The 140,000-nt window shown below is 33.9% G+C and overlaps 2 protein-coding genes across 8 annotated transcripts; one reads left to right on the top strand and one right to left on the bottom strand.

The window, feature by feature from the left end:
* Nucleotides 1-10,262: 10,262 nt before the first annotated feature.
* On the bottom strand, nt 10,263-33,467 carry LOC145249472 (uncharacterized). Of its 3 annotated transcripts, XM_080111050.1 has the most exons (3): nt 32,992-33,467; nt 31,631-31,702; nt 10,263-14,345 (listed from the first exon to the last, which is right to left on the bottom strand). In XM_080111050.1, exons 1-3 carry the CDS (start codon nt 33,142-33,144, stop codon nt 11,397-11,399), a joined length of 3,174 nt encoding a protein of 1,057 aa, XP_079967176.1. In that variant the 5' UTR covers nt 33,145-33,467; the 3' UTR covers nt 10,263-11,396. The 3 variants fall into 3 exon arrangements, with proteins under 3 accessions (XP_079967176.1, XP_079967177.1, XP_079967178.1); XM_080111051.1 differs by lacking the exon at nt 31,631-31,702; XM_080111052.1 differs by lacking the exons at nt 31,631-31,702; nt 32,992-33,467 and adding an exon at nt 29,005-29,496.
* A 10,072-nt stretch (nt 33,468-43,539) lies between these two features.
* Nucleotides 43,540-127,657, top strand: LOC145249471 (STAM-binding protein-like). 5 transcript variants are annotated; one of them, XM_080111044.1, is made up of 11 exons: nt 43,543-43,794; nt 84,115-84,357; nt 92,707-92,782; nt 94,671-94,841; nt 106,941-107,033; nt 107,293-107,663; nt 108,294-108,495; nt 111,029-111,166; nt 112,267-112,379; nt 117,019-117,121; nt 127,040-127,657. In XM_080111044.1, exons 2-11 carry the CDS (start codon nt 84,164-84,166, stop codon nt 127,103-127,105), a joined length of 1,527 nt encoding a protein of 508 aa, XP_079967170.1. In that variant the 5' UTR covers nt 43,543-43,794; nt 84,115-84,163; the 3' UTR covers nt 127,106-127,657. The 5 variants fall into 5 exon arrangements, with proteins under 5 accessions (XP_079967174.1, XP_079967170.1, XP_079967173.1 ...); XM_080111047.1 differs by lacking the exon at nt 43,543-43,794 and adding an exon at nt 74,430-74,452; XM_080111045.1 differs by lacking the exon at nt 43,543-43,794 and adding an exon at nt 74,724-74,914.
* The last annotated feature ends 12,343 nt before the right edge of the window (nt 127,658-140,000 follow it).

Raw genomic sequence — 140,000 nt, 5'->3', positions numbered from 1 at the left:
GTTTTCAACACCCAAGATAAGAAAAGCTCAACACTATTAAGATGAGAAACCAATCTATATATTAATATGATAGCGTGTGTACTATTTGCTGTGTTACACTTACATCTTTTTTCTTCAGAGTGACTGTCGTTTAATTGTTATGACTTTCCATTTCTTGTAATAAATAATTTTACCAAGAATTCTTCATAAGTTTTGGTTTCGGTTTCAATTCAAGCTGATGCACCCAAGTCATATAGATATATTTATTTTTGTTTTGGAAATCACAACTTTATTATATATAAGAATCGATAGAAAATTGACTCTATAATATATGAAATCTGTATAAATTAAAATATCATATTTAACTGTATTTTACGATCAGGCTATGCCGGGTGTCCCTGCTAGCTTAGATTAATAGTTTTGCATTTTTAATAAAAGAGCTACAATATTATCAGGGCGTCTCCATTTATGCTAAGCATCCACAGAATGCCAACATCAATATAATACATATGAAATTTCCACAGGCCCCGCTAGTAATATTAAATGAAAGATGTGGAATAAAAGTTACATATAACTTTATCAGAACAATAAGGAAAAGTTAAGGGGAAAATTAAGGAAACCCCTCTTTAGGCCATGGCATTTCGAAGCTAAATGCTTCTCATCAGAAAAGAAGAAAGGCCAGAATTCTATAAAATACAAATATAGAAAAAACTGGCTTAATGACATTTACATATGAAATTATATTGAAGGAACAGGATAAAATGGTAAATAGTAATTAAAAGTAGGTACAACATAAAAGGGTAAATCGGAAAGGTAGAATATATGTAGGTAATAGTAAAAAAAAAATATAGGCCACTATGAAATAATTGGGATCATTAAAGAAGAGCCAACAATAAAAGAAGAAAAGAAAAAATAGGGAAGATATAGGAGAAAGTGAAGAAAGAAGCAGAGGTGATAGGAACTGGGGACATACATTTTCCAAAAGTGCCGGCAGGAGCTCAGCGAATACTCAGCAGATGGCTGATCAGGTTGGCTTTGGTGTTGTGGGAGGTCATGTTGGTGATGTTCTCGACATATGACCAAAGGAAGTAGTCCAGCGGGTTTAGGTCGGAGGACGTGAGGGGCCAGTGAGAGAAGGGTACAAAGTCGTAGCACATCTTCTGAAGCCAAGCCTGGATCTTTTTGGACTTGTGGGCTGGTGATGAGTCCTTCTGCCACACCAAGTGTCTGTCAGCGGCCACCTGACTGCACCAGGGGATCACCACATCCAGGTACACTTTGGTATTGACTTTCAAGCCGACTTCAAAGATGTGAGGTGGCATGATGTGGTCCTCACTTGAAACCACACCAAATACCGTAATCATGGCAGGAAGCTTTGAGTTGTACCCTCAAGCGTTGAACCATCCGGATTTGTATTTTGAAGGTGCTGACAATGGTCCTGTTGTCATAACTTGGATCGGTAGAGCGCATGAGTTGTACAGCGGCGCATCTCCGATTTCGTTTGTTGAACATTGTGTCACTTTCAGACATGATAGAAGGCTCCTACTGCTCTTAGGATTAGTACACGATGGGCCAACTAATAGATGGTTTGCAACAAAAAAGAAAACGGTTTTTCATCAAACAGGAATGGAATCATGTCATCTTTTCTAGGACGACAATTTTGTCATTACAACCTGTATAAATAGATAAATATAAAAACGATCTGAAAGTGAAGAAAAATGGGATTAGAAAAAAGTTCCTGCTTTCCAGTTGACTACAATATGGTTGTCTTCAAGTCCAATGCAAACAAGTTCTTGATGAGCCGTTCCACTTAAGTTAACAAATTTACCGAATTTCCATTACTAACGATTACTATATTGTCCAATTGACTACTGTACACTCTTAACCCTTATCCTCGAGTGGTTTCTGGGCCTTGATAAGTGGTTATGCCTAATATGGAATACTATTATCATATATGGTACGACATAATCATCTTGACACATCGGTTCTCACTACATCAGCAAAGTTAGCAACGTTGACCTGGTCAGTAGCAGATGGGTAACCAATTTGGGAATACCAGGTGCTGTATGTAGAGGGATGGCGACACCTGCTTGCAAAAGAAGCAAAAACCTAACATCGTCATCTTCCCTAATGGGGATATACATTCAACTGGAGACCACTTGTGAATTTTGTACTCCCATTGAATGCCTGAGTGCCGCAGTTTCATATCTGAGGAGGTGCCACTTGAAGCATTCTTTCTTGCCTTAACAGAGTAAAAAACAGACGTTGAAATTTACTGGGGATGTGCTTGTCTCTTCCTTGTATTCACCATCTCATAGGAAAGCTGTTACTTGTCTTTCCTCTCTCTATTATTATTTTCAACTGCTCTCCAATCTATGGTTCAAGCATGGTAAAACATAAAAATTATTATTGGAATCCTTTGAGGTGAGTGAGGAGTAATTTGTATATTTTATTTATTTATTCATTTTTTGCAAACTATTATCCTCATCTTCATAGTTATTGTTTCACCACGTTTCGGCCAACTTATCCTCTGCTCTTCTTCAGGTGGTTAACCGTGACGGAATAGAGGTTCTGAGTCTCTTAACTGCAACTGCAGTAATTACTGCCTTCCATAGTTGTTGTCATCTCGCCAAGCTTGAGCATTGTCTGAAGATAGTGGCTTCAATCCTACCCAAAGCCAGAGGATTAGTCGGCCAAAAATGTGGTGAGACGACAACTATGGAAAGCAGTAATTATTATTACAGTTAAGGAAACTCAGCATTCCTATCCCATTGCGGTTAATCACCTGAAGAAGGCCAAAGGATGAGTTGGCCAAAACGTTGTAAAACAACAACTATGAAGATGAGGATAACAGTCCGCAAATCTATATATAAAAGTGAAAATGTGTGTGTGTGCGTGTGTGTGCATACTTCCCTACCAAATAACTATGTCAATTTGCAATCTACAGACTCAAGATTTGACATAAGAGGTTTGGGAAAATGTTTTTAATTGGTTTTCGGCCAGAAATTTAGCTGTCAAGGAATCAAAATTTAACAATTTGACCTTTAAAAACTCTACTAAACTCCTCCACCAATATTAGGTCTAAACACTTGAAATTTTAGATGTAGGTTCCTTGGGCATGGATCAAACTTTTTAACTTGATTTGAACCCCAAAAAATAAATGCTAAGGGGTAAAAATTGGGGTCAAAGTTTTAAAAAATTTGACCTCTCAGCCAATTTTTGGTCTAAACATTTGAAATTTTACATAAAGTGTATTCAGACAGAGGGCAAATTTTTAATCGGTTTTTGGCCAAAAATTTGGCTATCAAGAGGTCAAAGTTCAAAAGATTTTACTTTTGCGGTCTCTAGCAAACTATTAAGCCAATTTTGGGTCTAAACATTTGAAATTTTACATAAAGGGTATTCAGACATGCAGCAAGCTTTTTAATCAGCTTTTGGGCGAACATTTGGCTGCCAAGAGGTCAAAGTTGAAAGAGTTGACGTTTGCAGATTCTTCTGCCAATTTTGGGTCTAAACACTTGAAATTTTAGATGTTCATTACCTGGACATGAGTCAAACTTTTTAATATATATATGTATATATATATATATATATATATATATATATAAAACAGCAAATGGTGCAAGCTGATGTCACAACAGAGAAAGAAAATGAAAAGAAAAAGCGGAGAGAAAATAAGTAACCACGTGGGTGGTGACGCTAGTCTATATACATAAAAGCGAAAATGTGTGTGTATGTATGTAAGTTTGCTTTTTGTGTATGTCTGCAAAAGGCATTTTTCCTCGGCCTTCTCGGGGGGAGGGGTCGCTTATTCTTAAAACTTTTTATATCACGTCTAAATGATAATATCTATGACTAAATAACAGGGGTCGCCTTTCTATTTAATTTGCCCGACTTTTACCAGCTTGCCGTGTCTTCAAAAGTGAAAAGCGGGGGAAACAGTAACTTGCTTGCAGCGTAAAACTAGGTCAAACACCACGCCACTTCCTCACATCTGTATATTTCGCTTTATAAGCTTTAACTGAACACGCCTATCCATTCCTCTCCCCTCGTGGCCGAGATAGTTAGGTCCCTGGCTTTTTTTTCCCTTTCGTTTCCACCTTTGCGTCAAAGCTTCGGGGTTCAATCCTATCTTCCTACTAAAACTTCTTTTTTCTTTTACACCTCCAAACACCCGGCCAACCTTTTTTTTTTAACACACATACCTCTAAACACCCGGGCCACGCCAAGTCCCCCCCCCCCCGCCGCTAGTTTTACTTAAAAACAAAATGTAAACATGTATAAACAAAGTATTTTAGAAAATAATTTCTTAATTCTAAATAAAAATTGATTGGAAAGAATTTTTTTTTTTAAATAATTATTGAAAAATATTACAAAGTGTTTACATAGCTGGTTCTTTGGGATAATAGGGGCGTTTGAAACCCCGCTTCCAAAACGAAAAAAACTTTAGTGTTTTTACTATTTTAAAGTGTTTTTTTTTAAAGTTTGAAACACAAGTAGTGGCTAGTTAACTTAGAACAACAAGGGTGCATGGCGGAAATTCTTCAGGGTTTAAATGTATTGTAATGCTTTTATGGCGGTCGAAAAACGTTTTTCAGCCACCATATTACTTCCTATTTACTTGTGTCCACACGAGAGCAGAGTTAGACACAAGGTCGGTTTTTAATGTAGAGAAGCCTTTATTACTAAAAAAGGAAATGGTGAAATATAAAAGCAAGTTAAGCTAAAAGTAAAAAAAATATTTTTTAATTCAAAGAATTAAAGAAAGAAAAAAATTCAAAGACATTTCGAAACTCATTAAGATAAATAAAGATTACCTTTAAAGTAGTGAATAAAATTCTTGTACATCATATTAAATGTTATGAAAAGTTCTATGACGTTTTTATTATAAATTTTTGACAGCATTAACCTCACTTCAAATAAACAGTTCAACTTAAAAATATAAGAGAATCGTAATGAAAGAATTGTAAATCTAAGGTATTTTTAACGATGCAATTCCGATACCCCCACCCCAAATACACGATTCTTACGATTAATGATTCTGATTAATCGTCCCACCACCAGGTAAAATGTCAGGGTTTTCCACACTTTCTTTTCCACCTTTGCGCCAAAAGTTTGGGTTCGAGCCTACCTGCCTACTAAAACTTTTTTCTCTCAACACACACCTACAAACACTCGGGCACCTTCGCTAGTCTATAATATAAATCTCACCTGTCTGTTTGAATGTATGTATGCCTAAAACTTTCAACAGAGGCGACGGATTTGCACAAGATCAGTATCGTTTTGAAGCTCGACCCTTCGGACGTCAAATATTGAAAAGTTGGCTAAAAACATTAATTCCTTAATCCTCAACTGAGAACTTGTCTTTTTTCACCAATATTTTCGAAAGTAATCCCCTCTTTTTGATTGACTAGCCTTAATTTAAACCTTCGCCACTTCCAGTTTGGCGATGGGCACAATAGCAACATCACTTTTTTTTTTTTTTACACACACCTCCAAACACTTGGGCAATGCCGGGTACTCAGGCTAGTCTATATATATAAAAGGCAAAATGTGTGTGACCATTTCGTGTATGTCTTCAAAAGGCTTTTCTTGCACACGCTCCCTGGGTCGTTACTATCGCTTAAAACTGTGTATATAGGTCCTATATAATAATATCTAGGAATTAGGAAAGCGCATAGCGTATAGATTTATTTACGTCGATTTTTACAAAATTATTGCTATTTTGGCTTCTTGCGTGTTGATTGGGCTTTTTAGTATAAATAAACTGAAACTAAACTCAAACGGACGTGTTCGCAGCATTGCGCCGGGAAAAACGTCAAGAAGCAATCAGCTTTGATCAATCTTGTATATCAGACAGTCAAATTTCGATAAACAAACTCAGACGCTGACGCTGCGTGATTTCTATTTGACCTTCTTAATTAGGTCAAATGGAAGCAGCAAAGTTAACTATAGTTGGATTTTGCTGCTTGTAAGGTTAGTCTGGGTTTTTTTTACATGGTAGTCACCACTTATCAAGTCCCAGAAGCCACTCGGGATAAGGGTTATTTTGTGTACATTAATCAATGGGATAATATCGTAGTAATCGTTAGTAATGGAGATTTGATAAAACATCTAACTTAAGGGGGCAGTTAATCAGGAACTTGTTTATGTTGGACTTGAAGACATCCACGTTGTAGTCAGGTGGGAAACAGGCAAACGGAACAGAGTTCCACAGGTGTGCACTTCTAGAAAAGAAGCTTTGTTCATGGAATCTACGTTTTGATTTAGGCACAGATAAAGAATGGGGAAAATTATTGACAGTGGTTTCAGCTCGATGGGTGTTTTTCGTGAAAGATTGGCGAGGGGGGACCAAAGATTGGAGCTCAGACGAGCACTTACCATGGAAATAATGATAAAACAAAGACAGGCTCGCAACGTCTCTTCTGTGGGAGAGAGGTTGCAGGGAAGAGAAAAGGGCATCCCCCACTAAGCCATGAAGTCTATTTTGTACTCTGTCAAGGCAGGATAGGCTGTTTTTAGCAGCTCCTGCCCAGATATGGCAGCAGTACTCCATCTTTGGATGTACTTGGCTTTTATATAGATAGACAATTGCATCAACAGTGAGATATCTTCTGGAGAGGTAGAAGGATCCTACCATTTTTCCAGCGACCTTGGCAACAGACTTAATGTAGGTGTTCCATTTCAGGTCAGGAGTAAAGATCAATCCCAGAAGCTTATCAAAACATGGAGCCTCCCCTAGACGAGAGCCATTACATTAAGGGGGTACAAGTGTTTTATGTTTGTCGGAGAAGATTCCATTAAAATATGTATAAAATAAGCACACAGATGCAACATGTTGGCAACGAGACAGAGGTTGGAGTTTGGTTGATAGTGCGGGATCTATTAAGTTTGAGACGCTTTTTTGGACTCTAGTGAGAGACTAGTGGTAAATGCACTAGCCTAGATGTGACACCAACATTCCATGTGTGTGTGAGTAGAGATCTTGTAGAGATATAGGATACTCTCAGGTGTGAGTAATTTTCTAACATGGTAGAGAGAGCCCACTTTCTTTGCAGCAATCTTGACAATGTCTTTGATGTATTTGTTCCAATTTATGTTGCCGGTAACTGTTAAGGCAAGGAGTTTGAATGAAGAGCTTTCAAGAAGTATATCGTTGGTCATGGCAATCAGTGGTTCAGAAGGTTTCTCCTAATTGTTAAAAGAAAGAAACTTAGTCTTGGCAATATTGAATGTTAACATCTATTTTTTAAAGGAAATTGCTCGAGAGAAGGCATGAAGTCAGAATGGTGAGTATTACAGTCACCAAAGACAAAGAGCTTGACGGATGAAGTTGTAATGTATTATCAATATTGTTGGAACATTATGTTGTCATTATCAACAACAGAGTACTCATTGTCAGACGGGGAATGGTATATAAAGATAGGAAGTGGAATGCAGCAAAGACAACCTCGGGGGTAAGGATAAAAGTGGGAGATCCTTACGAAGAAAAATGTCAAGACCATGCAAATACGTGGAAGTATTAAAATAACAAGAGGCAAATAACCCTCTACATGTAGATCATTGCTATCGATAGAAGAATCTAAATTTATTTTGCTAAGAGTAAGAATGTGAGAATATTTGTGCAAAAGAAATTTACGTCCCAATTCCATTACGCACTCGAGTTCTTCCTCGGCTACTGTTTTAGATACATGTTCATTCGTTTTTCCCCTCATGTCTATTATAAAGTGTGGTGTCATCATAAAATGTACTCATCTTAAACACAATTTTATTACGGAGGTCATTTATGAATATCAGAAATAATAAAGGCCTAAGGATCAACCTCTGTTGACACATCTACATTTATATCACATTGTTTTGACGTATGACAATCAAGAACCTGCAGTTTCTCGTGTCTAAGAAGGATTTTATTATGTTAACTATTCTGTCCAGCCTCAAAGTTGTTGCATAACAAGGGAATTGTTGATTGCCAAATATTTACAGCACGGTTATAAATTTTCCAGAAATCGTAAGTTCCTAATTTCTGTGACTCAGTGCATTTTCTGGTGAATTCAGTATGCCTTCTCTTGGCTGTAACTATTCCATTTACAATTATTTCTAGCTTCTATATACTTTTGTCTATTTGTATTGGACTTATGTCGGATAAATCTATGGAATGCATGCTGTCTTTGAGCAATGGTAGCTACACAAGTAGAAGTGAACCACCGGGGAGAATGGGGTTCACTATAAAACTTCCCTGTAGGAACATGCACTTCAATTGCAACTTTGAACGATTCAGTGGCGTCATTCCTTTTTACTCTAATTCACACCAAACATGGCACATTGCCACTGAGGCTTATAAAGACCTAATATGGATTAGGAGCCAAATGAGCTGAGCAGCAAGTTGTTTGTTTATATTACATTTAAATTTCTGCATATTAGTGAAGTCAGGTAACAGGGAGGGAATTCCAAAGGTTAGCAGTTTGAGGAAAGAATCTATTGGGAACTTCCACAGTGAATGGATAGGATTTAGCTGATGGTTCAGTTTGCCAAGTGTACTTATGTCAAGGGGCACTAGAGCAATAAATTCGTTGGAGCACATTACATCAAAGTACTTGTAAAACAAGCACAGGGATGCAACATTTGGTCGATAGGACAAGGATATGATAAATATTGGGGGGATCTATTAGATTACAAATTATTTTGGAACCTGTCGAAGAGCACGGTGTTCCAATATGCCAATTTTGGCTACTGAACTGCAATAGCTGCTTAAATATGGATCATATTCCTTATGTTATATGACAAAATTCTTTGCTTTTTCTCAAAAACCAATTGATAAAAAAAAAAAAAAGACAATAACCCAACCGATAAAAAAACAAAAATTTATGTGCGGAGTTTGAACCTTCAGACCACGTTATGCCAAAAAAAAAAAAAACACGTTATCAACTTAAAGTAGAATTTTCATGGCCCATTGTTCTATCATTGTTGTTAAGTGACAACATGGAAAGATGGCTTTACTGATGATAGATAAATTAAAATAACGGTTTCGATTATCAATTATTATCGGGCATATTCTTAGACAAAGCTTAAGATCACTCCCAGACTTTTACACTGAAGTTCTGTAAATTTTTAAGAAAATCTGCTTAGCCATTTCGGAATCTATAAGGAAGGAACCCCCCCCCCCCCACACACACAGACAAAGTTGCATTTAAATAATTGCAGTGATTGAAAAAAAAAAAAAAAAAAAAGTCATGTTGAGAGGAGACTAATCTTTTTCGGATCATAGTTTTTCTTTTTAAAACTTAAAAGAAAAAGTAAATTGACATCTGTTCCATTATAATTTATATAAAAAATTATTCAGAAAAGACAAAACAATGTAACGTGTGTTGAATTTTCATTGAAAAAAAATCTAAACTGTTTATCCTTTTCGTATAAATAAAGCGAAACTATTTGAACCCAAACGCCTAGCCTTCGGGCTGAGTAATATCTGTTCTGTAATTGGTTCTTGGTCAATGTAGGGGAAACCCTTTATACTGAGACAATCATTATTTATTTGGATACTGCCAGAGTGCCCTCTTTTGGGGAAACTGCCCCCCCCCCTCATTAAAAACGACCTTGTGTCTAATTTGCTTTTGTGGGAGGTTTAAAAGCAATGCCATTTTTGCAAGTCATCTTTTGTTCTTGATTGACTATGTTAAATTTGGACGCTTTAGACCTCCGGTCGCGTCACGGAGTAGCAATAAGATGACAGATTTTCTTTCACTTTCTTTTCCGCCTTCGCGTCACAGGTTCAAGCCTCCCTGCCTACTACCACTTTTTATTTTATATCTTTTTGCTCAATACGTACCTACAAACACCTGGGCAATGCTGGGTACCCAGGCTAGTAGCCAATAAAAGTGAATTTGCAACCTACCTGCATCATTTTAGTGTTTTCAAGTAGTTTTAAATGCTTTTTATTTCCTCTCAAATATTAACTCACTTTATGACTTTTCAATTTCCAATCAAGATGACTGCTGCCTTGTTCATTTTTTTTTTTTTTTGAAGAAAAGGGAGGAGAGGTAATTTTATTTATAGCCCCCCCCCCATTATAAATAAGAACAAAAATACACAGAGATTTGAATCTTTATCACAAACTACTCAAGGTATTTTTGTAATAAAGAGACAAAACTTTTGTATCGACAATATGCAATTTCAGAACAATGTATTTCGATTTTATTTTCAATATTTAAAATATATTTTAATGGTATTTTTATTAATACTAAAAAAAAAAAAATTTTGATTTTATTTTTAATATTTTGACACAAATTTTTACTGGACATAAAACATACAATTTTCAAGAAATTTTCCACATTTTCAAGGATTTTTCAAGGTCATAAAAGAAATGCCTTTTCAAGAAAAAAAAGCCAAAATTCAGTCTTTTCAAGCCTGTACAAACCCTGACACATACGTGTACGACATATTCCATTAAAAACAATGACTGAGAAATGTTTCATTTTATAAACAAATCGATCAAGCATCAAAAGAAATTATTTATAAGGTAATTTTTTAGTATTCAAAACAAAAGCAGATGACACAGACAACTTATAAATTGAATTCTAAATTGTTGACTGGTATCAACAGCAACCAACATCACTCTGTCTACTACCCTTTTCTTCATTTTCGCATTCATTCCTTTCATCCTACCTTGTCTTCAGCATACTGTTAATTGGGCCGGCCACACATACGTTCACGTTTATCGTGGAGAATATTTAGAAAAAAATAAAATAGAAATTATTGAAAAATTTAATACAGTTAAAATTTGGTTTTGTTGCAAAATTAAAAACATGTCATGTACCAAGGATTTGAAAGAAAATTTTCATTTGCGTAAAATTTTAAAATAATTTAGTTTAAAACAAATTTTGTAGTTTTGTGATCATAACTAATCACCATTATTTAAATTTACATATTTTTATTCAAATATTTACAAAATCAGATTCTTTTTATGTACAAAAAAAAAAAAAGTTTGATGTTTATGATGTATGAAACATATTTACATGGGATAACTTCCCAGAGGGCTACAACATGATTGCATCCAAATCCAATGTTAACAATGTCACAAACCATTCTCATCAGTCATCCAATTTTGTTCTTGCCATTCATCATTTTTATTCTCATAATATCACCTTATTTTTCTGTTAGTCCTCACATTCCATGAGCGATGTTTCTGGTAAAGAGAGAAGAATTTTTGCTTTCTGGATCAAAATCTATCTAATATTTAGTTTTTGATCTTGAATTAGTATTTTTTTTATAGCTCTTTACATCAATTGACTTTTAGCCCCGTCTGAAACAATTTCCACAGAAAAAAAAAAAAAAAAAAAAAAAATTCTTCAGCATTCAACTGATAATCTATCCATTTCGTTAGCCATTAAAAAATATATAAAAAACCTGCCATGGGAAATTTAGTCATTTGTTTCAAGTCCTTTTTTTTTGTTTAATGTGTCACTTGTAATATCACCATTACTCTTATTGGAAAAGTTATTTAACAGGGCATTCAAAGAACACCAGACGAGCATTTTTTCTATTTCTTCAACGCTGTGACCTTCATCACAAACGTCAAAATTAAAAAGAAGTTCAGCATTTTCCAAAATATTTAACGTTGCATGCATCATTAATTTTTTGTGATTTGGACAACGAAGCAATGAGGAATTTCTTACGAGTTTATTAACGACGACATAATTGTACAGAACTATGTTTCTGCTCATCTCGTTTGGATATAAGAGAGATCCATTATCAACTCCCCGAAAAAAGGTGTTCGTTTCAGGTTGTGCATCATCGCTTCCGGATATCAAAGTTTTGCAACTGTTGCATTTCACCATTTTGAAAACTTCATAACAACAATAACCTGCTAAATATGTCAGAACAGGGAAAACTGCTTTGCACTCATCGACATCATTGTCCGTTACATCAACGTTAAGTTTATAAACATCAAAATGTTTCTCCTCCTCCTCCTTGTCTTTTATCCCATCCCAGTTCGTTTCTTGTAAATCCGTCAAATCAATGCTCTGGTTATTTAGTAGTAAGCAAAGTTTTAAACCTGACAGTTTTTTCTCGCATTCAAGCACTTCATCTATTGAGACAATATACTGATCCTCACTAAGTTGGCAGCATTGACCTAATATTTCCTCAAGGTGATCCATTTGAAACTTACCAGGTAATACATATCTCATTTTTAATTCATTTTTACAATATTTTGTTAGTTCCATAATTGCATATGTAGTATGGTGTATGGCAGTGAAAGTTTCGTCCGTTAATTTTCCGTTGTTCCCCGCAATTCTATCCCAAGATTCCAACCAGTTGCAGAAAATAGATAGAAATTTAAAATTTTCATTTTTAAATCTCAACGGGTCACAATATTTATTGCGAAGACGGCAATAAGGATTACCTAATGTTTTTACATTAAGAATTGTCCACCAAATATAAAATATATCTATGTATCCTGAAACTTCTGCAAAATTTGGCAAACATTTCTGTTTTCCCAACATTTGCAACTTCTTAACTGTATATTCATTAAAAATTTGCAGAACTGAAGAAACATTTTGCCGTTTAAGGGCAGCAGGAGAAATGGCCTCTGATGTCAATTTATGACCATGTTTTAAAAGTGATTGAGATTGGAGATTGTGAAGTTTTTGTAACGTACTAAATGGAGCACTTTGAATATTCCCTAATTCATGATTTCCATCATGACAAAATTTGGGGAACATCATGCATTTATTTTTATCTTTCTGAGCCAGCCAGTTATTTCGAATGCACTTTAATACATCGAGCGAGTCGAATAGGAAGAAAAGGGGCCTTGAATGCACTACGGGATGCGGATAAACAATAGAAAGCTGTTCTGGGTTACAAAACAAAGACATCGCTTTTTTATTCCTTGTATCATTATCGGTTACAACGGCTAAAACTTTGAAGCCAATCTCCTCTAAACCAACAATCAAACGTTTCACAATGTCAAATAAGTTCTCGGCTTTCAGACATTTTGCTGGCATAACGTGCACAACGTCTTTATATTCTGACGAGACACTTCTAAGCATAAAAACGAATACGCTTGTTGCGGCTTCATTTCCATCGACAGCACTACTACCCGTACAATCGACATACGGTTTGATGCGAATTTCATCAACAAGTAAGGATACCGAGATGTCTTCTTCCAGGAGGGACTTAAACTTATTTTTAATATACATAAGAAAATAGTTATCACGCTGCGCAACTAAAGGGTTCACGTAAGTTGGTAAGCTAAGTCTTCTGATGGTCGAAAAGTTTGGTAAAATAAGCTTCTTTGTCTCTTTTAACAGTCTGTAGCCTTGAGGAGAGCAGCTATATAACAGGGAAGAAAACATGATCATTTCAGTGGAATAATTCAGTTTATTTTGTGTCATGAGGTTTACCTGTTCATAAATAAATTTAATCGCATTAAAATATTTAAGTGACTCATTTTGCACTAACAGCAAAAATGACGAGATTAACTTTAATACAGAAATCATATTTTGAGGTTTTGCTTGTGCTTCTTCGGGGTCAAGTTCTTTCATGTTTTCCAGTAAAACTTCTAAGGTGTTCACATTGGTTACACGAGTCGGAATCGTATACTCCCCTATAGAATTAATTTCCACACCACTGCAGAACACATGTACGGCAAAATCTTTTTCGATTACAAGAGAGAGACTAATTTGAGGAGACGGGGATTTAACAATATGGCAAATGATTAATGCATCTCGCTGTCTAACGACACTCCAATAATTTTTATCATGAAAATCTAATTTTGCTTCGAGATGATCAATGCTACGGAAAACGTTTGGTTCATAGTGTTCAAAATCATCATCATCATCATCAATGCTTTGATTTGAAGTGCTTTCAAGGTCGGAATCGTCCAGTTTAATTTTCTTGGACTTTTTGGTCTTTCGTTTCTTGGAATATGAAGATGAGGTAACGTTTTGGAGGATGCGAGGGAAAGTACTTTTACGGGCCGTATTCTTTAGCTTAATTTTCTCGGAGACTCGAGTCTTTCGTGTGGTGGATGACAAAGATGAGGGAGACCTCAGCCGAATCCTAGGAAAAGCATTTCCAAAATCAGAATTTTTTTTGGAGTTTGGAGTCTTTTGTTTGGTAGAGGAGGATGAGGAAGAGTTTGTCAGAATGCTAGGGGAAGCATTTTCAAGAGTAGAATTCTTGGATTTAATTTTCTTGGTCTTTTGTTTGATGGATGAGGGAGAGGGAGGAGGTGGTATAATGGAAGGGACAGCACCATCCCGAAGACATTTTTTAACAAGCTTAACTGTAATAGTTTTACCCGTTTTAACGTCAAATGCTGATGATTCTCGTTTTATGTCTTCTGGTCGAAAATGAAGTTCGCATACCTGAAAAAAAAAAAAAATAAATAAAAACGATTTAAAACTTTTATTATGTTTTTAAAAAGAACTAAGAAGAAATAATAAGAAAAAAATCTACAATATTAAACCAGATATTGAAAATTAAAAAAAAAACGTACATATCCCAACTAACCATACGAGCAACAAAATCCCATTACTTCACTATTGGGATCCCTAAATGTCAGAAAGCCTTCTACTTTAATTGTTTTTTCCTCAAACTGTCGGACTTTGGAGTTCCCTTCCTGTTTCCTGCTTCCGTAACTGTACTAACATGCAGAAGTAAGTACCAGCCTACAAGTCCAAAGAGACCCAAGCTTGGCTTCAGAAGGGGTGCTACGACTTTATACCCTTCTCCCACGGCCCCCCTCCTCCCTTGTCCTGAACCTGCTAGACTACTTTGATCGTATGTCAAGAAAATCACCAACATGACCTCCCACAACACCAAAGCCAGCCTGATTGCCACCATCTGCAGAGTATTCGTCAGTGTTTGTGGAAAACGCATGCTCCCAGTTCTGGACTTGTATCAAGGTGGTGATTGAAGCTGAAGGCGGCTACAGTGAATAGATGTCAGCTTTACTACATAATCAAATTACCTGAATTGATTTTTTTCAATAAAAGCTTTAAAACAAAGCTGTAGTGTTTTCTTTATGATAACAAATTTATCATTCCACTGTAGTGCTCAGATTCAATTACAAGGGACAGATTCACTTTTGGACATGAACATTTGATGATATGGCATATAATAAGTATATCTTGCTGCCTAATAACTAGTGTTGGGACGATTCCTAAATTTTTTCCGATTCCAGGAAAATGTTGATTAATGATTCCAATACCAAGTACGATTCCAATTCCTGTGGAATTGTTGTTTTGAAATATACCATTATATAATCGAAAGTTTTTGTGTAGTGAAAAAATTTGGTATGGTGAAAAAGTGGAAATACAATTAAGAGAATTTTGAAAACGATTTGATTTATTTTTCGTAAAATTACTTTCATTGAAGATAAAAGTCAAAACAAATATTTCAACCATGAATCAAATATGCACCATGAAATTAATAACAATCAATTTCAGGAGTTATTTTGTATATTAAAAAAATATAAAGAAAAAGTCATGATTAATTCAACAAAAATACATCAAATTTCATGTTTTGTTTATCTTTTAATATTCATTTTTTTGTTTTATTATCTCTTTATCTTTGATAAATCTTTAAAATTTAACATTTTTTTATTTTTGCAGCGTTAATTGCTAACTGATTTTTATTCCACTTTCTAGAATATTTTTATTTCTAAATGAAATTTAAAAATAAATCTTTGATTAAATTTTTTGCCTTTTATATTCAATCGTCACAATTTATTCCTATTTATTTGACTTTTTTAAAAATATTTTTTAAATCTAAATAAATTGGTTTGATAAATATTACCTTACACTACAACAGAACACTGACCACTCTAATTTGGTTTTTTAAAGGTATTTGAAGTCGCTGAAAATGAATTTGATAATCAAACCTGCCACAAATTTACCGTTTGTATGGTATGAGCCCCTGGACCTTGGGGCTATTTTGTGTCATTTCACCACCTTCGGTAGTGTTTTTCTTACATGATACATTTGTGTGCGAACGGGTAGGTGTGTCAGAAACTGACCTTACGAATGTGTGAAATATATTGAATAATTCGACCCCCTGTCGTTCCAAGCTTATAACTACTCGAAAAATGTAATTCAAACCATAATTTTTTTTTTTCAATTAAAGGAACAAGGACCAAGGTTTCATTTAAAAAAAAAAACAAAAAAAAAAAAACATGTGGTTAAAAAAAAAAAAAAAAGGTTTTAAACTTCGGATTTTACAGGCAAATTTCTAAAAACACTTTTTTTTGTTTTAAATTTGAATATATTATTTATTGATCTTTTATCTTCAATTTGTGATATATAAAACTTTGGTGAGTAAATTAATTATTTACTTTTTAATAGACATTTCAAAATGGGGGAGGGGGCGTGAATTAAAAAGAAAAAAACGTTTGTCTAAAATGTTATATTTGGTTTATTGGAAAGAGCATAAAATTTCACATCGACCCTGAAAATATCGTATAAATTGAATCAATAGAAAACTTTTATAGATTTTTAAAGTTTAAAAATTGAAAAATACTTAACTCGTAAAAATCAATTGATTTCATTACTGTTTTTTAAAAAATATAAAAATAATATTTCTATTAATTTTTATACAACTTAAATAGTTTATTTTGGAAGTATAATCCATAAAGAAAATAAACAACCCACTTTTAAAAGAGAAATTACAAGTTTTTTATATTTTATTTGCAGTTTCGTGTTAGGGGTGTCAAAAATTCCAAAAGAATTCTGATACACCTAGCAAACAGGCGTAGTGAACTGTCTTATCACATCGTGTAGGAATCTTTCTAATAAGAAAGTTAAAAAAAAAAAAAGAAAAAAAAGTGAATCATTTTTTTTTTGTCTTATGTAGTTTTTAATGCTTTTTTAATTGATCAAAAAAATTCTTCATGAGCGGTTTGCAAAAACATAAGCAGCAAACACATTTTTATGTTTATCGTTCTTTTTTTTTGGGGGGGGGGTTATTCCATTAACAGGTGTTTGCAGTTTAATTAATAGAGAGTGCCCCCACCCCCCATGTAAACAGAATTTTTGTGAAATGGTAAATGTCGGCGTTACTTATGGAAAAACGGTTAATTAAACTGCAGAAGCACCTGTTAAACTACACAAGTCCTATAATTGAATACCCCCACACATAAAAAAGAACAAAAAACATAAAAATATGTTTTGTGGTTATGTTTTTGTAAACCGCTTGTGAAAACTATTTTTAGATCAATTAAAAAGCATTAAAACTATGTAAGACAAAAAAAAATAAATAAACCACATTTTTTTTTTTTTTAACTTGATTTAAAATGACCGCTTAAAGATTCCTATGTGATATGATAAGACACTCCACTACACCTGTAAGAAAAACACTACCGAGTGCGGTGAAATGGCACAAAATAGTAACAAGGTCTAGGGGTTCATACGATGCCAATGGTAAATTTGCGGCGAGTTTGAATATCAGATTCGTTGTCACCAACCTCGAATACCCCTAAAAAAACAAATTAGGGTGGTCAGTGTTCTATTGTAGTGTAAGGTAACATTTACCATTGGTTTATTTCTATATTTATTTTTATTATATAATTATATACTTATCGTCCTTTAATGTTTATTCTTATTTAATGTTTTAATTTACCTCTTTATTTCTATATAAACAAGTAAAGTTTTGGTAATTGTTTATTTCTATTGTTAAATAAAAGTTATTTATTGAACTTTCGAAATCGCCTCCGCCTTAATGCTGTTTCTGACAACCTTTTTATTTTTATTTTTTGTTAGGGGTTGGGAAACATTTACCTATGCTCACATCACGACTGTGATACCAGGCATCGGTGAATGTCAACGAAGCCCCTACAGTCCTTTAGTTAAACTTTTTTTTCTTTTTTAATAAATTTTTCACATTTTTTTTTTTTTTTGTGCAAAGAAGTTCCAAAAGAAATGTTTAATTGCTTTATTCGCAGTATATTTTAATGAAATGTAAATTTCTAAAAAAAAAAAAAAATTAATTTCACTTACCGCATTGTTCTATTAAACCTTTTATTGTGTAAATAATTTGACTTTGCTTGTTTTATTTTTAATAATGGATAAGTGTCAGTAAAATAAAAAATAAAAATCTTGCCAAAAGACAAGCCCCCCCCCTACTTTTAGTCACCAGTTGGAAAAAACACTGATTTTAACATGATTTACTCGCAATGAGAGCACTGTAAAATCTTTTTTCTCTAAGAGTTAAGTATTCATCAACTTTTTCATGGACTTGACATAGTTAGGTTGTTTTATACATAAATAAACTTCGCTCACAAATGAAAACAATGTTACCTCGCAGCCCCTAAACTTTCGTAATAGAGCAAACAGATAACTAATCAGGGGCCTTGAAGTTTCAAAACAGACAGACAGCACCTATGTATGTGACGGAATAAGAAAACTCATTAAGATAAATAAAGATTACTTTTAAAGTAGTTAATAAAATTCTTGTACATCATATTAAATAGTTTATGAAAAGTTCTATGACGTTTTTATTATAAATTTTTGACAGCATTAATCTCATTTCAAACAAACAATTCAACTTAAAAATATAAGAGAGCCATAATGAAAGAATCTTAAATCTAAGGTATTTTTTAACGATGTGATTCCGATCCCCCCCCCCCAAAAAAAAAATACACGATTTTTACTATTAACGATTCCGATTAATCGTCCCACCTCTACTAATAACGCTTCAGTAATTTTTATCAAGAAAATTTCTCTTCTAAATCATCAATGCTTTGGAATGTCTTCTGTTCTTTGTATGTTAATTCATTAGTAATACTTTGATTTGTGCCTGTCTTCATCAAATGCTTATGTTGTTGGGTCAAAACGAAGTTCATATCGCTAAAAAAATAATTTAAAAGACAACCATACAAAAAGTCAAACTCCAAGGTGCTCAGAGAAGATCAGAAAGAAGGACATCGTCATGACAACAAGGAAATTGTCGAGCTGATCAATTCAGACCACACAGTTTTTGATGCTCTGATGACCTGCGATGAAAGCTGGATTTAATGTTATAACCCAGAGACCAAGAGACAGAGTTCCTAGTAGAAGCATGGCTCTCCCAGACCCAAGAAGGCCGGACAAAGCAAATCCACTCAGAAACTTGTGATGATTCAGTTTTTTAACAGCACAAGCATGATCTACATGCCCTGAGCTCTCACTGGACAGACAGTTAACGAGGAATACTATATTGAGGGTTTAAGGGAGTTCAGGAAGAGATTCTGTTGAAAAAGGCCAATACTCTTCAAATCGGGTCAGTGGCATTTTCACCAGGACACAACTCCATCCTTGTCACAGACTTTTTGACCAAGATGGGCATCAAGACAATTCCTCACCCTGCCTATAGTCCAGACCTTGCTCCCTGTGACTTTTGGTTATTCCTTAAGCTCTAGGAAAACCTTAGCGGATGTCGCTATGAGACAATTGAGGAGATGAAAGAGGCCCTGACGAGGATCACTGACACTCACACAAAAGGACTTTCATGGAACCTTCCAGAAGTTGTTGGAATGGCACAACAAGTGCATTGTAACAGGAGGAGATTACTTTGAAGGGGACTAGAGATTCATGTATTATCAATAAAAGTGCCTATACGAAAAAAAAGTCTGGAAACTTATTGTAGGCACATCATAGGATGGCTTATGATTCTTTTATAAAATAGTGGTTCCTTCAAAAAATGTTTTCAAATATACTTAACTTTCAAACTTTAATTGTACTAATAAATGATTTTCTATCTGCCGATTTAAAAATAAAAATTCTGACTTTTGGCAACTTTGTGTGAATATCCTAAAAGACTTTGTGGAAAATTTTTTTTAAAAATGACAAAAATAATTTTAAATTAAAGAGTTTTAATTTTGCATATAAATTTAATGTATAATGATGCCCCATACTCCAAATGCTTCTGATAGGTTTTTAAATTCCAATTTGAATAGTGTATATGTATATATATATATATATATATATATATATATATATATATATATATATAGACATCCACATACAGTACTGTTTCACAGCTCATCAGTGCGGCTAGACAGGCAACTACCTCAAACTAGGATCGAAACTCGACCGCCTGTACAACAAGGCTCCTAATCATTATGCTAATCGGCAGCTGCTGTGAGTCGTGAATTAACAATGTTTTGACATGAAAGAAATAAAAAAGAATCAAAAAATGTCAGAAATTAAAAAAAAAAAGGGCACAGCGTTGTAAAAGAGGATAAGATTTTGATTTGTTTCTTTTTTTTTTTTTTTTTTATCTCTCTACATCGTCAGAATATTATTTCCATTATTCTCATCAGAGAGAGAGAGAGAGAGAGATAATATAAAAATAAATATACACTACCACAAATCTAGGCCTGAGTTACAAGTCCATCTCTTAAAAGTGCCTTCCTTATTAAAATTCACTAGCCGGAATTTAGAGGTGTACCAATTAATCAGCAAGTAATTGGTAATCGGGCACTTTGCTGATTAATCTGTAATCGACTGATTTGATGATTAATTGTCTGATTAATTACTTTTCTCTTTCCTATTAAATTTAAACCAATTCATCAATGCCAAATGACTCATCAAATAGCTTTGACAGATTAAAACAGTAACTGCTAATTTAACTTAACATTTGTTAAGTGTCTGGCCATTATTATGGCTTTTTGCCTTTACAAAGGACATGCAATAAGTAATGCCCCTGACCCACTTCCAGTTGTCTCATCTAGCTGAAATTTTGCATGTGCAATGATTTATATCTCTACGGGTTATGTGACAAATTACAGCTCTGAACTAATTGTGGTTTCTGTTTTACAGGTGTTTGAACTGAGTCAGGTGTGAAATGGAGCCTGTTCAATGTCGAACAGTGATCCGGTTTTTATATTTGAAAGGGCGCACACCACACGAGACTTTTGATGAAATGAAAGAAACTTATGGTGATAATGCCCCATAATATGACCTTGTAAAACGCTGGCTTCGTGAATTCAAACATGGCCGGAAGTCTGTGGAAAAAGCTCCCAGATCTGCCCCCCCCCCTTCTACCATTGATGAGGTATCTGTCCGTCAAGTCGAGGCTGCCATTTTGGAAGATCGGTGCATTACTATTCGCCAAATAGCCCAAGATGTCAAGATTAGTACAGGGTCTGTGGAAACTATCATTCATGACCATTTGCATATGCATAAGGTGTCTGCTAGATGGATTCCCAGGTTGCTTACACCATTCCAGAAGCGAGAACGCGTTGAGTGCTCGATGATGAATTTGGAGATGTGCCAAAAGATGAGTCAAAGTTTTTCAAAAGACTGATTACACAGGATGAAACCTGGGTCCATCACTATGATCCAGAGACCAAAGCCCAGTCAATGCAATCGAAGCATTTGGACTCACCACCTCCAAAGAAGGCAAGGGTGCAGCCCTTCGCTGGCAAGGTCATGCTCACAGTCTTCTGGGACCAGGACGGAGTAGTGATGACAGATTTCCTGGCAAAGGGTACCACAATTATAGGAGCCTATTATGCTTCACTTTTGAGGAAATCAAGGGAAGCTATCAAAATCAAGAGGCGGGGCAAGATCAGCAAAGGTACCCTCCTCCTGCAGGACAACACTCCGGTCCACAACTCGCATGTCGCCAGATCAGAAGCACGGGCGTGTAGTTATGAAATCCTTCCCCATCCTCCCTACTCTCCTGACCTTGTACCCTCTAACTTTCACCTCTTCCCAGCCATGAAGTTGTTTTTGAAAGGAAAGCGTTTCCCAGATGATGTAGCCTTGACTTCTGAAGTCACGTCATGGTTGGAGGACCAACCTGGGATGTTCTACAAAAACGGTCTCCAGAGCTGCATCAAACGATGGGAGAAATGCATAACTCTGGATGGTTCCTATGTAGAGAAAGACTAATAACTGTGTCAAGTTTCGTTGCTCTACTGCTATGGGAAGTGGGTCAGGGGCATTACTTATTGCACACCCCTCGTATTCCTGTGACAGAGGGAAGGTTGCTGGAATTGCGCTCAGCCACAAAGGAAGACGAAAGCATGCAGATGTTGCAGCGGGTAATAGTGGAAGGATGGCCAGGAGACAAAGTATATCTAGACCCAGAGGGGAGACCATATTTTAATATGCAAAATGAAATGTCTGTACAAGACGAGTTAATTTTCAGAGAAAACCCAGTAGTGCCACCTATCCAGTGGATAAAGTCTTGCATTTTTTATTTACTACTGAAAAACATAATTTTAGTAAAGGTATTTTTTATACTGAGCATATCTTATCTTTCAGTCTTACTAAATATTCGGTTTGGGCACCAAATCAGAATTTCTAATAGCAAGTAAATCATACCCTAACACTTTATCCTAATCCTAAACCATATCTAATCATCCATTCCTAAACTTACAAAACTATATCTAACCATACATTAACTCGTCTCTCTCAATCCAATACTGTAGCAAATTTAGCTGCTTCCACTGCACGAATTTTTACCTATACCCTCTCCCAGTAAAAATGAAAATGGAAGCATAGTAATGCCCTTTTTTAACCAGGTTTGAGGAGTGAAAATTTTCTGTAGAAGTTAACCTAAATGCCCGATTTTTTCAGGAGATATTAACCTAAATAACCAATAAATATTAACTACCCATGCGGGGTCGCAGAAATACCTGGATTAGGACCCAGGCGCGGGGCGAACCCCCTCGGAGCTGATGGACCCGTAGGTCTTCCCAGGTCATCCGTCTAGGAGAAGGAAAACTCTGAAACTAAACCTAGGGGAGGGAGGCCTCTTCAGTCCTGGACGACAACCTTCCTAGAGCTGGTGACTCAAACAAATCACCAGTTGGCAAACCTAAACTGCTTAAGGAGAAAATAGGCTCTGTCTATCGCCCGGCTTTCATACTCCTTTGCCTATTGGCCAGGCGTAGAGGTACTATCACAGGGACTCGGCTGAATCACCCAGTGGTTGACCTTGTTTCCTGACTAGCCCACTCCCGCTACATCCCATCCCCCTAAACTGGACACAGTGGGGTGCTTCAGTGCCATATATGTCGGTGCAGTTGGACTGGGCTGGCTTTGCCTAACGGATTGAGGGTACCGGATTGACAGTTCCTGGCTGCTGTTTCCAACTGATAGTACAGGTGCCCTAACTCTTTGGTAGCGCTTAGAGCGGCTGCTCCATCAACAGTTGTAAAATATCGGGATGTTTGTAGTGCCATGTCGCGCATGGAAAGGGACCCTGCACTCATTCCCGGTGGGCTTTCCTGAGGCCACAATCCTGTGGGTGAGGACAGCTGATAGTCTACTTGTATTGCATGTCTGGTATTCTGCACAACTACTTGTCCAGCACCCCCTCACTCACTCACCCTAACTGAAACTTTTAAATAAAATAAAATGAAATGACAGCTCAAGCAAAAGTTACGTTTAAACCAGGACCAAACTCAAAGAAAACCAACCTGCCTCCTCCCTTGAGGCTTGCATTTACTAATATCCGCGGGCTTAGAACTAACTTAGATGATGTTGAGTCATTTCTCCTTGTAAACACCCCGGATATCTTAGCATTAAGTGAAACTAACCTTCACTCCTCCATTCCCTCTAACCACTTTAACATGCCTGGTTATCTCGCACTCGTAAGGACTCGGACAGACATATGCATGGACTTGGAGTCTATATTCGTAACACCCTCCCCCTGACTAGAGAAATAAAACTTGAATCAGAGGACCAGGCCTTTATGTGCTTCAGACTAAATATGCAACACAATATTAGCTACTTGTATTTTCTCTACCGCTCTCCCTCAAACCAAGACTGTACCCTAATAAACAAAGTCTCAGACAGCATAGATATAGCACTCTCCCTCGATACTAGCGCACAAATACATGTATTTGGTGACTTCAATGTCCACCACAGTAACTGGCTAGGATTCTCTAATCACACAGACGTAGCTGGTAGCGCAACACATAGCTTCTCTATATCCCATTCCCTATCTCAGTTGGTTACATTTCCGACACGTTTCCCAGACCAGCAAGATCAACACTTCTAGATCTCTTTCTGACAACGGTTCCCAATGACTGTACAACAAATGCCCACAGCCCACTCGGGAATGCTGATCACGCTGTGATAATGGTAGAAATCAGCCTAAATTCTCGCCCTAAAACTGAAGACCCACTACTCAAAACAACGAGGTATTACAAAAAGGATGATTGGGAAGCCATCAGGGAGCTCATCAGAGATGCCCCATGGCAAAATATCTTTACTCTTCCAGCGGAACAGTGTGCTAAGGAGACAACTGAATGGTTCAAAACTGCTATTGAAGCACATGTTCCCGCACGGAAATTTTATAGCAAGCCCCACTCCCCCCAATGGTTTACTTCTGCTTGTGCAGCTGCCATTTGTCAAAGGCAGCATGCATTCCGCAGATTCAACCGACATAAGTCCAGCTCAAATAAACAGAAGTTTATAGAAGCTAGAAATAATTGTAAGAGAGTGATAGAGACAGCTAAGACAGATTACTCTGAAACCACCAGAAAACGCATCGAAGCACAGAAATTAGGAACCCGGGATTTTTGGAAAATCTACAACAGCGTAGTAAATAATGGACAGTCAACTATTCCCCCACTATCAAACGATCATGAGGTTGCTTGCACGGAAACAGACAAGGCTAATCTGCTTGCCAGTCGGTTTGCCTCAAACTCCACATCAAACTCGGTACACCACTCACTCCCTGATTTTCCTCTGCGAACAGATGCCTCACTAGACGATTTGAAAATCACCCCTTCTCAGGTACATGCTATTATAAAAAACCTAGACACCTCAAAAGCGTGTGGACCAGATCTCATCCCGGCTGTGCTATTAAAAAAATGCTCTGCCGAGGTTGCTCCAGTTCTGTCCAAACTTTACAATAAATGCCTTAATGAATCTTGTTTTCCCGACTGCTGGAAAACCGCTTCTGTGGTACCAGTCTTCAAGAATTCTGGTGAAAGAACTGACCCACTAAATTATCGCCCCATTAGCCTCCCACTTTTCGCCAAAATATTTGAGTCCTTAGTTAATCAAGCCCTAGTCCAGCACCTAACAGCTGCTAAACTCCTGACTGACAAACAATATGGATTCAGGCAAGCCCGTTCAACAGCAGATATCTTAACTGTAGTTTCTGAACGTATATACCGTTCATTGGATAAAACAGGGGAGGGTAGAGCGGTGGCCCTTGATATATCTAAGGCGGAAAAGTAGATCATATGGAATCACTGGAAGAATTCATAATGTAATTAAATCCTTCTTAAGTAATAGAAAAATCAAAGTTGTCCTCGACGGTCGTACATCCAAACAATACGACATAAATGCGGGAGTACCTCAGGGGTAGCAGTATCAGAATTTTGGGGGAATTTTCAGCCGAGTCGCCATTTTGAATAGACACCTATCTTTCTATCAGATTTTAATAATATGAAAACGTAATTTAAACCCGTAAATTTTATTTCAATAAAACGAGCAAAGACCAAATTTTAATATCATAAAAGCTTTAATAGAGAAATAAACAATTTTATTTATTTTTCCTTCGATTTCTTCACTTAACATTACACGGATTGTCGAACAATAACATTACTTGAATCTTACGATAATTATTTTAACGGCAAAATAAAGAACTTACCTGGTTAATGAGTAAGATATGCTTTCTTTTAATCTTCCTGTATGAGAATTTATTCATATTTATGTATTATAATCCATGTATTTTTTAAATGGAAGGATTTTTCGAACACATATCGCGACAACGCGTGTCTTTCAAGAAAGTTGTAAAGACACCGGATGTTAAAATTATCACTTAATTATGTACGGAAGCCTATAAGTGTAAAAAAAACACTAATTCAGAAACCTTAATAATCTCGATATTGGATTATATTCCTTCAAATTTCTCATCAGTTACAGAAAGTAAAAAAATATGTGTAGTAAAAAAAACAAAAAAACTCACCATTATTCCAATAAAATTCTTTAAAGACAAGTAAATAAGTCTGCTCAAAAGAATGCTTAGTGTTGGAGTAGCAGGCAGCAGTTACGTTTTTGCCCGACTTCTAAAGGGAGATAACTCATCCTTTTTTTTATTTTGGCGCCTTTACGCTATCGTACATGAAAACTGGGATTTTTCATTTTTGGATTTACACGGATTACGAAATGACGAAGATATGCAATGTTATTTTTTTTTTTTTTAAATATCTTGAAGAAATACCTGAATTTTTTATTTATTATACTATAAATCTGCATTATCGGGTTTCGTCTTTTTTTTTTTTTTTTATATCGAAAAAAAGGAAACCAGGAATTAAATATAAAAATATACACTGACCGAACATTAATGACTGGAAAATTCTAAACAAAAATTAAGCTTCCACGTAAAAAAAAAAAAAAAAAAAAAAAAAAAACACGTTATCGAAAAAAGAAGGATTTACATTTTGGACTTTACCGGTAAATTTACAGATAAGTGATATTTTTTTGTTGTTTTAAATTTGAGTATTTTATTTATTCATGTTTTATCTTCAATTTGTGATATATAAAACGTGTTGACCAAAATTAATTATTAAAATTCTTATAGACATTTCAAAATGGGGGGGTGAATTTATAAAACAACGTTTGTCTAAAATATTATATTCAGTTTATCGGAAAGAGCATAAAATTTTACATTCACCCTGAAAAAAACGTAACAATTGAACGAATAGGAAAATTTTGATGGATTTTTAAAGTTTAAAAATTGAAAAATATTCATCTCATAAAAATCAATTGATTTCACTACGTAACAAAATGGCTCCCAGAGCGCACGCACGCACTTTGTAAACATTGTTTTTTAAACAATGAAAAATAATATTTCTATTATTTTTTAAACAACTTAAATAGTTTATTTTGGAAGCATATTCTATAAAGAAAATAAATAACCCACTTTAGAAAGAGAAATTACGAGTTTTCTATATTTTATTTGCAGTTTTCTGTTAGGGGTGTCAAAAATTCCCCCAAAATTCTGATACTGCTACCTCAGAGGTCTATCCTTGGACCTCTATTATTCCTGATATTCATAAACGACCTCCCTGATAAAATTGTTTCGGAGATGGGTATATTTGCCGATGACACCACTCTCTATAACAGATATGAGGGGAAAACAAATGAACACATATCCAAGGAAATGGCAGAAACACTAGAGGATGACCTCCAATCCGTAGTGGAATGGGGACAAAAATGGTTGGTCACATTCAATGCTGCTAAGACTAAGCTTGTTTCCTTCAATAACTACAAGAAACCTTCTCTACCACCAATAGCAATGGCCAAGAACACATTACCTGAAAGTACTTCTTTTAAACTCCTCGGCCTAACGTTTACAGGGAATATGAACTGGAATAGATACATTGAGGACATTGCTAAGGCTGCTGTAAGGAAGGTTGGCTCCCTCTACCGTGCTAGAAAAACTACTTATGCCTGAAAGTATCCTATACCTCTATAAGGCAACCATTCGCCCATGTATGGAGTACTGTTGTCACATCTGAGCTGGTGCATCTGCTGCTTGTCTCTCGCTCCTGGACAGGGTTCAAAAGAGAGTCGCCAACCTGATAGGTCCTGAACTGTCATCTAGGCTTCAGCCTCTGTCCCATCGATGAGATGTTGCATCCCTCTGCCTGTTATACAAATACTTCAATGGTGAATGCTCTGCCGAACTGCAAACACTTGTATCTCCCCGACGTAACTACCCCCGACAAACCCGACAAGCTACTAAGTCTCATCCCTTTACAGTAGAGATCCCTAGGTGCAAGAAAGCCTTTTACTCCAATAGTTTCTTCCCCAGAACTGCGGGTCTTTGGAACTCCATTCCGGGATTCTGCTTTCCCAACTGCAACGATATGCAGAAGTTCAAGTGTAATGTCAACAAACATCTTTCTACTCATCTCCCTTCATAATGATCCCGCTAATTAAGTCCCTGATAGTAGCCCCTGCTTCAAAGTGGCACTGTGCCTTGTTTGGGGTGAAAATTGAATTAGAAAAAAATAAAAATAAAAAAAATACATTTCCACTAAGATTTAAATAAAAATAATTAATATTCCGCGATCATTATTTGATAAATATTGAAAATTTCATTAAAATTTGTTAATTTCCTACTTTTTGGTGATTTTTTAAGCAAAGGGAAGGGTCAAAGAATTAAAGAAAAAAATTCAAAATTTCGAACATTTATTACTATAAACATAACGAACAAGTGAAAATAATACATAATTGCAACCAAAGGCAAAATAAGTCAACGTAAAAAGGAAAACAGACTTTTTTTTAACAGCAAAGTTCAAATGTTTGTTTGCATAAAGCAGTTCAACGAATTTTTTTTTTAAAAAGAAATATTTTTGTAAGTAAAACAATTCGGGGAGGTTAATTTACTTTCTTTATACATCATTCAAAGGGTCAATAATGGTAGAAGCACCGGTGTCACATTTCACGTGACTTAACAGTTCAGATTTTTCAGAACGAGGCTCGTCTGCTGGACCTACTTATCTTTGCTTCACCGTTCCTAAAAATGTAAACAAAAAATGTCCGCAGAGACATGTGCGTAAGAAAAGCCGAAAACGAGGTAGACTCCTCCCACTCCCACTAAAATGGGCGCAAACTAAAAATTTGAAAACGAGGCTGTCGTTCTTTACGATCAAGGTGGGAGGGAGGGGGTGGTCAGTTTTCGCCATCTTGAATTATTAGGACTCGTAAAACCTTATTTGAAATGCTATTTGTTTATAGCGTTTAAATCAACTTTAAAACAACAAATTCTGCAGGTAGGTTGCAAAGTAACTTTTGTAGCCACTGGTAACATAATAAATAAAACCTATTTATTATTAAGAGAACACTTTGAAAACATTCTCATGTAAAAATTGTTTGTATACAATTGTAAAAACTAAAAATGAAATTTTCAACTTAGCCTCATAAGAAAAACAGTTCAAAATAACATAATATTTGCTGTATTATCAATAAATAGTATTGTCTCTTTAATTTATATTAACAATCTTATGTAAGTAATTGAAAAGAGTTCTAATTAAATACGTGTTTAATTAATAAAAATAACGTTACTTACTTTACTATACTTGGTTGGAATAAAATTTTCCCTTCCAATGGCACGTATCCAAATAGAGAGTTGCTCTTTCTCTTTAGGAAAAGAAAATATATGCACTTTGGGGCCATTTGGATAATTTCCCCGACAATTTGGGACAGCACAACAGTACACCATGTTGAAAAGCAAAGTGAAAACTATAAACAGCTACGGCTATAGACAGCGAGACTTTACCTACATCTCGCTGTGATAATGACGTCACGCTGTCGTCAGCTCAGATTCATTGGTTTCCTATCTCAGTAGCCTCGACCAAACCCAATGAATGCCTAGGTCACTATTATATTTTTGTTTGTTACCTGTTATTAGAATTTTTTTAGAACCCACCAACAATTGGATCATCAAATGGAGCAGAATCTTATAGCAGGCACCCAATCCCGAGCAAACATAAAGGCCACAAGCTCAGACTACAGAATAGAAGAACCACATACCACTTTTTCTACTGAGCCATTGACCCTACCCTCATATTTTTCATGTGAAATACTAGTGCTACTTGACACTCTTTGACAGAAGAGTGCCTAAATTTTAACTTGTGGTTTCAATCGTGACCATAGTTCCAAAATGCCGAGGTAACTACGAAAATGGACTAAAAGTTACCGTGTTTTCATTTCCCAAAAAACCTACAGAGCCACGACATTTACCACAAATAATTATTAATAAGCTTTTGGAATAACAAAAACGGTCATAAACTTTTTAAAAAAGTTTAATATATTTCACGCTGATATAAATATTGCACAGTAAAATAGTTGAACTAAAAAGATAAATGATTTTTCTTATTTAGAATTATTTAAACAAGGAATTCCGTTTTTACGATATCGCTTTTATTAAATTGTTAGGTGGAAGTACATAATATTTTCACCATACTCCCCATTTTAAGTAAGTTTCTAAATAATAATTTATTATTTCAGCACATAACTTAAATTACATGTAAAATTCATTTTTTATATACATACTTTCATTTTTATTTTAAAATACGTTCTAAAATAATAAATAAAAATAAAAAAGGCGCGTTTTTTTAAATTTTTTTTTTTTTTAATTTAATCTCAAACATTTTAACACTTACTCTGCTATGGAGTAAAACCCTTTCTTTTTATTGCATTAATCCACAGGTAAATTATTTCCTTTTTGGGGGGAAATGAAAACACGGTAACTTTTTGTCCATTTTTGTAGCTACCTCGGCATTTTGGAACTATACATCTCGACGGCATAAATAATTACGGTAGACGTTTCAATATCCCAATCGGGTAATCAATGAATGACCTACTGCTATACTTTTTTTTTTTTCTTCAGAAAAGGGAAGATGTTGCGTGAGGAACTAATTAGGGTTTACACCGACTTGAGCGGTGTTTCTGTAGTTGGCCCTGAATAAAAGTAAGGATCCCACACGTGTTTCGGTTACAGCATGCTTCTTCCTCCTATAAAGACCCTCTTAAAAGCACACATAATTATTTAAAAAAAAAAAAAAAAAATCGCAGGTTTGTATTACTGTACACATAGATTCGGGTAAATTTATACAAATACCGTGACAGCGAATTAGTAGAAAAAAATGTACCCTAACCCAGTTTTCAGATTCGTGTTCAGCACACCGAAACGTAACAGAATACTACGTAAAAGATTTTACTAATTCGCTGTCACGGTGTTTGTATAATAATACCGATATATTTTTTGTGTTTTTATTCAATGTAACATATTTATTCAGCTCGAAAAACATACAGTGTTTACCGATGTATTCGAAAATTCAAGATGGCGTCCCACACCCTCTTTAACACCGTAAGTATGGAAAAAGGTGTTATAAATAAAAAAACTATACAAAATACTATTAAAAACCCGCCGAATATATGTCAACCTATGTCACGGTAACATATATTGAGCGAGTTTTTAACAGTATTTTATCCGGTTTTTTATTTATAACATCTTTTCCCACACTTACCGTGTTAAAGAGAGAATAAGACGCCATCTTGAATTTTCCAATACATCGGTAAACACTGTATGGTTTTCGAGCTGAATAAACATGTTACATTGAATAAAAACACGAAAAATATATCCAGTTTGGTAGAAAAGTAACTTATCTTGCCTTTGATAACATTTATTTGTTATATATTTGTTTTTTGACAACTTTTTCGAATCTATGTGTACAGTAATACAAACCCAAAAATCGCATAGTAAAAAGTAAACGAGAAGCGAAAGCGCATGTTTATTTTTTACTGAAAATGTGACGAAACGCATATGGTTTTTAAAAGGGGAAAACGATCCAAACATACGAAGCACAAATCATAACTTCCTTATTTTTAGTCAGATTTAAAATAATTTTTCTTAGATCATCAAGCTGTTATGCCATTATTGAGTTATTCAAGCAATTTCATTTTTTCATATGTATTGGTATTTAAAGCGTTTATCAAGTTTGAAACGCAACAAAAACAAAGATGGCGACATGAGCGTGTCACATTTAAAGTCCCGAAAATCGCTTTTAAAAGTCAATAAATATTTCTTTCAATGAAAAAAAAAAAAAAAAAAAAAAAATTGTTTTGGCTTTCATAGATTTCCACTTTTAATAAATAAACAAACTTTTTTAAAAAATATAAATACATCTTACTTTACTGTGTTTCGTCGGCACGAAGTTCTCTCTTTTAATTGCACGAATCCAAATGGATAATAATTCGTTAGCCTTAGGAAAAGAAAATGAAGATACTTTTGGACCAAGTCGGTAATTCCCTCTGCAATTCGGTACAACGCAACGGTTAGGCATATTTGAAAATTAAAAAGAGAAAAGAAAACAGTCCTTTGTCTCATCCCGGTAGTGTCTTTCGACTTTATTTCATGACATCAGCAGATCACGTGATATTACTGCCAGTGCCTTAACTAACTTACGTTGATGACGACACACAACTCTTAAGTCAGAACGTAACGAGAAAAATAAAAATCTGACATGAGACTGTACCACAAGAGTTTCGATCGCTTATAAACAAACAAAAATAATGGTCATAAAAATGTTTTTACTCAGAATTCAACCTAATAAAAGAAAAAAAAAAAATACAGAAAAATCGTTATGATGTCACGGAGCGAAATACCAAATTGATAATGTAGTTTTTTTTAACATAATAAATCAGTTTTTTTTTTTTTTTTTTTTTTAACGATTTTTAGCGATTTTAATAGTAGATTATAGTCATTACAAGATTGATTTCGACCTCGGTAGTTTGAATTGAGTTGTCTCCTCTGCGGACCAAAACGTGTCTAGCTTCGTCATAAAATTTGATTTTCTTATTTAATTTTTTTTTTTTTAAACGATACATATACACTTTTGTTACCATGCTGAAATAATAACATTATTTTAAAAGCCATCTTTACATTGGGATGTTGTTTTGTAAGTATTATGTGCTTTCACCTAACAATTTAATAATAATAATAAAAAAATATCATGAAATTTGATTTTAACCTGAAAAAACTATGTTAAAATAGCGCGGTAACAAAAGTGCATAAACACCAAAAAACTATTTGATCAATTTATATGCTTTTTGGAATATGATATGTTCGTTACGTCAAAGATTTTTCTGTATTTTCATTTTTTAATTAGCTTGAATTCTGGACTTGTACTAATAAAAATATACAGTTCGGTTGAACAGTGTGAGTTATTAGCTGTGGCTCCGTTTAATTTCCGATTTTTGACACTTCACGTGACCGTGTAAAGTTAGAGGGTTTTCCTCGGTTTCACTTCAACACTTTTTTACAGGTAGGCGATTTTCGCCGATTACACATTGACACCTTGAAAAACTTGGCGGAAAGAAAAATAAAAGCTAAACATTTTAGAATTTAAGGTAGTAGTTCAATTCCACAAATAAGTTTAACGTAAAATAATGGGTATATGTTATGAATTAAAAACATAATCCAATAATTTAGTTTGAATTAAATATAAGCTGCTCTTAAAAAAGAAAAAAAATATCAATTAACGGTACTTACTTTGCTATGTTGTTTTGGAGTAAAATTCTGTCTTTTAATTGCCTGCGTCCATTTCTCACACAGTTCTGTTTCCTTCGGAAATGAAAACACACAAACCTTTGGACCATTTTTGTAATTGCCTCTGCAATGTGGCACAATACATCCACTTGGCATCTTTTACTAGAGAAAATGGATCAAATCAAATAAGACGCGGTAAAAAAAAAAAAAAAAAAAAAAAAATGGCGAATTGGAACTACCTAATGTGACGTCAGCAAACAAAACGTTACGTTGAGTAGATTAGGCCTTATGCACTTCGATGGGTATCCGTTATCTCGCGATAGCTTAAGTATAAACAAATGGGCCTTAATTTTTAAAATTAATATTCACACGAATTCAGACTTCTTTGTAATGATAAAATATATTCCATACGCACCCGCACTTGAGTATATAGCCTAGCTATGGTACATTACAACTAGACATCGCTCTCATACGTTCCGTGTTTACATCTTATATAAAAATATAAACTTGACACAATAGGATGTGTATTCAGAATTACACTTATAAAAAACAACAACAAAAAAACAAACTTTGGTGCTTGTTAAGTTATAGTTGACAAATTGATTTTTTTAATATACCATTTTAAGCAAAAATAATATTACGTACTTAATTGTTATGTCGAAAATAGTAATATATCCAAAACTTACGAAAATTCATCGAGTAGAACAACTGCTCTTGTGTTTTTAATAATTAAAAAAAAAGTCTCGCTCTAGACAAGAGATATTCCCGCCACAAGTAATATAAAATACTAGACTACCCGTGACCCGTTGGGTCAGTATGTTATATTAGCTATGTAATTAATGTATGAGCGTGACACTTGTGACGTAATGAAAATAGTTTTTTTTTTTTGTAATATAACAGAAACGTTTCTTATGGAAGTATATTAAAATGAAAAAAGGATATATATATATATATATATATAGATTTCTATGAGTCGTTTTGTTTATAATTGTTTATTTAAAAAAAAAACAAAAAAACTTACAGCTATTGAATTATAAGTGGTTTGCCATACTTATAGGTAAATGTGCACTGAACAGATACCATAATACTAAAGTTAAATTCAAATTTTGATACATCTTTTAATTTAAACACGAAAGAAACAAAAACAATTGGGACACTGAAAGCGTACACAGTAAAACAATACGTTTTATTGTCGTGTTGATTATTTATTTGTAACACAAATTTAAAAAATATTTTCGGGGTTATTTATTTATGTTGGTAGTGTAGAAGAAAATGTATGAATGTTTTTAAGAAAGGTGTATTAAAAAATGGAGAATAAATTTAAAAAAAAAAGAAGGTGGCAAGGAAATCACCGTTGTAAATTGTTCTTATGGTTGTCAACAGGTCAAAGTTGATTTATTTGTAAGAAAATTGCGACAATATAGTTGTAATACAGAATAGTTGCAAAACATCCCCACCCTTCCCATATTAAATAATAATTTCTAAATATATTAATATCTCAGTGCTCAGGTCAAATTCTGCAAAAGTAGCGATTTGTGTTTATTTGTTTACACTGTTATGGGTTTATGTTTATGTATGCATGCGAAATCGGAAGTTATAAACCGGATATGGGGTTACAACACCCATTACAAGGTCATTTGAGTTTTATAATTACATAGATTAGCGCTTCTACACTATTGAGACGAGATTTCGTAGTTGATAAAATGGAGTTTTCAGATAAAAAACAATGATTTCAACTGATTTTTTGTCAATTCTAATAAGTTACAATGGTAGCTTCCAAATTATGCAGTCGGAATTATCTGAATATTACTGAATTATTTAAAACAAACTAACTTTCATCATGTTAGCAAGTGAAAAATTTCAGCCATCTTGTTCAAAGCGAAACGGAAAATTACCTCCCTTTTGAACTTTCCTGTGCCTTAGGATCGTTTTCATCAAATTCTAATTTTTATTTTCTTTAATAAATAATTTTCTACCTTTTGGATCTTCGTAATTTTTTGATTTAATTGTAATTTTTTATAAAATCATCTTAAAAATACGAAGAATACATAGATACCATTGTTTTTATGTGAAATTCAGTATTACGATTTCCGATATTTCGTCCCAATAGTGTAGAAGCGTTAAAAAATATTCGTATAAGAGTTATGTTCGACTGCCTACTTTATAACATCGAATAACAATGCGATTTTACCCAATTTTCCGTAAAAATTACTTTTAACTATAAATAAATTTCGGAACTCGTGATTCTTTTGACTCCCAATTTTTTGTCTGCTAAAATTTTAATTACATGATTACGGTGTAGCGTCAATAAAATAAACCATTCATTCATGTGCCGCTTGTTATGGATGAATACGATATTAAAAATCACTTATTTGGTACTTATGTTACTGGACAGGTGGGTGTATTGTAACTATTCTGTACTTTCACCTAACAATTTAATAAACAAATGATATCGTAAAACTTGAATTTAACTTCAAAATACTATTTTTTTTAAATAGCACGGTAACATGCAGTGCAACCAGTTTATTTTACATATTTCTTTACTAAAGAACCGTTTGCATACATTGATTTAAATTTAAAGTTGTGTAATTTAAAAAAAAATTTTTTTACTGTTTCGCTTGTGCTTTATTTCTTCAATTTTGAATGATTTCACAATTATGAATAGATTCACGTGTACTTTTAAAAAAGTAGTATTTCATCACAAAAATATATTGTAATACTTGAACTTTTCTTTTTACTTTTTTTTTAACCAGATTATTATCAATTAGAGACTAAGCACTTTAAATTTAAATCAATGTATTCAAATGGTCCTTTGGAAAAAAAAAATGTCAAATAAAGTTGTGCTTATGCACTTATGTTTCATGGTCTTATTTTCGTCATCTACAAGGAACTAATATGGATTTATTTACCCAAAGTTAAAAAGAGATATTGTGACAATTAAGGGGAAGTAACTTATGTTGATTTATTGTCGTTCACACATAAAAAGATAATATGGTCATCCATTATAAAAAGTGGTTCAGTAAATGACTTCTTTCTATCTATCCCTCTTTCTTTTTTTCTTCTTTTCCTCACTCTCTCTACTGTTTTTTTTTTTATGTAGTTACTTAAGGTCTGTTGGACCTTGCTAAAGGGACAAATTTAGCAGTTGCAGATGCAAGTGAACATTTTATATTTTCTTATTTTTTTAATCATTTTCTTTTACCATTTTTTTCTTAAATTATTTTATCTTCTGGATGGTCATTTCTTGCTCCTTTTTTTGTTTTTATTGTTGCAGTTATTTTAGTCCTTTGATAACTATGACCGACGGGATAACCGTCGTTGGACATAGCGGCAAATTTTCTGCATACTTTCTTTCATGAAATCAACTGCAGTCATCGTAGTATGTTACCAATTAACAAGGTGTATATTTATTATTATTACTTATTATTTACTAACATTTACTGTTACGGGTCTGTGTGTTCTTATCAATGTTCTTCCATATATGTGTGTTTGTGTGTGTGTGTGTGTGTGTGTGTGTTCTTACGTATAAACGCGTGTCCTTACGTGCAGTTCACTGTTATGTATGTGTGTGTGGGTCAGTGCTTGCTATTCTTCTAATGTCTTACAGTTTCTTCTTGCCTTGGGGAGTTTCCGAGACGTGTATGTGCAAACAATATAATATGAACGTACCTGGTTTGCCTTGACCAGCGCATGACATCTTCTTGGTCGCTGGTCTTCCAATCTTGCTGGGGAGTGGTGCTGCAGACAGATTCATGAATGGACAACAAGATGGAATTGAAACTTCAATCTTTTTTATTCAAGGCAAGCCTAACATCTCGGACCCTGGTCATCGGGAGAAAACCAAATCTCCCGTCTGCTTCCTCTGCTGCCTAGACCAAACTCTCCCTCACGTTTCCATGTTGTCGTCAACCGGAAGAGCCTACGACCACAATTCTGTGTCACCCCTTACTTTCTGGTATATTCTAATCTAGGTCCTTCAAGATGACTTGGGTTTGACACCTGTCAAACCCAACCTTTTCTGACCCTGGCTAACTCGCTGATGGGAACCCAAATATATGTTTATATATCTATTTCTAAAACTACCTATATAGCAATTAAACTGGGATTCCCAATACTACGTGCATTTTTGTCAGTAAAATAAAGCTTCTTTCAAGCATCCTCAGACTTGTAATTTTTCATTACAATTGATAAGTTTTATGCGTCTATTTTATGCGCAACCTTTTAAGTAGTATCTTTAAGTTAATTCAATTTTTACTATAAATTTGTTTATTGAATTGTTAGGTGAAAGTACAGAATAGTTACAAAACGCCCTCCCCTTCCCATGTTAAGAATGAGTTTCTAAATAATAACATTAAGAAACATGAGTTTCTAAATAATCCCATTAAGAACTTATGTAGTGGACGTCTCCGTCAGTGTAGTCTGCTATTATTCTTGAGAAATTTTAATCATGTGATTACAGTGTAAGACAAGAAAAATTAACACATCGCACAAGGACTACTTGTTATGGAGTTGAGTGAACTAAATTTCAATTGCAATTATTTCTGTTGTTGTAACTGTATGGGTTTATTTACTTACTTTACACACGCAACCAAATTTATTTACTTGAGAGTTTATTTACTTATAAAACTCCACAAGTGTTAAAAAAATCATAATTACATGTTGAATTATTCAGAATTGAAAAAATAATGGTGCAACTGAATTTCTTGTTTATTTCGTTTCATTTCCGGTTAAATGGTCCTCCTTGTAAGATGTGTTAATTTTTCTCGTCTGACACTATAATCACGTGATTAAAAATTTCTTAAGATTAATAGCAGACTACATTGATGGAGATGTCTACTTCATGAGTTCCGTTAACTTAGAACAACAAAGAGTTAATTTTCTGCTGTGACACCATTGACCGAGTACCACGTGACCTAACTTTTCCCAAACTGAAAACAAGGCTTGAATTTCAGACTCCATTGCGCTAGTTGCACCCATTTGTGATGTATTTGCATAAAAAAAAATCGGCAAAGTCATTAAATTGTGGCGTGACTTTATTGTGAGGAAACATAATTTTTTAGTTTTTATTTATTGCGAACTATTATCCTCATCTTTTCTTAGTTTTTTCACAACGTTTCGGCCAACTATTCCCCTGGCCTTCATCAGGTGGTAACCACGACGGATAGGAACTTTGAATCTCCTGATTGCATTTACTGCAATTACTGCCTTCCATAGTTGTCTTCTCACCACGTTTTGGCCAAGTAAGCCTCTGGCCGGCTTTGGGTACGATTGAAGCTGCTATCTTCAGACAATTCTCACCTGGAACCGTAGAGATTCAATGTCTATCAACTGTATCATGGGCCCCGAAGGGCGATCAAGGTTAAATTTTTCAGTCTTATAAATTCATGTTTTATTTATCTGATCTTCCATGGCTGGGTCCGAGGCGACAACAACTATGGAAGGCAGTAATTGCAGTGAATGCAGTCAGGAGATTCAGAGTTCCTATCCATCGCGGTTACTACCTGACGAAGGGCAGAGGAATAGTTGTTCAAAACGTCGTGAAACAACTAAGAAAAGATGAGGATAATAGTCCGCAATAAATAAAAATGAATAAATAATACTCATGTCAATAATGAATTCCAAGTAAATAATATATAATTTTTTTAGCATTATATTTCTCAGTTTTAATATCACTTTTAATCAGTTTTTAATTTCAGATTAAAATCATTTTTCTAATTAAAAATAACCAATGAGCCACACTCTTTTTCCTTAAACTAGATCATACTGTATTTTCCTCAGTCCTTTATTGCATAAATCAAGTTGACAGACTTTTATTAGAATTTGGTGGCCCTTAAAAGGGCCGTTTTTAGTAACTCTCTGGGGGGATGAAATTTATTGGGATGTCACAACCATCATCTACGGAAATTCATGTCGTCATAGTTATAGTTAATTTTCAAAAAAGGAGATAACAATTTTTTGTAACCGTAACAAGCTACCGTATCTTGAAAAAATCTCACGTAAAACCACACTTGCAGATATAATTAATACATATAATTTTCACACCGTTTTTAAAAAAATTTGTTTTTTTTTGGTATCGATTCTTCCAAACATTCTTTATGTACTGGTACATGGAAAGTTTACGCATTCTAAAATTAAATCTTCAATTTATTTTTAAAGATTTAAAGGTATGCATATTTTAGTGTTTTCATAAAAACAATATTTTTTTTATCCTCATCTGAAAGATAATAATTATTGATATCATATTCGATGAATCTCAGTCTTTAAAACGCAAAAGATAAAAAACATTCAAATTTCGGATTTCAATCTTCGATATCAAAGGCACACTGAAATTTTTTTTTTTTTTTTTTCGTTTTTCTACACTCATTCACCCTCCAACCACAAAATGAGTGTGTGCTTAATAGATTGCTTGGACTTTAAGGGGTCGGACAAGGAACAAATGAGGAAGGGAGTGCGGTATGAAGTCTCCAAAAATATATTTATACAATGAATATGAAAAAAAAGTTACACCCATATAAATTGCATTTTTTACTTATTAATCGGTGAAAATTTTATATTGATTAGATAATTACCTGATTTTTGGTAGATTTTTAAAGACAGGCTCTGTTACGAAAATCAAAAACATAAATTTGGCAGTCACTATATCTATCTATCTATCTATCTATATATTTATAAAAGTGAACGTGTCTGTGTATCTGTGTGTCTGTCTGTGTACATTTCCCTATGCAATAACTCTGTCAATTTTTAATCTATAAACTCGAAATTTGATATACAGGGTACTGAGATTTGGGAAAATCTTTGTGATCGGTTTTCGGCCAGAAATTTAGCTGTTAAGGGGTCAAAGTTCAACGATTTGACCTTTGAGAACTCTACCAAACTCCTTTGACAATTTTGGGTCTAAACACTTGAAATTTTAGATATAGGTTACTTGGACATGGATCTAACTTAATAACTTAATTTGAGCCCAAAACAATAAATGTTAAGGGGTCATAATAGGGGTCAAAGTTTAAAAAAATTTGACCTCTGCGGTCTCTACCAAATTACTCAGACAATTTCTGGTATAAACATTTGAAATTTTACATAAAGGTATTCAGAGATAGGGCAAGCTTTTTCATCAGTTTGGGTCGAAATTTTTTAGTTACCAATATATAAATGTATGTATGTATGTATGTATGTATGTATGTTTGCATGTCTGCCTAAAACTTTCAACAGAGGTGACGGATTTTACCAAGATCAGTATCGTTTTAAATTTCAAGCTTTCATATGACAAATATCGAAAAATTGGCTAAAAACATTAATTTCTTCACCCTCAATTGGGAACTGTTCTACAAGGCCGCTTTTTTCACCGATATTTTCAAAAGTCATCCTCTCTTTTCGATTGTCTAGCTTTTATTTAACCCTACGTCACTTCTGGTTTGGCAGTGGTCGTAACAGCAAAGACGTCATGTTTTTCTCCCATTCTTTTCCTCCTTCGCAGTACAGGTTCGAGCCTGCCTTCCTACTACCACTTTTTTTTTATTTGTTTTGCTCAACACACACCTCCAAACACCCGGGCAACACTGGGCACCCATGCTAGTACATCCATAAAAGTGAAATTGTCTCTGTGTGTACATTTCCCTACCAAACTACTTTGTCAATTTTCAATCTACAGACTCGAGACTTGACATAAGGGGTATTGAGATTTGGGAAAACCTTTTTAATTGGTTTTCGGACAGAAATTTGGGTGTCAAGGGGTCAAAGTTCAAAAGATTTGACATTTGAAAACTATACCAAACTCCTCCGCCAATTTTGGGTGTAAACACTTGAAATTTTAGATGTAGGTTACTTGGACATGGATAAAACTTTTTAATTTGATTTGAGCCCAAAACAATAAATGTTAAGGGGTCAAAATTGGGGTCAAAGTATAAAAAAAATTTGACCCCTTTGGTCTCTACCACGTTACTCAGCCAATTTTTGGTCTAAACATTTGAAATTTTATATGAAGTGTATTCAGACATAGGGCAAACTTTTTAATCTGTTTTTGGCCGAAAATTTGGCTGCAAAGATGTTAAAGTTAAAAAGATTGGACCTTTGTAATCTCTAACATACTATTCAGCCAATTTTGGGTCTAAATATTTGAAATTTTACATAAAGGGTAGTCAGACATGCAGCAAGCTTTTTAATCAGTTTTTGGGGGAAAATTTGGCTATCAAGAGGTCAAAGTTGAAAGAGTTGACCTTTGCAGACTCTACCAAACTCCTCCGCCAATTTTGGGTTTAAACACTTGAAATTTTAGATGTAGGTTACCTGAACATTAGTCAAACTTTTTAATAAAATTTTATAAAGTGTTTAAATAATTAAAAAATTTATATATATATATATATATATATATATATATATATATATATTTTGTTTTAAATTATTTAAACATTTTATAAAATTTTTATGGACCTAAATTTATTTCATTTAGCTTTCGTAACATGGAATATAGGAGAGGTAGAACACCTAAAAATTATATTTCCCCTCATATATTTAACAAAACTTACTTTTAATATGTAAGTTAAATTAAAAATGAATAAGTATTGAAAATTTTATGATAATCTGACCATTAGTTGATTTTTTCTAGATTTTTTAAAAGTGTATATTTACGACTTCAAAATGATCACTACATAGGAATGCTGTTTTTAGGCATCGATAATGTAAACATGATTTTAGTCTTGCATTTTCATTATTTGTGTATGCTGTAAAAAACATTGAAAAAAATATTAGCAGTTTATTTGATGCTTCTTTTAAATGGTATAGCAGTTAGGATGATAAAATTAAATTAAATTGCAGTTACATTGTGTTACGTATAGGGAGGGGGTAAATCTGTGGTGCGCGTTGGAGGTACCTTTTTTTTTTTAAACTCCGGTTCACCCTCTAACAAGGCATATTGTCACTTAAATGTAAGGAGCTACTATTTGGGACCATGCCTAGGAAAGATTTACAAGATGTTGGTTTACATTACATTTAAATTTCTTCATATCAGTACAGTCAAGGAATGTTAATGAAAATTAAATCATACGGTATAACTGGACATATACTAAATATAATTAGATCTTTCTTAGACAAAAGGAGCATCCAGGTTGTCATTGATGGACATACATTCAAGCAGCATAACATTAATGTGGGAGTGCCTCAGGGGTCGATCCTAGGACCTAGGACCAATATTATTCCTGGTATTCATAAACGACCTTCCTGATAATATTGTGCTCGAGATGGGTATATTTGCTGATGATACAACACTCTATAACATGCGCGAGGGAAGAACAGATGTGTACATAAATCTAAGACAATGGCAGAATCGTTAGAAAATGACTTCCAGACATGGCATGGGGGTCGTAAATGGATGGTAACATTTAATGCTAGCAAAACTAAGCTGCTCTCCTTTAACAATTACAAGACACCTCTCCAACCACCTATCTTTATGACAAATAACACCTTACTTGAGAATTCTTCCTTCAAACTCCTCAGCTTATCATTCACAGGCAATACGAACTGGAATAAATACACTGAGGACATTGCAAAGAAGGTGAGTTCCCTCTATCGAACTAGAAGACTATTCACACTTGAAAGTATCCTGTACCTCTACAAGGCCACCATTCGCCCATGCATGCAGTATTGTTGCCACATCTGGGCTGGTGCATCTACCACTAGCTCCTCTCTCTTGGATAGGGTCCAAAAAAAGAGCTTTCAATCTAATATGTCCCACTTTGTCAACTAAGCTCCAACCTCTGTCCCATCACCGCAATATTGCATCTCTGTGCCTGTTTTACAAATATTTTAATGGAATGTGCTTTGATGAACTCTTTGAAATCACCTTCCTACTATCTGCTTCCCTGACCGGAAGTATATACAATGTATATACTTCCAGTCAGTAATATTATGTATATTATACATAACACCTATTTTTAAGTTAAAAAAAGTTATAAAATAGCAAATTTCTCAATAACTTGAGCTAATGAGAAAAAAAATTAATATGATTTTCGGAATTAGTCTAAATTAGCTTAGAAACCTTGGGCACCAAAAAATGTGTTGGCGACGCTCGGCGGTTGACGTCATGTTCCGAGCAAAGCCGAGCAGCAGCTAGTGGTTCAAATTCAGCACAACAAACGCCTAAAAAAAAAAAAAAAAAATTTTAATGGGTATACAGAAAGTTTGTTTTCTCGCAAAATCACGCTACGATTTAATTTGCCATTTTTTTTTTTTTTAATAGAATAAAGATCATTAAAATGAAAGATCAAAAACCAGCAGCAGTTGTTAAAATAAGAAACGAAAATGATGGACTTGTTGTTTTGCTTGAGTTTCTAAACGACATAGCTTAGATTTGCAAGCAGTATTTTCGTATCGACAAAACTTTGATTTTAAACATTAGAACATTTGTTTTATTCATTAAAAAGTTTTATACATAAATATTTTAATATATATATATATATATATATATATATATATATATATATATATATATATATATATAATAAAAATATGAAAACAGAGTAACGCTACTGTGCTGTACTTTTTACGAAACTCTTTATTGATAAGTTAGTTTATATATATTATTTTTTTTGGACACCGAAGGAGTGTCATCATGTTTATGGTTCCTTCAGAATTGACAAGACGTTAAATACTTCATTTTTCTTACGTTTTTTTCTCGACTGTCACCAAGTTTTATACTTACTCTGAGTCTGTATTTTCATTGATTTACTGGAATTTTGAGAGCGTATTACTCCCTCTGAAAACGGTGAAGAATAAACCAACTTTTTACATAGCCGACAAGTGTCTTCAAGCAAGGTAAAGAAAAGGCGAAAATAAGTTTTGCCTTAAAACACACCCACCCTTATTTATTTCTGCATATTTCTTAAACATGTCTTCAATTTTATGTGTGCTGGATTTGTTTTGTTAAAAAAATTATTCATGATTTTTGTCAAAGCTTAAATTAAGGCTGCCGAAACCATGTGACATTTAAAAATTTACGCACTTCATTTTTAAAGCTCGGAGCTCGTGCCGTTTACCGTACTACTTTTTTAGCTGGGCTTTTCGGCGGACCTGAAGAATCTTGCCCCTCTTTCTATTTTTTTTCTTTTTTTTTTCAGCGGATTATTATCAAATAGACACTAGTCTACCAGATTATATATAAAAAAGGAAAAAAAAAAATCGAAAAAATACTGTAAGAGACACCCAATATAAGCATATATTGGGTGGGTTGGGTCTCTAACAGTATTGTATCATTTTTTAGTTTTAACTCATTTTCCAAACTTCACATATTTAGGGGTCAGCTCGCCTCCAATTTTTTTCTTATTCGCACCTATCGATAAACACTATGATTTTCGAAAGGATTAAACGTTTTAAAATGAGTAAAACCAAACCACTAAAATCTTTCACATATAGGTAGAAGACTAAGAGTAACTTATCTTGCCTTTGATAACATTTATTTGTTATATATTTGTTTTTTGACAACTTTTTTGTACTTCTGTGGATTGTAAAACAAGCCTAAAAGAGGGTTGTTTTGAAATCAACAAACGTACGAAAATGGTGTTATATATAGGTTCTTCTGTAGCAGATGTCTCCCTGATTTCTACTTTCACTTTGCTCGCTTACATACCCCTATTCCGACGGAATTCGTATCAGCGAGCCGACATCAGTGGAGTGCTGGAGTGGACTTGATTTTTTTTTCTTTTCTACCAAAACGCCGAACGGTCATTAAAAATCATTTAAAAAAACAAAAATTAATTTTAATATTTGAAACTGACAGAAATTATTGCACAGTAAAAATAATTGAATTAAAATAAAAATTTATTTCGAATTATTTAATCAAGTAAAAATTTCATTTTTTTTTTTTTTTTTTTTTACTTGGTTACTAAATTCGGTGCTGGTGCTGGTGCACTTACTGATCCGCACTATTTTTTAAATCGTATTTCCAAGTTTAATTAAAGTTTTATGATTGTTACGACCCGGAATGTCTAGGGGTAAAAGTCGTAACACAAAATATAAACAATTTATTTAAAAGAAATTAGTTTTCCCGGGTTTTTAGATACGGGAGGGATATATCCATTTTCTCGAAAGACATTTATAAACACAAGACAGGAAAAACACATCCAAGTAACAATACCGAGGCCAATGGAAAAATTAACACAATTTTATTTACATATATAAAAAATATTGTAACGAAAGTAAAAGAGAATGTGTAACTGGATGAACAAACAAACTTGAAATAGATTCGAGAGAGAATTTCCGCGCAAAAGAAATAAACAGTTCACACCCTGTCGTCTGCTTTTAACTCCAAAATGGAAGGATATCCTTTTTGTGTTTTTGTTTTTGTAGTTGTTTTCATATATGAGAGAGAGATATAGAGAGAGAAAAATAAACAATCGACTCACTCAGCGCCGGGTTTTAAATATTTCTATCGCATTCCTTTCTTTTGAAACAATTTCATTCCTTCGTCCATTGGATACATCGTCATTCCTCATTATCGCCTTTTTTTGTTTTCTCTGTCGTTAAAATATATTGTTCATTTCTTCGCCGTCGTCAGCACCACAAACGCCGTCACCATCGCCAACAATATCGCTTCCCTGACCCTCCTCCTCGGCTGCTATATCGTAACTGTCTCGCCACCCTGTGCCACTCCTTTCCCTCTCTCTAATGGTATACCTTTCTCTCTCTCTCTTTGGCGCCCCCTCTCTCACTGTATGTACCTGCATCTCTCTCTCAATAACACGCGAGGCGGATGCCTGCAGCTTTTCCTCTCTCTAGTTTCATATCTTCTCTCTCCCCCTCTCTCTTTCTTTACAATTTATAGGCGTCCCCTTGCTGTATTTTCGTATGTTCTCTCTCTCTTTTTCTTTTTCCGGATGTTTACAAATTCACTGAGAGCAGACGACAATATAAAGCGCGATAAAACAGAATTTTCTCTCGACTTTTTTTTTTTTTTATAATATTAAAAGTAATTATTGTCTCAAATTATATATATTTTTTTATTCACATATTTGTAACAATGATATGTTTTTTTTTTTATTCAATTGTAAGGTTAAAGTACAGAATAGGTACAAAACACCCTCCCCTTCCCAGCTTAAGAATGGCTTTTTAAATAATAACGTTATTATTTCAGTACGGATCAATAAGTGCATTATTACCCCAAATTTAAAAAAGTTATTCTAACAATTTAATAAACAAAAATATCGTAAAAACTGAATGTAACTTAGAACACAGTATGAAAAAAAAAATAGCTTTTAAAACTTTAATCAAGTAAAAAATGGCGTTTTTACTTGATTAAATAATTCAAAATAAGAAAAATGATTTTTGTTTTAATTTTATTTTTATTATGCAATAATTTCTATCAGTTTGAATTTGGTAAACATGAAAAAAATAAAAACATTTTTAATGACTTTGTTATTGGAAACAAACAAGTGAAGCTGCACAGTAAAATGAGGCATAAAAAAAAAAGATTAAGTTCAGCATTTCCCATCCCCCATTTATCCTCAAAAGACCCCAGGGGACGTCAAATCCTGGGAGACATCTGCTACAGGAGACTCAATAAATGTTATTAAAAGCAAGATAAGTTACTCTTCTACCAATCTGAAGAAGTATTTAATTGTTTTACTCACTTTAAAACGTTTATTCTGTTCAAAAAACATAGTGGCGAGCATTAGGTGAGAACAAGAAAAATGGCCGCGAGTTGACACCTAAATATTTGAAGTCTTGAAACTAACTTAAAAATATCTAATTATACAAAATACTGTTAAAAACCCACCCAATATATTGCACGGTAACAAATACATAAATAAATGGTACGAAAGGCAAGATAAATTAGGGTAAATTGGGACATTTTTTTTTCACTGACTCTTCATAAAAGTTAAAAAGAAAAAAAATTTCAAATTATCATGGAAAAAAGTATAGTTGTTTTCATTAGAGAAAAATACATATTTTGCTGAATATTTTTAAAACTTAGGTTAGCTTGTCTGTCCTTGTTTACGGTGCCTACAACTGGGACACTCATCAAAAGATTAAAAAGAAAGCTAGACAGTATGTATACCCATGTGCTATAAACAGTGGTAAATATATCTTGACAAGATCATCTCATGAAGCAGCAACTTTATGGCAACCTACCTGCCATATCTACTCTCATCAAGGAGCAATGTCTACAATTTGCCAGTCACTGCCAGAGGAGCAAGCAAGGGCTAGTAAGAAATGTATTGTTGTGAACTCCACGGCAGAGGCATAGGCGCACGAGCATAGCATGACCTAGATCTACGTACATCCAGTAAATTGCACATGATGCCAACTTATCCTGGAGATCTGAGGCAGCTGATGGAAGACAGGGAAATCTGGAGTCACATTGGAGCCTGACCAAATAGATAGGTTAGCTTTCCAAAAATTTCAGTCACCTCTGGGCATTAATCACTGGGGATACTGTGTGCAATACTCAAACAGCCATTCCTCATTTTGGAGGTTTTTAAGTAAACTGTTGATGCTAGTGCACTGTATATGATACCAGGAATCCTAGATGTCACACTTAACCTAGTTAATGTTATCCCCTCTACAAGCTCTGCAAAATTCTTCAGTGTCCGTATCTTCAAATGTTGATAGTAGGGTTCTTGATCGTGGTAGTGATGGTGTCCTCTGTCCTGGTGTATTTTTATCCCTGCCTTTCTCCTTTCTTTTCCCTCTGCAGCATCCTCTGAATGCTGTAGCAACCTCCTCAGCAGCAAATATCACCATAAATTTGTCGATACTTTTCTCTGCTGTGAGATTCTCGTCATATTCTAGCTGATTTCCTTCTTGCTGCAGATTGAAATTGGGGAGTCACTTGTTTGGAGAAGTTTTTCAATGAGTCAGATGAAGATGAAGTTGGTAAAAAAAGAACCCAAAAAAACAGACATGTCTGAAGATAAATGTCCTGAAGAGGGGCTGAAGATGATGATCCTGAAGTGCAAACACTGTAGAACCTTGTGTGAAGGAAGATGAAGAGGGCACTGTTTTGACACAAGGCGGATTTTTTGGAGTGGATTGAAAGGACAGGTGCCTGTCCAACTGAATCCTGCTTTGACAATTTCTAGCTTGAAAGATTTCTCTCCATTGGCCATTAGCATCATAGGAAAGCCCTTCTTTTCATTGGTCCTATGTGGATTCAGGAAAACTTGATGAGGAAGAGCCATTTCGGAAATGAATCCCTCAACGTCATCCTTTATCAGCTGGATGCGCTCGGCAAGCTCATTTTCATGAATGGTGTCAATGCTGTTTGCTTCCCAACATGTTCATTGCTGTGGATTTCTTCAGATGATATTTTGAACAATGACATTTTGTTGATTTTAAAAATACTTGGTTTCTTGATTGATATGTGTTTATCTTTTTATGGCGGCCTCATATTATCTGAATGGTTCAGATTCTTACCTTCCTCCCTCAAATATATTTTATTGCAGCATTAAACACCTGTGTACTCGAGCATTATTATTTGTAAATGTTGACTTATCATAAATAACTTCCTAAATAAAAAATAAAAAAATAAATCAAACAATATAATCATGTTTCTCATTATTTACCTCATTATAAAAGATTTTCAATTCTTTTTTTCTTCAGAAAAATACAAAGATGGCACATTTTTTTTTTTTTTTTCAACGATCAAGATATTTTCAGAACAAAATAAATTAAATACTATTAAATGTATTATGCTTAAATGAGTATCAATAAAAAAACAGCATACTAAAAGCATATAAAAACATAACGAGTTGAATTTTTCAGCAGTTAAAAATGTGTGGAAATCATGATTACATTGATAGGTTGTGGATGAAGACCATCTTGACACTATAAAGCTATGAAAAATGTAAACCTGAATTAAATCAAGAGTGAAAAAAAAAAAAAATGACACTTAACTCTGATATATCAGTGCTTCAGAAACACTGGAACAGTTTGCAAACTTAGTGATTTTTAACCTAGAAACAGTTTTGTGCAGCCTGCAATTTTTTTTTTTTTTTTTTTATCCTTGGCCCCTAAACTCAACAAAGATTAGACCATTCTTGTAATGACCTGATCCCTGTTGATTGCAGTGTGTAATGTTAGTTCTGTGCAGTTCTAGGAGGTCCACCCTCCCAGGTTTTACCTTCTCTCTTTGAGAACAGTTTAGTTTATTGCTAATAGCTTGAAGTGCACTGCTGGGGAATGCCAACAGGGCTGCACAGACATCTTTTGCAATGTCAGAGGGCTCTGGAGCACTGACTTTTTCAATCGCACTTTCCAACCCTAGTGTTACAGTTTTTGCAATGAGAGGGAACTGAATATCCAATTTAAAAAAAAATGGTTGCAAACCTGGAAGGAAAAACAACTTTCCAATCTTGGCACAAAATGACTACGTTTTGTTGGCGTAGTAGTAAATGTTACTCATGAGAAAGAAGGCTTTTGATTGTGAAGTGATTAAACAAGCTTGCTGCTTCTTGCTCCACAAGAGTCATAGTAATGCTATAGTGAGATTCATGAAGGATTCCTATTGCTGGTGCCTTATGCCCCGGGCTACCCTACTCTTCTACCTACTTGGATAAGATTTTTGTGTTTAACTTATTTTAAAGCATTTATATACTTCAAAACACAACTCGTGTTGAGTGGTCAAGTTATGTCTGACATAGGATCATCATCTAGGGACTCTTGATAATTGCTCAAAAATCGTAAATGAAACAAAACACGAATAGAAATCCACCCAATAAAGGTTATGCTGATTTCTATCAATATTATTTAATTTTCGATTTTTGAGCTATTATTGACACTCCTCAGATAAACGTTTCATGTCGGCCATTTTTTTCTTTATTCTAACTTCAGCAGTCAACAGTTCTTGATTCACAGTAAACAAACGTTTTAAAATAAGTTAAAACGCAAAATTTATCCAGATAAGTAGAAAAATAACTTAATCTTGCCTTTGATAACATTTATTGGTTATATATATATATATATATATATATATATATATATATATATATTTTACCATGTTTTCGTTTTGTTGTCTGTACTACTAAATGCCTGCTTTTAATATCGAATAATTTTATAAATAGAATGAAAAACAATCATTATTTTTACATCTATATATTAATACAATAGTGTGTGTATTTTGTGTCTCACGCTTGTTTTTTTTGTTTTTTTCTTCCAAGAGATTTATTTAATTATGACCTTCCATTTCTTGTAATAAATGATTTTATCAATAATTCTTAAGTTTTGGTTTCGATTATAGCTAAAGGAACATTAGGAACTCCATTTTTATATATATATATATATATATTTTTTTTTCCATAAGTTTTGGTTTCGGTTTTGATTCAAGCTGATGCACCCAAGTCATATGGATATATTTTATTTTTGAAATTACAACTTTATAATATATAAGAATGGATAGAAAATTGACTATAATAATATATATGAAATTTGCATAAATTAAAATACATGTAAGTGTATTGCATGACCAGGATAAGCCAGGCGTCCCTGGCTAGCTTAGATAAATATTTTTGCAGTTTTAACAAGAGATACAATAACATCAGGGCGTCTCCATTTATGCTGAACATCCACAGAATGCCAACACCAATATATTACATATGAAAGAATCTGTTGTGAAATTTCCACAGGTCTCACTAGTTTAGTTATAATTGTATAACAATTTTGTTCAATTAGTAATTTAATAATGAGAAAGTCATCATCCAATTTTATTTATATAAAAATTTAAAATGTTTTTGTTTTGAATGTTAGAAATATAATTGGTTCTGTAATTTTTTTCTTCTTTATTTCATAGCCTATTTACTTTTATTTTTAAGAAAGACAGTACTTAAGTGTTTCATCTTTTTTTATTTTTGGTCCCTCTGACAAAGGAGGGATTGAACCTAGTAATTTATTCCCATTCGTTCTATCGCACAGTTCTCAATAACACCTTGGATTTTTTTTTTAAATTTTCACAAACATAAGTCATGGAGAAAGTAAATTTTTGCCAAGAACAGATTCATTGGGATAACTCCGGTTGCCCCCAAATCCTTCATCTGTTCGTTTTATTTTTGCACCGTTTTTTAATAACCACGCTTTGGATTTTTTTCTTCTTAATTTTGCATAAACATTAGTCATGAAGAAAGTAAATTTTTGCCAGAACGGATTTTCCATGATAACTCTGGTTGCTTTACTAGAGGGCATTATAAAGGTAAAATTGTTCCTAAATCCTTCATCTGTTTGTTTGCACTTTTTTTAATAACCACGCCTTGGATTTTTAAAAAAATTTTGCACAAACATTAGTCATAGCAGAAGTAAATTTTTGTAAGAATGGATTTTCCAGGAAAACTCTGGTTGTTCCTTTAGGGATCATTATAGGAGTAAAATTTCCCCCAAAATTGTTCATTCGTTCGCACTTTTCTCAATAACTATGCCTAGGATTTAAAAATTTTTTTGCACAAACATTAGTCATGGTGAAAGTAAATTTTTCTCTCATGGAGGGGGATCTTGCATGCTCGGCTTTTTCATAAAGTGAATGGGGTTCACTTAAATAAAATCGTTTAGTGTCGTACTAAAATCCTCTTTACTCGCCTCTCCTCTCCTCTGGAGTAAAGAATCCAGCTCCCCACTAGTTGTGCACTGGAAGCAAAATTCAGAGTAGGAGGACAAAGCAAATAGAGCATGTCATGATTTTAACGAAAAATATTAACTTCAAGTTTAACCAAATGGTCAAGTATCCACATTACATTTCGTAAATAATTTTAATAATGCTCATATCGCCTCCATGACTGCACGTATTGGCTTAATAAAATTTGGTTATGACTTTTTTGTTTCATTTTACTTCAAAATTCTCTGAAATCATGAGATCTCCTTCCTGAGACTAACACTTGATCTCTATATGAGATGCATAGATATTCGAATGTTCCATTAACATCCTCATTTATCTTATAAACACTGAGTTAGTAAAGAGGTTGGGAGCATAATTTTCCTCTCCCCAATTGACCATTTATTTCTTGCGGGCTGTAAAATAAGTTGTGGATGAACGTTGCATGTTAACCATCATGTCTAGAGTCGCCAAAATGTAGAAATTAAGTCGAGAAAGTCTCATTCTAACATTTAATAACAACTTTATTAATTATCTTTATTAGTAAGAATAAGGAAATGAGACGTGAAAAGTGTTTCTGTGTGGAGACGTAGATTAAAGATTTGACAGGCCTGTTGGAAGAGAAAAATGTTCATGTGTGCGTCTTCAGTAGTAGTGGAAACGTGGATCGCGAATGATTAGAGAGAGTTCTGTAGCATGAGAAAGCGATTTCATGTGTGTGTACAGCATGGAAGTCCGTATGCGGAGGTAGCCATGTTGGCTTGCTTGTATTCATGTCTTAGTCGAATGGTCCTGGATATGACCTTAAACTATATCCAGTTGTGAGGCCCCAGCTTGTGGGCTTTGGGGAGTGTGGAGCCACCCTTTAATTACCATTGCTCCCAGGTCCACTCTGACCCGGAGTGGTAGTACCTGTTAGGGTCCCAACTATGGGCTAAATAGAAACCGACTTGAAAACAACAAATATATTCTATTCAAAAATTTTTCTTCAAAATCTTTGGATTCGGCATTAAATAACCTGAAAAGGGTTGATATGCCGTAAAACAACCAAACCAACATCTTAGTCGAACTCCGGGCCCAAAGGCCGGGTGAGTTCTGTTGAGTCCCAAGAAAGAAGTTGTGGAAGACATCTTTAGTCAATAATGAAGACAACGAAAGGAAGTCTCATTTTAACGTTTCATAAACAACTTTATTTGTCATCTTTGTTAGTAGTGTTAGAAGAAGAGAGAAACGTATTAGTGTGAGAGTTCATTGAAAGAGAGAGAAAAGTGTTCAATGTGTTTTAAGATAGATTTAATATCATGCCGGCTGTTTGAAAAAGAGAATGGTTCAGTGTTCGTGCGCGCACATGTTTATAGCTAGTAGTTGCTGGGCCAAAAGAGAAAGAAAGGACAAAGACCTCAGTGTGTTGACATGTTGTCATGGGTGTATGTGAGTGGTATCGTCAAGGACAGTTCTTTAGCATGGCAAAGAATGTTCGTTTGGGTACGGCACGTGTGGAAGCAAGTAGTAGTTTGAAGAGAAGCTTGTTTTGTACTCGGCACGTTGATGTGATTTGTATTGATATATGTTCTTTAGCGCAATAAAGAATGTTCGTTTGGATACCACACGTGGAAACAAATGGGAGTTTGAAAAGAATCATAGCTAGCTCGTAGTACTTACATTCAGCCTGGGAGCCAAAGCCCCCCCCTAGCGATGTTTGCTGTCAGGAAGGCCAGTGAGAAAGAGAATTAAAAGTTTGTAATTTCCCCTTTTCTATACTGGATCACATGACTGAGAGCTGGCTTGTGATTGGACAAGCCAGGGAGAAATGGATTTCAAATCTCGAAGTTGTGAGAAGTAGTCTCTGCCTGTTTGTAGCGGCTGCTACACATCTGTTTCACATGGAGTTGTTGTCAGTCCCAGATATAGGGAGAAAGAAAGAGTGTGTTGCCGGTTTAACCTTTTCTAACTTGGTTACATAACTGAGAGCTGGAACAAGCCAGTATAACTTGGTCACATAACTGAGAGCTGGAACAAGCCAGTAAGGAAGTATATTCAAAATCTCCAGCCACAAGAATTTGCTCCTGCTTATGTTTATTGCAATTTCATCTGCTACAGGTTTCTTGGTTTTATTGGATTCCAGGACAAGAATTCCCCTGGTTTGGTGGAGTTTTTTTGAGATAACCTCACTTGAAGACGTTGTAGCATTCCTCATAAAAACCTGTGTGGATTAGTCATACGGATGAGATCTTATTTTGGCCCCGAATATTATGTGATTTTGAATATTTAGTTAGGGTTTACTTATAGCGAAAAGTATCCGCATGCCATGTAGTCCTAAAAAACTCTTGTATAGAGAAACCTTAGACACTCAAAGATAGTGTTTAGTAGGCATTTAAGTTCTCTTCTTGTAATAAGTTAACAGCTGAAATATGACTACACAAAATGAAACTATTTTTTTGAAACGGATATCACATTTCTTTCTTGTTGATATTGTTGGATTTTTTTTTTTTTGTCAAGTGTTATTATTCTGGTAAATTTGTCAATAAACTTCCTAAAAAAACCATGGCGTCAAATTTCTTTGCAAAACTAATCATCCACTTAAATTTTACAATAAGTGTTATGTTTTTTGCTAAGTCCTACAAAAAAGTCCGAAAAATATTTGCAAAATTTAACTGATATTTGTTGTCAGCATACCCACCCATAAATACTATATAAAAAAAGGAGGGGTTCAGTATCCGTTGCAGAGAAGTAGATTTATTTAGCAATAAAAGTCATTTAAAAAGAAATTTAAAAACAAATGTTTGTAAAAGTGAGAAATTATTAATAAAATGTTTAGTAACTTTTTTCTTTTAATATTCATAAAGAGTAAAACTTTTTTTCAAAATAAATGTTTGTAAAAGGGACAAATAATCGTTTAGTTACTAAGGCAACGTAAGTAAATAAAAAATGTTACGTGCGCATGTGTTAGCCTTGACTGTGGGGGGGGGGACTAAGGTAGTGACAATTAAATTTTTCTGCTGGTCGATATGGAACTCAACGCCCAAGGAGTACCCAGAAAAGTATCTATAATAATTCGTCTAAGAATGTCTACAGTTAAAATATCCGTTGGAAGATGTTTCGCCGGGGACGCGAAATCCTCTATCACCATCTAGAAAACAGGGGAGGTAATGCAAGAATGAAATGTCTCGAAACATGCCAGAATGTCGGTTAATGAGTGTTAGGTTGACGATGGTGATTGGTAATGGTGGAACTTGGGTACCTTTTAATTATATAAGAGGACGGCTTGAAAAAACATCAATGTTATAGTCAGCTGGAAAGCAGCCTCACGATATTTTGTTCCACAGACGGACAGTTCTTGAAAAGAAACATTGCTGATGAAATTTTGATTCTTGATGAGCGAAATTGTTTACAGTTATAGTTAGACGAGTGTTTTGTGAATGTTTTACGGAGTGGGGGTGGGTTGGGTGGCATAGCTCAGTTGAATATCAAACAGTTGGTAGCTATTATATAGCTAAAAATTTCAATATAATCCTTAAATTTTAAAATGATTCTTAGGTGCGGCCATATAACTTCAGTGTCCTTCTTTCCTTCTTCTGACTCATTTTGGTTGCCGGCCCTTCTCTTACTCATTCATTGGAAGGAAATACCCGATGAGATTGTTTTTCTTTTAACAGTTTATTTTGGTGCTTCTTGACTCATAACAATCCTCGTTTCTAAAAAAAAAAAAAAAAAAAAAAAAAAAAGTTTACGTCCATGATCATGGCGACTTGACAACTCTTTGTAAACGAATTAAAGAAACAGCCAAACAATAATGCTAACCACATAGATGAAATAAAGAGACATTGAAAATAAAGAAAAATTCGGACATTCTGCTGTAGTGCACAAAAAAAAACAAAAAAAAAACAAAAAAACGAATAAATGTTACCAAAGGCAAAATAAATTACTCTTATATCGACCTGGATAAGTTTTTGGTGTTTTTTTAAAAACTTATTTTGAAGCGTTTATTTGCTTTAAAACACAAGTAGTGCTGAGAAATACTGTTAGAAACCCACTTAATAAATGTCACCAGGACATTTATTGGGGGGGGGGGGGTTATTTTATTTAATTTTTGATTTTGAGCAATTATCAAGACTCTCCAGATGATTGCCTCATGTCAGCCATTTTTTCTTGTTCATACTTAAGACTCGGTACTAGTTGTGTTTCAAGGTAAATAAACGCTTCAAAATAAGTTAAAACATTATCCAGGTAGGTAGAGAAATTAAATTTTGGTAACATTTATTTGTTATATATTTGTTTTTTGAACACTTTCTCGTTTTGTTGTTTATACTGGGAAATAGCTAAAAATTCTGAAACTGAATGTCTACTCTCCTACCAATACTAAAAGAGGATCTTTTACAATAGCCAACAAAACAAAAAAAGGGCTGAAAAAAAAATGTTATCAAAGGCAAGATAAGTTATTTTACTGCCTACCTTGATGAGCTTTATTTTAACATATCTTAAAGCGTTTATTGGCTTTGAAACAACAGTAGTGTCACGTCTATTGAGTTTGAATGGAAAAAAAAATGTTGATTGTGTTATAGCTATTTGGACCCTTCCACTATAATCATTCAAAAATTGAGAATCAAACAAAATACTGGCAGAACATTACATTTTTGCGTGATTGGTGAGACTTATTGAATGTTTCTAGGAGTATTTTGTTTAATTTTCGATTTTTGAACTATTATCAAGACTCCCGATAACTGTCTAATGTCAGCCATTATTTTTCTTAGTTCTAACTTAAGACATAACACTACTCTTGCTTCAAAGTGAATGTTTCAAAATAAGCTAAAACACAACATTTATCCAGGTAGGTAAAAGTGTAACTTATCTTGCCTTTGGTAACATTTTTGGCTATTGTAAAACATGACCCTTCCTACCACACACATACCCAAAGGCTTTTTTAAAATCATAAAAAAGTTATATCATTTACAACTTATGATGTAGAACATAAATCCAGCTTTTTATTGAATTTGAGGCAAAGTTGGATTTATGTTCTACACCGCTCGCATTTTCTAAGTGTTCTCAGCTGCCATCCCATAAATAAAATTGAACCATTTGCCTGCTTCCCACCTGACTACAACTTGGATGTCTTTAAGTCCAACATAAACAAATTCCTAACAAACCGTGCCCTTAAGTAAGACACTCTATCAAAACTCCCAATACTAATGATTACTACAATACTATCTGATTGTACACGCAATAACCCTTATCCCTGAGTGGTCTTCGGGCCTTGATAAGTGGTGACCCTCATGTAAAAAAAAAAACAAAACAAAAAACATAAACAAATTCCTGATAAACCGCCTCCTTAAGTAATCCATTTTATCAAATATCGATTGATACGATATTCTCCTTGATTACATGCAATAACCCTTATCCCCAAGTGGCCCCCAGGCCTTAATAAGTGGTGAGTACCATGGAAAAAAAAAAAAAAAAATGTCGAAGATGAGAAATGGCTGTCTACGGCTGGTGTGTAGTGGTGCAGAAAGAAAAAACGTGATTCAGGGGAGATGGGCATGTGGCCCAGCAGAAAGAGGCTTTTAAGATGGTGTCAAGATGGGGAGAAAGAAAAATGATAATAAACGACTTGTGTTAAAAAAGAAAGAAAAGCAGAGTTGGATTTATTTATTTTTGTTTGTTTGTTCCTTTTCGATGATGCTAGACGGTGTATATATGTGTGGGGGGGGGGATCCAAGAGAGATCTGAACTATAACGAACATGCTAGGTTACATATTCATAAATTTAAAAAAATAAAAAGTATTCTGTAATTTGATTAGCCGTACCCTTTTTTCTTCTCTGCAGCCTCTTGCTTTGCTCCTAGACTTGATGTTACTAGTCTGTCGCTCTATAAATGCTGTTATGACATGGGTTCAGTTTATTCCCGGATTTATTTTTTAAGTCATTATCAAAACTTTAAATATTTAGGTATCAATTCGCGGCCATTTTGTATGTTCTCACCTAACGCTCGACACTATATGTTTTTTTGAACTGAATAAATGCTTTAAAGTGAGTGAAACCACTAAAAGCTTTTCCACATAGCTAGAAGAGTAACTGGTCTTTGATAACATTTATTTATATTTTAAAAATTTTTTACTACTTTTTCGTACATTTGTGGATTGTGATACAAACCGGAGTGGTTTCAGCAACAAACAGGGACCCTTAATAATAAATTAAACTGGGTTGCCAATTTATAGGAAAGAGTTACCAATTGACGTCCTTAAATAAAGAAATAAAAATAAATTCAAGAAAAGACGACACTCGATAAAGAACACAGAATCGCTGAGTTTATATAAAATAACATTCCCTGATTCCTTTGTTCCAGCTCGTTTACTCGTTGGTCTAGTGGTCTTCACCGATTCTCTGTTTAAATAGCTCAATAATAAATATTCCTTTTTTAGTGGCCTCTTTCAAGGAACTGCGGACTTGTGTAACTCTTTTCCTGCGATCGATAGTCTTAGTCTTTTTATCGTCTTTCCTTCTTTTTAGCACCTTAAATCAAATGGCTTCATGCCTTGTCCAGAGTGACTTTTCTTTCAGTGTCTCTTTTTGTCTCGTCTGTTATCGTTGCTTTACAGCGTTTCTATCTAACTCGTTTATAAAAACAGTTGTTCTGCCCTGGTGGGTCTAAGTGTAAATAAAATTCTAATTTTATTATGCAGACTACGTGTTGGCAAATATTATTTCAGTTTTGAGTTGCGGACAAACATGTCTATAAAATTTTTTTTTTTTAAACTTTAAAAGCAAATAAAATATGGTGATATTTTATTTTATGGCTGCCAAGTGTTAAATGTAGAAACTAAAAATGCATAGAACCTACCGGAATACGTATCCACTTTATCATGTTTATCAGTTTATTTACTTTGGTCTGAAAGCCGTCTGCTTGCAACCCCAGTGGTTTTGATTCCATTCAAATTCCATAGTCAAAAATCATTCTTGATGGTTTGCATCCAAGTTTTATTTCACAATGTTTTGGTCAATGTAACCTCTAGGTATATCTTGTCGAATTTGGAATTTGCACAGAAGCTTGAATGGAGCCCTTTATTTAATCCACATGGGCAGCATGCTCTCGTTCCATCAACTATGATTAAGTAGAAGTCATAATTTGCAATTGTATTTTGAGTGCTCCCCACCACCAAATTGAAGATTGAACCTCTAGAAGAATGTCATTTTACAACCAAATTTTACCAAGTACTTTATCCACTATGTCACAGGTCCTTGTGAACAATTCTAGTATGAGTTTTAGGAGCTTTAAACCAAAATAGGTTGGATGTTACTTGGAGCAAAACGTTAAAATGACACTCAAGATGAGAACAGTAGTCTGAAGAATCCAGATAATGTGATTAATCAATCATCATCTCAAAAATTACAAAAAAGTAATTTTTTTTTTAATTCTTCCATTTCCATTTGGTTTCCCACAAGATTGCTGCATTTTCTTATCCAAGAATCACTCGTCTCAGCATGGCCAAACCAATGTAGCCAATTGACCGCCAGGAGCTCATTAAATTTTGATATATTCAACCTCACAAATGGTGTATCAGAGCTTATATGCAGAGCCTGATCTGACCCAATATTGTATATTTGCCTGATTGTTGCTGTCTAATTTCACTGAAGACAAACGAGTAAAATCCGGGTGGAGGCCTGGTACTCGCTATTGTACAGCATCATGCACTTAACACAGCTGCTATACACCTTCCCCTAGTGATGAAAAAGATAGCAATGTTAAAACTGACAACACTTCATTGAACTTATGCTGCTTTTAAGCTAATCCTAGATCTAAATTTGTTGCAACTTCCAGCACTTAACATATCCAGCACTTAACATATCCAGCACTTAACATATCCAGCACTTAACATATCCAGCACTTAACATATCCAGCACTTAACATATCCAGCACTTAACATATCCAGCACTTAACATATCCAACACTTAACATATCCAACACTTAACATATCCAACACTTAACATATCCAACACTTAACATATCCAACACTTAACATATCCAACACTTAACATATCCAACACTTAACATATCCAACACTTAACATATCCAACACTTAACATATCCAACACTTAACATATCCAACACTTAACATATCCAACACTTAACATATCCAACACTTAACATATCCAACACTTAACATATCCAACACTTAACATATCCAACACTTAACATATCCAACACTTAACATATCCAACACTTAACATATCCAACACTTAACATATCCAACACTTAACATATCCAACACTTAACATATCCAACACTTAACATATCCAACACTTAACATATCCAACACTTAACATATCCAACACTTAACATATCCAACACTTAACATATCCAACACTTAACATATCCAACACTTAACATATCCAACACTTAACATATCCAACACTTAACATATCCAACACTTAACATATCCAACACTTAACATATCCAACACTTAACATATCCAACACTTAACATATCCAGCTCATAATAAAAAGAAATTCACCACTTTTGAGAGGGTTGTCATCCAACTTTAATTCTGTATAAGGTCGGCAATTAAAATTCATATTTTCTTTGTTTAGGAAAATGGCCTTCTGAGCTCTAACAGATACTACTCTTTGATCACAACGATAAAAATGTAATGTTTCATCAGAAATAACTATTCCTTTAAGTTGGTAAAAAAAAAAAACAAAAAAAAAACTTTCTTGGTACAAATTTGTTAGTAACTCGATTAAAATATTTTGTAATAGATTTAAAAAATTTTTATTTTTAATTCACTTATTAGTTAATAGTAACTTTGAGGAAATCTTAAAATATGTTGACAATATGTCCCTTAACCCTCTCGGTTTGTGGGAACACTACATTATTTCATGCAGCGAGTTTTGAGCAAGAATAGCCTGGCGGCACCCATCCCTCTCCAGGCTCCGAGCACATACAGCACCTGGCATTCCCAAATGGTCACCCATTTTAATACTGGCCAGGCTCAACGTCACTTTACTTCGGTGATCTATAAGGAACCGGTGTGTCAACGTGAATATGTCATATATATGTTGCTTGTAATACAAATAATATGATTATTATTAGAAAGAGCTGGAGACTTTTGTTAAAAAAAAAAAAGTGCTGAGGTATATTTATACCTCAGAATTTTTTTTTTTTTTTTTTCATAACTACTACTTCTTTTAACTCTTGCTTTGCTAAAATTTAGAAAAAATTTTTTTTTTTTTTTTTTTACCCTCAACACCAGGAAAGCTTAGGGTAGGGGTCTGTTTTCTAGCCATTAGCTAAAGGGAAGTAACTAGTCTTGAATAATTATTGAACAGTTTTTAAGAAACCTTTAGAAAATTCAAATGAACAAAAAAAAAAAACAATTGCAAGTTTCATGAATAAATATGTATTATATTATATTAAATATATATATTTAATAACAAACAATTAATAGCACAGTCTTTATACTGTATAAATACCAGAAAGTGTTTAGAGAGAGAGAATGAATCGATTTTAGAAGAAGCAGAAAGCAATGAATCTAATATATGAACTGTTGAACAACATTCCCCCGTTCTTAAAGTTAATATTAACTCACCTTTGAAATAAAAATGATGACCAGTTAAAAAGAAAGAAGAAAAAAAACAAAAAAAACAAACATTTGTTTTGTGATCACAGGTGTGCATATGTGATGAGTTTTCCACTTGAACCAGGTTTTATTTATTTAGTGTGATTGCTCTACTATGTAATGCGGCCATGACATGAGAACAAACTTAAAACTGGTGTGTGTATATATATATATATATATATATATATATATATATATATATATATATATATATATATATATATAATGGGGTTTACCTGCTGAGTCACACACAGGTACCAACAACACAAAACATTCTGCTATTTCAAGAATTTAAATAACTAGTAAATCTATGCTCTCTCCCCACTTCGAGTCATATTTTTGCTATTTTTTTTCTCTACATGGGAGTCACCACTTATCAAGGCTTGGTCGCCACTTGAGGATGTTAATGTGTGACTGGTGGGACAACACTGTGATGATTGGTAATTGTGGGAATTTGATTATTTAAGGACAGTTCCACAAGAACTTGTTTACATTGGACTTGAAAATGATCATGTTTTAAGCTGGAAAGTAACCTTGCAGTATAGAGTTCCACAGGTGGGCAGTTCTGGGAAAAAAACTTTGTTTATGTAACTTGTCTAGTTTCAGGCACAGACAGGGAGTAGGGAAAATTATTGACAGTGATTGTAGCTTGACGAGTGGGAGGACTATATGATTGTGGAAGACTGATATACAATGTGTGTTGAAAAACTTGTATTTGGATTTCAAACTATCGTACTTTGGAGCAATTATGCCAACTAGCTAAAAGTGCTCTATTGGCAATCACGCATATAAAGAGCACTTTTTAGTTGGCACAATTACCCCTGGATTTGGAGCAATTACTCCAAAGTATGTTACTGTTCTCATTACAATATTTTGGCTAATTGTACTCCAAATTTTTATTTTCTCAAACTCTGGATGCTGCACAGAATTTTAAATAGAACTTTTTATTTAATCCACGGGAGTAGCATGTACTCATTCTGTCAGCCTGACCATTTCTCAATTGTATTCTGAGTATTGTTTGCACTGATGATTGAAACTTTAACCTCTAGAATAGTTTCATAACTGAATCACCTAGTGCTTTATTCGTTACTCCACAGGATCTTGCAAACAATTCTAGTATGGAACCTATTCTTGTTTTTAGATCAATATATATGTTCTACTCTTGTATAAAAAAGAACTCTGTGTGCGAGTTTGCTCCCTTTTGACTCTGAAACAGCTGGGCCAATATGTTTTTGTAATTTCACACAAATGTTCTTTATGTGCCTGACAGTGTTCTTACATAGATTTTGTATCTGAATATCTGATAACTATCAGTAATTGAAAAAGTCTGAAAGAAGGAACAGACAATTTTGATTAATTTAATGCTTTACGCAGCCCAACATCACGTGCATTTGAGGAGTTTTATTATCGCACAATATATTAATACGACAGGAGTGCATTTGAAATAAATGTTTCTCTTTAGAGCACAGTTGAACCACGAAACTTGACTTTTGCATTTTAAACTTTAAGTCAAGCCATTAATTTTATAAAATCAATTATAGGGTCTTTACAGTGCAATGTAGACTACAATATATTATGGACTTAGCTTCATATGCTTACTTGCAGTGACTTTCTCTCAGTGCACCGCAGTGAGTCCCCAACTAGAGCAGACAATTAATTGATTTTATTGAAAAATGGGCAATTTCATCGATTTCAATAACAATAAAATATGGGCGAGTGAAACATTCGTTGATCATCATTCAATCCCAGGTTTCCCTGCTAGTGTGTGTGTATGTAATATATATATATATATATATATATATAATTTCGCTTATCTGTTTATATGTAATTTACCTATTTGAGATAGTAATTACATACAAAGCTCAATAGTGCGATACTAATGTTTATAAGAAGGGTTCAATTTGTTGGATGGGAAACTTTTGAAATTTTTTTTTTTTTTTTTTTTTTTTTTTAATTTATTTTCTGATGAAGCCCAGTTGTGCAAAATTATAATTGAACTGTTATTTACTTGTATGCCAACACTGAGGGCTGAAACAATTGTATGCAAGGTGTTACTAATAAATGACCACCATTTTGAAAATGAGTAAATACTTTTTAATGTGGTATCTTTAAGGAATATATGATTCTTTTATTTCTTTTTAAATTGTGACTTTATCTCTATAATGCAAATAATAGCAATTCTCAATCCTCATCTACAAAATCCAGAAACAAAAAATAGTTTTGGACTATTAAAATAATTTCCAATGGTATTGATCTTTCCCATTTATTTTTTTTTTATTATCGCTCATGTTTGAAACATGGCTTAAATCAAATCTATGACATTACACCAAAGCTATAATTATTTTCTGGTAATGTTTTAAGCTCTATTTATAAGAAAGTTTAAATAGGTCAGTTGGTAGAACCTCCAACTGAAGATCTGAAAGTTTTGATTTTGATTTCCAGCCTGCTTTACTTGTTAAGAATTTGTTTCTCTCTCTTTTTTTTTTTTTTTTTTTTTAATCTCTTTTTCTCTCACTCTTTTCTCGTTTTTTTTTCTTCTCTATTCCCTCATTTCCGCTTGTTTTACTACTTATCCCTCTCTCTGAAAATGTTAATTTTTGTGTACTTCACACAATGCATGATGGGTAGAAGACTTTTGTTGTATCAAATAATTATTTCTAGTCTCCTTCCTCACACAAGCGCGCACTTGGTATCTTTTAATATTTTTTCTTTTGAACAAACATATTTTTAATGTTTTAAATTTGTTGAAGCACATACAAACTTCATTTTGCACCAAAACAAATTTTAACAGAATTCAACAAATATCAATGTAAAATGAAGTTAAAACATCAGTTGATACTTTCACTACGAAAAAAAAAAGATGTTCTTGATTAACAGCCTTCGCTAAGCCCCCCCCCTCTCCCAGATTCTACTTTTTTATGTGATCGTGTGAACATCCTGAAATATTTATTGGTAAAGAAAAAAAATTTAGAATCTAGAGTGGGGGATCAGTTTTGCATATAATTTTAAAAGTAAAATTGATCCCGCACTTTTGAATCATTTTAGCATCTTAGAGCAGTTCGTCTTTTTTTTTTTTTTTTTTTTTTAAATTACGGGAAATTTTTTTTTTGGGGGGGGGGTATCACTCGGACCTGTCAATTTTTTACTTTTTCGATTATATTTTATATTATAATTATATTCAATTATATTCAACCAGTTAAAAGATGGGAAAAGTCATTGAAGGCACAACTTACACTGGCTTCAATGGGACCTCTCAAGTTGAATTTCATTATATAAATATGAAAATACCAATGAACTTGTTGCTACACTTAGTAAAATAATTCGTCTCACAATCATTGGACAACGTTTTTTTTTTTTTTTTTTTTTTTTTTTCCCCTCACTTCTTTCCTTTCTGCTTTTATCTTCCCTTCCTCTCAAGTTGGCAGATTTTTAGCATTAAATAATCTCGGTTAATTCTTTTTAACCAATTGTAATACAGATAATTTGTGGATTCACCTTTTTCCTTGTTCAGGTAAATTTGTTTCTTTTAGTGCAATAACTAGTCATTCTGTTTCTCCTAGGTAGATCTTGACTAGTAACCTAGGATTTCGACATTTCCTTAATTTTCATACCAGACAAAAAGGAACCCTTTTAATGGCGGAGATAAAACAAATCTGGGCAGCTTCCACTGCTCTATCCAGGTTTAGGCTCGTCACGTCCAGCACACACACACACACACACACACACACACACATTAAGTTTTGAAAATATATATGGCAATTAAGCTACACAGAATTTTCTATATTTCATTCTTAATGAGGACTTGTAAAACTGATGCATGGAATTGATATTACCGTGCGTTTTTATATATTAATTTTTATATATTAGCAAGTCGTATTAAGTTTGCAGATTAACTAATTAGATGGTTTGTTAATCCTACTCCTGTTTTCAGCAGTCAATAATATATATATATAGTAATTCATATAACTAGCTCTACCTACGTATTGAGCACTTTTGAAGTAAATACTTAAAGTTTACGCATAAATCTATACTTTCGTATATAAATTTATGTGAGTAAATGAAGTAGTTATATATGTATATATATATATGTAAAATAACTACATTTAATCACATAAATATATGAAGATATAATTTTATGCATAAAATTTCAGTATTTACTTCAGTAGTGCTCAATACCTATGTAGAGCCAGGTAGTAAGTTATGGAAATTAAGCTACACAGAATATGCCAGGTTTCATTCTCATGAGAATTCATCAGGCTTATGCATAAGCCTGACAAATTCTCATGAGAATGAAACGTGGAATATTCTGTGTAGCTTAATTGCCATATATATTTTCATAACTTTATATTATATATATATATATATATATATATATATATATATATATATATATATAAGACACTAGCTGTTTACACCTGGTATTTTCAGATCAAAACATGTAGCTAGGCAGAGGATTTAGTCTCCTACTATTTAAGATGCACCAAATATCCTAACTCTAAATCCTGTGAACATTTTTACTGAAAGTGAACTACATGTTGGATTTATAGAAGCATAAAACATATCCATCTTCATCTATAAAAATTAAACGGGGGAACTCTCATAGCTTTAATATAGCTTACTTCCATTTTTAAACTCAACTGATATCGGATAATAAGTAAAAAATAAATTAAATCGACTTTAAATTATATTCCTAAACAAAAGAATTAAAACAATTCAGTTACTGATAACCATTAATAACATAAGAGCTAAGTATTAAAATATATTTCCTTTAATATGTAAATGGAATCACTTATATATTTCCCCAAAACCTCTGGCCTTGCTATGGTTTCAAATGATCTGAAATAACAAGGGGAGACTTGATTCCAAATATTTCTCATATGTTCTATTTCCCCTCTTTGGTTTTCCTACATGAAGTGAATTTCACAGTGTATAAAGATTATTTGATACTGGAGATATTCATAATCGCACTCTATTTCCAAAAGAAGGGGAGATATAACGTACGAGAAATATTTGGAATCTAGTCTCTTCTTGCTGTTATTTCAGATCATTTGAAGCCATAACAGCAAGCTTTAGTCTCCCCTTCATCAAGACCAGAGATTTTGGGGAAATATATATATGGCTATATCTATCCTGGTAGCCAAATTGAATATTGAAATGCTCATATCTTTGGTTCTATGGGACAAAACTACATGAAAATTCGCAGGCTTTTTGAAGATTATAATATTATGTACTACTCTATGGTTAAAATTTTATGACAATTGGTACCCCCCCCCCAAAAAAAAAAACCCTGTGTTTTCAAACCAATAAAATATGCCAAAATTTGCCTACATTTGTATATATAGTGTCCTGGCAGACAGCTTCAGTTTTTATGCTTCAGTTGTCTCCCCTGTGGTGTTGCGAGGCCACTAATATATATATATATAAATAATGCTGGAATAAAAGTGAATAACAGTTCGTTTTCAGTGTCAAAATGAATTTGTGAAACAGTGTGCCTTTTTGTATATTGATCAAACTGTAAACGAACGAACAGACAGGAATAGTAACTGTCTACATGGATGAGCTGTGACCCTTTGGATCACGAGTCCTCTATATCTCATTTTATTGGTTGACATTAGCCTTTCATTATTCTTATGATTTTGAAAGGATCTCTTCCTAATTCATCCCATGACGTCATCCATTTACATGATAAAGGATTTTCCAAATTTCTACCTATTATTATAATGGATGATGCCATCTTTTTGTGATATCATCCACTAAACATGGAGACAAAAAATAAAAAAAAAACTAGGCCATCTAGGTCTTGGACAGTTTTAGTATGTTTGATCCGTGAAGAATTTCTTTTGCTCACGTTTACCCCAAACAAGGCATATTGCCACTTTGACACAAGGAGCTACTACTAATTGGGACGATGCCTAAGAAAGATTAAGATGTTGGTTTATGTTGCATTTGAACTTCTGCATATCAGTACAGTTTGGGAAGCAGGTAGCAGGAAGGGAATTCCACCAAAGTCTAACTGTTCTAGGGAAGAAACTATTTGAGTAGAAAACTTTCTGACATTTAGTGACCTTAACAGTGAAGGGGTGTGATTTTGTTGCCAAGCAGGTTTGTCAGGGATATATATGTCGAGGGGGGGGCAAAAGTGCAATAAGTTCATCAGAGCACATTCCATTAAAATACTTGTAAAACAGACACAGAGATGCAATATTGCGGGGATGGGACAGTGGGACAGGGTTTGGAGCCTAGTTGACATTGGGACCTATTAGATTGGAGACCCCCCCTTTTTTTTTTTTTTTTTTTTTTTTTTTTTGACCCTATCCAAGCGGGAGAGACTAGTGGTAGATGCACCAGCTCAGATGTGGCAACAATACTCCATACACTGGCGAATGGTGACCTTATGGAGGTATAGCATACTTTCAGGTGTGAGCAGTTTCTAACTCTCCTCCTAGGCAGATGGAAGACTATGTTAGGTTTTTGGAATTCTTGCAGGGAGGTGTTGACGTTCTACTATATACAGTGTCTGTAAGTCTTCAATGGTTACCCATTGGATATTGACCAAGCACGGCATTGCTTAACTTTGGTGATGTAACAGGAATCTGTGTCTCAACATGATCATGCCATAAGGATAGTGTATACACACACTTCTTATTTTAACGTTATTTTGTTATCCATGTCTCCGGATGAAAAAAAGCTACCTTTTGTTTTCAATGTTTGAATAAACTTGGTTACTGATTATTTTGGACTGTATAATTGAAATTGTTTGATCATCAGAAATGGTATACGCAAGGTTATCTTTACAGTCAGTATTGCATTCAATTCAAAATTTTAAGTAGCCGTGAAAAATGTACAAAATATTCTATACACTCGGCTTGTTCAATGAATATGATCTCACAAAGCTTTACATTCTGTATTTTTTTTTATATCTGATTTCTTATGACTTCCAAAATTAGATTAAACTTTCTCACCCAATAATTGATTATTGTGATAATGAAAATACGTTTCTTCTTTTTTCTTTTCTTTTTTTCCAGGCAGTAAACGTTTTCTTTTTTTTTTTTTTTTTTAATTCTATCTTATTTACTACTAAAACTCTAGATCTTATCTTCTGTGCACATTGAGATCATAAACATATGACGTCATAAAGGATCTCGTCTTAGTATATTCAACCTGTTTTAGTAGATGACGTCATCCCTTTGTAACATCATCCACTAAAACAGGTTGAAAACAAAGTCTTTATCATGTCAATGTCATAAATGCTGGAGTAAGGTTGACATTGTCCGTTAAAACAACATGGGTAACTCTTCAGATCGTTGGTCATTTGTGTGTAAAGTTCCTATTTACAATGCCTCCCCACGGGACAGAGTTAGATAGCAGGGTCGTTTTTTAACGTGGAGAAAAGGAACAAAAATAAAAATTGTCTCAGTCGTGAAGGATTTCTCCTCCACTGACAGAGAACAAGAAATTGAAGTGCAGCATCTGGAGAACAGATACTACACTTTGATCTTGTCTCGAAGGCCAAAAGTTACTGTTTATATATATTATATTTGTGTGTGTCTATATGTATGTATTTATGTGTGTATATATATATATATATATATATATATATATATATATATATATATATGAGTGTGTGTGTGTGTTTTGATGATTGATCGGGAATTGGAAAAATCAGAACTTTTGAGGGTATTGGAATCAGAAAAATCAGAACTTTTGGGGGTAATCGAATCAGAAAAATCTGTGCCTATTTTCCAATGCCAAAAACGATTCTTTTAATTGTATCTTTTTATTTGATTTTGTTTAAAACATCTTTCACTGCTAGTAGTAATGATAAAATAATAAATACGTAATGATTTTAAGCTACCACTGTTACAGATTTGTTCTGAACCGTGGGGTATCAGAACAGCACAAACATATCAATGAAAAAAAAGAGTAAAAAAAAGATGATTTGAAAAGAAAAACAAATTTTTCTTAACAAAGAAAAAGAAAAGCAAAATAAAAAAAGAAAACAAATTTCTAATAAGCAGTTTATAATCGATAGTGTACGGGAGATAACTCTGTTTTTTAGTTATTTCCCTTTTATTAGGAGTAAATGTTTTCATAGTAATGTTTCTTTTTATCTTTTAGACAAATGTTTTTGGTCAAATATAATTCAGAAAAATCTATATTTATCTGTTTTTTGATGAAAGATTTTTCTCTGCATCTTTTTTGGTTCATCTGTTATTTTAACAACTTGAGTTTTCTTGTTTTCCTTTGGTCAGAGTTATAATAGGTGGTTGCTTCTCATTGCGTCCCAACGTCATGTTATAACTGAGTTAAAAATAATGATCGTTTGCTATTTAAAGCTATCTCTAGAGAAGGTTTGGGAACAAATGGTTTAAAATGTTTTTTTTTTGTTCCATATCTCAGAACTGCACAGGACCAGCAAGATATCGCAATTAACAGGAAAAAGGCCCTTGTTCTCCTTTGACGTAAATACCCCTGACAAACCCGACAAGTAGCAAAATCTCACCCCTACACAATAGAGATCCCTAGATGTCAGAAAGCCTTCTACTCTAATAGTTTCTTCCTCAAGAGTGCTAGACTTTGGAATTCCGTTCTGGGTTTCTGCTTCCTCAACTGTTTTGACATGCAGAAGTTCAAGTGTAATGTAAACAGACATCTTGCTGCTCAACTCCCTACATAGTATCCCTGCAACTTATGGCTGCTCTGCTACTTTGGACTTGGTGGGCTGAGCATACAACTCTCTTGTGTTCTTTATTACTTTTTTACAGTGGTTGCTGGCAGTTCTGAAAGCGGCTTTAGTCTCAGTACATCTATTACGTTGGGAGCAATAGCAGAAGCACATTCTGGAGAGAACCACGGCTGGCTGTTGGGTTTTAGCTGGAATTTTTTCGAGGGTATGACATGGTCTATACCTACAATTAACCATTCTGTCAGGTCTGATACTATAGAGGACACATTCTTTTTAAACATGGAACACAGAGGTAGATCTGATATAAATGTGCGGAAGCTATCCCAGTCAGCCATAGAGTATCGATATACTGTACGATGGAGAGGTACATCTGGGGACTTATTACATTTCATTTTTATCTTAACTGATACAACTGAGTGGTCGGAAGATCCAAGTGGAGACAGAACAGAAGCTGAACACAGTTCAGGGAAAGTTGTGAGAAAGAGGTCTAGGAGACTTGCATATTGGCCGTCAGTATCGGGAACATGGGTGGCTCCGTGAACAATCTGAGTGAGGTCATAAGCAATGAAGAAATCATGACAGAACCTCCCCTCATCATCGGTCTTGTTTGAGTGAGTTAACCATTCCACATTGTGAACATTGAAGTCTCTACAGACATCAATATTAGCTGAAGGATAAGCAGATAGGGCGTGGTCAATTTTCTCAGATATGCTTTTAAAGATAGTAACTCCGCTTTTGTGGGGGTGATAGAGAGCAAATATAAATGCAGTAGTTTGAGCAAGTGCAACCCGGAAGCACATATAGGGTAAGTTAGGATCTTCTCTGGAGATGTCCCTACCACATGGAAAGTCATCTTTTATATAGCCACATATTCCATGCCCATGGCGATCTTGGGGGTCAGATTTGGAAGTTAAATTAGAGTATCATTTAATTACCAACTCATCTAGGGAAATGGTCTGTCCAATGCCAGTTTCACTTAGAAATAATGTCTGGTTTAGTCTCCTGTAATTGGGTTTCAACCTCTGGAAGGTTAGAATGTAGACCCCTGATGTTAGAGAAGACCTGGTAGTGGGGGTCTACGTTAGAAATTGGAGATCTGGGTTAATCGTGTTTTTTATTGAGACGGTGCTTGGGGATTTGTGGACTAGGTCGACAGACATGCCTGAAGCAGGGCAGATAGGGAAAGTAAGAGAAAAATAGAAATGAAGAAATGTTTTATTTATTTATTTTTTTTTTAGCACATGAAAAGGTAAAGCCATAACAATTACCCACATATATGGCATCGAGAGGCCCCACCAGAAGCTACTGCGTGGTCCAGAATCCATTCACCAAATGGCAATACAGCAGCCCCAGTACTTTGCACCTGCTGATAGGACAGCTTCCTTGGTGGTTAATCCATGGTTCGGGTCCCTGACTATCAGGCGGATAACGTCAGCCCAGATAAAACGTTTACCTCCAGCACCCTTACTAGTGACATGGCTACAAGGATAGACATAGAGACAGAAAATTTCTGACATCCTTGATGGCTGTTCATGCAAAATACTGCCAACCTAGAAAACAGATTTTTCTTCTCACTTTGTCAGAAAAATCACTCATTAAAAATGAGGATTGAGGGACAAATAAAGAGAAACGAGAGTAACGGGAGCTGCCGATAACGCATCCACAATGCATTATCTACTCTCCATTTTAAAAAAATAAATAAATAAATAATAATAATTAAGTATTGTACTTAATAAAAGTCCATCTGGTGTGTTTAAGAGGGGGTTAGGTGAAAGATTCCCCTCTCACCAACTGAAAATGAAAACAATTGCAAAATCTGTCATGCTATCAACTATAAATATAAAATATAAACATTTATGGACAAGAAAAATCTATGATAACCTCTTGACATTGCCAGCTGTGTGAATGGGAGCATTATCCTGTATGAAGATGGGATTATCATCCAAATTCTGGCCAAAGTATGGTAGAAAATGCTCAGTCAACATATTAATGTACTTGGTCGAATTAATTTGACCTTGCAAGCAAACTATAGGCCCTGGACCATTAGTACTAATAATGCCCCACACCAAAACTGAACCTCCACCACCTTGCAGTGTTGAAACTGAGCACCTAGGATTAAATTCTTCATCTTTCCTCCGACGGACGTACTGCCTATCACTGCCTAGACTATTGAACTTTCTTTCGTCGCTGAAAAGCACTTCTGACCAATATGAAGAGTCATGATCTTTGTATCTGATGAAGTTCAGACGGCGCTTTCTGTTCTTTACAGAAATCATTGGCTTGCGTCTTGCAACATATCCTTGCAAATTAAACTCCTTTAATCTGTTCTTGACAGTAGAAAGAGAGCACTTTTTAACAAGATTGCACTGTTGTTGGATTTGGGGAGGCGTTTCAAATCTGTTTCTTAGGCTGAAAATCTTGATAGCATTGTCTTCCCTGTTAGAAGTAACTCTAGTACAACCAGATTTAGGGGCATCACGAACACTGCCGGTGTTTTGGTGCTTTTGCACAGTCTTTCGTACCATTTTCTCATCACATTTCAATCTGCAGCTGATTTCTCAATTAGATAAACCAGAAAGGTGGAGATTAATGAACTCCTGACGATCACTAAGAGAAAGTCGTGGCCTATGGACTAAATCTTACATTGTATAACCTGGAACAACAACAATTACTATTAGAGATGCTTTGTTGCCTGTTGGTGGATATTTTAAACTGATTTAGGGCCGATAATTTAAGCTGGTTTTAAGCGAATTTGTTGCTGCGGACTTTCTTTTTGCCTCCTCAATTTGAAGTTATTTTTTTAAATTGATGTGAGCACTAGAATATTTCACTTAAGTCAAATATGAGCAGGTAAAATTATAGAGGAATAAAAGCCAAATCAAATGAGGTATAGGTTGTTTAAACAGTTACATTAAATTTAGCTTAAATTTGCAGTTTTTTAAAAAAATTACAAGTGCGGACTTTCTTTTTACTGCCTATGTGTATGAATAGGTGTTGGGACGATTAATTGGAATCAGAAAAATCGCAACTTTTAGGTATATCGGAATCAGAAAAATTAGTACTTTCTGATGCCAATAAACGATTCTTTTAATTTTTTTCAATTCAATTCTGCTAAAAGCAAAATCTTCCACTGCTGGTAATAATGATAAAATAATAAATATTGATTTTTTTTAACTAATAGTAAAACTAAAATCTGTAGATCATCGCTTACAAGTTTATCTTTTATGCCTAAGAAAATATCAGCACATTTAACACGTGTTTTTCTATAATTGTGGAAAAATAACTATTTCATAGTTAAATATTTAGAGTTTATACAGAATCAGAATCGGTAATTGTATCGGAATCAGGAATTCAATAAGGAATCGGTAATTGTATCTGAATCGGAGGGAAAATATTGGAATCGTCCCATCACTAATATATATATATATATATATATATATAATCTATTTAGGCGCGCATTATGATTATGTTGGCGCGTGAAAAATAAAAAATAACTCCCACGCAAATTCCAGCGTGACCTTATATATTAAATCGACTCAAAACGAGCGGACGTAGTACAGAGCACCCCACGTGATGTTTCCGTCCAATGGGATTTCTCCAAGGACATTTTTCTAAACTTTTCTTCTTAAGCTCGCTGGGAGCCGGTCCAAATAGTATTTAAGCACACACAAACATCAAATCTCTCTCTCAACTGCACTCTCATTCGGACATTCCACGCGTGTTACTATCACTCTTCCATTTTCACCGCTTCGCGCGCTTCATACAATTTCACAGGCGAACATTACCTATTGCCTCTCTTAACATGTTTTAACATATGAACAGTTCAACAAAAAAAGACATTCTCTTTTTTTTATACGAACACTTAAAAAGGACTTCTGAACTCATTATAAAGAGAATTATATTTTATTTGTTAATGGTTGGTTTCTGTGAATAAACCTCCGTTTGTTTTGCATGTAAGTCTTCTTCTTTTTATTTTTATTTATTTGTGGAGGAAGTTAGTTCCTAAAAAGACCTGACGACCCCCACAGACCGAAAATTGTCGGAGGAGTTTGGTGGAGATCTCAAAGGTTGAACTTTGAACCCTTAATCGACAAATTTCTGGCCAAAAACCGATCACATAGACTTTCCCAAATCTCAGTACCCTGTATATCAAATTTCGAGTCTGTAGACTTAAAATTGACAGTTATTGCGCAGGGAAATATATATATATATATATATATATATATATATATATATATATATATATATATATATACACACACACTCTTTCACTTTTTATATATATGTGTGTGTGTGTGTTTTTAAAATATATTTATCCACTGACATGTGTTTCGTTGTAGATGACGAAACCGGTGTTAGTGGATATTTATATAAAAAAAACATGTATGTCGCTCCCCATTTGAAGGTAACAAATTTGGTAAAAGGGAAAATTAAAACCAACTCACATTTAGGTAAAAATGCGCTTACGTATACATAATTGAATTCATCAAAAAGTATCGCGAACAAAAACAAATAAATAACATATATAAACGAAAAGCAGTCAAACGCAGTTCATCATCAACGTTAGTACTGAGTACTCCCATGGCGTTCCTCATCTTTCAGCAGGTAATCATTCTAGTCTCATCAACCCTTATCGTCGGCATAGTAATAAAAAATATATAAATACTGACTCAACGGGTCACGAGTGATTTTGTTATGATTTATTTCAATGTGAATGTTATTAAGTCATCACATTTGGTACTATTACTAATTTTTCTCATGGCTATTTTTAGGATCCTAGATAAGTAACTAAAAAAAAAAAAAAAAACGAAACAAGTGATTCATTCACACGATAATAAAAGTAGGTTTTATTCAAATGCTGATTTTTAGGATTGTTGCCATTATTTTAAATGTTTTCATTTGTTGTAGTCTTTTTTTTTTTCTTTGCTTGTTTACGTTGCATTTCTTTCTGGCTGGATTTGAACGACTGGACATTGCTTGCCTTATTCGATATTTATTTGAAAAACAAACAAACAAAAAAAAGCAACAAAAAAAAAACTTTCAACATTGTTCTTTTTCTTAACTCAAGTAAGTTTTTATTCATTTTAATTCTTTAATGGAATGTGATGACACTAATTTCCGACGCTCATAACAAAAAAAAAAAAAAAAATACAAGTCAAAACTAGTAAAATGAACTAATTCATCGTAATTTTTACTCTATATTGACGAAAGACCAGGGTTTAAATCGCATATAAACATTCTGGCACTTCTACACTATCAGAACGAAATTTCGGAAATCGTAAAACTGAATTTCACATGAAAACTATGTTATCTACGTATTCTTCGTATTTTAAAGATGATTTTATCCAAAAATTACGAAAATCGACCAGGGAGAAAATTATTTATTAAAGAAAATAGAATTTGAAGAAAATGATCATATTTACTTAAGAGTTAAAAAAGGAGGTAATTTTCCGTTTTGATTTATTTTATAAAAACAAGATGGTTGCTATTTTCACCTGCTAACACGATTAAAGTTGTATTTAAATAAAAAAAAATAATTAAGTGGTAATTTCGACTGCATAATTTGGAAGCTAACATTGTAATTCATTAGAATTGACAAAAAAAAAAAAAAAAATCAGTAGAAACCATTGTTTTTTTTTTGGTTTTTTTATCTGTGAAAACTCCATCGACTACAAAAATTCCTTCTAATAAGTATAGACGCGCCAACATTTTTTACACTCCATTCTCTTCCCTGCAACCTCTTCCTCACAGAAGAAACGTTGCGAACTTGTCTCTGCTCTATCGTTTTCATGGCGAGTGCTCGTCTTAGCTCCAATCTATGGTCCTCCTTTGCCAAGCTTTCACGAAAGACACTCGTCTATTCGAAACCACTATCAACAATTTCATCTGTGCCTAAACCTAAAAGTGAATTGAATTCCATTAACAAAGCCTATTTCTTTGAAATGCACACCTGTGGAATGGAACTGAAACTGAAACTTCGTTTATCTGCTTTCCAGCTGACTACAATATGGCCGTTTTCAAGTCCAACGTAAACAAGTCCTTGATAAATCGTCCCCTTAAGTAATTCATACCAAATTTCCACTACTAACGATTACTACGATGTTGTCCCATTGACTACTATACACTCATTAATCCTTATCCTCGAGTGGCCTCTAGGTCTTGATAAGCGGCGACTCTTATGGAAAAAAAACCCCGGCGAAATTTGATTTAATTTTTTTTTTTTTTTTAAATATAATCTTGAGAATATAGGCAAACATACATTACGAGAAATAAATTTTACTTTACAATTTTTTACTATTATTATTTGCTGGAGGCTTATCGAAAATTCCGCCTTTATTAGCGTCATAACTATAATGTGACTGATGAATTTATAGCACTTGTGTCCCTCTTCGACGTACATACTGACTCGATAACACAATAAATAAGCAGCAAAATTCCACGTCTTCATTGAGGTATCTAGATGCTGCGAAGCCTTCTACGCTAATAATAGCTTCTCTCAGACTGCTAGACTTGAATTCCACGCCCGTTTCTTGCTTCCTTGACTGTACTAACATGCAGAAGTTTAAATGTAATGTGAACAGACATCTCGCTGACACTGGTCGCTGCACTGCACAAGCACAACTCATCACAGTCTTCTGTTAGACACGATCTCAAATAGTATCCTGTTATTACGCTTTAAGTGGAAATTATGCCTTGTTTGGGGTGGGAGAAAGAAAAAATATTTTGTGTATTTGTTTTATTTTATTTTGTATAGAAACATTTCAGATTCTTTGTCACGTGACCATTGATTTGACCTTTAAATGTCAGAATACAAGTTGATAAATGCGATTTGATTTCCTACTTTCTGAGTTAATTCAAGAAAGGCTTCAGTTTCACAACTGACATTACTAAACTTTGGAAATACGAACATACGATAAACAATATTGACTAATTTAGGGAATGAATTTAAAATCTTTTCGTTTTTTTTTTTGTTTTTTTTCTAATTTTTTTTTTTTTTTTTTTTTGTCGGCGACGGTGTGACCGGGTAATTGTTCACATGTACTGTAGGCACCTCCAAAAGTCACCACAGAATTACCCCCCTCCCTATATGTAGAACGATGTAACTTTATTATCTTCTTCTCTATCTCTATCTCTTCTCTTCTCTATATAAATAAAATGAACTCATTTTTTCCCGTAGGATTTTGACCTTAATAGGATTAAAAATCAAGATATTTCATGCAAATATAATATGAACAAACGGCAGATATTTCATGCAAATATAATATGCACAAACGGCAGAACAATATCTGAGGTGTGTTATAGGCTTATTATTTATCAAATTCCTCGATAATCTTAGATTTCTATACTTTTTCTGCTGAGAAGTCACGGCCAAAATCGGTTAAGATCAATGGAAGTGGTAAAATATTTTCTCTAATAAATTCCTCCTCCCCCTGCCACCACTTAACACCGTTTGGGGATCGTTCACAAGGAACAATTGAGAAGAGAACACCGGTTTGGCTTCGTAGTTCTTTCATGTGAAGTTATTTAAAATCACTAAACTAAGCTGCAGTGCTCTGTGGCGTAGTGGTTAGCGTGCTGGACAATTCACATATTTTCACGTTCGCGCCGACCTACCGTAGTCTTTTTTTTTTTTTTCCTAAACAACTGGAATGGACTTTTCTTGGTGGCCGAACTGTTAACGTTGCAGATGTTTTTTTTTTTTTTTTTTTTTTTTTTTTTTTTTTTTTTTTCCACACTTTATTTTCCTACTTTTACTCATGACTCCGGGTTTGATCCTTCCTACTTACCTAACATAACATTTTTTACCCCCCCCGTCCCGGAAACAAACACTCGGGCAACGCCGGGTAGCCCCGCTAGTAAATTAATATTGTCAATATAACTTTTGTACCATTTAAAAGAAAGGCAAAATAAACTAGTAATAATTAAAAAAAATTTTTTTCATCGTACGAAAGTAAATGAAATTGCTAGACGAAAATTGTGTTTACATAATTGACGCTTTAAAATAACGTTTCCATGTAGTAAGCATTTCGAATGTGAAAACATACCCGTGTTTAATAAATCTAGCAAAAATCAATTAATGGTCAGATTTTAGTGAATTTTTCGATACTTATCCATTTTAGAATCAAAGTACACATAAAATGCAGTTTCCGTAAAATATACGAAGGGAAATATTTTTTTTTAGTGCGTGACCCCCCCCCTCCATATTTATTTTTTTTGAAATTTGAACAAAATATATTTAAATCTATCGAAATTTCTATTTATTATGAAACATAAGAATTCAAATAAATAAAATATATTTATTTTTAATTTTGAATACACGTATTGAACAAAAATGTGCATTGATGTTGCAATTGAAAAAAATGATATAAATTTAATATTGTTTTTTTAATAGCGTTTTTTCGAATTAATATATGCTATAATCAGTTGAAGTGCCAAGAAAAAGAAACTTCGTAAACATTAATTAATTTTTAAAAGATTAAAACTCCATTATTTCCGTTACAACCTAGATTTTTAATTGTATTTAATTTTTTTTTTAAATATTAAGTTTTTACATAAACATGACTCTTGTCAGCTATTTTATCTCCAGATTAAAACCGATTTGAAAATATTATTGCAATGCACAAATATTAAGCATTTTATAGCCCCCCCCTCATATTTTGTTTGTCTCTTTTTACCGAACAAAATATGGAAGCCCGTAGGTAACCAAAAAACATTCGGTAAAACCGTATTTCATATTTAATATACAAATGTTTTATAATATTATTAATCATTAAACTGTAAATCTTAAAACCCAACAAAATTATAATAAAGATTAATTATTAATTGCAGTTTGAAGAACATAAACAAAGGTTTTAAAAAAATCATTAAGTCGCTTTTGCTTTTCCATAGTTCGTATAGTTAACACAAGTCTGACGTCCGTTTTTCACATTGTTTTGGAGATACCTAATGTACTGTCACTTATTATTGAAACGGATTTCGACATGATTTCAACATTGCTCCCAATTCAGCTGGGGAATGTTTTTGGTACTTGCGCAGTTTATTAAAGACATTGAAAAAAAATTATATTGTACGTACTCGTTATGGAATAAAGTTTTCAGTTTAATCAAGACATTAAAAAATGAAAATATTGAAAAAAAAAAAAAAAAGAAAAAAAGTTACATTGTACGTAACCGTTCTGAAATGAAGTTCTTAAAAAATAAATTCACTTAATTTTATAAAGTAGTTTATTTTTTGCTGAAAAAAAAAATTATGATAGCTATCAGAAGGTAGCCATGTTTCCATTTTTAAAAAGAAAAGCTATTTAATATGAGGGAGAGAGAGTGTCAGCGCTTTAGACTGAGTTATATCTCCGTGGCGTTTTTTAAAAAATTCAAACATGACTACGCTCTGTCATAACGCGTTTTTCCGCTGTAAAAAAAAAAAAAAAAAATAAATAATACTCTATCAAATTAAGTGAAATCCCCCCCCTCCCCCCGAATAACTTAATTCCATAACGGGTACGTATAACTTTTTTTCCAATATTTTCATTTTTTTATGTCTTGATTAAACTGTATAAGTACCATGTAATTGACATATGACATCTTGAATTGTAAGCTTTTTAAAAGTATGGAAACTTATACCGGTTACAAAAAACTAAACTAAACATGCTTTGTTTTCTGATTTTTTTTTTTTTTTTTTTTTTTACGTTAACCATAGTTTTGTGGTATTATATATTTCAGTTTTAATATCATTTTTAGTCTGCTTTTATAATTTCTAAATTTTTCATTATATTTTACTCAGAATAATTTTTTATTTTTTTATTTCTTAAAATAATTTCATAAATTGAATTTATTTTTAATTTCATAAAATCATTTTTCATTTCTTATTTTATAATTAACTAACAAGGGGTACCCGGCGTTGCCCGGGTGTTTGGCCGTGTGTGTGGAAACTCCGGGGGTGGGGGTTAAAAAAAAAATGTTTTGGTAGGTAAGTATGAGGATCGAACCCGAACCGTTGAGGCAAAGTTGTAAATTAAAGTGTGAAAAAAAAAAAAAACGATTGCCCCACCGCGAGATACTAACGGAAACACGTTTGAATTTATTTAATTACTTGGATTTGGCAGGTGCCCGTTTTAATGAGTTAATGAGGTCAAGTTTGACTGCGGGATAGTATTTACTGCAGATTTTTATTTTTCTCAAGATGTTATAGGAAAAAGACTAACCCACATGCGGCGAGCGAAAAATGTTGAATATTTATCTTCCCGAAATCGAGCAAATTAAATAGACAGGCGAGCTTCGTTGTTAAGTGTAAGGTAAATTTGTGAACCGACCGATCGCTTCTCTGAAAAAAGCCTTTTGTAGACATACAGAAAAAGCGAACACACATACAAACATACATACATTTTCGCTTTTATATTTAAAGATAACAAGTGAACCACATTAGTTTTCCATAAACCAGATTGTACTGTATTTTCCCCCAGTTTTGTACTAAAGATTGTAAAATTGTTTTTTAACGGATTCAATATTTTATTGAATTTAGTTTAAAAATAACGATCGGTATTGGTTGATTTGAGTCACAAGATGCAAACTGACACCCAGACGACAATCTTATTTTTAATGGTTTTTCTTTAGATAAGATAACTACTGTTTGTTGTACCTATATGCTACCATACTTCAAGGAATCTCGCGTAAACAAAAATGTGCCAAAACAATTATTGCAAATCTTAAACTTCCATAGTTGTATTTTTTTTTCTGTTTCAGTATCGATTCCTCAAAGCATTCTCTATTTAATGGTGTATTACGAACATTGGGCTTTCTAAAAGAAAATTATAAAATTTATTTTAAAAAAATTTAAGATGTATTTTCATAAAAATAATGAAAATATTTTAATGCTACAAATTTCACAATTCAAATCACAAAAGATGTAAAATTAAACAAATTCAAAAGTTGGGTTTTCAGTCTCAGAATTTGAAGACCTGCTGTTTTTTTCTTCTTTCTAACCCCACCCCCCTCCCTACACAGGAAGCATATGCCCAGGTCCGACTTTGTCTTTTTATTTTTTTAAGGGGGAAGTGTGGCCAAAAATAGAGAAAGGGAAGGATTTATGCAAAAAAAAAAAAAAAAAAAAAAAAAAAAAAAAAAAAAAGTGTAATATATATAATATAATTATTTCCAGTCAAACAATGTTGCAGCTTACAAGAGCTATGACAGCCTCCAAGACTAGAGTTTTGCCCTCATTTGGGCTCATCAGTTAGACATATCCGAACTCAAGTTTCGAATGCCGAGTTCAGATATGTCATACTGATGAGCCCAAATGAGGGTGAAACTCGAGTCTTGGACTTCCGGTTTGTTGATTGTCATGACTCTTGTGAGCTGTGACGTTGTTTGACTGTGGAAATAATTATGTAATCTCTCACATTCTGAAAATTCTATTACTAATTGCTTGCTAGGTTAGTGTGTTGGATGGCATCGTCCTGGGGAGTAGAAAATTCCTACTTGTGAGATATCGGCGTGGGTTACAGCTGGTTGGATGACCACATCCTTTGTTCAAGACGAAGTGGGTTCATTCCATAGTCAGATTTCGCCGCAGTTTGATCTGTGCTAGTTAATAGACTTTCTTGTGTGTGGTATGTTAGCTCATGTAGCAGAGTATTCACCTCACATGCAAGAGTCTTGCTGAAGCGCGATTCCAGAATTATAAATTCAGTCGAAAGAATCCTCTTTTAAACATTCTTCCAACAAACTGTAACTTCTTTTGAAATATTTCTCTGACCAAAGATCTTATAAATTTCGAATTTTTAGATTTTCTTTGTGTGAATAATTAAACTGCTTCTTGACGTACTCTTTCTCCTCTCTCTCGTCCACTTCTCTACTACTAGGATTAATGTCTCTGTCGTCAACTTTTTGTTTGTTAAATGTACATTTTGTGTGTTAAGTAAAGATTATTTTTATATTTCTCTCCTTGTTCTCTAATTTCACATTTAACCACGTAACACAAGTAAAATTGTTCAATTAATATACACGGTTGTTGTTCCTTTTCTTTTAAAACTGTTGTTCCCAGTTCAACTTTCAGCACTTCAAGTATAATTCATGTTTTCTTGTGTGCAAGAATTATTAAACTTTCCTTTGGTGAATTAGTATGCAGGTAATGTTCAGGGTCTGTGTTCAAATCTGAGCAAAGGTAGCTAGATGATTTAACAAATTATTTGAAAAATTGTTGCAGAATAGAATGTGGATCAGAATGTTGATGATGTAAAGAGAGAAGCTTGGTTTTAGATGCATTAAAAGTAACCAGCCACTCCTTTCCCCATTGTACTACGTGCTCAAGATCAGAGGAGAGAGAATTGGAGAGAACTTGGTCGTTTACTGTTTTAGATGTGCTACCATAAATGGTAGTGTCGTCAGCATAAATGTCTACAAATGATGTAAGGATGTGATTTGGAAGATCATTTATGTAGATCAGGAAAAGAGTTGGGCCCAGGATTGACCCCTGAGGGACACCGGCATTAATATTGTGAGCTTCTGATTTTTGCCCCTCAACTACTACTCTTATGAACCTATCAGAAAGAAATGATTTAATAATTGAGAAGACATTTCCAGCTATACCATAGCTAGAGATCTTATGAAGTAAACCTTTATGCCATACCCTATCAAAGGCCTTAGATATGTCAAGAGCAATTGCCCTAGAAAGGTGGCCTCCGTCGAGAGATTTGCTAATCCTATGAGATATAACTGTAAGCACATCTGCTGTAGATCTAGCAGAACGGAAACCATATTGAGTGTCACTAAGAAGGTTATTTTTGTTGAGATGGTTGATTACTTCTGTATTTAACACAGATTCCAACAACTTACTCATGACGCACAGGAGACTTATTGGCCTGTACTGAGAGGGGGAATGAGCGATCACCTGAATTCTTAAATACAGGGCATACTGATAAAATTTTCCAGAGAGATGGGAAACTATTCTCCTTAAGACAACGTTTAAACAGTTTTGTAAGTATGGGCGCTAGTTCAGGTTGAAGTTTTTTGAGTACTATGATTGGAATACCGTCAGGGCCAGTTGCTTTACTGGAATCAAGGTTTTTGATTAGCTTGGCAACATCACGTACAGATATACGTATATCACATAGCGTGTTTTCTGATACAGGAGGAAATATTGGGGGTTGGCGGCCTTGGTCGCAAAGGGTAGAATTAGCTGCAAAGTTCTTGACAAAGAGTTTGGCTTTGTCTGATGCTGACGAGATTACCTCAGGTCCATTGATAATAGTTGGGATGGAGCACACGCTTCTGTTCAGGATTCTGTTTGCTATTTGCCAAAACTGGTGGGAACCAAGCTGCTTCTCAGCTACTTTGGACTTAACAAATTGAGCATACAACTCTCTTGCGTTCTTTATTACTTTCTTACAATGGTTGCTGGCAGTCATGAAAGCGGCTTTAGTTCCCATACATCTATTACGTTGGAAGCAGTGGAAAAAGTGATTTCTGTGCGCAATGGTAGCAGCACATTCTGGAGAGAACCATGGCTGGCTGTTAGGTTTTTGCTGAAACTTTTTTGAGAGTATGAAACGGTCAATACCTACAATTAACCATTCCGTCAGGTCTAATACTATAGAGGACACATCCTTTTTAATCATGGAAGGCAGAGGTAGATCAGATATAAATGTACGGAAGCTATCCCAGTCAGCCTTAGTGTATCGATATACTTTCCTATGGAGAGGTACGTCTGGGGACATATTACATTTCATTTTTATCTCAATTGATACAACAGAGTGGTCGGAAGATCCAAGAGGCGACAGAACAGAAACTGAACATAGTTCAGGGCAAGTTGTGAGAAAAAGGTCTAGTAGGCTCGCATACTGGCCGTCATTGTCGGGCGGGTTCGTGAACAATCTGAGTGAGGTCATAGGCAATGGAGAAATCATGACAGAACCTCCCCTCATCATTGGTCTTGTTTGAGTGGGTCAACCATTCGACGTTGTGAACATTGAAGTCTCCACATACGTGAATGTTAGCAGATAGGACTTGGTCAATTTTCTCAGATATGCTTTGAAAGATAGTAACTCCGCTGTTGTGGGGGCGATAGAGAGTAAATATAAATGCAGTAGTGTGAGCTAAAGCAACCCGGAAGCACATATAGGGTAAGTTAGGATTTTTGACCGCTTATCGTGTTACAGCTTTTGTTTAACTTATTGGCTTTTTTTTTTTTTTTACAATTCTAATGATGGACTTTTTTTTCACTTGTCAACCATTTCTTTTAGGTTTTATTTGTTCTGTTATTATATTTTTCAGTTATTTGCATCTTTAACATCCTCCAAACGGACTTTGCACGTACATTGTCATGTTTGAAGAAATCCATGACCCTGCAGCCCGAGTGAGGGCCCTGTGTGAATTTGGTTGTCAAGTTGCTATCGACAAATCAGTGGCCCCAAAACAGTATTTCCGTTCTGGTCTTGAAATGCTTCGAATGGCTACAGTTTACCAAGAAGAAGGAAATCTCGAAGCTGCATTCATCTTGTATTCAAAATTCATTACGTAAGTACAATATGTATTTCGGCATTTATTAAGTCCTACCAAATTAGGCTGTCTGAAGATACTGACTTCCTGGTCTAAAATGCACCAAACATTGATGTTATTGCTTATTTCCCTTTTTCTTTGCAAAACTCAATCATGTTCTGTGAAATCAAAAATAATTTTCCTCCACAAAACAAGCAAACTAAACACTGAATATATATACGAAGATGATGTTTGTCCATCGCTTGCAAAGATAACCATGATCATGCAATTGTTTTGTGGGTTCGAAGATGACTTGTTAGACAGATTCGTGCTCTGAAATATTTCTTGCATGTTGGACACCTGTGGGATAATTTTGTACGAGAGGTGTTGACTGCTGTCTTTTCTAATGTCTCGTTTTCCCTTGCGCTCTTCATTGCATGCAGATTCAGCCATTGTAGCCACTTTGTGAGTTGCGGCACGCCAGAAACATCTGTCTTAGGTTATTTTTTTCCATGACTTAGGAATGTGTGTATATGTATATATATGTATGTATATATATATGTGTGTGTGTGTGTATATGTATGTGTGTATATATATATGTGTGGGTGTGTGTGTGTATATATGTGTGTGTGTGTGTGTATATATGTGTGTGGGTGTGTGTATATATGTGTGTGTGTATATATATATGTGTGTGTGTATATATATATGTGTGTGTATATATATGTGTGTGTTTGTGTGTGTATATATATATATGTGTGTGTTTGTGTGTGTATATATATATGTGTGTGTGTGTGTATTTGTGTATATATATGTGTATGTGTGTGTGTACATATGTATGTGTGTATTTGTATATGTGTGTATGTATGTGTGTATGTATATATGTGTATGTGTGTGTATTATTTAGTTAATTTATTTATTTTTTTCAACCTCCATTAAATGTTTTCCCTTGGTCCTTCTTTTTGCCGTGGATACCAAGTCTTCCTTTTTTTTAATGCCTATAGTATATATATATATATATATACGTATGGGTATGGCTCAAAAAAGCTAAGCATAAGCAATGAGGGTAGATAATTGTACGTTTTGGTTTTGATTCTAGATGATGGCACCCAAGTCGTATATATATTTTTGGTTTTGATCTCACTACCATATATTAGGTTCAATATATTAATCAATAGAGAATTGCCTGCATGAATATTTAAGCATATTTTAAATTCGGGTCATGTCAGATGACCTGCTAGTATGTGTTTGTGTGTATGTATGTGTGTGTTGGGGTGGAGAGGGCTCCTGTAAGCCGTGGTGAAGGCAACCTTTCTAGGAGAAGCAAATCTCTGATTTAAAAAACCATAAAACGGGAGACCAGTACCCACATTAAGCTGGTCTGCAGTTTAACTTGTTGCTGGCTATCTTGCTCTTGCTTGTTTCTGGATCTCAACATTTTGAACCGAGACAGAGACTTAACTGTCGTACAAAGCTAAGACTGTGTAACATCATCTGTGTATAGATACTCCCTCAGGCATTTGTCTATAAAAATGGTCCGGTGGCGAGAGAAGTCATTTTTGGGCTCATGGACTTTAAGTGTCTGAGGGAGTGGCACTCGTCTGACAAGACGTTGCAATCATCAATCATCATGTGTGTGTGTGTGTATATGTATGTATGTATATGTGTGTGTGTATATATATGTGTGTGTGTATATATGTATATGTGTGTATGTGTGTGTGTATATGTGTATGTATGTGTATATGTATATATGTGTGTATATGTATGTATGTGTGTATGTGTATATATATATGTGTGTATATATATATAAATATGTGTGTGTGTATATTATATATATATAAATAAATAAAGACACAAACAACTTCAAGCATAAAAACGTTTTTCTAAAATTATAGATGCAGCATTAAATAACCCTGAAAGAGTTGATATGCCATTAGCAAAACAGCTGGTACTTTGAAAGACTAAGGACCATGCTATCGTCAGAATTTTCCTGGCAGTTTACATAAAAGGTGCTGAATGAAAGTTCAGTTTTTTTTTTTTTTAATTTTCTTCAATGAAAAATTCAATTGAAAAATAGGAATAATTTTTTTTTTTTTTTTTTTTTTGAATCAAGATAAATTTATTTTTCACTAGCAGTTCCGCCCTGTTTTACTCTGACCCTTACTGTTCATAACTTTATGTACATATGTATATATTAAAAAGTGTAAATATGTACGATAATAGGCTTCCTTAACTACCATAGAGAAATGTTGGTAGAGACTGTAGACGTGGAATTTTTTTTTTTAACTTTGACCACAATCTTGACTCCCTGTACCTTTATTGTTTAAGGTTAAAATCAAATTGTTTGATCCATGTCCAAGTAACCTACATCTAAAATTTCAAGTGTTTAGACCCAAAATTGGCAGAGGAGTTTGGTAGAGTCTGCAAAGGTCAACTCTGTAAACTTTGACCTCTTACCAACCAAAATTTCGTCCAAAAACTTATTAAAAAGTTTACTGCATGTCTGAATATCCTTTATATAAAATTTCAAATATTTAGACCCAAAATTAACTTAATACTTTGCTAAAGACCACAAAGGTAAAATCTTTCGCATTTTGACTGCTTGGAAGCCAAATTTTCAGGAAAAAAAAAAAAAAAAAAAAACGATTAAAAAGCTTGCCCTATGTCTGAATACACTTTAAATAAAATTTCAAATGTTTAGACGAAATTGGTTGAGTAATTTGGTAGAGACCACAGAGGTTAATTTTTTTTAAAAACTTTGACCCCAATTATGACCCCTTAACATTTATTGTTTTGAGCTCAAATCAAATTATAAAATTAGATCCATGTCCAAGTAACCTATATCTAAAATTTTAAGTGTTTAGATGCAAAATTGGCGGAGGAGTTTGGTAGAGTTTTCAAAGGTCAAATCGTTGAACTTTGACCCCTTAACAGCCAAATTTCTGGCCGAAAATCAATTAAAAAGATTTTCCCAAATCTCAATACACCTTATGTTAAATCTCGAGTCTGTAGACCGAAAATTGACAGTTATTTGGTAGGGAAGTGTACACACACACACACACATTTTCACTTTTATAGACATATAGATATAACAAACCAATTATAGCAAATGTTTTGTTAAATCATGTCGGCTGCTACAATTTCATTATAGCGTAGTGTTTCAGCATCTTTCATCGTTTTGCATAAACTGGAACATTTCAACACCCATCCCTGTTTCACATAAGTACCAAACAACCAAACCAACATTGCTTAACTTTGATAGTCTGTGTGCTTGGCCATAAATGAACTTTAAAAGGTTCCTTGTTCTTGTTTAAAATTACACTTAACCCTTCATGATCTGAATTATGATGTAGCTGATTAAAAAAAACATTGTTAATTTTAGTTAGTTTAAAGGGTAATAATGAAACTAAAATTGTCTTCAAACTGGAAAAATTATGAAGTACTTCAGGGGTCTATCCTTGGCCTTTACTATTCCTAATATTCATAAATGACCTCCCTGATAAAATAGTTTCCGAGATGGGTATATTTGCTGATGACGCCATGCTCTATAATAGTCACGAGGGGAAAACAAATGAACACATATCCAAGGAAATGGCGGAAACACTAGAGGAAGACCTCCAATCTGTAGTAAAATGGGACAAAAATGAATGGTCACATTCAATGCTGCCAAGACTAAGTTTGTTTCTTTACAATAATTACAAGAAACCTTCTCTACCACCAATAGCAATGGTCAAGAACACATTACCTGAAAGTACTTCTTTTAAACTCCTCAGCCTAATGTTCACAGAGAACATGAGTTGGAGCAAGTACATTGAGAACATTGCCAAGGCTGCTGCGAAGAAGATGGGCTCTCTCTACTATGCTAGAAAGGTACTCGTGCCTGAAATTATCCTGTACCTCTATAAGGTAACCTTTCACCCATCTATGGAGTACTGTTGTCGCATTTGGGCTGGGGAATCTGCTACTAGTCTCATTCCTGGACAGGGTTCAAAGGAGGGTTGTTAACTTGATAGGTCCTGAACGGTCATCTAAGCTTCAGCCTATGTCCCATTGATTAAATGTTGCATCCTTCCGCCTGTTCTACAAGTATTTTAATGGTGAATGCTCTGATGAACTACACGCACTTGTGTCCCCTCAATTTAAATACCCCCCCGACAAACCCGACAAGCAGTTAAATCCCACCCCTACATGGGAGAGATCCCTAGGAGTAAGAAAGTCTTCTACTCCAATAGTTTCTTCCCCAGAACTGCCAGAACTGACTTTGGAACTCCCTTCCGGGATTCTGCTTTCCCAACTGTACTGACATGCAGAAGTTCAAGTGTAATGTGAACAGACATCTTGCTACTCATCTCCCTTCATAATACCCCTGCAACTTATGTCCCCGATAGTAGCCCCCTATCAAAGTGGCACTGTACCTTGTTTGGGGTGAAAATTGAATAAAAAATAAAAAAAAGATACTGAACTAATATGTGCGAAGCATGATTGAATCAATTCTCACTTTGTTTATGCCGTTATATTCATTTATTTACCCCTTGAACAAATTAGTTCAACCAAGTCATAAAGGGTTAACAAAACAAGAGTACAGAAAAATCTATATGATGTATGTAATTTGTCATGGAATGAAGATGTCCTATTTAAAAAATCAAATTGATCAAGTATTTTCTTCAAAGAAAAAAAAAAAAATTATGATGAGCCAGATAAGACAAAGCGGTAGGTGCCATATGTTTTTATCAAAATTCAAGGGAAGACAACTCTATTCAACTAACAAGATTCTTTTCTATTTCTTTATAAGAAAGAGATCGTTAATGGCTGCCAAAAATACTTATCGCTAAAAATCATAAAATATAACATCTTTGTTTCATGATGAGTATGCACATCAAAGATTTTTTTATTTTTTTATTTTATTTATTTTTTTAAATAAGTGTAATTCGAAATAAGCACCAGTTCTTCTCTTAAACTTGTGCACATTTTTAATAATCGGTTTTTGTTTTATTACAGTCATACTTTGATGCTCATACAAAATTTAATAAAATGACAATAATTGTAGGATAAAGTCATTGGAACCTGTGGAAATTCCACAGTTGTATCCTTTATTGCTGCTGTGTAGACTATGGATTTCCAACAAGAATTCAAACCTTACAATTATATTGTACCACTGAAATTTACTCAGTTAACCCCTAACAAAACATATCGCCACTTGGACGTAAGGGGCTACTAATTGGGACCATGCCTAGGAAAGATTAACAAGATGTTAGTTTATGTTATATTTAAATTGCTGCATATCAGTACAGTCAGGGAAGCAAGTAGCAGGAAGGGAATTCCAAAGTCCATCTGTTCAAGGGAAGAAACTAAGTATTCTGATCAATGTAATCTCAGAATATATCTGGTTATTGAGATTTATTCCCCAAAACCCTTGTGAAAATTTGACATATTTCCATTTTATGGACAGGCTCTATACTATTATATAGCATTTTTAACAGAACAGATACTACACTTTGAAATATTTATTTGCAAAAAAAATAATGCACATATTTTTAAAAATTTTCAAACAAATTAGGCACAAGGTCAACAACATGAGGAGGGGATGGAGGTTTTTTGGTCATCCTTTGTCACCATAACTTGAAAGTAAAAAAAAAAAAAAAAAATCCTGCTCTTTGCTAGAATCATCATTCACCATAATACCACATTTACTCCAGGAGCTGTCCTATTTGAAATTTCCAAATCAATTAAAAAAGAAAAAAAAAGAAAGTAAACGTGTTAGTAAGACCCTCCCAACTCTTCCTAAATGATCAACTGCTTATTGTTTTTCGGTTTGTTTAAAAAAAAAAAAAAACAAAGAAAAACGGCCAATCTATAATTGGGCGGGGGGTGAAATATAAATGGGGGAGAAAAAGAAAATATGGAGTGAGAGAGTTGGAGAATAAGTGATGTCCTTCCAAAATGAATGTAATCGGGGAAGGCCAGCACAGAAAAAAGTAATACACTTTGGTCCTATCATGCAGATCAAGAAAGTGTATTTTAGTTTGTTTCTCTGACAGCAGATGAAATTTAAAAAAAAAAAAAGGGGGGGGGGCAAGAAAAAGACCGAGATGAGTCAAAGTGGGAAAGAGTTTAGAATCATAAGAACAAGAAAACTAGAAGGAGGAAGTAGAGGAGAGGAAAAAAGAGTAGAAGAGAAAGAAAAGATTATTTATAATAATAATAATGATCAAAAAGGATGGAAAGTCTGAGGAAGAACACCAATCAGACCTCCACTAAAAGAGTGCAAAGAGGACTGGGACTTTGGTGTGTGGGGGGGGTCCTATTGCCATTCAAATTCCAGTGAAAAGTAATGGTTGCTGTTAAGGAGAAATCAATGGCAAGCGGCTGTTGCAATAACACAAAATCATTTGCAAAGGTTATTGAAAGCGGTGAAGTATACTGGAAACCTGGAGAACCTTGTCACTCAGACTGCAGAGAACACCACCAGTTACTATTAGTGAGCAATCTCTTATGACAATCTGCATGAGAACTTCTTGTGAGTAAAAAATAATAAAAAGAAGAGTGAGTAGAGAAAGGTTAGATGAAGAGGAGAAAAGAATTGGTGAAAGGAAAGCATGAGGAGGAGGGAAAGAAAAAGATTTCTTTTTGCATTGCATCTTGGACAACTGAATGATGCCATCTTTCAAAAAGAGATGAAGGGTGATAATGTATAAACAGATTTGAAATCTGCATTTTTTTATATGTGAGATGCCTTTAATAAGTTTCCAGACTTTTTTTTTTTTTTTTGTATGGGCACATTTATTGATAGTACATGCATGAAACTCTAACCTCCTTCAAAGTAATCTTCTCCAGCTGCAATGCACTTGTTGTACCATTCCAACAACAACAACTTCTGGAAGGCCGTATGGAAGTCCTCTCGTGTGAACGTGTCAATGATCCTCATCACAGCCTCTTTCATCTCAATTATCTCATAACGACAGCCTCTAAGATGTTCAGAAAATAATAGCAACAAATAAGGACACACAAGCAAGAAAACATCAAAGCAAAGTGCCCTCTTGATGTGTATATTCTCAACTAACATGACAAGCAGCAAAATCCCACCCCTTCACTGTTGAGGTCTCTAGATGCTGGAAAGCCTTCTACTGCAATGGTTTCTTCCCTCGGTCTGCTAGATTTTGGAATTCTCTCCCTGTTTCCTACTTCCTTGACTGTACTCACCTAAAGAGGTTTAAATCTTATGTGAACAGACATCTCACTCCCAATTTCCCTGTCAGACACGATCCTAAATAATAGCCCCTTACATTACAAGTGGCAACAAGCTCTGTTTGTGGTTTAAAAAAAACGTATTAAAATAATCCTGAATTTTAAATCTAAAATATAAGGTAATAATCCACAAAAAAAATTGAAGATGCTCTCTTCTGAAGCCAACCGCTTGGAATCATTTGAATGATAAAGTTTCATTGTAATCATGTTTCAAAATTTTTGAGATATTGATTGATAATTTGTAATATTTAGATTGTTTGGACTGCTCTTCTCATCTTGGATGTTATTTTCAACTATCTGTGGCATAAAATGTTAAGTAATAATCAGTTGTAAGTGACAGTCTTCTGAATGTTGAAGGTTCAATTCTTAGTGTGGTTAATACTAAGGATATAATTTTCATGGCAAGTGCTCGACTGAGCTTCAATCTATGGCTCCCCCCTTCGCCAAACTTTCACGAAAAACACTCGTCTAGTTGAAACCATTATCAATAATTTCCCTCACTTTTTATCTGTGCCTAAGCCTAAAAGTCGATTCCATGAACAAAGCTTCTTTCTTAGAAATGCATGCCTGTGGAACTCTTCCATTTGTCTGCTTTCCGGCTGACTGCAATTTGGTCATCTTCAAGTCCAACATAAACAAATTCTTGATGAACCGTCCCCTTAATTAAATTTACCAAATCTCCACTACTAAATTACTATGATTTTTTTCCCCATTGACTACTGTACGCTCATTAACCCTTATCCTTGAATGACCTCTAGGCCTTGATAAATGGTGACTGCTTTGTAAAAAAAAAAAAAAAAAAAAAAAAAAAAAAAAAAATACAAATTACTTAACATTTCTACCCCATCATGACTGACTGAATGAGAGCCAGTTACCTCTGTGGATTAGAGTTTTGCTGAAAATTCTGTACACATCCCAGGATTTGAATGAAGAATCCCAGATTTCTACAGGAAGCACTTGAAGATCAGAAGTTACATCAACTGAAATGTGAAAATAATATCCAAGATGAGAAAAGTAATTTGAACAACCCAAATTGTACATCCGTAGATTGCTAACTTCCTTGTTGATATTGAAAATAATTTAAATTTTGTTATTAAATGGAATTAATAAAAAAAATAAACCTGAAGTGAAATTTCTCTTCTCCAGGTTATTTATTGAAAAGCTCCCATCACATCCATTATATAAGACGTCTGATGCCTTAGTTTTACAAAACAACAAAAAAGTGAGTATTTATCTTTTAATTCTGTTTTATTCTTGACCTATCTTTGCAAGTGAAAGATTATCTATTATTTATGTGACTGTAAGATGTAGTTGTGAAATTAATTCTGCTGTTATCTAGAATTGATGCTATTTTGAAAATCTAAATTGCAGAAGAATCTTTGTATGTACCCATCGCGAAATGAAGTTGTCATATTTTTAAATTCATAAAAATTGAGCAAGTATTTTTTTATATAGAAATTTTTTTTTTTTAATGATTTTAGTGATTTTAATAGGAACTTGACCTCTCTCTCTCTCTCTCTCTCTATATATATATATATATATATATATATATATATATATATATATATATATATATAGTTCAACTTGAGTTGTCTCCTTTATTTATAAAATGTGGAGGATCAAAGCATAAGATATCGTTTACTCATAAAATTTGATTTTCTTTGTTAAAAAAAATTACTCATCTTGTATAATAAACTATGCATGAAAGTCGCTTTCAAAAGTTGACTGTATTCTCCTTGATAATGTCTCTCTCTCTCCTGTTTAAAGAACTTTCATTAACACTTCTCTTCACATTTATCTCTCAGCTCCACTGTCATAAGAATTGCTTTCTAAATCTCTATTATAAATGGATACTCCCCAAGTATTGAGTCTCGTCTCTTCTTGTGTAACTCACAGAAACAGCAAGAAATATACACACGATTACATGAACATTGAATATATTCATATAGATCCCCCTCAGCATAACACTATTTCAGGCACGTGAATTATATCGAGTTGAAAGCAAAATAAAACACACACTGGAGTCAGATTAGTTTGTGTCCTTTCTTTTTCCCCACAACAAAGATGTTCACTTTCTCATCTAAGCAGCAGCAGCCCTTTTTTTCCTTTTTTTTCTCGCTAAACAACAATGAAATCATATGCGAATGAGGCAGCATCCAAAAAGCAAAATACCTGTCGAGCAAAACATGTCTTATGTTGCCAGCACCTAAATTTGCATAATCATTCCTGCATCTGAAGTGTTCCAGGTTTGTGCACCACTGCTTCCCTACAGCAAGCGCATGCCAACCATGGCCACTTATTGCTATTGACACTATTACCACAACAAGTTTATATGGTTAATATGGTGTTTGAAAGGCTAGTAGTGTCTAGCAGTGTTTGTAATTGATGTGAGTGCCGATCTGGGCACTGTCGGGTTATGAAATGATCTTCAAAGATCATGGGGGCTATGTAGTTGATTGATATGCATTGGTTTGTGTATCAATGAAGCTTCGCCTCCAAAAAGACGTTCTAGAAAATCTGAAGTCATGAGGGCAGGGGAATCAAGTTCTTGGAACTGAACTGAGTAGGTTGGACTGTAGAAAGTTATACAGATGCTGAGAACTATTTAACTACACATTTATTCATTTTTACTAGCCCCGAGCAATGCCAGGTAGCCTTGTTAGTGTTACAATAAGATTGAAACCTAATTGTGTATCATTCAATTTCCATTTTTATAATCTTATTTGGCAAGTGTAAATAGAAGATATTCAACAGTTCATTGCTGAGTTACACTCAAGACCAAAATGGTTGCTCCCATGTCTGCTTATATTAGCCTAAGGGGCAGATAACTCCCAGGTATAAGTTCAAGACAGGAGTAGATAACTCTTATCTATATACCGAGCTTGTTATCAGTGTTTATTGAAAATCACAAATTTTAAGAGACACTACCATTTTGTATGTTAACATTTTCATAAAAACAACCCCCCAAAATTGTCCCCTATTTTCTGCACTACACTGATGACCCATATAAATGTTAATTTACTGAAATTCAGTCTTATTCTGTTAAAAGAATTGGCTGGGTTGCAGGTCTTAATGGAAATAGCATGATAATATTATTTCGTTTCTTTTAGCTTCAGTTCCGAATGATGTATGTTAATACACCAGCTTCTTCTGTCTCAGAGATTACCATATGGATGATGCATTGTTTTCTAGTTTCTATTGATAATGCGCTTCATTTGCTCATCGTATTATCTGTTGCTAAACCATTAAGTTCAGGAATCTTCATTTTTACCAATTTTTGGGTAAGTAAATTAAAAATCATTAAAAAAAATAAATAAATAAAATAACCTCTCTTGAGTGCATCTAACATTTCCCTGCAATGTTTAACTTCATAATCAGAAAATATCTTGGAATAATTTCACAAAATTCCAAATATTAAATTATGCTTATAAAAATATTACGGTTGCGCACTTGTCCGCAAGTTTGATCTGTGTTGCTGCTTCATCAAATAATAAATAAATCTACATCAAGGTAGTTTATAGAAGGCAATACAATGCAGAGGTGTGACCAAAGCAAATTAAGATGTAGAACGGTGGAATAAATTATCTACATTCACTTCTCATTAATACATTTTTTAACACATTGCATTGTGTTCTTGCACGTTTCATCTAAAGTTGAACACACATCTGACGAAGGAAAATTTTCCCGAAATACAGGATGGAACGATAAATTTGTCACCCTAACTAAAACAACACTACAGCTTTATTTTAAAACTTGTATTGAAAAAATCTATTCCGGTAACTTGATTATGTAGTAGAACTGACATTAATTCAATGTAGCCACCTTCAGCCTCACTCACCACCTCAATACAGGTGCGGAACTGGAAGTATGCCTTTTCTACAAGTGTTGACCGGAACTCTGCAAATATTTAGCGGATGGCAGCGATCAGGCTGGCTTTGGTGTTGTGAGAGGTCATGTTGGTGATGTTCTTGACATATGACCAAACAAAGTAGTCCAACGGGGTCAGATTGGAGGAGTGAGAGAAGGGTACAAAGTTGTAGCATTCCTGAAGCCAAACCTGAGTCTCTTTGGATGTGGGTCGGCACAGTCCTGCTGCCACACTCAGGGTCTAAAAGCGGCTACCTGATTGCACCAGAGGATCACCACAATCTTCAGTACATCCATGAACACTTCGGTGTTGTCTTTCAAGTCGACTTTGAAGATGTGAGGTGGCATGATGTGGCCCTCCCTTGAAGCCATACCAAAGACCATAACCGTGGCCGGAAACTTCATTGAGTTGTGTCCTGAAGCATTGAATTGTCTGGATTTGCATTTTGAGAGTGCTGGCAATGATCCTGTTGTCATAACTTGGATCGGTAGAGAGCATGAGATGTAAAGCGGTGCACCTCTGATCCCGCTCATTGAACATTGTGTCGCTTTCAGACATGATAGAAGACTCCTATCGCTCTTGGGATTTGTACACAACTGGCCAACTAGTAGATGATCCACAACAAAAAAAGAAAACCGGTTTTCATCAAATGGAAATGGAATCATGTAACCTTTTCTAGGGCAACAATTTTATCGTTCCATCCTGTATTATGCAATATGTAACTAGCATCACTGATGCAAATAACAATGCAATGTTAAAAGTATATTAAAAAAGTACTTATATATATATATATATATATATATATATATATATATAAGGGGAAACTGCATAGCTTATTTTACCATTATGTCTTAATTTGCTTCAGTTTGTGTCTCTATCCACCTTACACCTTTGCATTGCATTGTATCCTATGAATTATCTTAATATACAAACTAGACAATGCTTCAAGCAAACTACACTAACCTCTTATCAATATATCTGTCAAATTACTTCTCTGTCTTGTGTTAAATACCCAATTTGTCGACTACAAACATTCGGTAAAAAGTAGCTGCTCATACCTGGTGTTGCTTGGGATCAAACAATGTATTAATATCAATGAATTTTCTATAAAAAAAAAGTTGAAAGATAGTAAAAAGAATGTATTATTTATGTGATAAAGTTAAGTATTAATAAATATATGTTGCTGCTTCTGTATTTCTGACCAGTCATTACTGAAAAATATCATTGGATACTAATCTAGAACATGATCCAAGGCTGTTAATTTTCTCTAACTAAATTTTAATATTTAAACTAGAAGTATACCTTTTTAGCTAGGGATGAGTTTAAAGGGTGTTCCATATGTGAACATGGGTCTGATTGTTATCTTCATCTGAATTTTTAGCTTGATTTTTAACACGCAAACTCCTCTGCTAGACATTCACAGCCAACATAGATGGGAACAAATACATTGAGGACACTGCTAAGGCTGCTGCAAAGAAGGTTGAGTTCCCTCTACTATGCTAGAAAATTACTTACACATGAGAGTATCCTGTATCTCTAAAAAGCCACCATTTGTCCATGTATGGAGTATTGTTGCCACATCTGGACTGGTGCAGCCACCACTTGTCTCTCTCTTAGACAGGGTATGAAAAAGAGTCTCGAATCTTATAGATCCTGCACTATCAACCAAACTCCAACCGATAATATTGCATCCTTGTGCCTGTTTTACATGTATTTTAATAAAATGTTATCTAATGAACTTATTGCACTTATACCCCCTGAACGTAAATACTCCTTACTTACCCATCTAGCAGCAAAATCCCACCTTTTCACTGTAGAGATCCCTAGATACTGGAAAGCCCTCTACGCTAATAGCTTCTTCTCTCGGACTGCTAGACCTTGGAATTACCTCTCTATTTCCTATTTTCCCAACTTTACTAACATGCAGAAGTTTAAATGTAATGTCAACAGATATCTTACTCATTTCCTCAAATAGTTCCCTGTGCACATGGTTCCAAATAGTAGTTATTTATGTTCAAGTAGAAATATGCCTTGTTTGAGGTGAACAAGAATTTATAAAAAAACAAAAAAAACAATGGCCTTGTAGTGGGAAGACAGGACGATCTGCTTGTGTTATAGACGATCCCGTCCCCATGTGTTGTTGGATGAATTTAATGGTAGAAGGATTGAATAGTAAAAGGTCGCATAATGATGACGAAAACATACCGGTATATATCCGCGAAAGAATGCAGATTTATTTACATAAATTTACATGAGAAATATTAAGAATATAGATAGAAAGAATAAGAGTTCATTGAAAGATGAGTAACATTACTTGTGATTCATGAGAGGATGACGGGTTAGTCATGAGTGCTGTTGTGTGGCCAATGCCACTGTAGCGGTATCTGTTATATTTTTACTGCTTGAGGGTCTAGCGCGAAAGAGGCAGAAATATAAAAAACCGGAAGTCGCGTGGCTGTGTCACTCTCCGGTTATCAGTCAAAGGGCGACAATCGAATTAGCCTGGGAGTTTTAATTCCCACAGCCTTAATGTAATCGTATGATCTCTGTTAGTGCTGCAGCAGAAAGGTTCTCCATTCAAACAAAACCAGTTTAAAACAATGTTTTATTTTGTGAATCTACAATTTAGTTTCTCCACCAAATGACAGTCACTACTAGCTGAAAAAAGGTCTGCAAATCAGCACAAATGATACATCAGCTTAGAGATCAAAGGGTTATCTATCTCTGAAAATCACAAAAACCCGACTGACACTTTTCCCTTCCCCTCTGTTGGAAAATATGTAGATATTGATAATCTGTAGACACAGCAGCCTAAAAAGAAAATGACCGCCGAGTTTGAGTTTTATGTAAAAACTAAAACTGAATGAAAACTGCTCCACATATTAATTATAAAGATAATTGTTTGTAAGGAAAGTTTGCCTTGATTAAAATAAAGTTTTCTTGTATTGGACAATGAAATCCATCTTTTGAAAACTTTCATCTTCAAGCAATCCAATGACTGCAAATAATAGTTCAATGTGCATGGTAAATTACAGGTTTTTACACCTTCAAGAATAGGATATTAGCTGATGATTGACAATCCATTGAATCGTTTCAAAATTACCATCCAGCTTCATAACAAGTTGGAATATTGTTATTTCTTCAGGCCGCATGAAATCATCATCATAAACATAATCAGGGTTCGCACAGATTTGAAAAATCATTGAATTTTGACTTGTGCCTTGTAAAGGCCTTATTTCTAGTATTACCTTGAAAAATTCTTGAAAGTAAGGAAAACGTCTTGAAAGGCCTTGAAAATTGTATTCTTTATGTTCAGTAAAAATTTGTGTCGAAATAAAATCAAAATAAACCTCCCTCTATTTGCTTTGATTTATAATGTAATTTTTTTTGTGGGAGGAGGGAGAGTAGTGCAGCCACCATTAATAAAAATGCCCCCCCCCCAAAAAAAAAACTTCCCTTCTGCAGATGGGACTCTCCAATGGCGAATTCGTCCCCCCTCCTCAAAAAATAATGTGATAACTTAAAATGAGGCTGGACGGGCCCAAAAAAAATTGGACAAGAAGGTAACAATCTTATCTAGAAATTTAAAGCCATAAAGTGAGTTAATATTTGAGATGAAATAAAAAGCATTTAAAACTACTTCAAACACCAAAACAAAATTATGCAAGTCGGTTACAAAGTAACTTTTATTGGCTATGATAACATTTATTTGTTATATATTTGAATTTTTACCACTTTTTCGAATTGCTGTGGATTGATAAATAATGAAAATCAAAAATTGAAAAATTTAATAATTTACTCTGGCACATTTTAAGCAAATTTGAATTTTTCCAATACCTGCTTCACCATATTAGGAATTGCTTTTTAAATTGCGCAAGTTGAATTATCTCCCTTAGAAAACTACTTATCAATTTACAAGAGTTTTAGTGTACTATTTTTTTTTTGGTTTTTCATCATTGATACGTATATCAGAGATTTTTCTTTATTTTTGTTTTTCAATATAGGGGAAGTTCTGAACAAGCACTAAAGAAAAAAAAAACTTAATGATTGAAGTATATGTATACATGTGCATGTTAAGTAGATGTCAGGCCTGTAACAAGAGAAATATTTAATTAAGTGACTACCAAATGTCTGACATCTTTGAAATAGTAATATCCTCTTGAATACAAGATTCCATGCTGCGATTATGATCCACTATAAATTTTCCAAAAGTTACAATCATCCCAGATTGTGCTCCATTTGGTCATCAGGATTTTATGGGCGTACATAAAAACCTGATCTCTGGTGTTATCCAAGTGATATCTCTGGTAATGTGTAGACAGAGCGCCCTAGAAAGAAAATGACTGCTGCATTCTTAGAATGCGTCCAATAAGTCTTGTAAATTATCAAATTTGACACAAGGTTGGAAGGTGGAAAGTGAAAAGCCAGTGCACAAGAAGCAGAGCACACTGGCCTACATAAAATCCTGGAACAGCCGCATCAGCATTCTCTGTTAGGGCACCTCAGGCGATTAGCAATAAACTAATCCCTTCTTAAACAGAGAAGGTAAAGTGAACTTACTAGAACCATGCACAGAAGCATATATCGGTCAAGACAGAAAAAAAAAAGGCCATCTAGCTAAATGTTGAACTAATTGTTGGTGTTAAAAGCAACATCAGTCTTAAGATCAGGTTTTAACAAAACCACGTGATACCCTACTTGATAATTGCTGAACCCAACGTTGGGTGCCTCAGATTTCTTTTTCTCTCGTCTTCTCTTCTCATTCTGACTGCGTTGTCATCTCTTGCATATTGGCGACTACCAAGGGGGTGCACCAGCTCACAAGTATAAAGAATAAAATAATGCAAAAGAAAACACACGTTACAAAACTTTCTGTAAATATTAGTGGCACCTTGGGCATGTGTGGGACATCATCGACCCTCTGAAAACTAAGTTCCACCCTGTACATCTACTGTTGAGGCTGTGTTCGTCAGTCGGTTGATCAATTCATTTCACCATCTCCTCTGATCCACAATCTGCTTTTGACTGTGTCAAACTGGTAACTGTTACAAAACTCATTGAATGTCGCAAACTCCCCCAACCGTTTTAAAACTCCTTGCCAATCTCAAAACTAACTCTAAATATATCTACCTTTTATTACCATCATCTGCCACACCTTGATTATAACCTCCACCTCAGCTCTCCTTTATGTGCATTGTTGAACAACTTCCTATACCTTTGTTCTACTGGTAAACTTATCTTTTTGTTTTGTTTTGTATTATGTTTTTTCTTTCTTTTCTTTTCCCTTTTTTTCCTTTCTAACACTTGAGATGAGTGTCGCATTGTCTCAATGTTTCCAGCTACGGCACATCAACTATTTTGAAGGGTTTATAAAAACGGAACCAAACGCACATTTTATATCCTGCTCTCTTGTCCCTCGGTTGTGTCCCCGTCTGGAACAAAAGATCTCTCAATGCGTAGTAACAGACGCAAGTCTCATTTCTTTTTGGACAGATGGGTTTTATCCAGTCACCATCTTTTTCCACGGTCGAAGTCGTGTCATCGTTTCTCCTCCTTAGAAGGAGGGGGGGGGGTATGTTTTGCTATAATTTTAGCTGCCATTTATTTTTATCTTGTCGCCTTCACAAGATGTCTGTCGATCCATTCTCTCGGAGACTCAGAGACGGACTTTTCTGATTTGCTCTCTCTGACTGGCCGAAACAGACTCTTCCTAACTAGTATCAATCTTCCTCCAAAATCACGTTTTAGGAATTATTTTGTGACGTCATGATCCACATCATGCCATTTCAACGATTGCTCTGCCTGTTTGACTCGTCCCCCTAATTTTGTTATGACACTCTTAATAAACAAACAACTTCTAATCTAAAAACAGTGAGCTCCAATTTCTAATTCTGTATATTACACTGGCCACAATTGCCAGTCCGTCTATGGCTGACCTGTTATATGAAACGGATGGAGAGGGTCAATATTGATTAGCATAAAAACTGGACAGGCATTTTATTTTATTGTATTTTATTTATTTATTTTTTTTCAAGTTCTGTGAATTGTGGGGTGGGGGTGGGGCTGTAGCATGATTTCCCCCCCCCCCTATTTCACCTGATAAACTGGTTTCTTTTTTCTTTTGTCATACATTTGTTTCTCCCCCTCCCCCACATCCCAACACTTGTGGGGGGGGGTGAATGCTGGTAGTAACACAAGACAACCTCCTTTTTGTAATAATTTAAAAATGAGGAAGCTCAATACTGAAAAAAAAATAAAAACAAACAAAATACAGTAAAAAAAATAAAAGGATAAACTGCAAAAACTACAACAATGTATGAAATGAAAACAGAAACTCAAACCATGTTAATCGTGCTACCAGATCAGGCTGTCTGAAGATAATGGCTTCCTGACCTAAAATGTACTAAACATCGATGTTTTTTTTTTCTTTTCTCTGTGGAATACTCAACAACAATTTTCTTTCTATAAAACAACCAAACCAAATGCCATGTATAAATATTTGAAATGGTGAAGAATTTTAAGAATAAAAGCATTTTTCATAATTACTGCACTTAGCATTAAATAATGCAAAAGGAATTGATGTACCATAAAACAAAACCACCAAACCAAACAACAGGAATAAATATTTAAAAATATAAAGAACTTGAAAAATAAAACCTTTTTCCAAAATTAATGGATTTAATATTAAACAACCAAAAAGAGTTGATATGCCATAAAACAAAACAAGTAAACCATATCAAACTAGCAATCAATTACAAGCTGATTAGCAGGTGGCCGCTAAAGTTAAACATTACTTCACACTTTTTAATGAATGAGTCCAGGTGTCTAGTCAATGGGGTTGTTGCACAAAATGTTGGCCATTTAAAGAGATAAAAAGATAAGCATGGTATGATTCTTGCTATAATCTTTTATTGTTTTTGCTTTTTAAATATATCTACATGTTCCCACATCTATAATACTGGACTAACATATATACTATAATAGCTTCAAACATACAAATCTATTTATACTAATTAATTTTCCCAGCCCCACTTTGGTATGTTTGTCTGTGTGAGAACTGTCTTTGATACGTTCAATCCATTGTTATACATGCGTTTAAATTTCTTACGTTTCTGAATTTTTGAGATGAGGATTGATTATTCGTATTATTTGGATTCCTCAAACTAGTGCTCTCATCTTGAGTCTGATTTTCATGTTTCAATCAATGTAACCTCACACCTTCTTCAGGTGTATCTTTTCATCGAACTAGAGAATCTGCATGGAATTTCAAACAGAATCCTTTATTTAATCCAAGGAGGCAGCATGTTCTCGTACCGTCGGCCATGATTGGGTAGATGTCAATTGTATTTTGAATGTTGCCTGCAATGAGGATTAAACCTTCAACCTCTAGAAGAGTGTAACTTATAACTGAATTTTACCAAGTACTGTATCCACTATACCATGGATCTGCAAGGACCCATGGTGTAATGAAGTAAGGGTTCCATTTGAAATTCCATGCAGATTTCAGAGTTCGACAGAAAGATTCCCCCAACTCAGCAAGATATACCCGAAGAAGTGTTTTCCCTGTTCCTTTTTTATCTGCCTGACAGCTGGCTTGAATTTGTATTCCTTGTTCGTTTTCCTTTCGATAAAGGCAGGCTCGAACCTGTAATGCGAGGGAGAAGGTAAAAAAAATGCCAATTGCTTAGACCCCGTGCTCACCGCGACATATGACGTTGCCGGCATTCGAAATAAACTTTGTCATTGCAAGGCATATGATGACTTTGCAAAAATGTTGATGCAAAAATTGACCCCTTCCTTGTAAAAAATGGCCCAGTTGACCGTCAAAGAATTAATCTTTTTGCCCAATATTTGGATATTTGTCGTCCGAGAGACTGACCTTTGAAACGATATCAATTTTGTCAGTGTTCGTTGCATGTATCGAAAGTTTTTGGCACACACGCACACACATTTTCCCTTTTTATGATAGACTAGTCTGGGTGCCCGGCGTTGCCCGGGTGTTTGGAGGTGTAAAAAAAAATAAGTGGTCGTAGGCAGGCAGGCTCGAACCTGTGACGTGAATGTGGAAAAGAAAATTAAAGAAAATCTGACGTCTTATCGCTACTCTCACGTGACTGGCAATCTAAAGTGTTATATTTAATGTAGCCAATGCAAAACAAAAGATGACTTGCAAAAATGGCGTTGCCTTTAAACCTCTCACAAAAGCAAATTAAACACAAGATCGTTTTTAATGTGGGGTGAAAACCAGCTCCACCAAAAAGGGGGCACTCTGGCAGTATCCAAGTAAATAGTAATTGTCTCGGTATGAAGGGTTTCCCCTACATTGACCAAGGACGAATTACAGAACAGAAACTACCCGGCCCAAAGGCTAGGCGTTTGCGTTCCAATAGTTTCGCTTTATTCATACGAAAAAGACAAACAAACACTAGAGACAATGGCACGGTGGGAATTTTGTTTAACTCAATAAAAAAAAGAAAAAGATAGAGACGATGTCTGTTTGCGAATGCGAGATATTACAATCTGAGAAGTATATGAAAATTTCTCGCAGAATTTAAGCGACACAAGAAACCCGATGCAGAAAGCCTTTCGTGGGCAAACCCGTTAGTTACTGTACATGCAATGACCCTTATCCCTGAGTGGCTTTTGGGCCTTGATAAGTGGTGACTACCGTGAAAAAAAAAAATACACAAATGCTTGCGCTCATTTTGCCTTTTATATATTAGATTTCTACATCGGATGCGTTGGGTTGCATATTGGCCATGGCAACCATGGCGTGATTTGATTTTCTCCATGAAATTCTATTATTTACAATGGGTTTTCATGTGCCATTGAGGTCATCTTTGACTGGGCCATTTTAGTTTGTCTTTTTCTAGATTATCCACAACTGAGTACATGTGTTTATCTAATCAGAGTTTTGTTCAATGTATCAATACACCCAACTCCAGTAACTAACTCTAGTCTGATCACCTTCAGAATGAACAACAGGCAATCAGTTCTGGTTGGATATAAATATATTTATGTACATTTCTCCAATCAGTTTTTTCCAATATGTTAACACTAGTGCTAGCAGTTACAATGTAGAACTAACTCTTGTTGCAACACTTTCAACCTCAATAGCGGAGAATCAGAATTTTGTTGTCAAAAGGTGCACTACAAATCCACTGAATCGTAGCCATCATATCGTTCTTCTGCATGCTCAGAAATATTAAATTATTCAGTATGTTTTGCAGGAGTTGGAATTTGGTTTTCATAAAATTTACTCTGAAGTCTGCTTTTTTATTTTCCAGCTAACGAATAATCTTTTTTTTTTTTTTTTTTTTTTTTTACAGATGTTTTAATTCAACATTATTTGTTACAATGCAGATAATTCCATCCATTTCTTTTATAGATTCAACTTTCAAATTTAAGAACAACCACAAAAAAAAAGAAAGAGGTTTTCATTTACAAACATACGACCATGTGTAGATGTATTCAAACAGCTGAAATGAACAATTTTAGCACAACACCATACCTGATTTTACTCAAATGACAAAAATATGTCATACTCTTATGAAGCAGCAGTTTGTATATTCAATCCTAAAAAATATGAAAAATGTTTATTTTTTTTTTACTTATAAGTCACAACTTATCAAGACTAAAAGCTACTCAAGGATAAAAATTACTGAAATGAACTGATTATCTGCTGAATGATTAAAAATATTATGATAGGATCGAACAAGATCAATGGAAATAACAATTTCATTACTTTCGGACAGTATAGGGAGATGTGTCTAGAACAGGAGACTTCAATTGTATGGTCACGTTGAAAGAATGGCTGAGAGTTCTTGTATTAGTAGATGATCAGTTGAGGTAGAAGGTTCAGTTCACAGGAGAAGGTCAAGTAAAACCTGGGAAGAAATGCTAAGAATGAACTTGAGGGGGAAAAAGGCATAAAGACTTGGCCAGAGATAGGTTAGTTTGAAAGTCAATTTCTAAAAGCTATATAATGCATGACAGTTAAATTGAATATTATGATTTATTAGTATTGGAAGATCACCATATTGTAGTCATCAGGGAAGCAGTCCCATGGTAATGTGATCACTGTTAAATTTGCATAATAACACGGGATGAAAGATGATTTAAAAGTTATGAGAATCCCACCCCTTCACCGTTGCTGTCCCTAGATGCCGGAAAGCCTTCTACTCTGATAGTTTCTTATCACGGACTGCTAAACTTTGGAATTACCTCCCTGCTTCTTATTTCCCTGACTACTAACCTGTACAAATTTAAATGTGATGTGAAGACATCTCACTGCTCAACTCCCCACAAATACCCTGTAGACAGGGTTATTCCGTGTCAAATTATTCGGGGCTTGACACCCATATCCCCAGATCTAGGAACTAAGAAATTCTGAAAATTTGAGCACATAACTCCAAGCGGTTCTCAATTTAGAGCATTTTTTGTTTTGGGGTTAGTCACATAATGTGAAGCCCGGGTGACAATTTTGTGATGTCATTTCTTTGAATATTTTCTGATTGGAAGAACGTATGGCTCTAAAAATTCATACAAGTTTAACACATGTCTAAATTGATTATCACATCCAATAGGGAGAAGGAATATTTTTCATTATCATCAAAAATATGCCCAACTTTCAACAGAAACTGCAAGTGAACGAAACAAGAACTTTTAACCATTTTTGGTCCAGAGACAATTTATTATGTCTAAAAACAATATAAGAAAAAAGTAGTGCATTACCATGCCAGCCACACCCTTTTTTTTTTTTATTCGGTTTTGGGGCACACATGGAAAAATCCAAAAACCCTCTATAAGGCTTCATTTTTGAGAAAATCTGATGTCATTTTTGGATTCCTTTGGGTCAAAAAACTTACCGTGTAAATTTTTAGAGCCATATGATCTTCCAATCAGAAAATATTCAAAGAAATGACCTCACAAAATTGTCGCCCGGGCTTCACATTATGTGACTAACCCCAAAACAAAAAATGCTCTAAATCGAAAACCGCTTGGAGTTATGTGCTTAAATTTTCATGATTTTTTAGTTTCTATATTGTCTATCTGCAGTGAAAAGTACAGCAAGATCTGGGGATATGGGTTTCAAAATCCCATATTTCTGGGTGACTTGACACGGAATGCCCCGACATGATCCCAATTAATAGCTGTGCACATGCAAGTGGCACTATGTCATGTTTAGGGCGAAAAAGATTTTTTTTTTCCTTTCTTTTTATTTTGTAAAAAATAAATTTGATTTAGATTTTTTTTTAATGTTATTTTAAGATCCATTCAATTGGAAAAAAACAGTGAATGTATGTATGTATGAATATTTGACTGACTTCCTATTCAGTGTCATGCTAAACATATTTCTTTGAACTGGTTGGATAAATGGAGGTGCTGAATCTATAAATGGCCCAGAACAAAAACATGTTTCATACTTTGTATAAATATTTGCATTTCATATTTTGCCATTGATAAAAATTCGTTATCACTTTTCAAAAAAAAAATACATTTCTTTTGTCAGAAATTGAAACAGGTATTCCCAATTGCAGAGAAATTAAAAAAATGTCTCACCGAAAGATACACGACAGCGGAATTGAAGCGGCAGGAGTTTGAGGTTTGTACGATTTATTTCTCTCTCTCTCTCCCTTCCCTCCTCTCTCTCTCTCTGTCTCTCTCTCTTTTTTTTTTTATTCAAATCAAGATAATTATATTTTTGTAATAAACCAATGATAGCAAATATTTTTTTAAATGACATTGGTTACTGCAATTTCATGGCTGTGTTTTGGCACAAGTCGATGTTTTAACATTAACTGCCTGGAAAATTCTGATAACATAGTCCATCTTTTTGATATTGTTTTTCTTTTTTCCAATAGAGAAAACGCAAGGAAGAAATAGGAAAAGAAGAGGAACGTCTTCGTAAACTTGAAGAGCAACGTCGTCTTGATGAAGCAGCCATTGCTGACAAGTTGAAGAAAGAATCTGAGGAACGCTGGTTAAGGGCCCAAGAAGCTCGATACAGAGAATTGCAAGAACAACAGCAGGGGAAGCAGGGACCAAATGCTCCCTTATCAGAAATAGGACCACTTGTGGATTTGGAAGCAAACATAGCCCCTGCTCCTCCTGATTACTTCTCTGTAGCCAGTCCATCGATTGAGGCAAAACAGCCGTCCAGTTTACAGCCGTCACCACCAACTGTGCCGAACAGGGAACTGAAGAAAAATCTCATCCCGAGCACAAATATCAGGTAATTTTAATCATTATTTTTAAAAACAAGAAAATATAAAATATTTAGTGAAATTTTAGGTGCTTCTGCAGTGTAATGGAATTTCAAACCAATGCATTTCATGTAAAAGAACAAAACAAAAAAACCAACTATCCCATACGCGTCATGTCCAAATTAGTGTAAATTCCAAAAATTATGAAAAGTGATCCAGTAGAAAAATAATTACAAGTAAAAATAGAATTTATCAAATTAAGAACTTGTTGTTTTATTTGTTTTCATTTTGAATGTCATTTTCACAACGTTTCAGTCTCTGTAACCTCCAATCTTCTTCGGGTGTATCTTGTCGAACTCGGGAATGCAAGTATTAACTCATTAGTAGGGTTATGACAATAGAATATTCTTTTCATTGTTTTGACTCTCGAGTATATATCCGAAACAGTTAGACACAGTTAATCAACCGAGAACCACATCACTCTGTATAAAAGCATATAAGATATCAACGGATACACACTCGAGAGTCAAAACAATGGAAAGAGTATCCTAGCCCTACTCATTAGTACACAGCATCATCTCATGGCTTCTAAAATGCAAATAAATAAATTTATTTAATCTCCCGTGTCTTTCTTGCTGATGTTTTTTTTCTTCTTTTAGTCCTACTACACCTCCATCTGTGGATCGAAGTACAAAACCGCCAAGCATTAGTCATCTGACAAGCATTGGTTCTTCCGGTGAAAATGCTTATGGTTTGCGCACAGTAATGGTACCAAAACAACTGATGGAAAAATTCTTGAAGATTGCTCAATCGAATACTTTAGCAAATATTGAAACTTGTGGCATTCTCGCAGGCAAACTTGTAAGTAAAAAAAAATTGAAAAAAGTTTTATGTTTTAAATAGTTCTGTTTTCGACATGGAATTTTTAAGAGTCCCTGTTTACTTGTCTCCCCATGAGGGCAAAGTTAGACACAGTCCAGTTTCTTATGTAAAGTATTCCAGCTCCCTTAAAAAGGGTCACTCTTGATGAAACAAAAAAAAAGTTATCCCAGTCAAGAACTTCTCTTCCTTTGACTAAAGATAAAGCAGATACTACACTTTGATTCTTAGGCAAAGATCAGAAAAGAGTCTAAAGTTCTAAAAATATATATATACATTTTGATAACCTTTATCCCTGAGTGGCTTCCGGGCCTTGATAAGTGGTGATCACTGTGTAAAAAAAAAAATTTTTTAAAAAAGTGAAAAAATTTTTTAACAAATTTAAATTTTACAAAATTAAAATTTTTTTTTTATCTTTTGAAATTAAGACAACTAAAACATTTTTTAAAAATTTCAAAACAAAAATTTTATTTAAAATGTTTACAAAAAAATTATTTACAAAAACGTTTTGTTTTTAAATTAAAAAAAAAAAAAAATGTGGATAAAGGTTTTATGATCTACCAATAGAGATTGTAGATCCACACTACCTATTTGACATTATCCTCAAGTGTCTACGATTTCTCTGTAGGGGTTTCACAGGACAACTTCACATGAGAGTACTTCACCCAACAAGTAAATCCTGACCAAATAATCAAAATAACATAGTATCCATTGCCCAAATAACATCTTGACACTGGTATACACTGGTTCATACAGGGAATGGATCACCTCCGAGTGATGTTACCTCAAGTAACAGCATTTAGCTAAATACTCCACCAAACTAGATGAACTTTTGTCCTGGAGTCCGGTAAGACCAAGAAAACGCAAGAAAGATATACTATAACAGTTTATTGATCAATTGAGAAGTAGAAAAATTAGTATTCTTAACAACTTTACTAACTCAGTGTTTGATAGGAAAAGACAAGACGTTTAATGGAATATTCGAATATGTACGTATTTCATATATTTAAGCGAAATAAAACAAAAAAGTAAATACTTTTCGAAATGTGAGTTTGTGAAAAAAAATAAAAACAACATTCGGATAAAAAAAAAAAAAAAACATTCGGATAAAAAAAAAAAATAAAAACAACATTTGGATACCTCACCCTACAAATAAAACATTAAAAATAACATGGTAGCTTCCTTTAGTCTTGACAGACTATGGATACACACTGTAAAAGTGCCTTTGTGAAATTTCTGTGGCAAGAGTTACACAATTTCCAACCACGTCTCCCATCAGTCGACATTGTTGAATACCAATGGCAACTGGAGGTTCAGAATGACTGGAAACAATGCTGAGATAAGCGGAGAGTACATACAGTGCCTAGAATTCTCAAATGGCCACCAATCTGGTACTAGCTAGGTTCAACGTTGCTTAATTTCGGTGATCTGACGAAAACCGGTAGATCAACATGATTATGCCGCATATAGTATAACAAAACAATGTAGTATTCTAAGACCAAATATACCAGCTCATACGAGAAATGGATTACCTTCTCCTCGTGATGCTATTTCAAGTAATAGCATTTAGCTGGATACTCCACCAGACTAGATGAATTCTTGTTCTGGAATCCAATAAGACTAAAAGACAAGATGAAGCATAACGTAGTGTACTGGTCAATTGGGAAGAGGAAAATAACTGTTCTTAATCACTTTACAAACTCAACGTTTGACAAGTAAAGAGAACTTTAATGGAATATTTGAATACCTATTTATATCTTATAGAGATCAAGTGTTAGCCCCAGGAAGGGGTGTCCTTTGATTTCTGAGAACCTCAAGTAAAATGAAACAAAAGTAAAATACTTTTCAGGATGTAAAAAAAAATTAATAAAAAATGTAATAATAATAAAAACATTCTATGTAATATTAATTCATATCTGTCTCTTTCATGGAGTATTGTTGCCACATCTGGCCAGGAGCTGCTAGAAGTCTTATCCTGCCTTGACAGAGTTCAAAATAGACTTTGTAGCTTAGTGGGGGGGGGGGATGCCATTTTCTCTTCCTTGCAACCTCTTTCACACGGAAGAGACATTGCGAGTCTGTCTCTGCTTCATTGTTATTTTCATGGCAGGTGCTGATCTGAGCTTCAATCTATGGTTTCTCCTCGCCAAACTTTCACAAAAAACACTTGTTTAGCTGAAACTACTATCAATAATTTCCCCCACTCTTTAACTGTGCCTAAACCTAAACGAAGCTTCTTTCTTAGAACTGCACGCCTGTGGAACTCTCTTCAGTTTGCCTGCTTTCCAGCTGACTACAATTTGTGTGTCTTCAAGTCCGTGAACTAGTTCTTGATAAGCCATTCTCTTAAGTTATCCAGTTTACCAAATTTCTACTACTAACGATTACTGCGATATTGTCCCATTGACTACCGTCAACTCATTAACCCCTAATCCCTACTGGCTTCCGGGCCTTGATAAATGGTTACTCCTTTGTTTTAAAAGAAAAAAAAAATCTGTATTTATTTTATTTTCAGTCTCAAAATGCCTTTCATATTACTCATGTCCTGATTCCAAAACAGACCGGCACTGCTGACACTTGCCTAACAGCCCAAGAAGAAGATTTATTTGAATATCAAGATAACCATAGTTTAATTACACTCGGATGGATACACGTAAGTGTCACGCATACAAAAAAAAAAAAATGGAATTATTTTCTTTCTTTTAAAAACATTTTTCATTGCTTGTCCAGAATTCTCCCATATTAAATAAAGAAAAATCTGTATTATGTACGTATTCATGATGGAAAACAAGATATTGTACTCCAAAAATCGGATAAGTTTATCAGTTTTATGTTTATCAAATAAAATCATTTTTAAGTGAATTTGAGTTTCTAAAATATTGCAAGTTTGGGTAATTTGGAGTTATTTCCCTTGTGTTTAAAATGGTGTTTCAATGTCGCCGTTTTTTGTTTGGCCACAAAATTTTATTTTATTTAAAATACAATTCTTGATCAATTTACATGATTTTTGGTGTACACTATTTTCTTTCCATCAAAGGTAGTTACATAATAAAGATATTTTGGTGCTTATTCAACTTGGCATTTATGGTGACATTTAAAATTAAAGAAAATACTAAAATATCTATATCATGGGATAAAGATGAAAATTTTTTTTTAAATTACATAATTTGATTGAGTAGTTTTGTTTTTTTTTATTATAAAAAAATCAAATTTTACTGTTCGGTTGTGGGTGAAAAAAGCGTCCAATTTATAGACAAGGGCAGACAACCCTAATGCACGTGGAAGCTGTCAAAATAATTTTCTCTAGAAAAACATAGCCTCATCTATTATTGATTGGTAAAAAACGGCAAATTTGTTTTTCGTAAATAGTAAAAAAAAAAAAACTACTTGATAATTTTTTGTAAATTTTGGAATATAAAATCTTCATTCCATGACAAGTAGGTACAATATAAAAAGTTTTTCATTTTTGTTTATCGATGTAAGTGCCAATCTGAATAAGTACCCGTGCTTTCTTTTTTCTTTTTTATTTTTAGTATAGAGGAAATTCTGACCGAACACCAGATCTTCTCTTGTGAACGAAAGAAAATACAAATCTATTTTAGAATCATTTGCCTTCAAGCAACTTTTTTCTATTAAAAAGTTGTTTGAAGCCAAATGATTATTTTTGAATTGCCTTGTAATCTTTATATTTGCGAATTGCATTTCTCTTTTTGCTAAAATATTCCTAAACCACCTCATTTTTAATATTTTTAGACGCATCCTAGTCAAACAGCTTTCTTATCCAGCGTAGATCTGCACACTCATTGTTCATATCAAATCATGATGCCAGAAGCCATTGCAATTGTCTGTTCGCCAAAATACAATGAGTAAGTGATGTCACATTTAATTTTTTTTATTTTTGTCAAATTCTATTTCTGTATTGTGTATGTATAGGTTACAAATGACAAAAAAACAAAAACAAAGTTGAATAAAAAAAAAATATTTTGGTGCTTCTGCAGTATAATGGAATTTAAAACATTCATTTCAAGTGAAAACACTCATGCACTTACTTGTCATGTTGAAATTAGTATAAATTCCAAGAATTTCAGAAAATGATCCAATGTAACATGTAGTAGATCTGTTTCACAAAAAAATCATAGACACTCGTGGTTTGGCATTTTCTATGTTTTTAATGGCAGATTTCAAGGAAAACAAGGGAGAGAAGAAAGTTTGTCAGACGGAATTGGTTTCACAACTCTTCCTAATTAAAACTTACAATAAAACTTGTTAATTCAATATTGAGGTCTGTTAAAAAGTTGGTACCTGTACAGTTTAATCAAGACATTAGAAAATGAAAATATCAAAAAAGGTTATATTGTATGTATCCGTTTTGAACTTATGATCTCCGAAAAAAAATTTCACTTCATTTGATCGAGTATTTTTTTTTTTTTTTTTTTTTTTTCAGCGGAAAAACACATTTTTATGACAGCATATTGAAAGCAGACATCTTGGATTTAAAAAAAAATTTGTTTGGATTTTAGAAATGCCACAGGGAGATAACTCCAGTTAAAGCGCCGAGACTCCTTCCCCATCTTTAATACTAACTTTTCTTCCTAAAAATCGAACCTTTTGCTCGGTATAATAACAAATTGTTTTTTCGCTGTAAAACAAAAACTAATTGATGAAATTAAGTTATTTTTTTATTTTTTTATTTTTTTTTTAATTTTTTATTTTTTTAAGAACTTCATTCCATAAAGGATGCGTACAATTTAAACTTTTTTTCCGATATTTTCATTTTTTAATGTCTTGATTAAACTGTACTAGTACCAAAAAGTTTTATGATTATGGTCATACTATTGGAATACACGGGGAGGAACTAATACTTATATGATTGCAAGAGTTAGGGATGGAACTTCTGCAATTCCTAACTATCAGAGTGTTATCACTGTCAACCAAAGGAAAGGTATTCGTTCAGGCATGTGTGTGTGGTATGATAATGTATGCAAGTGAAACCAGGTGAGTGAGATTTGAGGATATGTGTTGCATGGAAAGAAATGATACGGGAATTATATGATGTATGTGTGATGTGAGTCTGAAAGACAGGCTTAGATCTGATGACCTCAAAGGAAAATTAAATCTGGACAATATAGGGAGATGTGTGTGGAACAGGAGACTTTGTTAGTTTGGTCACATTGAAAGAATGGATGAGAGTTGTTGGTTTATTAGATGTACAACGTGTGAGATGGTAAGATTAGTATGGTTGGTTAGTTTTTGTTTTACGTTATTACATTGTTTTTCCTTTGGCGTCATTTGATGCTGAAGGTTAATATGCAGAGGAAGTCTAATGAAAACATGGCGAGAATTGATAAGGATGGATTTGAGAGAAAGAAGGATAAAAACCTGGCCAGAGATAGGTTAGTTTGGAAGTCGATTTTTAAAAGCTGTCCAACACATGTCAGCTTGTGAAATGAACGTTCAACCAAATGTGATGATTTTGATGACCAAATGGTTTGACTCATTGGTCTAAGTCAAACTGCCTCCATCAAATAAAATTCAACAAGAAATAAAGAAAGGAAATAAGTGTGGCTCGTCTGAATATTTTGCTGCAGTGTCACAAGTTATCTAATCTTAAAAATATTTTAATTCCTGAATATTTTTTTATACATTTGTGCGCATATATCTGCTCGATCGTTATTTTCATTTCAAGTGCTCAACTGATCTTCAATCGATGGTCCACACCAGTAAAGCATCCACAACAAACACTGCTCTAGCTACAACCACTGTCAACAATTTCCCCAACTCTATCTATGACTAAATCTAAATGCAAATTCTATGAACAAAGTTTCTTTCCTCGAACTGCCTGCCTGTGGAACTCTATACTGCAGGTTTGCTTTCCAGCTGACTACAATGTGGTCATTTTCAAGTTGAATGTAAACAAGTTCTTGTTGTGCCATCTTAAATAATCAGATTTTATCCAGTTTCTACCACTACATTCATTATCTGTTATCCTCAAGTGACTTTCAGGCCTTAATACAGAGTGGAACGATGAAGTTGTCGCCCTAAAGGAAACAACACTGCAACTTTATTTTAAACCTTTTATTGAAAAAAATCAATTTGGGTAACTTGATTATGTAGTAGAGCTGATATCTATTTAATGTAGCCGCCTTCAGCTTCGGTCACCGCCTTGATACTGATCTGGAACTGGGAGCATGCCTTTTCCACAAGCGTTGGCAAGAGCTTGGCAAATACTTGTCAGATGACTGCAATCAGGCTAGTGTTGTGGGGTCATGTTGATGTTCTCAACATATGACCAAATGAAGTAGTCAAGTGGGTTCAGGTCGAAGGAGGAGGGAGGGTCAGTGGGATAGGGTACAAAGTTGTAGCACTCCTTCTGAAGCCAAGCCTGGGTCTCTTTGGACTTGTGGGTCAGCACTGAGTCTTGCTGCCACACCCAAGTTCTGCTAGCAGCCACCTGATTGCACCAGGGGATCATCAGGGCTCACCACACTCTTCAGCACATTTAAGTGTTGACTTTCAAGAAAATCAAATTTTATGATTTTTAGCGATTAATTATTTTTGGCAGCCATTGATGATCTCTTACTTGTGGAGAAATATATAAATGTCTTAGTTGAATCAAGTTTTTTGTTCTCATTAGTTGTCTGCTCTTGAATTTTAATGTACCTATTTACTATGCCTCCCGACGGGACAGAGTTAGACACCAAGGTCGTTTTTTAACATGTAGAAAAGGTACAAAAATAAAAAAAATTGCCTCAGTCGTGAAGGACTGATCCTCCACCGAAAGAGAACAAGAAATGGAAGTGTAGCAGCTGAAGAACAGATACTACACTTTGATCTTGACCAAAAGGCCAAGTTATTGTAGCCTAAAAGTATATGGAGCCTACCAACTGCCCCATCCAGCTCGCCATAAAATTTGATTTTCTTAAATAAAAAGAACTACTTAATCAATTTATGTGATTTTTGGAATATGACATCTTCGTTCTGTAATGGGTACGTGTACCATAAAGATTTTTCTGCATTTTCTGAATCTTTTTTGTGCGTTAAAATAGGTGTAATTCTAAATTAGAACCAAAATATTTTTTGCCTTTAAAAATGCAACAAAATTAAAGTAAAATTCTGTAGTTTTATAGAGATCAGCAGTATATGGGAATTTCTAATTATAAATAAAGATAAACAAAAATTATACAACTTCCTACTTAAAATTTCAAGGATAAAAGGGAGACAATTAAAAAAAATTTTTTTTACATAGGCATCACTACTTATCAAGGCTAAAAGGCCACTCGAGGATAAGGGTTAAAGAGTGTACAGTAGAAATTGGACAATATAGTAATTGTTAGTAATGGAAATTCGGTAAATTTGTTAACTTATATGAAAAGGTTCATCAAAAACTTGTTTACGTTAGACTTGAAGACAACCATATTGTAGTCAGCTGTAAAGCAAGAAAACAGAAGACAATTCCACAGGCGTGCAGTTCTAAGAAAAAAGCTTTGTCCATGGAATCTATGTTTAGGTTTAGGCACAGATAAAGAGTGGGGGGGAATTGTCGATAGTGTTTTCTGCTAGACGAGTATTTCTTGTGAAAGTTTGGCGAGGGGTGGGCACAGATTGGAGCTCAGTTAAGCACTTGCGATGAAAATAATGATAAAGCAGAGACAAACTCACATCTCTTCTTTGTCAACCAAATTTTTTTTCACAAATCCACAGCGAAAAAAGCAAAAATAACTCCCAAAAATATGAAACCATCTATGGAGCCAGTAATTTTTCTCCTTTCTTTTTGAAGATGCCTGACGAAGGTCGGAGACTACACTGACCGAACAGTTACACGAATAACACTGAAGATGAGAACAATCTCTTCTTCTTGTATCGTGACATGTTCATGCCGTAGAGGGAATCATGGTTAGTGTTTTTCATAAGCTTCGGTCCATTGTTGGTCTGATCCCTCTGAAGACATTACATATTTTCAACTTGGCAGAATATATGCGGTCGGTTGCCATTACCTTTCCCATCGCAGTGGCATCTGACTTGCCTATTTGCACCTATCTGTTGTCCCTAGATCGTCTGCATAGCTGCAGTCGAATAACGTAAAATATCATAAAATCGTTGATTTGCTAGAGATTCATTGTCCGTCGTGACCATCCAATGTCCTGCTACTGATGTCATCAGAGTTACCTTCTAGATGCATGGCTTAATTAAGACTAGCGGTCCATCTCTCCCAGTGAATTAATGCACCTTCAATTATTAAACTGGAAATTTTTTATGACTTGGCACAGTACATACAGCGCCTAGCTTTCCCAAATGGTCACCCATCTGGTACTGGCCAGACTCATCATTGCTTAACTTCAGTGATTTGGCAGGAACTAGTATGTCAATGTGATTACGCCGTATTTTAGAACAATAGTCCAAAACAAGTAATAGAAATAAATTTCTGTAATTTGAGTCTAAATAAGTTATAAAAGGTCAAACAATAATTCAAACTTTTAAATTTATTATTTTTCCTTTTTTTTCTAGCACTGGTATTTTCATGTTGACTCCTGAACGAGGCCTTCCCTTAATTTCTTCCTGTCGAGAAGCAGGTTTCCACATGCACCCAAAAGATCCACCTTTGTTTGAGGTGAGTTGAATATTTGTCTTCAAATTCGTATATGCATATGGTTTTATGATTGCATGCATTTCAAATAGTCGCCATAGAATAAAAATTCCCATAATTTCTACAATTATATAAAAGTCACTTTGTGTATGTGTGTATGAGAGTTCCTTCCTCATAGGTTCCAAAACGGCTTAGTCTATCTTTTGCAAATTTCACACAAAGGTAATTTATATGTCTGGCAGTGTTCTTAGATATGCTTTGTACAGAAATTGATCTGATAAGTATAGAAAATCGAAAAAAATCCGATCTTAAAAATAGTCTTTCTCTCTTATAGATAAAAAAGAATTTTTTATGTTACATTGGCCAGTGTTACGTAAAATATTCCCCTGTAAAAATTCTTTTTTATTTATAACAGAAGAAAGACTGTTTAAGATTGTCAAGCCCAAATATCAGCTGACTTGATATTGTAAACAAACATGGACGCAATTTGATGAATGACATTATTATTATTATTTTTTTTATTTATTTTTCTTTTTTTTTGCGAATTAGTCCATTAGGCAAATTATTTGTCATAATATGTATCAATGGAGGATTGATTCTATAATAATACATATGCAATCTGCATAAATTAAAATGTTTTAGCGTATTGTACGATTGGGCAATGCTAGCTGCCAGCTAGTTTAGAAAAAATGCACTTTTATTTATTTGCCAGCAAGGCTATCCAGTGTTGTTCGGCAGTATGAATAACAAAATAAAGGGTTTTAAAAAAAAAAAATTCTTTTTTTTTTGTCTTACCTTATTCCTTTTTTTTTGTCTTACCTTATTCCTTTTTTTTTTTGTCTTACCTTATTCCTTTTTTTTGTCTTACCTTATTCCTTTTTTTTTGTCTTACCTTATTCCTTTTTTTTGTCTTACCTTATTCCTTTTTTTTGTCTTACCTTATTCCTTTTTTTTGTCTTACCTTATTCCTTTTTTTTGTCTTACCTTATTCCTTTTTTTTTGTCTTACCTTATTCCTTTTTTTTGTCTTACCTTATTCCTTTTTTTTGTCTTACCTTATTCCTTTTTTTTTGTCTTACCTTATTCCCTTTTTTTTGTCTTACCTTATTCCTTTTTTTTTGTCTTACCTTATTCCTTTTTTTTGTCTTACCTTATTCCTTTTTTTTTGTCTTACCTTATTCCTTTTTTTTTGTCTTACCTTATTCCTTTTTTTTTTGTCTTACCTTATTCCTTTTTTTTGTCTTACCTTATTCCTTTTTTTTTGTCTTACCTTATTCCTTTTTTTTTGTCTTACCTTATTCCTTTTTTTTGTCTTACCTTATTCCTTTTTTTTGTCTTACCTTATTCCTTTTTTTTTGTCTTACCTTATTCCTTTTTTTTTGTCTTACCTTATTCCTTTTTTTTTGTCTTACCTTATTCCTTTTTTTTTGTCTTACCTTATTCCTTTTTTTTTGTCTTACCTTATTCCTTTTTTTTTTGTCTTACCTTATTCCTTTTTTTTTTGTCTTACCTTATTCCTTTTTTTTTTGTCTTACCTTATTCCTTTTTTTTTTGTCTTACCTTATTCCTTTTTTTTTTGTCTTACCTTATTCCTTTTTTTTTGTCTTACCTTATTCCTTTTTTTTTGTCTTACCTTATTCCTTTTTTTTTTGTCTTACCTTATTCCTTTTTTTTTTGTCTTACCTTATTCCTTTGTCTTACCTTATTCCTTTGTCTTACCTTATTCCTTTGTCTTACCTTATTCCTTTGTCTTACCTTATTCCCTTTGTCTTACCTTATTCCCTTTGTCTTACCTTATTCCCTTTGTCTTACCTTATTCCCTTTGTCTTACCTTATTCCCTTTGTCTTACCTTATTCCCTTTGTCTTACCTTATTCCCTTTGTCTTACCTTATTCCCTTTTTTTTTTTTTTTGTCTTATTCCCTTTTTTTTTTTTGTCTTATTCCTTTTTTTTTGTCTTACCTTATTCCTTTTTTTTTTGTCTTACCTTATTCCTTTTTTTTTTGTCTTACCTTATTCCTTTTTTTTGTCTTACCTTATTCCCTTTTTTTTGTCTTACCTTATTCCCTTTTTTTTGTCTTACCTTATTCCTTTTTTTTTTTGTCTTACCTTATTCCTTTTTTTTTTTGGTCTTACCTTATTCCTTTTTTTTTTTGGTCTTACCTTATTCTGAATATCTCTATTTTTATATAAAAGTCACTTTGTGTGTGAGAGTTCTTTCTTCATAGGTTCTGAAACGGCTGAACCGATCATTTGCAAATTTCATACAAAAGTAATTTATATATCTGTCAGTTTTCTTAGATATGTTTTGTACAGAAATTCACCCAACAAGTATTAAAATTAAAAAAAAAAAAATTAAATCTTAAAAATAGCTTTTCTCTCTTACAGATAAAAAAAATCATTTTTACAGGGAAATATTTTGTTACACCAGCAAGGGAGATAATAAAATTTCAGCAAACCATTTCTTTGTGAAAAAACAGATTAATTATAATCTGGAGATATAGATTAGTAGTTGAGCATTCGACTACAGATTGAATGATCCCCCTGCCGTATGATTTTATTTAAAACTTCTTATTAAGAAGTTCAATTTACGACAAAAAAAAAATGCACCATTTAAAATCGCTGCAAATCATTTTTTCATTTGCTTATTTTAAAACTAAGCATTAATCAGAAGTTGCTTTTCTAGGGCATTCATTGTCAAGCCAAAATATCAGCTGACATGATATTATAAACAAACACAGACAGAATTTGATGAGCGACACTATCATCATTATTTTTTAATCTTTTTTTTTTGCGAATTAGTTCACTGGCCAAATTATTACTCATAATATATAATAATCAATAGAGGATACATATCAATCTGCCTAAATTAAAGTATCATGTTTAAGCATATTGTACGACTCAGCACCGCCCGGCTGCCAGTTAGAAATAATAAAAATAATAATTATAGAACAAAATGAATACTGCTAATAGGAATACTATTAATACTACCTCTGCTACTACAGATATTAACAATAATAGATAAAAATAATAATAAAAAAAGTTTGAAGAATGTGGAAAATTAAAATAGTACTTTAACTAAAAGTATTAGGAATAATAACAAGACGAAAATTCCCACCACACACAACAATAAAATTAATGATGATGATCAGCATCATCATGATGTTTAACGGAATAACTCCCAACCATAATGTTAGGTTTGATAATTGTTAGTTGAAACTGCCCATGTTTAGAATGGCTAGATAAATAATGTTCCATTAACTGTCCGTGATGAACTAATATTATTATTTAGAACATTTTTAAACATGGATGAAGGAGGGAGCTGTGTTAAGTATTCTCTACTGTCACGTAACATGTTGTTTGGGGTCTTTATTTCCTTCTTGGTCCATCTTTGTCTGCATGCACTTTTGTCTCCCCTCCCCCCCCCCCCGACTACGTGAAGTCCTTTTTTTCCTTTTTTTTTTTCTGTGACACAAGCCTGAGCACACTTGCTAATTTGCATACTAAAACGGCTTCACTAGCCATCTCTGTTGGCTGCTGCTGATTTTTTTTGCACACACTCATACGCGCATGATTACAAATGGACTTACAAAATAATTTTCCTTAAAAAATTAAAACATTTTCTTATTGTTTTATATAGTTTTAAAGGTTAAAAACTTCCAATACATAATATAAACTAGCAGGACTACACAGCATAACTTGAGTGGAGGATAGTACAAAATTCGTTTTTAAAAAAAAGGTTTGTACAATATTATATTTGACTAAAATAAAGTATTAATTCATTAAGTGTATAAGAGAAAAGGAAAAAAAAAGTCTTAGTCATAAAAACCTAATGAATTGTAAGAATGTTGACTGTCTAATAATACTTTAAATGGATTGAACTAGCAATGCACTTGAGAAAAACTGAAATTACTTAGAAATATCCCGATGACAGGTATGTAAGGCTCATGAAGCGTCTGCTGCAGACTTTGTAAAAATTTCTGGATCAGATGGAAAACTTGCTTGGCTTTTAATTAAATTACAGTTCTGTTCTTAAGAGTTATCTCCCTTGCTTGTTAGTGTGACTGAGAAAATAAAGATGGAGGTTCGGATAAACGGATGCGAATTGAAGATCTAAGTATTGTGAAGAGTAAGCTAACAGGTTTGACTAAATCATCCATAACTGTAACAAGGTTTTTTTTATTTTTTATTTTTTTGCATTAGTGATGAATGAAATATATATATATATATATATATATATATATATATATATATAAAAATTTAAACTTTATAGCCAAAATACTTTGACTCAAGAAGAGCATTAATGTAGAATAAAATAACTCGCCTGAAGTAAATATATGTAAAATTGAAATACAGTCATTTAAAACAATAATTAATTACATAGGTTCAATGGATTAGGGTAATACCTGAGTGATAGCACTAAATAAGAGTTATAAAAGATGGAGGTTTAATATATCTCTCTCAAGCATTGGTTCAAATTTATAAAAGTAAAAGAATGTCTCAACCACAAAAATCTACTGAATTATAATAGTGTCGATTGTCTAATAGTTTCAGTGAATTGAACATAGGAACAATATTGTCTAATTTGTATATGGCTTAAAATGAACTTTTAATCGTGTCAATTTCTGATAATAGATACGATAGATAAATAAATCAAGTTAATGAGGATATAGGGGATTATTGCGCAACTGTTAAGCATGAATGTTTTTTTTTGTTTTGTTTTTTTTTGCATTCAAAATGTTAGTAAAAGTACATTGGTCTTAGGAAATCAATATTTTAGGCAAACAGTAAATTTGTTTTTATTTTCTCTTGGAATTGTCTTCAAAATGTTAGCAATAAGTGTTCAAAGATAGGGTGATCGCATCTCCTCTCCCCTTCCACCCAAAATGGCATCGCTAAAAATATCTACTATTATATAAAAGTCATTTTGTATGTGTGTGAGTTCTTTCCTCATAGGTTCCAAGACGACTGAATCTGTCATTTATAAATTTCACACAAAGTTAATTTATATGTCTGGCAGTGTTCTTAAATATGTTTTGTACAGAAATTCATCCGATAAGTATCAAATCAAAAAACATCCGATCTTAAAAATAATCTTTCTTTCTTATAGATAAAAAAGAATTTTTACAGGGGAATATTGTATGTTATACCAGCCAAGAGAGATAATAAAATCTCAGCAAATCATTTCTTCTTAAAAAAGAAAACCCCCCAAAAACAGATTTATTGCCATCTGCATATATAGCTCAGTAGTAGAGCATTCGACTACAGATTGAATGATCCCTTGTTCAAGCCCAGGTGTATCTAACCATTTTATTTTAATTTTTTCTTATTAATGAATCTAATTTACGATAAAAGATGTACCATTTAAAATTGCTGCAAATCATTTCTTTGCTTGCATATTTAAAACTAAACATTAATCAGAAGTGACTTTTACAGGGCATTCATGTTGCGTAGGGGTCCATATTAATGAGATGATGGTGAGTTCATATTAAGAGATAGGATGAGGACATTCATATTGATCAGGGGAAGAGACATACCATTCTGGAGTGTTTCTTATACCATATATTAGTGAGGGTGGAGATAGGGGATGTACATTCTTGTAAGAGTTACATAGTTCATAATTCGATGAGGGAGACAAAGTTCATATTAAGGATGTTTCACACATTACCTTTTGCTGTTGAATGATGACACAACACAGTTTTACAAAAACATGATGATAACTTCTTTATTATCGGATCGACCGGTCGAATGATGATGGCGTCAAGGAATTCAAAGTCGTTCTTCATGATTAAACGTTCTCCCTTCGCTTCTAAAGGAACCCTCATCTGATCATGTCAGCTCTGTCCGACCAACTCTGCTGACTGTTTGATCCGGACTCGACTGCCTCTAATCTTCGACTCTTCCTCTCTGCTAATCCTAGCTTCTATTAGTGAGAATCTCTTTCTGCTATGACGTCATATGCATGACTCTAAACGTGATCGATTCACGTGGCTAAAACATACGTGGCTCAGTTATTTTAATTCATACACAATTTGTATAAATTAAAATGTTTAAACGTATTGTACGATCGGGCAACACTGCGCATCCAGCTAGTCTTCTACATAATATTTTAACTGCAGAAATTCCCCTCTGAACCAAAGTATTGAAGGTTTGCAATAACAGATGCCACATACTAATTTATTACATTTAGGCTATTAACCACTATCTTATGTAATTTTCAAACAGAATTTTAGACACATTAAGTTAGTATAATAAAATTCTACATTGCATCCTAGAAGCAACACCATCACTATCATGACATCTATAGAGGAAGGAGTCCCTATTTTTCTCTATAAATATTTAGTCTTCCTGCTGCTACCATTTAACACCAATACTTACATTGCAACTGGTTATTAGCTACATACACATAACATAATTTTTCCATTACCTAATTAAAAAATAAATTCTCCCTTCTCAAAATCCAGCCAATTCTATTATTCTAGAATTCACTTCATGCACAAACAAACAAACAGATACCATTATTTATTTTCTGATTTTGCAGCATCTTTTCAACCCTTACACAATGTTGCTTTTTTTTGGGGGGGGGTCTTATTCTATTTTTCTTATTTTTTTAAACAATTACTATTACTTACTTATATATTTTCCTACGTTTACCTAGGCTTCAATCATGTTACTTATCGTGTCAACTGCCTACAACCCTTACACGATGCTATTTCTTTGTTTTCATTTGTTGACAGGCAAACAAATTATAAACACTTTATTTTTATATAAAACACATTATTAGACTCAAATTAGAAATAAAACCAGAAAAATTTTCATTTTGTTTTCATTATTTTTTATTTGACTGCATTTACGACATTCGAGTCGGTCATAATGCTTTTAAAATTTGGCCTTTCTAAAGTTTTACAGATTTGCCTTTCTTTGGCCAAATTTGGTCTTTTTTAAGCTCTTACTTAAAACATGGTTCCATGGAAGAGTGTAAAAAGGCCAAATTTGGCATTATAAATGTCAATCCGTTAAACCTTAAAAAGACCAAATTTTTAAATCAATATGGCAGCCTCGACTGTCGTATATTTAGTCTCATAAAAATGATGAAAAATAATAACAATGAAATTTTTTCTGGTTTTATTTCAGTCTTTGGGTCTAATGTGTGTTTTATATAAAAAAAAATTTTTTTTTATAATTTTTGTGTCTGTCAAATAATTTACACTGTTAAACTACAAATTTACCCTAAATTACATTGCCTACGGAATCACTTATTTGTTACATTTGTTTTTGGTTTACCCTCTTTTCTGCACTCATTATCGACACTGCTCAGACATTAACTTAAAAAAAATTTTTTTTTAGGTAAATTTTTACTGTAGCTCCACCTAGACAATTCCCTTTAAAATGCTGACTTTTATAGGTTTTTGACTATACTGAATAAGATGATCTCTTTTAACATTGGCGGAGACGAGTAGTTTTCGAGATATAAAGACTTGCATTATGCACTATAATTCAGTGGCTGCCTCACTTATATGTATGTGCGATAAGCAAATCTACTTCTTTCTGCCTGACATTGCCCCTCCCAGTTTTTTTTGGATTTATAGTCTTTGCAGATGAGTATGCTAACAATGAATATCAAGGTTAAATTTGGGGCAAATACTTTGACAGCCCCTCCATCCCCCTCATAAAATGGGATTTCTATTCCAAAAGCTGTTTTTACCATGACGGGATCAACAACAACGGCAGTTTAATTTTTTTTTTTCGAGGGTGGGGTTATGCTTCCACCGAGCAATGCGGGTTAACGAGTCCTGCTAGTCATTAATAAAATTCATGATAATTTTTTGCAATACAACCGTGTTTGATACAAAAATAAACAATTTCCTTGCTAAATTTCAGTCATGAATGCCCAAAAGTCGAGAGGTTTTTATTCATTTATTTTTTTAATAGATAAGCACTTTACTTTTCAGATGAGAATCTTGTGACTCTTTGGCATATTCCGTTTGTTTACATCTTTATTATGCTCCCTTACGAAGATTAAAATCAAGACACAATGATATATTTATTTCAATTTTGATCAAAGTCTATTAAATTGATTTGATTCTAAAAAAATGTCTTCCTGCATGCCCAATACTTATAAATACATATAAATATCTATAAATACTTATAATTACTTATAAATAATTATAAATACTTATAATTACTTATAAATAATTATAAATACTTATAAATACTTATAATTACTTATAAATAATTATAAATACTTATAAATAATTATAAATACTTATAATTACTTATAAATAATTATAAATAATTATAAATACTTATAAATAATTATAAATACTTATAAATAATTATAAATAATTATAAATACTTATAAATAATTATAAATACTTATAAATAATTATAAATAATTATAAATACTTATAAATAATTATAAATACTTATAAATACTTATAAATAATTATAAATAATTATAAATACTTATAAATACTTATAAATAATTATAAATAATTATAAATACTTATAAATAATTATAAATACTTATAAATACTTATAAATAATTATAAATACTTATAAATTATAAATACTTATAAATAATTATAAATACTTATAAATAATTATAAATACTTATAAATAATTATAAATACTTATAAATTATAAATAATTATAAATACTTATAAATAATTATAAATACTTATAAATACTTATAAATAAATTGAATTGCATCTGACTTGTACTACTACTATTACATGTTTATCATCGGTTGTTCCACGAGTTTGAGGGTTGTTGACTTCATGGAATGGCTTCTCTCCACTTATTCAATCCATTACCAACGCTTCTGTTAACCTACAATGTTTCAGGTCCTGCTTGATGTTACTAAAAAAGTCGTGGCAGCATTACTCCATCTTCGAAAATATCTGACCCTCATATAAATAGAGGATTGCATCAGAAGGCCGGCATTTTCTGGAGCGATCGAATGATACGGCAAGACACCTACTACATGTTCACTTTATGCCGAAAGCCAGAATTTATAGTTTAACTTAATTAACAAGCTCCAAATAAAAACCTTTTCTTTTTAATTTACTAATGCATCACTGTATATCAAAGCTAAAAGCCACTTGAGGATAATGGTCAATGAGTAGATTAATGAATAATGATCAATATTATGAGAGGATTGAAAATACTGAATTGAATAACTAAAATTGGATTCTGAAGAGGATTGACATTTAACGCAATCAGTTAACAACTACTACTACTACTGCTGCTGCTACTACTACTACTATACATTTATCATTCCCAGAGTTCAAGAGTTGGATGTTTGGGTTGTTGACTTCATGGAATGGCTTCTCTCCACTTGATTCGATCCATTACCAACGCTTCTGTTAACCTATGATGTTTCAGGTCCTGCTTGATGTTATTACTCCACTTCTTCCTAGGTTGACCTTTTGGACAGACTCCAGGAATTACAAAGTTCTTGGCCATTTGTCAACCGCCATGTGTTGGATGTAGCCAAACCATGGATTGAATCAAGTGGAGAGAAGCAATTCCATGAAGTCAACAACCCAAACATCCAACTCTTGAACTCTGGGAATGATAAACGTGTAGTAGTAGTAGCAGTAGTAGTAGTAGTAGTTGTTAACTGATTGCGTTAAATGTAAATCATCTTCAGAATCCAATTTTAGTTATTCAAATACAGGGTCTCATCTGGATCTCAGCTCATTGAGAGGGGTTTTATCAGAAAGCTTTGAGGAACATAGCTATCGTATCATTGTAAGAGTTAGTTTAGTAGTGTCCTTAATTGTCTCACTGCCATATATAAGAACGCTTCTGACATGATATGTTTGCTAAATGTATGGTATTTCGAATGAAGAGCAATTTTATTTAATATTAACACTTTCTAACGATGTGATTGTAACTGCAGTAATCTTTTGTGTTTTTTTTTTTTTTTTGTCTTTCAGAACTGTGAACACGTGCGATTAATTGACAATCCTGGCATTGTTGTTGCGGACTTAAGGACTAAATAAAAAGTAAATTTCATCATGCTTAAAGAAATTTCAAAAAAAAAAAAAAAAAGAAGGAACAAATGAATGAAAAAAAAAAAAGAATGAAATTTCTTTTTGTCGGAATGTAGAGCAGGTGACTAAGTCGGCCTCTTCTCCCCACCTCTTTGCAATTCTGCTCTTCGTTTTTAATAATTCAAAGAGAAGAAATTTAAAAAAAAAAAAAAAAAAAAAAAAATCAAAATTTGATATATTTATTTATATCTAACAGTTTTAATAAGCACAACGTTACCACCACCAACATCAACTGCTGCAATGGAAAAAAGGACAAAATTTGAATTTAGATAAAATTTTAAAAATTAAAGAAAATGAGGCTTGGCTTCGTGGTGGGAGGCGAGTGTTTACATATTTTTTTATAAATCAATCGAATCTCTTGCAAACTTTTTTACCGCCTGGCTTCATTTCAACCAAATTTGGTGCGGGATAAGAACTACGCATATTTTTCTCCAATTTTTTTTTTTTCTTTTTTTTTTTTTTCCAATATCTCACTCACTAAAAACGTTTTCTATGCTCTCATTTTTTGTCTTAATTTTTTCATGTTCATTTAAAAAAAGAAATTGAATGCAGTATATTTAATATTACAAATTAATCTATTGACTTGTAATATGATTGGACAGTTTACTGAAGAAGACCATAAGAAAAGCTTTGAATTGTAAAAGGTTGCAGACAAAGAATAGTGTTCCCAGAAGCTAGCCAACCAAAGAAGTCCTAAGATGAAGAGTAAAGTTCCTTCTCACGTGAAGACAAAAATGTATGAACCGGAATTCCAAAATATCTAGTAGGTTTTATGGAGCGATTCCGGTTTCTGATTGGTCAGTTCTTATTACCTGTGTCTATAAATAGAACCTTCCAATTTTTTGTGACCATACCCTCACAGGATACTAAAAATATTGCAACACTCATAAAATTTGGTTTTCTTATTTAAAAATAGAACTTCATCAATTTACGTGATTTTTGGAGTATAGTATCTGTTTCATCGCAGGTAAATACATCGTACAAGTTTTTTTTTCTTTGTCTTTGTTTTTTAATGTAGGAGGAATTCAGGACAAGAATCAAACACAATTTGGTTAATGTTATTTTTATGATGTCGGTCAATGGGCAGAAGAGTTAATTTGAATTTGGTAAATAAAAGGGATGCTAGTGTATATCGGTATAATTCCGACCAGAGAATGTCTTTGGTTAGAATAAGGAAAAAGTGTGCGAGGAACGTGTGTGAAATAAGTGACATAAAAGACATGGATGGAGAACCCTAGAGGATGAGAAACTGACAGGAAGAAGAGTTGAGCTGTGTCGACAGAAGTTTACGCTAAGCCAGGAACAAACACACACACAAACACACACATACATACACACGCAGAAAGATTTATAGCCTCATGGTGTGTTGGAGTTAACTATAACAAAAGAAATATCACTATAACGCCCAGTAGCTTAAGAAGATTTGCAGAGTCCAGAGTTATCCTCCCTTGAACCCTATCAACAGGGTTGCGTCCACTCAGTTTCTTTTTTTATTATTTATTTAGTTATCTTTTTTAATTTCTTCAAAATTACTACTTATCAAGGCCGAGAGGCCACTCAAAGATAAGAATTAAGTGTTAGGTAGTTGGTGAGAACCCTATGATGATCAGTAATGGTCAAGCTTGGGTAGGGCTTGGTTATTTAAGAGGACGAGTCAACAAAAACTTGTTTACATGAGACTTGAAAATGACCAAGTTTTTCAGCCCAGAATCAGCTCCACGATATCTTGTTCTACAGACGAACAGATCCATTATGTGGCAAAGCAGTAAGAGGAAAAATAAAGATTGTTGCAGCCATGCCACCAAAGATGTAAACTCTGAATGTCTGGACGAACTGAAAGGATTTATTGCATGTGTAACCGATTATGCATCTTCATCTTTAGGAAGTTTTATGAACTTCTCCTGTTTTAATTGGTCGTTTGCTTCAGTTTGTTATGGCATTCCGAGCTGCAACCTTACATGTAAGTGAATGTTTCCATGAACCAAGTTTCCCTTGTATAACATCCCATCCATTGAGGTTGCTTCTTAACTGACCACAACATGGTCATTTTCAAGTCTACTGCAAACAAATACTTGTGGAGTTATCCTTCTGCCCATCCTACCCATTTGATTCTAATCATTTTATGATGGCATTCATTGTCCAACCAAAAATCTAGTTAACGCTTATTCTTGAGTGACATACGATTAAATACATCGGAGAAAAAAAGATGAAGAAGCGGGAGAAAAACATAACCGCGTGAAAAGACCAAAGACATTGAAGTTTTTTGTTTCTGTGACTGCTGATTTAGTATTATTAGACTGGGTTAATGTCTAGGAGAGCTGGAGAGATGTACAAGATCCATAAGTAAAATGTCTGATTTTCTTAAATGCTGGATTCCTGTTGAGATCGGCTGAGAAGAAATGCTCATAAAAGTTAGATTTATATACAGTGTAACCCGGATATAACAGACTTCTGCCCCCCCCCCGGGGGGGGAAGTTCTAATTTGGGACCAGAGAAAAATATCTCTTATATCGGTTTGTCTAATATTCGGGTCTCTTCTATATGGATTACACTGTGTGTGTGTGTGTATATATATATATGAGATTTCGTGTGTATATATATATATGAGATTTCGCCACAACAACTAAGTTGCTCGGAAATCCACACAGATGATTTATTTATAGTGGTGAAGGCTTTGTGTAGAACGAGCCACACTTTTTGGTATTGCTGCTAACCTCTGTCGGTGCAGATGACTGCCAAAGGACAGAGTATACAGTAGACTGCAGGTTTTTACATCACTTTCCTTCTCCTACATGCATGTCTTAACGAAGACTGGGGGTGCATCTCTCCCAGTGAATTAATGCACCTCCAGATACCAACCTAGAAATTTTTGTGACTCAGCGCGGTACATACAGCGCCTAACCTTCCCAAATGGTAACCCGTTTGGTACTGGCCAGGCTCAACGTTGCTTAACTTCGGTGATCTGGTAAGAACCGGTGTGTCAACGTGATTGTGCCATATATATATATATATATATATATATATATATATATATAAAATCTCAAACAACGTACTGTGTAGTGCTGGACAGAGCACATTCTGCTACTTAATCTAATGTTCATATTTTCAATATCAATCAGAACAAAACTTATGACTGGATTCAAAATAAAATTTTCTTTTAAAAACAATATTTCAATATTTTTGTGATTTGTATATTTCAAGAAATCGCAACTTAATTCCGCCATTCAATAATGAAACACAGCCATGGCATGTCTAAGCTGTAGATGACTTTTTGGACGTACACGTTTTAGGTTTGTTCATATAAATACTTGATACAGGAATTCTACTAGTTAATGACGTTTCATATTTTTGAATTAGTAAGAGAAAAGTATTGTCTTTATCACAGAATTTGAACAAAACACGTGCGACTTTCCTGTCAAAAGTTAGAACATTCTGAAGTTGAGGCTTTCTAGTACAAAAATAAATCAAGATAGAAACTGCGTTCAAATGTTCTGTAAATAGCTAATATTTTATTTTTTATTTTTTATATGAAATTTGAAAAGAATTGGTTAAGAACTTTTACATGCATATCGATAGAATTGATAGCAAGCACCAATATTTGATTTTTAAAATTTGTTTTGATATGATGCCGTCATGTAAATTCATAAAACGTTTGTTATAAACAATAGCTTAGCAAAAGCAAAATAGCTTACACAGTTTTTTAAATTTATATTTTTAATTATTCAGAAAACATAAGTTTTATGAAAAGAAAAAGGATATTTTGAGTAATGTTCTCTTTTAGCATTGGAAAATATTTAAAAAAAAAAAAAAAAATATTCAATTCAGAAAAAAAAATTGAATAACAAATTTTATTTGTATAAAAATAAATGAAAAAACAAGTTTAAATGAGGGAGGAATGTTTAATACAACAAATAAGACATCCAAAAATGTTATCGTTTTTATACATATTTATATTATATTCTGTCACTGAAAACTTCATTAAAATTAGTTGATTTCCTGAATTTTGGTAAAGTTATAGCTAAATATTTAGAGATTTATAAAGAATCGGAATTAGGAATTTAGTACGGAATTAGTAATTTTATCAGAATCAGGGAAAAATATTGGAATCATCCCATCTCTAATCTATAATATAAATCTCACCTGTCTGTTTAAATGTGTGCATAAGCCACAGACAGCCTTTTTGATTTTGTACACCCTTACTGAAGTTAAAGGGTATGCTACGTTACAGAATCACGTTTGATTGACACCTTTCGTTTTTATTTCAAACTAGCGAGGGGTGCCTGGCGTTGCCCGGGTGTTTGGAGGTGTGTGTGGAAACTCCGGGGGTGGGGGGGAGTTATAAAAAAAAAAAAAAAGAAAGTATGAGGATCGAACCCAAACCGTTGAGGCAAAGTTGTAAATTAAAGTGTGAAAAAAAAAATGTGCGACGTTAACCATTGTCCCACCGCGAGATGCTAACGGAAACACGTTTGAATTTATTTAATTGCTTGGATTTGGCAGGTGCCCATTTTAATGAGTTAATGAGATCAAGTTTGACTGCAGGGCGGGAACGCTTCCCAAGATGTTATAGGAAAAAGACTAACCCACATGCGGCGAGCGACAAATGTTGAATATTTATCTTCCCGAAATCGAGCAAATTAAATAGACAGGCGAACTTCGTTGTTAACTGTGAGATATTACGATTTATATGTGATATAAAAAGTTTTAAAAAGTTGTGAAGCAACCGACCGCTTCTCTGAAAAAAGCCTTTTGTAGACACACAGAAAAAGCGAACACACACACATACACGCATACATACATTTTCGCTTTTATATTTATAGATTTTTTAAGTCTATATACATAAAAGCAAATATAACATTGTCTTTTTTTTTGTTGTTGCTTTATCCCCCCCCCCCCAATGTTCATCTCCAATTTTGCAGATTTTGAATTTGAGGAATACATTATTTCATCAATTGCTTCCATCTCACATGGTGTGTACATGTAAAAACGTTTGTGATTTTCCTTTTTTAACTTCAGGTTTATCAGACCAGCTATGATGAATGGAATGAGAGAAATTTTTCAGACTTAGATCTATCATATATGTATGTACACACACTCGTGAACAAAAAAAAATGGCCAAACAAATTTTATTGCACTAAAAGCTATATTGAACAAGGAAACTTAAATGAGACTAATAACACAGAACAAGACATTTACTTTAGTACATGGTTAGTATGGAATCACATGCCCTTTTGATTTCTTTAAAAGATCAATCCTTTTAGACATGCTCTCAACCAAAATGGAACACCATAAAGAGGAGATGCTATTCCATTCGCTTTGCACAGCTTCCCACAGTTTGTCATTGGCTGGAAGAACTTTTTCGAACAATGCATGAGATATTATGGGCCAAATATTCTCGATTGGGTTTAAATCGGGGCTTTGACCTGGCCGAAGCATCACATCAATTGAATTATCATAAGACCATTTTTTGTGACTTTAGCAGTGTGTGCAGGGGCATTATCTTGTTGAAAAATAATGTTCTGTGATATTACCAGCTTCTGGATACTTAGTAACAGTCCTGTTTCTAATATTCGAATGTATTTCTTTGCATTTATTGACTTCTCACATCTAATAAGTTCCCCAACTCCTGCTGCAGTAAAAGTTCCCCACACCATTATCCCTCCATTCTCGTGTTTAACTGTCGTTTTTATGCAACTTGGTGAAAATCTTTCTCCAGTTCTTCGAATGCACCATTCGGAAGCATCATTAACAAGACAAAATCTTGATTCATCTGACCAGAAAACATTCCTGAACCAGTCTATATCTTGCTTGCCATAACACGAGAAAAATCTCTTTCTATCATTGATGTTCTTAGATAAAAATGGCTTCTTTGCACTCCCTTTTAGAAGAAAATCCCATTTCTTTCATTCGTCTAGATATTGTATATCTAGAAAGAGAATTTCCAGGTTTTGAATTCTTTGCTATGATCCACATAACTGTTTTGAAGGATGGAAAGAAAACTTGATTTAAGCCTGTTGTCGTGCTTCAAAGTGGATGCTCTAGGGCGACCAGATCCAGATTTCCTTTTTACTGAGAGTTCGACTTCAAACCTTTGACTAATTTGCTTCACCGCAGAAAGAGATGTTTTCCCATTTTCTTTTCTTAAAATATCAAAAATCTGCTTGTAAGTTATTTTGGACTGCCTTAATCCTGCAATTCGTTTTTTTATATCCTCACCAAGATGCGGTCTTACTATTTTTAGGATTAATTTTTCCGCTTTTTATTATATGCTATAATAATAATGATCTGCAAAATAGAAATATTTAGTTAAAATTAACAAAAATTCATGGAAAAATATTAAAAAGTTGATTTCTTCTTTCTTTCGCTCTTGGCCCTTTTTTTTCTTTTGTGTGTATGTGTATGCAGGGTGACCCCCCCCCCCAAAAAAAAATGGGCCCAACTCTAATTAGGCCCTATTTCTTAGTTTTGTCTGAATGAAATGAAACTTTGGTCATAACTAGTTTATTATATTCAAAACATCACATCAAAACACTAGGGTCTTTGGCCTTTTTTTCTCCATTCTACAGCATATGTTCTAGATTACCTCCATTTAGTTTTTTTTTTTGGGGGGGGGGGTCACCCTGTGTGTGTATATGTGTGTATATATATATATATATATATATATATGCGCTATCATCAATATTTAGTACTCTCCACTTGTACCCAGTAGATGCTTATCTATACATATAAAACTGACCTTGTATGTGTGCGTTATTTGCTACCATCTGAGCTAAGTCCCAAAATATAAAAAATTAACAGTTTAACACACAAATATTTGTGTATATTTGTGCATGCATAGAGGGGCATTTTAAGTCAACTTAGGCCTGCCAAGTTCCAATTTTTTTAAATTTTGATCCCTTAGCAGCTATTTTTACCAGCTAAAAAAACAAATAAAATTTGTTCCACAGGTCCGAATCTTCTATATATAAAGTTTAAATCTTTAGATCAAAAATTGAAGGAGAAGCTTGGTAAACACCGTTCTTCAGATAGACAAGGTCATTTATATCATTCAAACACTACTGTGTTTGAATATATGGTTAAGTGTCAGTTTTAGTCATTTAGAACTGCTTTAAAGCTTTACCACTCGCTCATTTTTCGACCAAATTTCAAACAATTATTTCAGTTTATAAATCACCTTCTCAGCTATATTGTGGAAAAAAAAGTTAATTTTCATTCAGTAAAACAAAATTTATGATGAATTTACTTGGTGTTCAAAATCGTAAAAACACATAAGGAGGTGAGCAACGCTTTTTTATGACTGGTTTCAATAGCAACAAGGTCGCTTCAGCGACTACTGTTGCTATTAATTCACTGCTGCCGCGAAAAGAAAAGTAACAAGTGAAACAGAATGTAAGCATGAAAGGGAGATAATTGAGGGGATTTTATTGAAAGCAGACTAGTGCCGTACATTGTTATTATATATGTGTATGTTATGTTTATGGGGGCAAAAAAATAAGACTGAAATCAAACAAAGAACAAGTGAATGTACTGAAAGCCTGGAAAAATCATGGATTACAATAGAAAAATGCGAGCATGAAAAATAATATGGTTAAGTTTAAACATGGGAAAGTAAAGGACTTCTTAAAACTGGACAAGATTTTCTAGTAAAAATATAAATTAATTACTTAAAATATTGCAGCATTTAAGAATTTTTTTTTTTTTTTAATTCAGCTTATAACATTATATAATCAATTCTTAATGCTGTAATATTTTAAGTTATAAATTTATTATATTTTTACTAGAATATTTCATCCTTTTCTTTTCCAGTTTTAACAACTAGTCCTTTACTGTTCCATATTTAAGCTTAACCATATTACTTTTCATGCTTGCATTTTTCTATTGTAATATATATATAAACAAGCAGGCTGCCCGGCATTACCCGGTTGTAATATGCACTTAAATATGATGTTTTAATTTCTTCAGATTTCGTATTTAAATACTTAAATGGAAATATATATTATCTGTTATAAGTGACCTTGTCGGTGTGTGTGTGTGTGCGAAAAGTTTCTATCAAGCTTCTCTTTGAATATTTGGTCTACAGAGTTAGAAATTTGATATATAGGGTTGTTGGACCTGTAGCACACTTGATTTAAGGTATATATTGAAGGTATATATTCTGAGATTTTCAAATTGTTACAATTGATTGGTCTTAGAATGTTGACTAAAACCTAAAAAAAGTGAGGGTTTTTTTTTCACCTGACATTGATATTAAAAGCAAAATTTTTCTATTTCAAAATTATTAAAACAAACTTTTTAATATACTCAGTCATGGGTATATATCGTTAGTCAACATTCCAAGACCAATTAATTAATTGTAACAATTTGGTAATCTCGTAATACAGGGTGACCCCCCCCCAAAAAAAAAAAAGCTAAATGGAGGCCATCTAGAACGTATGCTGTAGGACGGAGAAAACAAAGCCAAAGACCCTTGTGTTTTGATGTGATGTGTTTAATATAATAAACTAGTTATGACCAAAGTTTCATTTTATTCGGACAAAACACTAAGAAACGGGGCCTAATTAGAGTTGGGGCCCGTTTTTTTGGGGGGGGGGTCACCCTGTATATACCTTAAATATATAGTGTGCTACAGGTCCAAATACCCTATATATCAAATTTCACATCTGTAGACTAAATGTTCAGTTTCAATGCTCTTGTTATATTGTTCCAACAGTTTTTTGGAATGCCCCATGGAAATCCTCTTGTGTGAGCATGTTGATGACATTCGTCACAGCCTCTTGCATCTCAATAATGGCAGCCTCTAAGGTTTTCCTTGAGCTTAGGAAATAACCAAGTCAAGTCACAGGGAGCAGAGTCTGGACTATAGGGAGGGTGAGAAACTGTCTTGATCCCATCTTGGTCAAATAGTCTGTGACAAGGATGGAGTTGTAGACTGGTGCATTGTCCTGGTGGAAACTTCCTAAACTACCTTAAAATCTCAACATAGCATTCCTTGTTAGCTGTCTGTCCAGTGTGAACTCAGTGCATGTAGGTTATGCTCGTGCTATTTAAAAAAAAAAAAAAAAAAAAAAAAAGGGATCATAATTTTCTGAGTGGATTTTATCTGTCTGGCCTTCTTGGGTCTGGGAGAGCTAGCATACTTCAATTGGGAACTCTGTCTCTTGGTCTCCGGGTCATAGCAGTAGATCCAGCTTTCATCACAAGTCGCCAAAGCATCTAGAACTGTGAGATCTGATTTGATCAGCTCAACCCTATTCCTGCTGTCATTACGTCTTTCTTTCTGATATTCTCTGAGCACCCTTGGGACAAGCTTCACAAATCTTCTGTATCTTCAGTTCCTTGCAAATAATTTTGTGTACAGTTCCCACACTGACATCAAACTGTGCACTTATTGTCTCTATGGACACATGACGTTTCTTATCCATGAAATTCTTTATTTGGCCAATCAAATCTGGTGTTCTGACTCCTTACTCCTCACACACCTCTCTTCATCCCTCACAGATTTCCTGCCTTCCTCGAATCTCTTATGCCACTCACAAAATGATGCTTGCTCAAAACTTTTATGCCACTCAAAAACTGATTCTCGATTCCTACAAAATGGTCCAAAAGCAGTCTGAAGAATTCCATACGTTTCAGTAACATTTGTCCAAGTTTAAAACAGAATTTTATTGCATATCGTTCTTGACATCCAGATTGCATTTTTGAAATTCACAAAGTGCAATAATCAGGCTTTAGTAGGGTGTATTACAATTCCTGTTGTAGCTGTTCATTTGAACCTGAAATCATAAACATTGATCAGTCATCTCATAAGATGTACAACAATAACATACTGAATTTTCAAGAGTCTGTGACAATATTTAATGCCTGTACAAAAAAAGTCTGGAACCTTGTATGATACTATATGAATATCTATGTAAATATTATGCTTCAATATTAGTGAAGCATAATTTTGTTTCTGCATTTTTGATGAAGTTAGGTTATCTATAGTTTGTGTCAGAATAAGTAGTGCAGACTCCTCGTTTTATGTATTTGCGAACATGAAATTACTTCAATATAGTATTATATAGATAGTATCATTTTAGCATAGTATTAGAATGTTCGTTCCATTCATTATTTCAATCCTCATAAAATTCTTCATCACTTAACTCATATCCTTCAGTGGCTTTTGGCCTTGATAATTGACTCATTATTAGAAATTTTTTTTTTAAATAAAAGCATTTTTTTTTTTTTTTTTTTAAACCAATTGCCTTTCAAATCTTTAAAATGTTATATTATGCGTATTCCTTTGTGTTCATTGTGCAAACCTTCTCGTTTTTTTTAGTTTTTTTTTTTTTTACACAAGACTGCTTTGCTGCAGCCCACAACAAATCCAATGTTAGTGATTTTTATTCCATTCATCATTTTCAATCTTCTTGTAGCATTCTTCATCATTTAACTGGCAATCTATCTTAATTCTTGTTCTCAAGTGGTTTTTATCTTTTATAAGTGCTGACTCATTAGTATAAAAATCCTGTCATAATATTCTTCATCGTTTAACTGGCAATTTATCTCAAGTGGCTTTTAGCTTTGATAAATGGTAACTCAACCAAAATACAACAGCATTAATTTATTTGAAAGTTTAAAATATTAAGTTTCTGTAATACCTTGATAATATTGGTACGCTTGACAAGGAACATCCCGTCCTGCCTCTTCTCACACTGCACATCAAGTCTTTGTTGTACGAATTCCATAAATGGTGAAGTCTTAAAACAATTCTTGAAACATTTAGTCACAACGAGCACACGCCTATTCGTTAAAAGAAATGAATAAAACAACAATGCTTATCATTTTTTTTTTCTCTCACTAAAATAGATTAAAAAAAACTTCCATCAATGGAACATCCTCGGAAACGATGTACATTTGTGAATCATTTTACAGGCGTTTTGAATGGTGGTTTCGGAAACGCCTGTTTTAGTGGCCAGTATGAAATCGAGCCAATGAATATGGTTCGAAGGTCAAGGGCTATTGAGAAAAATCCGGTTCCATCATTTCATTCATTAAATGACCCTCTTTGTTTGAAAGATAAAAATCAGATGATAAATGGAAGTTAATTTATTTATAGTTTATGTCAGAATAAGAAGTGCAGACTCGTCGTTTTATAGAGTTTGAAGTTGAACTTTCTATGAATGGTTTAGGGAGCTGATATGCTGACATGATGTATCAACATTTGTCACAAATCGTGCTTATGACCTCATGGTTCATATCAAACGAAACCGTTACTACGACCCACGTTACTATTATACCACCTTTGGACTAAACATCTACTACACTTTGATCCTCGTCCGAACGTCGCAAAAAGGATATTTTAGTTTGATCTTCACTGTTTGACACAACAGCAACATCAAGGAGATGATGGTGGCTAAATGGTTAACAGCACCAACAACCTAAGTGTGCGAAGTTCGAATCCCATTTTTTTTTTTTTTTTTTTTTTTTACTTGGGAGTCGCCACTTATCAAGGCCCGAAGTACACTCGAGGATAAGGGTTAATGAATGTAAAGTGTTAGTGTAGTAATCGTTAATGGAGTAAATTGGGTAGAATTTGATTATTTATGGGGACGGCTTAACAAGAACTTGTTTGCATTGGATTTAAAGGGTATCATGTTGTATTCAGCTGGAAAGCAAGCCATCGGAACAGTGTTCCACAGGCAGGCAGTTCTGGGAAAGAAGCTTTGTTCATGGAATCTGTTTAGATTTAGGCACAGATAGAGAGTGGGGGAAATTGTTTATAGAATTTCATTCCACAAGGACACCTTCACTTAGGGATGTTGGCAAACTTCATGCGGCCTCTGCGGTAAGTAGCAGGTGTCTTTCTCGAAAAACTTTTAACTAGAAAAATATCCGAGGTGGGGAACAAATGCCAACAATACACATCTGATTCATACAAAATGACTGAATGATAGCAACAAAAAAGATAAAATTTTAAGTAGATTTTGTTTGTATTGCATCTTTTCAATACAAGGAGTGGAAGGTGATTATGTATTTGTGAACATGAAATTACCTTCTTATATAGACGGCATCATTTTTAACATAGTATTATATAGATGGTATCATTTTTAACATAGTATTATATAGATGGTATCATTTTTAACATAGTATTATATAGAAGGCAACACTTTTAACAAATATAGTATGATATAGGCGGTATCATTTTTAACATAGTATTATATAGATGGTATCATTTTTAGCATAGTATTATATAGATGGTATCATTTCTAGCATAGTATTATATAGATGATATTTCTTGCATAGTATTATATAGAGGGTATCATTTTTAGTGTAGTATTATATAGACGGCATCATTTTTAGCATAGTATTATATAGACAGTATCATTTTTAACATAGTATTATATAGACGGTATCATTTTTAACATAGTATTATATTGAAGGTATCATTTTTAGCATAGTATTATATAGATGGTATCATTTTAACATAGTATTATATAGATAATATATGAGAAGTGGCTAATGCTAGCGTGAGGTTGTAGAAGATATCTGTTATTCAGGTGAGATTGACGTGTGTCCTCATGATGATGGCAAAAGACTGGTATCAAGGCAGGAGGGTTTTGTTAATCTCATGGCAGACGAAATGAACATTTAGAAAAAAAAATCCTCTATCCCCGAGAGAAAACCTCCAAGATGCCCACACTCAAACTGGCCACCCCAATAAGTGATCTCATCTTGGAGCAACTTAACATACTGCCCCCCGCCCTCCCATTTTTCTTTGATCCTGTCTAGAATTCAGCCCCATTTAGAGATAGACCTATTTGTTTTTGGGCACCCATCAAGCCGAAAAACAGTGGGCGGTCTA

Source organism: Euprymna scolopes, chromosome 28, assembly GCF_053919585.1.
Source record: "Euprymna scolopes isolate OS-2025 chromosome 28, ASM5391958v1, whole genome shotgun sequence".
NCBI classification, from domain to species: domain Eukaryota; kingdom Metazoa; phylum Mollusca; class Cephalopoda; order Sepiida; family Sepiolidae; genus Euprymna; species Euprymna scolopes.
The sequence above is the reverse complement of the archived record's forward strand: the minus strand, read 5'-3'. Positions and strand labels throughout refer to the sequence as shown.

Bases quoted from the DNA above. Each gene is read 5' to 3' on its own strand.
- LOC145249472 (XM_080111050.1), bottom strand. From the start codon at position 33,144: ATGCCAAGTGGATGTATTGTGCCACATTGCAGAGGCAATTACAAAAAT. The intron at 31,703-32,991 runs GTAAGTACCGTT...TCTTTTCCTAAG, and splicing joins CTCCAAAACAACATAGCAAA to GCTAACGAATTATTATCCAT. The intron at 14,346-31,630 runs GTAAGATGTATT...TTTTTTTTTCAG, and splicing joins TGCCGACGAAACACAGTAAA to GTATGCGAACTTCATTTTCG.
- LOC145249471 (XM_080111044.1), top strand. From the start codon at position 84,164: ATGTTTGAAGAAATCCATGACCCTGCAGCCCGAGTGAGGGCCCTGTGT. The intron at 92,783-94,670 runs GTGAGTATTTAT...CGTTTCTTTTAG, and splicing joins TTTTACAAAACAACAAAAAA to CTTCAGTTCCGAATGATGTA. The intron at 107,664-108,293 runs GTAATTTTAATC...TTCTTCTTTTAG, and splicing joins ATCCCGAGCACAAATATCAG to TCCTACTACACCTCCATCTG.